The 139,075-nt window shown below is 48.7% G+C and overlaps 7 protein-coding genes and 1 long non-coding RNA gene across 12 annotated transcripts; 4 read left to right on the top strand and 4 right to left on the bottom strand.

Moving 5' to 3' along the window:
- Positions 1-36,897: 36,897 nt before the first annotated feature.
- XYLT2 (xylosyltransferase 2) lies at positions 36,898-51,094 on the top strand. The gene is made up of 11 exons (XM_061391408.1): positions 36,898-37,104; positions 43,145-43,634; positions 43,913-44,088; positions 44,383-44,585; positions 45,054-45,134; positions 45,336-45,552; positions 46,338-46,514; positions 46,789-47,051; positions 47,338-47,533; positions 48,120-48,453; positions 49,929-51,094. The coding sequence occupies exons 1-11, from the start codon at positions 36,970-36,972 to the stop codon at positions 50,249-50,251; spliced, it is 2,595 nt and encodes an 864-aa protein (XP_061247392.1). The 5' UTR covers positions 36,898-36,969; the 3' UTR covers positions 50,252-51,094.
- Positions 51,095-57,045: 5,951 nt separating this feature from the next.
- MRPL27 (mitochondrial ribosomal protein L27) lies at positions 57,046-61,883 on the bottom strand. Its single transcript, XM_061391412.1, has 4 exons — positions 61,801-61,883; positions 59,640-59,771; positions 59,156-59,223; positions 57,046-57,442 (listed from the first exon to the last, which is right to left on the bottom strand). Exons 1-4 carry the CDS (start codon positions 61,838-61,840, stop codon positions 57,236-57,238), a joined length of 447 nt encoding a protein of 148 aa, XP_061247396.1. The 5' UTR covers positions 61,841-61,883; the 3' UTR covers positions 57,046-57,235.
- Positions 61,866-68,274, top strand: EME1 (essential meiotic structure-specific endonuclease 1). 3 transcript variants are annotated; one of them, XR_009731347.1, is made up of 9 exons: positions 61,866-61,945; positions 63,434-64,233; positions 64,317-64,444; positions 65,229-65,318; positions 65,410-65,531; positions 65,736-65,862; positions 66,092-66,207; positions 66,812-66,946; positions 67,172-67,261. XR_009731347.1 is itself a non-coding variant. In XM_061391409.1 (9 exons), the coding sequence occupies exons 2-9, from the start codon at positions 63,459-63,461 to the stop codon at positions 67,782-67,784; spliced, it is 1,725 nt and encodes a 574-aa protein (XP_061247393.1). In that variant the 5' UTR covers positions 61,866-61,945; positions 63,434-63,458; the 3' UTR covers positions 67,785-68,274. The 3 variants fall into 3 exon arrangements, 2 of the variants coding, with proteins under 2 accessions (XP_061247393.1, XP_061247394.1); XM_061391409.1 differs by lacking the exon at positions 66,812-66,946 and adding an exon at positions 67,608-68,274 and having other exon boundaries at positions 67,172-67,361; XM_061391410.1 differs by having other exon boundaries at positions 66,812-67,264.
- On the bottom strand, positions 68,029-81,162 carry LRRC59 (leucine rich repeat containing 59). Its single transcript, XM_061391411.1, has 7 exons — positions 80,808-81,162; positions 79,020-79,079; positions 77,044-77,202; positions 76,709-76,813; positions 73,769-73,841; positions 71,325-71,498; positions 68,029-69,945 (listed from the first exon to the last, which is right to left on the bottom strand). Exons 1-7 carry the CDS (start codon positions 80,910-80,912, stop codon positions 69,701-69,703), a joined length of 921 nt encoding a protein of 306 aa, XP_061247395.1. The 5' UTR covers positions 80,913-81,162; the 3' UTR covers positions 68,029-69,700.
- A 2,707-nt stretch (positions 81,163-83,869) lies between these two features.
- On the bottom strand, positions 83,870-94,682 carry LOC133232230 (uncharacterized). Its single transcript, XR_009731346.1, has 2 exons — positions 94,312-94,682; positions 83,870-84,290 (listed from the first exon to the last, which is right to left on the bottom strand). It is a non-coding gene; the product is annotated as an uncharacterized LOC133232230 (long non-coding RNA).
- ACSF2 (acyl-CoA synthetase family member 2) lies at positions 93,459-124,998 on the top strand. Its single transcript, XM_061391402.1, has 16 exons — positions 93,459-93,803; positions 112,017-112,212; positions 112,590-112,718; positions 112,961-113,014; positions 113,302-113,420; positions 113,526-113,691; positions 114,228-114,323; positions 114,456-114,613; positions 114,896-114,987; positions 115,293-115,369; positions 121,783-121,890; positions 123,088-123,239; positions 124,054-124,195; positions 124,277-124,387; positions 124,520-124,588; positions 124,852-124,998. Exons 1-16 carry the CDS (start codon positions 93,676-93,678, stop codon positions 124,900-124,902), a joined length of 1,848 nt encoding a protein of 615 aa, XP_061247386.1. The 5' UTR covers positions 93,459-93,675; the 3' UTR covers positions 124,903-124,998.
- CHAD (chondroadherin) lies at positions 106,747-119,686 on the bottom strand. 2 transcript variants are annotated; one of them, XM_061391407.1, is made up of 4 exons: positions 118,858-119,686; positions 116,702-116,865; positions 116,290-116,435; positions 106,747-107,619 (listed from the first exon to the last, which is right to left on the bottom strand). In XM_061391407.1, the coding sequence occupies exons 1-3, from the start codon at positions 119,635-119,637 to the stop codon at positions 116,294-116,296; spliced, it is 1,086 nt and encodes a 361-aa protein (XP_061247391.1). In that variant the 5' UTR covers positions 119,638-119,686; the 3' UTR covers positions 106,747-107,619; positions 116,290-116,293. The 2 variants fall into 2 exon arrangements, with proteins under 2 accessions (XP_061247391.1, XP_061247390.1); XM_061391406.1 differs by lacking the exon at positions 106,747-107,619 and adding an exon at positions 115,565-116,075 and having other exon boundaries at positions 118,858-119,683.
- Positions 124,999-126,570: 1,572 nt separating the features above from the next.
- Positions 126,571-136,221, top strand: RSAD1 (radical S-adenosyl methionine domain containing 1). Of its 2 annotated transcripts, XM_061391403.1 has the most exons (10): positions 126,571-126,811; positions 127,190-127,323; positions 127,429-127,633; positions 130,111-130,476; positions 130,663-130,726; positions 131,137-131,284; positions 131,495-131,549; positions 132,446-132,549; positions 132,729-132,889; positions 135,774-136,221. In XM_061391403.1, exons 1-9 carry the CDS (start codon positions 126,677-126,679, stop codon positions 132,844-132,846), a joined length of 1,329 nt encoding a protein of 442 aa, XP_061247387.1. In that variant the 5' UTR covers positions 126,571-126,676; the 3' UTR covers positions 132,847-132,889; positions 135,774-136,221. The 2 variants fall into 2 exon arrangements, with proteins under 2 accessions (XP_061247387.1, XP_061247388.1); XM_061391404.1 differs by lacking the exons at positions 132,446-132,549; positions 132,729-132,889; positions 135,774-136,221 and adding an exon at positions 132,133-132,241.
- Positions 136,222-139,075: the final 2,854 nt, after the last annotated feature.

Below are 139,075 nucleotides of genomic sequence, written 5' to 3'. Positions count from 1 at the left end.
TGTGGACCCCCAGTAGTTTCCTGGACAGAATTCGGGAAGCCTGTGAACTGAAATGGGAAAAGGGTTACATCTTGATTTTCACAAACCTCTAACTGAAATCTGGCATTTCCTTTATTATGAACGTCGGCAGCAAGCCATGGTAACCAGCAGTATAGAGTCAGATATTGTATATCACCTTACAGTCATTGCAGGTATCTTGAAATATCATTTATACTCAGAAGACTTTAAGATTGGAATCATTATTAGACTATTATTATTTAGTATTTTTATTGAAAAGTACATATTTTATCACAGTTTTAGTTATTGCACTTTAATACAATTTGTGTCCTTCGTTCCAATGTCTTTTATGTCATACATTTAAGGCGCATTTGTGCATTATTCTGAGAAGAGAGGTTCATAGAATTCACCAGATTGCCAAAGGGGGTCAGGACGAAAAATCAAAAGGTATCTCTGAACTCTGGGGAGAGTCCAGGCACAAGGATATTTCTGGAAGGAATTCTGCTTTTTGTAGGGAAAGCAAAAGTTGTTTGCTTTCAAGGAGCACCTGTTTATGCAGAGACCTCTGCCTTGTAACGAAGAAGGCCTGAGAGTTCCAGGCAGTGGTATTTCTATGGGGTTGTGAAAAGCCTCCTCTTCCATGTTCCTGTACTACCCGCTCGGTCACCTGCCCTTCAGTTCGCTCAGCCTGTGCCCTCACATTGCCATCGCACGTCTTTTACCTCTTGTTGCTTGGTTGACATGTGTCTATTTGTTCATTACACGTTCCCTTCAAGGTTCTGTCACATTTTGGTCTCGTGCCTGACATGGTGGGTCACACGCCCCTCGTACGTCACATGTATGTCCATGTATGAATTTCACATATTAGTTACCTGTCCGTTGGGTAATAGTTCCCTCATAGATCAGCATGTGTTGGACATATAGCTATCAGGGAAACTCATTCAACATTCAACTGAAAATTATTACTCAACATAAAGGGCTTCCCTTGTGGCTCAGCTGGTAAAGGATCTGCCTGCAATGTGGGAGACCTGGATTCGATCCCTGGGTTGGAAAGATACCCTAGAGAAGGGAAAGGCTACCCACTCCAGTATTCTGGCCTAGAGAATTCCATAGACATATAACAAAAATGAGCAGAGTAGTAGGCATATAAATAAATAGCATAAGGCATAACCAATTATATAGCGTGCTAGAGAGTGACGAGTGCTGTGGAAAAAATAAGACAAGGTGAGGGAGAAGGATGTGGGGGCAGAGTGGATACAGCTGTAACTCGGGAGGCCAGGGTGGCTGCCTGAAGAGTTATTTGAGCAAAGACTTGAAGGAGGCAATGAAGTGAGCTTTGTTGATATTAAGGAAATACCTAAGGAGAGGGAACAAGAGGTGCCAAAGCCCCGAGGTAGGAGCAGGTCTGGGTGTTGGAGGAACATTGACGAGGCCAGGGTGCCTGCGTGGAGGGAATCGTCAAAAAACAAAAGGACTCTGGAATTCCCGGGCAGTTCAGTGGTTCGAACTCTGCACTCCCAATGCAAGAAGCACGAGTTTGATCCCTGGTTGGGGAGCTAAGATCTCGTGTGCTACACAGTCCAGTTCAGTCGCTCAGTCGTGTCCGACTCTTTGCGACCCCATGAATCGCAGCACGCCAGGCCTCCCTGTCCACCACCAACTCCCGGAGTTCACCCAAACCCATGTCCGTCAAGTCGGTGATGCCATCCAACCATCTCATCCTCTGTCATCCCCTTCTCCTCCTGCCCTCAATTTTTCCCAGCATCAGGGTCTTTTCAAATGAGTCGGCTCTTCACATCAGGTGGCCAAAGTATGCTGCACAGCAAGGCCAAAAAAAAAAGAGAGAGAGAGAAGAAAGCAAAGACTGAACTAGCTTCTCAATCTCAGTGAATTCAAAGTTTTGCTACTACCTTCACCTTTGATGCGGTTTAGCACACGCATCATCTGTGACATAGGGTCTGGGCCAGCTGTCCCAGGCAACATGGCCCGTTGTCATCCCAGGTCACTTTACTACATTCTGATGGGTTTAACCTCAAGGAAACAAACCCTTCTATCTGTAAATGGGGGAAGAAAATGAAAAGGGGCCAGAAAATGAAAATTGTGTCACCCAAGAGATGCATGGGCTTCCCAGGTCGAGCTAGTAGTAAAGAATCCCCCTGCCAGTGCAGGAGATGCAAGAGATGTGGGTTCGATCCTTGGATCAGGAAGATCCCCTGGAGCAGGGCATGGCAACCCACTCCAGTATTCTTGCCTGGAGAATCCCTTGGGCAGAGGAGGCTGGTGGGCTATGGTCCATGGGGTCGCAAAGAGTTGGACACAACTGAAGTGACTTAGCATGCACACACAAGGGGCACACAGGGTTGTATGAGAAGGGTCTCAGTTCTGCCACTTGATAAGCTGAGGGACAGTGGTCCCCACGCTGACTTCACTGACTCTGCTTCCACGTATGTAAAATGGGGTGATAACCCCCACAATTATGAGGCCAGAATGCAAAAATAAACCCCCTGCCCCCAGCCCCAGCCTGACTTTCAGGCCGGCTCAGCACGTGTCCACACTCTCCTCTGCAGGTCTTCAAGGACGTGCAGATCAGGTGCCAGGTAAGATTTCTGCCGGGCTTCTATTTTTAATCCTGAATTCTTTCACTTAGAATAATGCTTTATATCTTCCTGGGGAAAAAAAAAAAGCTGGAGCCTAACCTTAAACAAATAAAACACGTGAATTAGAACTGGCACAGTTCTCCTTGTAACCGAGAGGACGAGGGCAAATGTCCACTTGACTCCCTCCGTTGCCGGCCGCTGCCCTCTGGGACTCCTTGTCCTCTGCTGCCATCACCTGGAAGAAAGAGGGACTGTAGGGACACAAAGGGACAGAGGCTCGGAGAGGGCAACAGTAGGGACCCTTCCTGGTGGTGTACTCCAGACACCAGCAGTGCATCTCCGGTGGAGTGGTATGCTGTTGCTTGAAAAGCTAGTCTCGAGGCCAATTTCATCACCCAGAGAGGGCTCAGTGTTAAGGGAGGGAGTCCTAACAATGACAGATCTAGTCCACCTGCTTCCTCAAAAGAGAAAACAAAGACCAGGCCAGATGTGTTTTTCCCAAGGCTGAACTAAAACTTGGGGCAGAGTCAGGATTTGAACCCTGAGCCCTGAACTCTACATCCAGGGTTACTTTAGCGTCTGGCTGCTCAGGGTATACAGTCCTTGGGCCAGCTGCCTCTGTATCACCTGGAGCTTGATAGAAAAATGTAGGATCTCAGGCACCAATAGAAACCTACTGAATCAAGCTCAGCGTTTTAACAGATCCTACAGCCAACTTGCGTGTATGTCAGAGCATGACTTTGAACACATCGCCTTACAACTCTCCTAAGAGGGTATATTAAGATGCTTTTATATCCCTAAATGGAAATCACATGGTTTTTCCCTACTTATAAGGGTTTTACATACTCCTGTAATGAAATTCAGATAATATAGGAAAATTTTAAATGGAAAGAAATAAACATTGTGGTGTATAAATATCCTTCTAAACATCTACCATTACACACATACACATTTTTACAAAAATCAGATTGTATTCTAAATACTATCTTTGCTTTTTGCTTCAGATTCTTCAGTATGATTTCTCTTTTGAAAGAGTGCCTGCTCAAGGAATATTTGCAAAATGAAAAAACGGAGTAAAACAATAGTCATAGGTGTATTAGTTATCCGTTGCTGCATTAAAAATTACCCCAAACTTAACAGCTGAAAACAACAAATATTGATTATGTCAGGGTGTCTCTGATGGCCAGGGTCTGGGAGTGGCTTGGAGGGATGATGCTGGCTCTTGGGCTTCCAGGGCATCGACGTCCAGCTGCAGTTAGACACAGTCACCCTCAGACTGTATCCGCTCCCACTCTGAGCCCTCACTGTCCCTCTCCTGACCACATATGACAGCCATGTGTCCTGTCAGTTCCCCCCACATCTGTCTTTACCCCCTTCTCAACCGTTCTTCCACCTACCAGCTGGAGTGAGCTTGGAAAAGGCAAATCCAACCTTGCGGCCCCTACTTAAAATCCATCCATAGTTTCCTGTGGCTCTTAGAATAAAGTATAAAAAAATTAAATAAGGACAGGTCTACAAGGCCCAGGTAGTCTGGCCCTACGGACATCCCCACCCTCGCCTCCCGGCCTTGTCTCCTTGCTGTCTGTGGTCTAGCCCCACCATCCCTCTCCCAGCTCCTCCTGTGTGCCAAGCTTTGTCCCACCTGGTATTCTCCCCAGATGTGGTTCCCTCTGACCCGCCTTCCATCCAGGCCCACTTACCACCACACTCGCAAGAGTGCAGTGCACACACAGGCCACTGACCAAGCTGCCACTCCATTCCCCAGTGCCCAGAAAATGGCCAGCCCTCAATAAATATTGGCTGAACTTTTATATCTGTTATCTTTTATGCCTTATACTAGTGACAGATATTTCTCCCAGGTTGTGATTGCCTTTAACTTTGCCTATTGTTTCTTTAACCTTCAGAAGTTTTACAGTTTAATGTGGTCAAATCAGTCAGTCTCTTTTTCAGGGATTTTTCTGTCATTTAATGCACCAAACTTCCAGAATTTTGTAAGAGCAGGTGCCTGAGCAAGGGCCCAAATCTGAGGAATTCAGACTAGGAGGAACAGGAGCTGATGACACTGATGGAAACTGGCTACGGAAGCTAAGCACGTGAGTGGAGTCAGGTATATGGTGGCTGAGGGGGGCTTCAGGCGTGTCCTGGGCCTGGCATTCATGCCCTACCATTTTCCTCACGATTCTCACAACTCCTCTAATGGATCAAAACAGTATTAACACCCAATCCACATCAAGGGAAAGCAGGTCAGACCTGCCATTAGCCAGATGCTACGTTAGGCCCTGGGGAAGTGACATTTTAAGTAAGAATTAAGGGAGGGAGTAGTAGTTGATTAGGTGCAGGCTCTGTGTGTGTGTGTGTGTGTGTGTACATCTGGGTGCACAGTACATGTGAAAATGTGCCTGGAAGAGGGTTCAGATAGAGGGAACAGTATCTGTGAAGAGCCCAAGGTGGGGTATGTTGAAGTGGCATTCATTAAATCCTCTGCAATCACTGCTCCCTCGTCCAAAATCCACTGATGTAGCAGGAAGAGGGCATTACTGACCCAGATGTATGGCCATGTTCTTGGGGATCTCAGCTTCCATAGAGGACAAGACCGCACAGCTCTGGTCCTGCTGTGCTTCTCTGCTTCTGCCACAAGAATGAAGGGCAAACCATGCACACGACACAGCAGCATCCGGTGAAGCCCTTGTCGAGTCCTTGGTTCCCCAGCTGGCTGACCTGTCCTTGGCTGTGAGAAGGGGCAGCCTTTAGAAAGATGCCTGTGAACTGGAACAGTTCAGCACCAGGTACAGCTCAGCCTTGCCCAGCCCTCAGCCCAGCAAGGTGACATTGGGAGGGGAGTCTCTCACTCTCTTCAGGGACAAGTCAGAATATAAAGACTATACTCTGACTCCCAGTTGTCGGCAGGAGCCAGGCCTTGTGATTGCATGTTCCTTACAATCTTAGGTGGTAGGTGTGTTTCATCCTCACTTTAAGGATAAGAACTGGAGTCTCAGAGACGTTCTGGAGTTTGTCCAAGGTTATTCAGCTCCACCTGGGGAGTCCCAGGATCAGGACCCAGATGGTCTGACTCTAGAGCCCATGAGAGGAGCCAGGATGCCTTGTAGTCTCCCAGACCACAATGGAGGAAAAGTGTCCATGGTCCAGAGGTGGGCACATGTGAGGCAGCACTGCGACCTCAATGCCTGGTACCTCGGGGAGGAGCCTGAGATCAAGGACTTTGATTCCAGAAAGGAAGAGTTTCGTAGGGATACAGGGAAGTAGCTGTGCAGATCTTTCTCATAAAAGTACATTCTCTGCCCCATTGCGTTGCTGGAAGAGAGCTATTTTAGTAGCAGCAGAACTGTGTGGGCCCAAACGGCTTGCAGGGAGGCTGGCAAGCCATGTATGGACAAGGCTGGGGAAACACTGAAATGGGGCTCTTAGAACAAAATGTTAGGTGTGAGGAAGGTTGATGTGGCTTGGGCTGGTGACAGCTGGCAGGAGACCATCCCCCAGAAGGACAAGGTGCCAATGCAGGCTGTGAGGGGCATAGGCATGCTGACAAAGAGAGGGAGCGAGGCTGCCCTCCTCTGCAGCAGGAGTCCTGCTGCCTGCCTGGCGGAAGGGGCCTTGGAATGTAGACTGAAGACAAATGGGGGTAAGAGTGAGGTGAAGCCACTCATCGAGATCTAGGAACTGTGACAAGCACCCTGGACTCATAAGCTGGTGCACTGAACGATTCCCGGAAGTGTTTGTGTATATTTACAAATGTCGCTCGCTTCCAAGTTGGAATCAAGACTTATTTGGCAAAGAATGTTGTCTTGGGGAAGGAGACTGATTGCCCGGAGACAGGAACATGTAGGTAAATTCGTTTCTCAGAGCTCTCGAACGGCTTATTTGTCCGTGGCTCTGGTATTTTTCTAAGATAAGTAATTGAATTGTTGAAACTGTGCAAATGAGCACTTGTGTAAACTTTGGAAGACTCTTAGTGCATAAGTCCGGGGGTTTGTGTCAGTTAGAGCTTGTGTATATATATCTAATTTTAAATGTGATAAAATTGGAGTTTACATAATTTCTGTGTGTGTGCCAAAAGATATTCTTTGCAGAAAATACAAATGTAGTCATGCAATATAATTTTTAATTGGAAGAGACTAGAAATATGACCTGTATTAATAGATTTGTTTTATTTTAATTAATTAATAAAGTATTTTTAGAGCAGTTTTAGATTTATAGTAACATTCAAGGGAAAGTACAGGAAGTCCTCACATGCCCTGCTCACTCCCCATGCCTGCAGTTTCCCTGTCATTAGTATCTCGCATTATCAGGTGTATTTGTCACAACTGATCCAAAAATGGATGCATCATTATTCACTGAAGGGTTCACATTATTTACATTAGGGTTCACTCTTTGTCATACATTCTATGGGTTTTGATGAATGTATAAAGACATGGATCCAACATTATGTTCTATACAGAATAATTTCACTGCCCTAAAAATCTGTGCTCCACCTATTGTACATAGATTTTTAAATGGAAGATTTTAGATTTAAGATATTTTCTCCTCCACTTTCTCCTAGAAAGTAGAAATTATATTGTGTCCCCTACCACGCCATGTCTACCCTCTCCCCATTCTATTAATAGGAAGCAGGACAAAGTGATTCCTCACCTCAGAAGAGGTGGCCAGGATACACTCAACCCCTCAATTTCATATGGCCACTTGGTGGACCCTGAGCATGAATACCGTCGGATATTGTAACGGAAGACAGTCACCCACAGTTTCAGCTCAGGGGCTCCTGGACGGATTTCACTCGGTTCATCCACATGCTGGTGTTGCTTTCGGTTGAAAGCCACAGAAATCCAACCCAAACTTCCTTTAGCAGAGAAGAAAGTTAAGTACCACACTGCAGCCTGGATTTAGAGCTGTCCTCTACCAGGTAAGTTCTCTGTGGCACCTGGCACTTAGGGACGCCGCCCCCAGCAGCACCTTGATCTTGCTGAGGTGATAATGCCTTTCAGCTTTCATGAGCTGAGTGGTTTGACTTAATCTGGGAGAGCTGCATGCTCTCCAGCTGGGTTTGCCTCCTGGTAGCAAAGTCAGGTTCTCACGTCCCTCCTTCCTTCTGTACATTTTCTAGTTGAAACTGCAGTTCCCTCGCCTAATCTCTGTTAAATGGCAGTTGGGTTGTCTTGCAGGGAGGGGCTGGCTCAGTGTGCTATCTCCAAGAGCTCTGGTGGATTTTGACTTAACAGCCTCATACTTGCCACAAAGAAACATTTAACTGTCCCTGTTAAGCTGAAAAAGCAGGGCTCCTAATGAACAGTCATTCTAAAGCAGCTTAACTGTGGTTTCCTTTCAATCCTCCCACACTAGCTCTTCCCACCTTGGCTGAAAACCGACTCTGACAACTCTGGTCATCCTTTCTCCAGTCCCTTCAAGTCACAAAAAAGGTCACTTTAGTTATTAAAAGGTCAAATTCCATAAAATAGTGGAAACACCAATCTTTCTTTTAAGGAGACTTCTCTGCATGAGTGAAATCTGTGTCTGGAGAGAGGCAGGACCACTGGCTTCTGCTGCTTTAAGAAAAGACTTGTTGCCCCACCTGCTGGGCACCCCATCATCTCCTCAGGGTTTGTCTCGATGCCCACTGCAGCCTCACCAGGAGCAGGCCCCACAGCAGATGTCTATTGATGTGGGGGTTGAAGGACTGGCCGTGGGCACGCCAAGAGGTACCGCCCCTACCTGGCGCCTCTGCCCACCCCTGCTCCCTCCCCTGCCCTTATTCGTGTGTAGGCCAAAGTCCACTGCCCCCTCTGCTTCCACCGAGAAGCCTTTTCCCTCTCCCTCTTTGCTAACTGAGATTTCCTTTCCAACCCCTCCAAGGGGTGGAGCTCAAGGTGACCCCCAAACCTGGGTTGTACCTCAAGATGACCTCCTTAACCTTCTCACTGGGACTTACAAGGGTTTTTTTGTGGTTGGGGCTCAACACCCTTCCCATCTAGGGGACTCTCCCACCTTAGTGGAGGGTCTGGCTCCCCAGCCTCATCCACACAAACTACTGATAAGACAAAGCTGAACTTACTGCTTCACCATGACCTGGTCAGTCACCACCTCGCACAAAATTATTGGAACCAATAAATTTAGCAAGGTAGCAGGATATAAGATTAATATACAGATATCTGTTGCACTTATTTATACTAACAGTGAGATATTAGAAAGAGAAAGTAAAAAAAAAAATCCCATTTAAAATCCCATCGAAAAACAAAGACTTCTCTGGTGTTTAAGAAGCTTGCCAAAAGTATCATGCATCTTTGGCTTCAGAGGCTCTGATCAAGAAGATCCCATGAATCCTGGGTCCAGACCTGAATAAGGCTGGCAAGTTCCTCCCTTGCTGACCCACAATGAGAATATTGTGGGTCAAAGTTGATGATGTCCACAGTCAAGTTCCAGATGAAGAGAGTGCTGTGTCTAGCAATGATTATTGGCCATGTGAAGATGACAGGTGATGAGCTTGTGTACAACATCCACTTAGCTGTCAACTCACTGGTGTCATTGCTCAAGAGAAATTGGCAGAACCTGCAGGCTTTATTAAGAGCACCATGGAACTTTCCTGGTGGTCCACTGGTTAAAAATCTGCCTGCCAAGGCAGGGGGCATGGGTTCAATCCCTGGTCCGGGAAGATTCCACATGCCACAGGGCAACTAAGCCTGTGCACACAGCTACTGAGCCCACACTCTAGAGACTGCATATTGCAACAAGAAAAGCCACTTCAATGAGAAGCCTGAGCACTGCAGCTAGAGAGTAGCACCCACTCACTGCAACTAGAGAAAGTCTGTATGCAGCAATGAAGACCCAGCACAGCCAAAAATAGATAAATACATTGATTCATCAATTAAAAAAAGAAGACCACAAGAAAGCCCCAGCACCTGTACTAAGGCACAGCTCAATAAACCATACTGCCTCCATTACCCAAAAAAAAAAAAAAAAAAAAAAAACCCTATAGAATGAAAGAAAATATTTGCAAATAATGCAACTGACAAGGGATTAATTTCTAAAATATATAAACAGCTCATACAGCTCAGTATCAAAAAAACACAAACAACCCAATCAAAAAATGGTCGGAAGACGTAAATAGACACTTCTCCAAAGAATACACCTAGTCAACAGGCATATGAAAAGATGCTCAACTTTGTTAATAATTAGGAAATTAAAACCACAATGAGGTATCACCTCACACCATTCTGACCATTATCAAAGTCTACAAGTAATAAATGCTGGAGAGGGTGTGGAGAAAAGGGAACCCTCCTACACTATTGGTGGGAATGTAAATTGGCATAGCCACCGTGGAGAACAGTATGGAGGTTCCTTAAGAAACTAAAATTAGAGTTACCATATGATCCAGCAATCCCACTCCTAGGTCTATACCTGGAGAATACAAAAACTCTAATTCAAAAATACATACACCCTAGTGTTCATAGAGGCACTATTTACAACAGCCAAGACTTGGAAACAGCCCACGTGCCCATCAACAGTTGATTTGTTTAAGAAGATGTGGTATACACATATTAATAGATATATGATGGAATATTACTCAGCTATAGAAAAGAATGAAATGTTACCATTTGCAGCAACATAAATGGACCCTAGAGAATATCATACTAAGTGATGACAGAGAAAGACAAATATAATATGATATCATTTATATATGGAATTTAATACAAATTAATCGGTATACAAAATATAAACAGACTCACAGACATAAAACAAACTTATGTTTACCAAAGGGGAAGGGAGGGGGGAGGGATAAATTAGGAGTAGGAGATAAACAGAAACAAATTACTACACATAAAATAGATAAGCAACAAGGATTTACTGTATAGCTCAAAGAACTGTGCTTTCAAACTGTGGTGCTGGAGAAGACTCTTGAGAATCCTTTGGACTGTAAGGAGATAAAACCAGTCAATCCTCAAGGAAATCAACCCTGAATACTCATTGGAAGGACTGAGGCTAAAACTGAAACGCCAGTATTTTGGCCACTTGATGTAACAGCCAACTCATTGGAAAAGCCCCTGATGCTGGGAAAGATTGAAGGCAGAAGGAGAAGAGGGCAACAGAAGACGAGATGGTTGGATGGCATCACCGATTCAATAGACATGAACTTGGACAGACTCCGGGAAATGGTGGGGGACAGGGAGGCCTGGCGTGCTGCAGTCCGTGGAGTTGTAAAGAGCTGGACATGACTTGGGACTGAAGAACAACAGAGAACTATATTCAATATCTTATAGTAACCAAACGTGTATACACATATACACAAACATTTGAATCATTTTGCTGTACACTTGAAATTAGCACAACATTGTAAATCAACTATACTTCAAAAAAATTCACTTGCAAGATTATTTGCTATGGCAGAAATAGGGGTGGGGCAGGGCAGGCAGTGGTAAATTACAAAGGGAAAAGTAGATAAAAGAGAATAAACAGATGATTAAGAACAGAAAAGGGGGGCTGGCATGGAATAATGATCATAGAGTGCCATGAACAGCAGTATATGATTAACTCAAATTTCTGCACCTAAAGCTTAAAAATGGGGGGAAATAAAAGCAAAGGAGGGAGGAAGGAGACATGGAAGGAAGAAAGCTGGTGTAGGAAAGGAAATGTATGAATAGGGGCTGCCCAAGGGTGCCCAGCCTCTAGTCCAGACAGATCAAGCCTGTATGAGGAAGTCATTGTCTCAAGGAGTTTCTCAGAACCTTCTTCACATTTTTATGAAAATGAGAGACACGTCAAGAGATTGTACAAGGTCCTCATTTCCCAAAAGGATTCCAGAATTTTAAGGCCACTAAACTTGACACCTTTGATTTTGGGATGAATTCAAGTCCAAAGACCCAAATGGAGCCCTGACTTTGCATTCAGCCAGGCGTGAATCATCCAACAGATGGTGGGTGCACATTTAGAAATGAGCCCGGTGCACCCTTGGAGCTACCGAGGCTCCTAAGATGAGCCCTGCCAAGCTAAGCTGCCATCTTCGGGGAGTGGCTGGGGGACCAGGCAATGATTGAGTTCAAGTTTTCTGGCTGCAGGAAGATGTGATTCTGCAAATTCAAGTAATATTGGAGGAAGGGGCATTATGTGGCTACTGCCAGGAAATGAAAGCAGATATTGGGATCTAGCTCAGCTTCTCTTCCCCTTGCTGGGTCCCTCAAAGTCTTCCCAAGCACCTTCTTGTTGTCTCTCTGCTTCTCACCTTTGACCTTTTCAAAGACAGAGGCTTTCACTGGATTGTTCAGTTACCATCCACAATGTGGTGACTTCTGACTGAATTAGCTTTTGGCTCAGTCATGTTGGCTCATTCAGGCAAACGGTCCTGCTGAAGCACAAGGCTATTTTCTTTTTTTAATATTATTGATTATTTCTGGCTGCACTGGGTCTTTGTTTCTACGAGCGGGCGTTCTTTAGTCGCAGAGAGTGGGGCTACTCCCTAGCGGCAGTGCACAGGCTTCTCGTTGCAGTGGTGTCTTTCGTTGCAGAGCACAGGCTATAGGGTGAGAGTCTCCATAGGTGTGACACATGGGCTTAGTTGGTCCAGGCATGTGGAATCTTCCCAGACCAGGGATCGAACTTGTGTCCCCTGCATTGCAAGGTGGATTCTTAACCACTGGACCACCAGGCCTTGTGGTGGTCATTTTCTTATGCATGGATGCCTGGAACTGGGGCTTTGTGGTCTGCCCAGGAGATATATGATGGAAATAGTGGTTCTTAATTTACTAAGTATAGCTCTGTATTGGTCCTGTGCCGGATGCTTGGACACGGCATAACTGGTTGCCCAGGCCACACACCTCTGGAACTCCAGTTAGTACGAAATGAATGCAAACCCTTGCCCCATGGCTCTGCCCCAAGTCAGCCATGTGTCATCACTTCCTTCCCCAAGGCCAAGTCTCAGAGGGGAAGGCTCACAAGCACATATAGTCCTGGTCCCCACTTGCGGACGGACCGTCAGTGGGTCAGGCCCTTCCACTTTAAAGCCTTCTGGGGACTTCCCTGGTGGTGCAGTGGATAAGAATCTGCCTGCCAGTGCAGGGGACACAGATTCAATCCCTGGTTTGGAAAGAGTCCATAAGCCGTGGAGCAACTCAGCCCGGGAGCCACAACAGCTGCGCTTGTGTGCCGCAACTACTGAAGCCCAAGTGCTTCACCTACTGGAGCCCACACACCTAGAGCCTGTGCTCCACAAAAGAGAAACCACTGTGATGAGAAGTTCACGCGCTCTATGAAGAGTAGGCCCTGCTCACCACAGCTAGAGAAAACCTGCAAGCAGCAACGAAGACCTAGGACGGCTGATAAATAAATAAGAGTAAATTAACCCCCCCGGACGGAACTAGACTGTTCCATCTAACGTCTCATATTAGTAAATGTTTGGGCTTCATTGACTTCAGATTCTCTCCTCTGAGCCCTTGAGAAAAGTAGAATAAGACACAGATGATGGAATCAGTGCTGGTGATAATTTTGCCCAACAAAGTCCAGAATAACTTGGCACAAAGTGAGCTTCTGACTGGTCTCCTTGGTGGGTACAAGCCTGGGGGGAAAGGCAGACCCTCCCCAGAGGGGCATGGCGCTTGATGAGGCTCTGTAAGCCTGCCGACTGTGCCACCCTCCTAAGAACAGAGCATAGGGCTTCCAGGACTATATTAAATCACAGCAGTGAAATGTCTCCTTTGAACAGGGTGTTCAAAGGGATGAGATTTAATTTAAAATTTTAAGGGGGGTGGATTTCTGTTTTTATTTGCCAGTGTTAGAGGTTACTGCATCCACGTCATCAGTCCTATGCGATCCGTGTTGCTGCCCCATACCAATCTTGCATTTTCTTGAATTAGTGGGCAGTGTAGAGGTTTTTACATCACTTGCTCCACAAGAAACTCTTCAGATTCTTCCTCTGCCATGTCTTCTTCCCAGGATCTTGGCAGGATTCCCTTTTGGGCCTTCTGAGGCAGCCTGCTGCAATGCTCAGCCCCCTACCCTTTGGCCTTGGTTCTGACTCTCACTGCATCTCCCCTGATTGATCCTCTTCCTTCTGTGAGATGGTTTGGCTTCTCTCTGGGCTTCTGACCACAGTCCTCTGCTTTCCATAGCAATGTTCAGGAAACCCCACCTACCAAGACTTACCCTCCTCTTGGAACAATCCCTGGGTCCAGGAGGATATACTGCTAAGTCGGGTCTAGAGTCACATGGCCATGACCCACAGCATTCTCACCAGGACTACAGGGAATTGGGTACATTTGCTCCAAAAGAAAGGGGTACTGCTGGGCACACAAAATCAGTAGCTACCCCAGCCCTCAAGGGTCCCCTTGGGAGTGGGAATAGGATACAGGGAAGGGGGGAAAGAATTCCCTTTCTTATTTTGTACAAAAACAAACATTTTTGGTTATTTTAATCCTGCATTGCCCTCTATGCTGGATTTCCATCCCATGCCATCAAAAGAATCTCAACTGTTACAGAAGCATTGCATAAAAAAAGCATTTTTACATTTATTTTTAATAAAGAAGGGCAATGCCAAAGAATGTTCAAACTACTGCACAACTGCGCTCATTTCACATGTTAGCAAAGTAATGCTCAAAATCCTTCAAGATAGGCTTCAACAGTACATGATCCAAGAACTTCCAGATGTACAAGCTGGATTTAGAAAAGGCAGGGGAACCAGAGATCAAACTGCCAACATCCCCTGGATCAAAGAAAATCAAGGGTATTCTAGAAAAACACCTACTTCTGCTTCATTGACTAGGCTAAAGCCTTTGACTGTGTGGATCACAACAAACTGGAAAATTCTTAAAGAGATGGGAATACCAGACCACCTTACCTGCCTCCTGAGAAATCTGTGTGCAAGTCAGGAAGCAACAGTTAGAACCAGACATGGAATAACAAACTGGTTCAAAATTAAGTACATCAAGGCTGTATATTGTCACCTTGCTTATTTAACTTCTATGCAAAGTACATCATGTGAAATGCAGGGCTGGATTAAGCTCAAAGTGGAATCAAGACTGCTAAGGGAAGTACCAACAACCTCAGATATGCAGATGACATCACCCTAAAGGCAGAAAGTGAAGAACAAAAGAGACTCTTGATGAAGGTGAAAGATAAGAGTGAAAAAGCTGGCTTAAAACTCAACATTCAAAGAACTAAGATCCTGGCATCCGGTCCCATCACTTCATGGAAAATAGATGGGGAAAATTTGGAAACAGTGACAGATTTTATTTTCTTGGGCTACAAAATCACTGTGGACAGCTACTGCAGCCACAAAATTAAAAAAACGCTTGCTCCTTGGAAGAAAAGTTATGACAAACCTAGACAGAGTATTAAAAAAGCAGAGTCGTCATTCTGGGGACAAAGGTCTGTCTAGTCAAAGCTATGGTTTTTCCAGTAGTCATGTACAGATGTGAGAGCTGGACAATAAAGAAGGCTGAGCACTGAAGAATTGATGCTTTTATACTACGGTGCTGGAGAAGACTCTTGAGAGTCCCTTGGAGATCAAATCAGTCAATCCTAAAGAAAATCAACACTGAATATTCATTGGAAGAACTGATGCTGAAGCTGAAGCTCCGATACTTTGGCCACCTGATATGACGAGCCGACTCATTGGGAAAAAACCCGATGCTGGGAAAGACTGAGAGCAGGAGGAGAAGCGGGCAATAGAGGATAAGATGGTTGAATGGTATCACTAACTCAATGAGGTGAGTGTGAGCAAACTCTGGGAGATAGTGAAGGACAGAGAAGCCTGGCGTGCTGTGGTCCATGGGGTTGCAAAGAGTTGGAAACAATTGAGCAACTGTACCACAACAACAAATGTGCTTTGCTGAAACTGTTTTAAGGTTGTTCAATTTGAGCCTTAAACAACACAGGTTTGAACTGCGTGGATCCACTTATGCACAGATTTGTTTTCTAATAAATATGTCCACAGTACCACATGATGTGGAACCACGGTGACAGGGCCCACTATGGGACATGAGCATCCCTGGATTCTGGTATTGGGGGCAGGCCTGGGAACCAACCCCTCAACAGTTACTGAGGGACACTGGCATTTATTTCAAAAATTTTCAGGTTAACTCTCAATTTGATGTGCATTTAAAGAGATGTTTTCAGTGGTTTATATTTTATCTCTTCCACATAACACTTTTGAATTGCTTATGGTAAATGTGACTTGTTTAATGAACTAGGTTAGTGGTTTTTCAGGATGTAGATGGAGCATGACAACTTGCCAACAGACAGCCAGAGAATTTAGGTCCTTGTCACTCTGACGAACATGTCCTGGCCTGGTTTCCCACAAGGAAACTTCTTGCTTCATCTGATAACCTTGCTTCTATAGTTTGTTTTTAGCTTCAAGTACTTGTCTGAGCATGCCTGTTTTTCCATAGGTGACTGAAAACACTTTTTGAAGAGGTATCCTTCACAAAAGTTAATAACAGAAAGCACTGTGTCAAAATTCAAGACATGAATATAATTAAAATCACGTTGTATTTCCTGTTGGTCTCTGAAGCAGACATTTAGCAAGTCTTATCTTCAACAGGACATTGAATACCTGTCAAGAAAATTATCTTTAAATGATTGCTCAGAAAGGAAATACAAAAAGCTCTCGTGTCATTTATTATTAATGTGATTTATGTTAAGCTTCTCAGTAGAATGCTGAAAACATGCCAATAAATTAGTTCAAGAAATGATGCAAAATTAAATATTAATGAAGTGTGCAAACAAGCACCAATTACACTGCAGTATAAGCTTGTAAATATTTCCATAAGTAATTCTCACTCCATATTCAGGTAGCACCGCAGTCCAAAAAAGAAGAATCATCATTCATTTATACAGAAACCTTTTTTATTAATAAATTTTCCAATCCACCAATTTAATCCTAGCTTTCGGTTTTTTAAAAGGCAATAAGCTTTACTATTTGTGCTTAGATTCATAGATCATGGATAGATTCTTCATCTCCTCTCTGCTTTCTGCTGGGTCAACCTCTCCCTTGGAGTGATGGACACTGGAGGCACGACCTCTCTTTCGCCCCATCAGGACCAGAGCACTTCATACCCCCAGCTGCTGGAAGGACTGAGTGAAGGCTTGCAGCTGAATTCTTCAGGCATCGTCTCATTTTAGTAAATGCTCAGCCCTGTATATTCCCCTCCGAATACTAGCCTCTGTCTCTCTCAAGGTTACATGGCCTCCCAGTGATTGGTTAGTACAGGGGTGCGAAGGCCAAGTCCTCTTCCCTAAATCTAAGATGACTCTGCAGGGCCGCCTCAGCCCCAGAGCTTCTGTGGGACCGGCTGCAGCCTCTGGGACAACTGCATTGCAGGTCACCGCCTCCTGCTCAGCCCTGCTTCATTTACCCTCTTAACATTATCTTCCAAAAACCACACCCTGATAAATTTCTGGCATGAAAATCTCTACCACAGAATCTATTTCTAGGGACCCAGACCTATGACGATTGGGACTAGCAGTGATTTTAGGGAGCAAACTCTAAATACAGGAGTTTGAAGCTAGAAGTGAAGTGGTGCAATTGGTCAGACTTCACTGGGGATGTACTGGGATGGGAGAGTGGTGGAAGAGAAGGCACTGGCGGAGGCAAATTCCCAGCATTTGAGGGGTTTAAGAGAAGTCGTAACATAAAGACCGTGGAATCACATGGCTGAGGTTATCAATGCTTGAAGAAAGACAATGAAAGCTTGAGGATGCCTAATCTAATTTAAGGCAAAGCATGGAAGTCTCCTTGGCAGCACACACAGAGACTCTCATCTTCTGCAGCTGGAGGGTCGGGTCCGGAACATAACTCTAAGCGGGATGGAGCTCAGGAGAGTGTCGTCTCAGTGAAGACAAGTCTGCTCTGCCAAGGTCATGCCCTGATAGAGAAGCAGCAGGACTCAGAGACTTGGAATGGGAACATCTGGGTCAACGCACTTGAAAACCTTAAATCTCCAGATTCCACTGAACCCTCTAGACTGCAGAAATACCCTTTCCTCCCTGCTGAGGGCTAAACCACCATCTTGCTTGAAAGTGACGCCGGAGCCTCTGCTTTGTAAGACAGGAGACATCTCCTTCCAGGCCACCAGACAAAGAACTAGAGTCAAGTCACAATAACATCCAAGGAAGGAAGAGTTGTAAGAACTTGCCAATATGCACTGATAGGAATCAGAGAGTAAATATGGAGATGGGTCCTCAGGATAAAGACCAAGGAGGCAGAAAACAAAGTTCGATTAGAGAGAATTTATTAACGTGGAGCACTGTCCTATGATACAGGACTTCACTCCCTGGCAAGAACCCCAGGAGAAGTGCTAGGCTAGCTCTTTGAAGCCTGCAAATAACAATGGCCCATGAAGTTAAAAAGCCCAATCCGCCACAGTGGTGGTAGAAGAAGGGATCAAATGGCTCAAACAGGAGGGCCTGCTAGACAGGGTTATCCTATGGAGGGCTTGCAGGCTCCCCAGCTGACTGTGTTCTCTGGGAGAGCACACCGGATACTCTTAGCCAAGCTGGTAGAAGGAACACCAGCATCACTGAGAAGTTCACTCCAGTTGTATTCTCCATAGGCCAGGGCTGGGGGTTGGGAGATGCTCTTATAGATCAGTGCTCCTTGATAATAACGGGGATAAGAGGAATGTAGAAGAATAGAGGCCAGCGGGTAGCACTTACCTATCGGAAGTGGCTATGATTTTCAAAAAGAGCAGGAAGATCAGAAAATCAGTAGGAGAGCCATGGAAACAGTTAATAGGACATGGTGTTCCTAGAGGCAACATATACAGCCAGAAATAGTGCTGCTTCAGTTCAGTTCGGTTCAGTCGCTCAGTTGTGTCCGACTCTTTGCGACCCCATGAATCGCAGCACGCCAGGCCTCCCTGTCCATCACCAACTCCTGGAGTTTACCCAAACTCATGTCCATCGAGTCGGTGATGCCATCCAGCCATCTCATCCTCTGTCGTCCCCTTCTCCTCCTGCCCCCAATCCCTCCCAGCATCAGGGTCTTTTCCAATGAGTCAACTCTTTGCATGTGGTGGCCAAAGTATTAGAGTTTCAGCTTCAGCATCAGTCCTTCCAATGAACACCCAGGACTGATTTTCTTTAGGATGGACTGGTTGGATCTCCTTGCAGTCCAAGGGACTCTCAAGAGTCTTCTCCAACACCACAGTTCAAAAGCATCAATTCTTCGGCGCTCAGCTTTCTTCACAGTCTAACTCTCACATCCGTACATGACCACAGGAAAAACCATAGCCTTGACTAGACGAACCTTTGTTGGCGAAGTAATGTCTCTGCTTTTCAATATGCTATCTAGATTGGTCCTAACTTTCCTTTCAAGGAGTAAGCGTCTTTTAATTTCATGACTGCAATCACCATCTGCAGTGATTTTGGAGCCCAAAAAATAAAGTCTGACACTGTTTTCACTGTTTCCCCATCTATTTCCCATGAAGTGATGGGACCAGATGCCATGATCTTAGTTTTCTGAATGTTGAGCTTCAAGCCAACTTTTTCACTCTCCTCTTTCACTTTCATCAAGAGGCTTTTTAGTTCCTCTTCACTTTCTGCCATAAGGGTGGTGTTGTCCGCATATCTGAGGTTATTGATATTTCTCCCGGCAATCTTGATTCCAGCTTGTGCTTCCTCCAGGGCAGTATTTCTCATGATGTATTCTGCATATAAGTTAAATAAGCAGGGTGACAATATACAGCCTTGACATACTCCTTATTTAAAAAAAAAATCAGCCACCCCAATAAAAAGCCATAATCCCTTGTCTAGCTCCCAATTTAAGGTAATATCTGGAACCTGCTGAACAAAGAAGGACCTTTATCTGCTGGCAGATGTTCAGGGTAAGGTTCCCCCAGGTCCTCCCCAGGAAGATCTTGGGTGATTACTTGAGTGATCGCGTACTAGGGAAAGAGAATAACCCAGACCTCTTTCGAGAACTGTTGGGCACAAAGTCCAAGTTGACATTGATACCCAGAGATCTGAAGAATCACCATGGCCCTTGTTAGAGTGGGGACATACAGGGTCAGGTAATGAGTGTAGCGTAGCCCATGGACAGCTTTACAGTGGGTCCTCTATGTTCATAGACCACCTATAGTTATTTTCTTGGCCTCTTAATCTGTAACTGGAACAGGCACAGCTGAGGGTTGGCAGAATCCTTGCACTAGTTCCTTGGCGCATAGGGTAAGGGCCATGATAATGAGGCAAAGGAAAGGCAAATGTCTGACACTGCCTCCCACCCAGTCAACTGAAAACTATGTCCTATCCTGGAAGGAATGGCAGAGATCAGTGCCACAGGGAAGACCTAAAGGGCAGTCTTCATCCTTTCTCCCATTTAGTGCCCCAATCTGACCCTCTTTCATCAGCCGCTGCTGAGTTGTGCCTGCTTAGATCACATCTATAGATGCCACCTTCCCTGGAGAGGGCATGGCAATCCACTCCAGTATTTTTGCCTGGAGAATCCCACGGACAGAGGAGTCTGGCAGGCTACTGTCCACAGGGTCATAAAGACTCGGACATGACTGAAGTGAGCACGTAGATGCCACCTTGGGATAGAGGCTTGGGGGCTTAAAACCGGCTGATGGAGGAAGCAAAAACCAAGTTTGGTTCGTGGGTGAGTTGACTTGTTATGTGGGTCAATGGACTACTGCTGCCCTATAGCTGTACACAGGGATGGTCTTGGAAGAGCAGGGAGGAGAACTCTCAGCTTCAGGGGTAAATCCAGTAGTCAGTCCACTTTGTGTACAAAGAGAAAGACCTGAAGTAAGAATGTACATGGATTCAAGGGTAGTGGCAAGTGGTCAGGGACCTCGAAGGAGAAACATTGGAAGATCAGGAAAAAGGAAGTCTGGGGAAGAGGCATGTGGATGGATGGATGCACGGGAGGGGCACAAAGTGTGAAAATTTTGTATGGTGTTAATGTGATCAGTGAGAACTCGCCTTCCTCCCACCCTCCACCACTAGGGGCTGGGATGCAGCCAATCCTTCCCCAAGCCAGAGGGAGCTCGATGGCAGAAATAGCAGATGCCCACTAAAGTGACAAAGTTATTTTTGGAAACAAATAGCCCAGAAAAATTTCCCTAGGTTTATACTTCTAAGACAGATTTGAGGGGTTGTTTTGTCCAGGTTCTCACCAAGAGGTAATTAACCAGTCTCCACTGAACACTTTCAAACAGGCTGCTCATTACATTTCCAGGTAACCTGCCTCCCTTTAGGACAGTGCAGGCACTCAGGAGTTTCTCCTCCTGTATCAGGTTGGGATTTTCTCCTCCTACCCTCTAAGGAAGGGTACTGCCCCTTCCCATCTTTAGGCTCCAAGCTAAGCTAGGATCTAAAAGAAAGTATTTTGGTAGGAGAAGTGACAGATGCATTGTTAGCAGAATAACCAGTGAGGTTATGCTTGGAGAAATGATCCATTTTAATAAGAGAAAGAACTGTTTGATTGGTCAATATTTCCCTTGGTGGGAACTAAAATCCTTTCCCTTATACACAAAACACCTCCACTACCATTGAGAGAAAAATTCAGAAGCAGATAGATAAAATGACCCTGAGACTGGTTGGGGACAGAGGGTGGAGAGAGGGGAAGAAAACAAGGAGAAACCAGAGAGAGTGAGCTTTCGGATGCTTATAGGGTTGTGCTCAATGGAAAAAGGAGTAAATTTTTCTGAAGGTTCCAGTAAATTTTCTGGACAATCTGTAGGGTAGATTGTCTAATGATACAGTTTTACTTTCCCAGACTTTCAAATTTGAAGGGTTATACTTACTTTTAGCTGAAACCAGCACTAATTATTTTTGAGTGCAACCCGAACATCTTTTGGTGGAGCCACACTGAGAGGGAGGCCAGCATGGCAGTTCCCTGGGGGTAAACTATTGGCATTAATCAGAAAGGTGGTGCCGGTTACCCGTTTCTCCAAGTGCCCTCTCACATAAGAGGCAAGGTGTAAATTATCCCCTCTCTGGGAAATGCCCTTGGATATCAAATTTTAAAATACTGTTCATCAGGCCCAAACAGTTTCTAGTGAGTATTTCTACAAACATTACAAGGTGCAGCCACAGGCATGGCACCAACTCCAAACCAGCTGGCAGCTCTGATGGGCCTCCCTGAAGCTGTCTGCTGCAGTCAGCTGAAATTGTGAAACCAAATCACATCAGAGGAAGACTGCTTACCCAGAAGGAGAGATTTATTTTATTGTTTAATATTTAAACACTTTAACATGCCTCCCAATAAATTGTCCGAATGGTTCAGAAAAGAGCGTGTAAAAAATAACATGCAATAAATCCCTCCTTTTTAACATAAAGAAATTTATGCACAGATTTTATTACACAGCATCTGTTTCTGTCTACAATTAGCAAGTGTTTAGAGAATCCTGGTTTGAAGGGACATGCACATCTCTCAGTCCCCTGGCCCCTAGCCTCAAAAGCCTATGGGTACAAATGAGGCCACACCATCACTAACGCTCAAACCACAGAAGTCCTTTGCTCTGGCTGGCAGCACCTCAGAGGCTTGGCCACCCTTCCCTGGAGTTTCTGAATGAGGGGCCTCAGCCTCTCTGCGCCCAAGGACAAGCCTTTCTCTGAGGCCTTCTCTGCAGGGTGCCCAGAACGGCACTGCTTCTGGAGCTCTGCGGTGACTGAGGCCTCTCCTGATGCCCTCAGTCAGCTAGTCTTTGCTGGGGGACCCAGAGCCCTCAGGCCATGAAAGCTGAGACCAGGAGATGCAGGAGCAGCGGGACAATGACATCCATAGCTCCACACCACGTCCTATCACCTGGACTTCAGAGAGGCAGACAGGTGTCCAGGAGTCTCCTCACATTCTTGAGCTACGGTCCTGCATCTGTTTCCACCAAGGTCCCAGACCAATTCCTTCACTCGGCCAGGACATGCAGCCACTCCATTCCCTCCCCTCTCCTTCCCCCTCACTTTCTCCCTCTTTTCGATTTTCCTGTGTGAGTGCGTGTGTGTGTGTGTGTTCCATGAGGGAAGGGATTTTTTTTTGGCCTGTTTCATTCACCATTGTATCTTTATTGCTCAGAAGAATATTCAGCAAATAATAGATGCTCAAGAAACTCTGTAGCTTGAATGGGGGGAAAAAGTGAATCCAAGAAACCCTCCTGCATTCTCCTTCAGCACAAAAGCCTATACCCCCGTGTGTATCCTTCCAGACAGAGCCCACAGAGTTCCCAAGCCACTGATTTTATAGCTCAGCCAGGACGCAGCTGCATGATGATGCTGTGGTCAAAACTGTGTTGTCAGCATGCACTGGCCTCAACAGCCTGGGTCCACAAATGGGCGCAAGTCTCAGGGACTCCAGTTCCCTCCCACTCCACTACAGAAGGTTCAGCTTCCGCAGATATTCCATGGGGATCCCCGGGATCCTTATGCCATCCTGTGCTCTTTGCTGCCTCACCTGGCCTTCTGCCCCTACTGCTGCTCTGCTCTCTACCCACCCACTGCCTGTTTTGCCACAGCCTCTTCCCAGCCTCTCCTCGTGCCTGGCACTGGCAGGGCAGCTGTCCTCAGGTGCACGGCTTGGCCTTGGCCACCACTCCAACTCATTCCTCTCCTTGCTCATCAACCTGCAGCCCCTTGAGCCTTCATTCTGTTCCAAGAATGTAGCTGGCTCACTTCTGCTGCAGGACTTTTGCTCATCCTGGGACACTTAGCTTCAGGATCTTTGTTGGCTGGCTGGTGTCTTCTAATCTAGTGATCCTAGCGTTGCTCCAGGAGGTCTTCTCTGAATGCACCGTCTACTAGAGGCCCCAGCCCGTCTACTAGGGGCCCCAGTCCCCACAAAACCTCAGCCTTTTTTATGGCCCTCATAGTACGTATCACTGACTGACTAGTTCTCGTTCATTTATTCTTGCTTGTGTATCATGTATCACTCTTTGGTAGACTGTGGTTTGGTTTTTGGTTTAGTCGCTAAGTCGTGTCCGACTCTTGTGACCCCACGAATGGTAACCTGCCAGGCTCCTCTGTCCATGGGATTTTCCAGACAAGAGTACTGGAGTGGGTTGCCATTTCCTTCTCCAGGGGATCTTCCCAACCCAGGAATTGAACCCGGGTTTCCTATATTGCAGGCAGATTCTTTACCACCTGAGCTATGAGGAAAGCCCTTGGTAGACTGTAAACCCCATGAATACAAGGGCTTTGTTTGCCACCGTATCCCAACTTTTAGAATGTTGGTGTTCAATTAAAATTCACTGGAAGTTGAATGCTGAATATCCTCCCTACTTGGAGTCCAGGTCCAACAACCGTCCACCCCAGAGAGAAGAGGTTTCCCTCCTCCCAGCTTTAGGCCTATCTCTGAGGCTCTGGTATTCTATGACAGGATCTGGCTCTTCCCAGCCTGCCTGATGGTGGAATTATTTACATCCTCTGGGGAGACCCCACAGCAGTATTGTCTAGCCCTTAGCCCCAGCCAACCCAGACAGAATTCTCCAAAGTCAGGACATTTTCTAGTGATAGTCATTAGGCATGGAGATTGCTCTGCGAGAGCATCAGCAGTCTGGTCAAAATCAAGCCATGCCAAATCCAAGCCAGTTTCCTTTCAGTCGGTCAGAGTGAAGACAGGGTCAAGCCTGTGAGCTTCCTCAGAGCCTAGGTGTCCTGATCTGCGGGCATATGAACCACATACACACATACATACACAAGACACAGACCATCACAATCCATTCTGAGAAACTGAGGTTCAGTTCTACACAAACATGTACCTCATTAACATTTGGAAGCAGACCGCCTACTTCACCTCTGGGCATGGACTGGTCACTGACTTGAGGGGCCCCCCCCAGGAAAAACAAATGGGGACTTGCTGGTCATTCATGTAACTCATATCCCCTCTTGTGTTTTGCCAAGAATAACAATCAGCCTTGGCCCAAAGGTGACGTTAAGTGTCCAACTCAACTGCTTCTACTTTTCAGAAGGCAGTGTTTTCAGGTCCTGCCATCAAGGTTTCCCAAGGCCTCCAAGCCTCCGTGCCACCTCGTCACAGCCCTGGTCCGGCCTTTCTGTCGTGAAGTACTCTTCACCTGCATCATTTCCTCAGGTGCACAAACTCCAGGGACGCTTGATGACCTGGGAATGGCTTTAGCTGTTTTAGCCTCTCTATGATAATTAATGAAATGCTAAAAGCGCAGAAGATGACTCTTTGTTTTCACAGTCAGAAATCAAAGGGGAAGAGGAAAACTTTTAAAATCAGAGCAGACCAGAATAAGAGATGCTGGCTGCCCGGAAAGTCCCCTCCACTCAGCAGGCAAGGGCTGGAGGCCACGTGACCTAGGGAGGATGGGGTGAGAGTGCATCCCTGAAGCTTTCGTACCACCGCATGCACTCTGGGTGCCTGGCTGGTCACACCTGGGCTCAGCCTCCCAGAAGCCCTGAGAAGCAAGCTGGTGGCTCCAGGAAGTAGAGAAGCATGCCAGCACCCTGCAGGAAATTCCCTAAAGCCTTTCATTAACGTATTTGCAGCAGTTATGTTTTCTTGAGAATTTAAAAGTGATAAAACTAAAAAGTGATAAAAAATTTTTCCATTTTTCCCCTTTTCTAAAAATCTATCAATGGAGGAGGCACTGAGTCTCCAGCAGTGGGAGCTCAACTCCTGCTTTCTCCTATTCCTCTGGCTTATGACATCGGAAATGATCATCCCCAATGTGTTCCCTGTCAACTTCCTCCATGCCTTTAATCTGAGCCTGAATGATCCTCTGAGAAAGATTCACCCAAGAACTCTTCCACATAACATGAGTCCTTGTTTATAGGAAAAAAAAAAAAAGGTGGTAACTCCTTCTCCTGAGTACAGAGTCATTTGAGGAAAAGGTTACAGGAACTAGGCAAGTGGATATGAAACGGTCAAGTTTCTCACTGAGGAGGGACTGGAGAATGCGGTGTTAGTTCCTTAGGCAAATGGGCTCCCTAGTCATTCACACCTCAACTAGACTTTGCCAGCAGGCCCCGACACATTGCCTGCTTCAGGGCCAAGCCAATTATTGCCAGACAAACAGCAGCCCAGAAAACATTCTGAGAAGGAGCTGAGCCACATTCACTCATCTGATTTCTCTGAGAATGAGTGGAAGACATTGTCCCCCCACTGCCACTCCCACTTCTCATATCTTTCCACATGGAAAAGAGAAATCAAGATTCCACCTTCACAGTCACCTTGGGCAGACAGAATTTCCTCTGTAAAGATGAGGTAGAGAAACCTCATAAGATCTGGGAAGATTCTGCAGCCCAAAAGTTAAACAAGCCCCCTCCCCAAGGTTCTGAGGAAGCTGCCTCCCTGGTAGGAAAACCAAAAATATTTACTGCTGCACAAGGTTTTTAAAAAACGTTGAGTATCTGATTCAGATTCTCAATAAGATTCCAGGAGACTCTGGAAAAGATCAAGAAAGTAGAAAAGATCATAATAAAGAGGCAGAAATCTGAGAGCAGGAAATACAGCAGAGAGACAGAAACCACAATAGCTGGGTTAAAACCCATGATGAACACTGTAAATAGCAGACAAGACACTGGAGAAAATAAAATTAACATGGTCACGGGTAAAATGGTAAAGAGATGAAAAGGAAGAGACAGGTAGTTAGACACAGGGGATATACCTGGGAATAATAGGAATTCCAGAGAGAAAAGGATACAGCAAAAGCAGTAATCAAAGACACGAGAAGGAGGAAGCCTTTCTAGGGCACAGAAAGAACTCAGTTGGAACTGAGAGTATGTTCTGAGTCCTGAACTAAGTTAATGAAAAGAGGACCACATTCAGACACACTATGGTGGAATCCTCCAAGCAGAAAAAGTTAAGAAAATTTCTGAAACACAGACACACAAATACACCCTTAAAACAGGAAACTGAAGGAGGAGATCTAACTTTTAGTTTATATCCTCAGTTCTGTTGTCTGCTTGCTTGTTTTTTAAAGCAATACATCCTTAAAATGTTTTTTTATTTATTTTTTTTAAATGTTTTTTTAAAACAAACTTAAACTGGGGAGAGGGGTGATAAATAAGGATCTTACAAACAAATGGGCAATAAAAACAAACAGCCTAAATTAAAATGATTTCAGATTTCTCACAACATCCAGAGAAGTAAATGTCAATTTTTAACCTCAACTTGTTAGAAATACATTTTATTTTGTTAACATACATAAATATTATATATAATATTTTAACAGGATAAAGGATATAAAACTTTAATTTTCTCACTCAGATTTTTGGACATTCATGATACATGATAATTATCTTTACTACATTCAATGCACTTTAATGTCTTCTATCCCTGTCTGTGTCATTTTATATATTTTTTAAATGCACTAACAGTTACTAACTTGAGTGGATTGTGACCATAGTTTGAAATATACTGATCTAGAAAAACCTAATGGAGAAGGCAATGGCACCCCACTCCAGTACTCTTGCCTGGAAAATCCCATGGATGGAGGAGCCTGGTGGGCTGCAGTCCATGGGGTCGCTAAGAGTCGGACACGACTGAGCGACTTCACTTTCACTTTTCACTTTCATGCATTGGAGAAGGAAATGGCAACCCACTCCAGTGTTCTTGCCTGGAGAATCCCAGGGACGGGGGAGCCTGGTGGGCTGCCATCTATGGGGTCGCACAGAGTCGGACATGACTGAAGTGACTTAGCAGCAGAAAAACCTAAAGGAAAAGCCATGTTGTCATTCATGATGAAGGTAACAAAAAGACCTTCTCAGGTGCAGATGTTGTTTAAAAAATAATCCCTTCCAAGTACTCTTCTTGAATAAATGTATTCTTCTTGAAAATGTATACTAGGACACAGGAAAAAAAATCAGATGCAAAAATTCGTAAATGAGAAAACATCCAGCTTGAAGCACCTTCTTAGAGGTTTAGGGGGAAAACTTTCACACATTGTCCCAGAAAAAGTGACAGTGTGAATCTAGCATCTTTTTTGGCAATATCTTGAAAAAATTAAAGTGTACACACTCAACACAATCTTGGAAATCTAAAAATAAAGACGCCAGTATGTAAGGATATATGAACTATGATGCTTCTTGTAGCAATAAGTACAGTGGCAAAATAACTAGCAATGACCTATATGTCCAATAACAAGTCAATGGTTCAATAAACTATGGTTCATCTACGCTAAAGTAAGGTGGCACAGTGGTAAAAGGATCTGCCTGCCAACACAGGAGATGCAAGAGACACGGGTTTGATCCCTGGGTTGGGAAGATCCTCTGGAGAAGGAAATGGCAGCCCAGGCCAGTATCCTTGCCTGGAAAATCCCGTGGACAGAGGAATCTGGTAGGTCACAGTCCATGGGGTTGCAAAGAATGGGACACAACTGAGTGTAGACAAACACACGCACGCACACATGCGAAAGTGATAACTCTCACTGAAATTTCTAATAAATTAGCTATCATTTCATTTCTGTAAAATAAAGAGGGGGAACTTACTAAAGGGTTTGCATCTGACCATTTACGTGAGCAGAGAGAAAGATGTAGAAGGAAAAAAAGAAAATTGTCAAGGCTGATTAATTCTGAGGGGTGGGAGCAGTAAGGAAAGAAAGGGAGCCACTGGCTCTTCGGAAACTGGCTTGTTTCTGAAGAAACTCTTCTTTTCAACTGGCTTGTTGCAATAAATATGCCTTACTTTGAAATTCCTAACCCACTTTAAAAATCATCAGGCTTCCCAGGTGGTCCAGTGGTTAACAATCAGCCACACAGTGCGGAGGACACCGGTTCGATCCCCCGTCTGGGACAATCCCACATGCTGCAGGGCATTTAAGCCCAAGTGCCACAGCTACTGAGCTCACACGCTGCAGCCACTGAAGCGTACTAGATTCTACAGGCTGCAACCAAGACCTGGCACAGCCAAATAAATACATAAATTTAAAAAAAGTATCCTTTTGGTAAAGGACATTAGATCTAACTTAAAACTTAAAGTTATAACTTAGTTATATAACTTAAAGTTAAAGCATATACATTAAATCATTTTTTTAATAGTTTCAAATTGAAGATTCAGAAAAAGTAATTTTCTTTCAAAGATATTAGCTACTATAAACAAAAATGATGGGCTTTATAATCCCAGATAAAATTAAGAAATAGTGGGAACCAGTGGGGGAAAATTTATTTTCCACAACAAGGAACAAAATATAGAGTTCTATATGGACTATGATCATTGAAAGAAGTGAAAGTGTTAGTCACTCAGTCATATCCCACTTTTTGGTGGACTGTAGCCTGCCAGGCTCCTTTGTCCATCAAATTCTCCAGTCAAGAATACTGGAGTGGGTTGCCATTTCCTTCTCCAGGGGATCTTCTTGACCCCGGGATCTTCTTGACCCCGCTTTCTTGCATCCACAGGCAGATTCTTTACTGTCTGAGCCACCAGAGAAGCCCATGATCATTGAATATCATATCAAAAACCTCTGAAAACCTTTAGGGTAAATACAAGCAGAATTAATAAAGAATTCTAATTCTTGCTTTCTAAATTATTAAAGATTACAGTAAATAATCTATACAGCACTAAAAACGAAATTAAGAGCAAAATGTGTTAGGGCTAAAACTAAGACCCAATATTAAGTGCTGCCTTGATTCCTGGTGAAATTGAGAGGGCCTTGAATGGCCTAAGTTCCCCTCCCCACTGTGCTCCCTCCAGTAAGGTCCCTAGTCAAACAACCCTCCTTATCAAGGGGAGCAGGATAAGGTCCTGCTTAATACCCAGAAGTAGGCTTCAGTTCCCTCTCACCTGCACGATTATTCAAATAAGCCCATAACAGCCTCTCGTGAAAACCAGGGTTCATCTCACACTTTTGATACGATAATGCCCGCCTCCCCAGGCTGTTCACTCTGGCTCTGAGTATAACCCCCATATGGCCCTGCAGAGTGTGCTGTGCCCGCCTCTCCTGGACAGTAAGTATATGTGACGAACAAACTGCCCAGAATTGGGCATCAGGTATTCAGCCATCCCCATAACTCTAGAGTAGTAATCTTTCCCTCACCAGTGGAGTGAATAGGAGGTGATTAAAACACAAGTTATTTAAAGAAAAAAAAAGCAGAAGGCATCAAATAAGTTGACAAAAGCTGTCAGAGAGAACTGCAGAGAGAAACAGAAAATAGGAGATTTTATCAACTCAGCAGGAGGTAGAAAAGTAGGAAAAAAGTGGAGAAAAGGGATGGTAAGCAGAAAATATAGCATAATAGTAAAAGAAAGTCCAAATACATCATTAATAGCAATAAATGTGAACTGCTTAAACACACTTAGGAAGATACACATTACCAGATTGGGTACTTTTTTCTATATCTGGAATAATCTCAGCTATTATATCTTCAATATTACTTCCCTGCCATTTTCTTTGTTCTTTATTCTGTAAGTCCTATTGGACATATTTTGGAGTCTCATCCTCCTGCTCATTGAACTGCTCTCTTTCACTTTCAATCTCTTTATTTCCCCTTGCTGCATTCAGTGTAGATTCTTTAGAACTATCTTCTAGTTCACTAATTTTATCTTCAACTATATCCAGCCTAAAACTCATCCTATCTTTGAGATTTTTTTAAATTTCATGACTATGTTTTTATTTCTGAGATTTATAATTGCTTACATTTTGTATCTATATGTTCATTTCATTCTCATCTGAATTTGAGCATCCTTATTTTCAAATCTTTGCAAGTGTAGTCCAAAAAATAACTTTCATCTAAATTTCATACTTAGGTTGTTGAGTTGGCTGTCCTTTTTGGCATTTGATTTCTTCATGAGTTTATGCGCTTTGGAATTTTGGTTTTCAGGCTCATGATGGCTGGGAGGTTTTGATTCTGCTTTGTGCTCTATTTCTCTTCTTTCTTGTCTGGTGGATTTAGTTTTACGGTTATATCCACAAGATTAGTCCAGAACATGACTTTTGAACACAAGGTCACTGTGAACTTGTGCTCTTCATTAATTTGAGGGTCTTGTAGATTCAGGCACAGGGTTGACTCAGTTCTTGGTTATGAGGGTATCTTTCCTCTGCTGCCTCCTTGGGCTTACAGTTCTGGCCACAGTTCCTGAGAGCTGGTTGGTTATCCTTTTTTTTTTTTTTTTTCAGCATCCTTTCACAAGTAAGGGGGCCTCACTCCAATCCCTGGTTTCAGCCAGAAACCAGGCTGGTTTTCGTGTGGCTCTGTCCTCTAGTCCATTGCAATATTTTAGCTCCTACTACCCCCACGGGTCTTTGGTTTTGGTCTTACCACCAGTTGGTTCTCCTTCTTGTCTCCTGAGATGTTTATCCTATTTTTAGCTTGTTTATGTATTTTGAAACTTTTTCTCTCATTTTTATATGTTTGGAACATAATGGCTATGTCAAAGCATGAACTTTACACTTTCTTCTTGTTAATGTTTAAGTCACTTGGAGATAGAGTTTCTACTTCTCACAATGGAAACACTAGCAGATGGAGTTTGGGGGTAAAAGAGCTGAGCTGCTGCTGCTGCTAAGTCGCTTCAGTCCTATCCGACTCTGTGTGACCCCATAGACGGCAGCCCACCAGGCTCCCCCGTCCCTGGGATTCTCCAGGCAAGAACACTGGAGTGGGTTGCCATTTCCTTCTCCAATGCATGAAAGTGAAAAATGAAAGTGAAGTTGCTTAGTCGTGTCCAACCCTTAGCAACCCCATGGGCTGCAGCCTACCAGGCTCCTCTGTCCATGGGAGTTTCCAGGCAAGAGTACTGGAGTGGGTTGCCATTTCCTTCTGAGCACTGATACTTAAATCCTGGGAGTCCAGGTAATGGGCATTTTGTCTGGGCTTAAGGGCCTGGGTAAGGCTTCCCAGGTGTTGCTAGTGGTAAAGAACCCACCTCTCAATGCAAGAGACATTAAGAGATTGGGGTTCAATCCCTGGGTGGGGAAGATCCCCTCCAGGAAGGCCTGGTAACCCACCCCAGTATTCTTGCTGGGAGAATCCCATAGACAGAGGAGCCTGGTGGACTACAGTCCATAGGGTCGAAAAGAGTACGTCATGACTGAAGTGACAGCACAAACACACCACAAGCGCCTGGGTAGGGATGTGGAAAACCCCATCAGGACTTCTAATTACAGACCAGCTTCAACAGCGACCCCATGTGGCAATAAGATGATTTGCAGGAGTAGAAGGTCCTGCCCAAAGTGCTTTCCTACTCCCCAGTTTGGAGCCAGGAGCCTAATTGACACCTCCTTTGTGAAATGCATGTGGTCACCACAGGCTTTTTAGACAACTCAGAGGACTAAAGAGAAAGATAATACTGGATATGGGCTCTCAGCTGGCTAATTAGAAAACTGAAAGAGCTATGACCCTTTCATTTTTGGAATAATCCATACTGTTGACATGCAATACATACAAAATAATGGAGAAAGGAAAATAATAGAGATGTAGGGGAGCATTTAAATTCTTCTTCAGAAAAAGACTCATAAATTCCAATATTGACCCCCCAAAAAAGAAGTACAAAATTCTGAATAGATCAATAACCAAGAAGAAAAAATAAAATAGAAGTTACTGAAGAATTAGCTCCCTAAAAGACTCCTGGGTTTTATGCTTTTGTTGGCAAGACTTTTCCAATGTTAAGAGACAGCAGTGTCTATTGTTGTTATTATACAACAATCCCTATTGTTGCATAAATTATTTCAAAACACAGAATAAAGAAATAATGCACCTCAATTTATGTTGTAAACTCTAATTCTTAAGTCTGGAAAAGAAAATCATAGACCAGACCTTGCAAATTCAAGTGTTTATAAGCACCAGAAACTAATATAAATGGGTGAAGTTGACTGATGTGTGAAATGACAGGGAAAGTGGGAACTACAGGAACTGGAGGGTGTGCACGCCTTATTCAAAAATTCAAAATCAAATGCTTCAAAACACTGCTCTGGTCACATAAACAAGTCCCATGGGTCACCAGTTTGCAGCCTCTGGTATAGGTCAATCTCTATTATAAAATAGATGTTAAAATACTAGCAAGTTAAACTCAACCTATACTACAATTAAAAAAAAAAAATTTACTAGGACTGTTACATTTACTCTAAGGGATGCAAAAATCTTTTAATATGTGGAAGTCATTTTTAAAACAACCATCATCTCCCATTAGAAAAACACATACATTATTTCAATAGATGTTCGAACTTAATACCTGACAAGCGGAGGCCCAAGAACCCAGAGCTGGGTTGTGTGTGAGTTGGCCAAAGATGTCCCAAAGGTTGCATCTAGGGGTAAAACCAGGATCATGTGCAGCAGACAGACAGCCCAGCCAAGTGTCAATCCAAAGAACTGAACAAAGACGCAGAAATTAGATAAAGGCAAGAAGACAGGGCCCATGGAGACGCTTGGGAAGCATAGCCCAGACATATTACTGCAGGGACCTCCCTGTGGTCTGGTCCTGAGCCAAGTTTGAGCTCCAGCTGCTGAAGTTAAAAACATCCAGCATCCACGTATCATAATATTTCTCCTAAAGCTAAGATCTAAGGATAGTGCCAACATATGAGAAAAGACATATCATAGAAGCAGCCCACTTAAAACTAAAACTGCTTTCCCGCTCTGATTTTCTGAGGAGCCATTTTGTATTTTCAAGATTTTCTACAATAAAAGAAATAAAATGCACAGAGAAAGTTATAGGGGAATCTGATAGAAGAGGGGATGGTGGGAAGCAATGAACTTCGTATATTATATGGTCAAATCTAAATCAATCAAGGCATGTTATACCACAATAACCAATTTATCCTATTTTTTTATTTTCTAATATTTTTGGCTACATTGCACATCTTGTGGAATCTTACTTTCCTGGGCCCCTGCAGTGCAAGTGTGGAATATTAACTACTGGACTGCCAGGGAATTACCAATAATCTATTAAAAAACAGTAAAATCTATACGGGTACTGATAGAGTGAAAAGGAATAAGTGCTAAGTCAGGACTCTACACCTCTACTTCATACCATAACACAAACAATTTCAGATGGATTAAAGACTTAAATGTAAGATGTAAAATAAATATTGTAGGAGAAAATATGTGAGACCGTGTATCTTATCAAGAATCAGAGAGATCCACCCAACCTGAAGGGAAAATGAGAAGCTATAAAAGAAGAGGAACATAACTGATTCCAAGAAAAGTCTTCTATTTTTAGATCTTAAAAAATCAAAATACAGTGATAAATTGAAGAAAACTTTCCATTTCAAAAGGATGAAAAACTCTTAAATTGATAAGAAAAAAACAAACAGTGTAATAGCAATAGATAGACTCATGAAGATTATGAAGAAGCAATTCTGGGAAAAGAAAATCCAGTCAAGAAACCAGTTGAGACACTCCTCAGCAGAAAATCACAAATAAACAACTAAGGCACTCACTTCTCACCTATCAGATTAGCAAAAATTCAAGTGATAATAATTGCTGTTGGAAGGGATGCCTGAAAACTATACTTTTATGCAATGCTGTTGGAAAAGTGAATTGTCACAACTCTTTGGAAAAGCAATCTGGCAATAGCTACTAGCATTTAAAATTCCCTTTTCCCCAGTAATCCCATTCCTAGGAAACACTAAGACTTCCCTGGTGGTGACTTCAGATGGTGAAGCGTCTGCCTACAATGCGGAAGTCCCAGGTTTGATCCCTGGGTCGGGAAGATCCTCTAGAAACACTGCAACAGAAATGAAAACATTAGTGCATAGGGATTCGTGTAGAACCATGTAAGGGAATGGCTACCCACTCCAAGGAAAGGCTGTATCAACAGGTGGTTTTCTTGGGGCTTCCCTGGTGGCTCAGATGGTAAAGAATCTTCCCACAATTCAGGAGACTGGGGTTTAACCCCCGGGTCGGGAAGATCCCCTGGAGAAAGAAATGGCAACCCAGTCCAATATTCTTGCCTGGAGAATTCCAAAGACAGAGGAGCCTGTCAGGCTACAGGCCATGAAAGAGTCTGACATGACTGAGGGACTTTCACTTTCGCTTTTCATATTTATTATAGACTTGTGGTAGTCACAAAAACTGGAAATCAAGTGAATGTTCAAAAAAGGAGTGGCATATTATGTAACCATTAAAAAAATGGACCTGTCCCATCCATCCTGGGGAAATTTCTACCATGTGTTACGATCAAGGGAGAAAAGCAAGATACAAAGTGTATGTAATATGATTCAACTTTTAAAATATGACACATATCACCCCCAAATAAAAAACCCATGTGTGTGTGTACGTGTGTGTATGTGTGTGTGAACTGCTGCAAAACTGGAAGGAAGAAAGGAAAGAAAGAAGGTAGGAAGGAAACCAGACTGTTAACATAGTGGGGAAGGGGAAAGAAATACTTAAAAGTAAGTTTCTATATTTAAAAACCCTATGTGCAATGTGATGCCATTCATGGAAAATTCTACACACGTAAAGAGATGTGAAAGGATCTTCACCAAAATATTAATGATGATTGTCTCAGGGAGTGGGATTGCAGGTGACTTTTATTTTTTTCCTTATTTTTTTCTATGTTTTAAATGATATATAATGAGTACATATCATTTGCACATCAGTGGAAAATAGGCCTTCCCTGGTGGTCTAATGGGTAAGAATGCACTTGCCACTGCAGAGGATGAGGGTTCAGTTCCTGGTCTGGGAAGATCCCGCATGCCATGGGGCAAGTATGCCTGTGAGCCACAGCTACTGAGCCCAAGCACCCTAGAGTTCATGCTCAGCAACAAAGAATATCCCCCACTCACCACAAGTAGAGAAAGCCCGAGCACAGCCACGAAGACCCAGCACAGCCCAAAATAAAGAAATACATTTAAAAATCAGCGGAAAATAAAGTTATTTTAATTGTTGGGTGCAGGGGGACTATGGACAGGTAGACAGTCCCTGGGAGACCTGATTGAATGAACACACAGATCTATATTTAATTAACCTATCAATTGCTGGTATGCCAACTGATGTTTTCCAAAATCTTGAAGGGTAGTTTCTCTTAAGTAGTCTGTCATCTGAAACATTGTTTACAATTCTCCCACTTAACTAATGGTGAGGAGTGCAACCATTACAAATACCAAAAGGGCAGGAGATAATTAAAGGAGGTTTTACTTAAGTGCCATCAAATAACTACATCTCCTGTATTCAGAATTTCCTCACCAAGCTTATCTCCTGACAACTCCCAAACCCTTTTATCATTGCCTTCAAGCTTTTTTTTTTTTTTTTAAATCATCTCTTTTTCCAGACCTCTGTGTAGTGATTCTTAAAATCTTCATTATAAATCGTCAACCTTCGCTTTGCTCTTTTGATCGTTTCTTTCTCAGGGAGCTTGGCTTCACCACCTGGCATGGACCTGGTTATGCTGGGCATGCCCTGCTTCTCATCCCCTTCCCTCTCTCAGTGGACCTGACACGTTTAGGGGAGTGCTGCAGGGGTTCAGGCCTTTTCTATGCCCTGCTTGAACATGCCAGGCTTTCCAAAAATGTTAGGATCAGCTGATGAAACAGGAAGTTGGGCTTCATTTGCTCTTTCTTTCACAATATTCATTGAGCATTGCTGAGTGTCCATCGCCGAGCTAAGGATTCAAATAAGAGGCCATGATTCCAGAGAAATTACAACCATGTATGTGGGCAGTGTTGGACTGTCCTGTGCCGGGGAAGCACTTGGGAGGATGCCACGGATGGGAAGGGAAGTGAAGTCGGGGAGCGGCTGCTAGGGCCGAGACGGGGGAACAGCACGTGCAAAGGTCTAGCGCTTCTTCAGGCGTGCTCCCAGACTAGCAGCTCAGCATCATCTGGGAACTTGTTGAAAATTCTGAAACTCTGGGAGCGGGTCCAGCGATCTATTTTATCAAATCCTGCGGATGATTCTGACACACCCTAGAATTCAATAACCACGACTCAAGTAGAAGTCTGAGGATGCTGAGGATGAGAGGGAGAGGAGAGAGGACACAAGGCTTCGTGAAGGGCCTCAGATGCCAGTCAAAGGAGTTAGACTTTGCCCCGTAGGTGCGGCTTCCAAGGCTTTTAAGCAAGGGCTGTGGGACTCACACAATCGCTTCCAACTTAGGCGTTTCTGGGCGCTCTAGCATTCTCTGCGTGCAAGAGGGCCGAGAGGGAGTTGGCCTCGGCGAAGCTGAGTTTCTCCACCCCACCTTCACCCCACACCCCACATCAGGCGGCGAGTCAGAGACAGGTGAGGCCACAGACCTCTCTGCACTCTGGTTCCATGGGCTTGCAGTTCGGAAGGAGGTGAGAACGCGCAAGAGCTGGGGCACTGACCAAGACAGGCAAGGAACCACCGCGCGAGAGGCCGGCGGCCCGTGGGACAGCTAGGTCGGCGGGCCCAGGCTCCGCCCCTGGCCCGCGGGGCGCGGCGTTTGGGGCCTGCGGGCCCCGCCCCCGGCCCCGCCCCAGCGCGCGCCAGGCCCGCCTCCCTCGGGAGAAGCCGGTTCTGCCCGCGCCCGTGCACGCGCCCGCGGCCGGGTTGCAGGGCTGGGCGCGCGCCCTGCGTCCGGGGCAGGAAGATGGTGGCGAGCGCGCGGGTGCAGAAGCTGGTGCGGCGCTACAAGCTGGCGATCGCCACGGCGCTGGCCATCCTGCTGCTGCAGGGCCTAGTGGTGTGGAGCTTCAGCGTTCTGGAGGACGACGAGCCGGGCGAGGTGCTCCGACGGCCGGGCGGGCAGGCGGGCAGGCCGGGCGCGGGGACGCGCGGGGTCCTGGCGGGGAAACGGATGGCCCCCGCCGGGGAAGTGGGGCACTGGCCGCTTGCGTGTTGCGCACGGGCGGCCGCCTGGCTCGGGGCCTCGGACCCCTGGCGCCCGTTTCCCAGGCGGGCCGGGGGCCTGCGCGCGGGGGCGGTGCATGACCCGGAGGACGGGCCGCGGGCTGGCAGGGGCCCCGGCCGCGAGGAGCGGGTCTTGGTGGGGTGGTCTCCAGCTCCGCGAGCAGTGAAGGTCAGGCGCGGGTGGCGGAGAGCCCGGCCAAGAGGCGCGGCTGGGCCCGAGCCGGCTAGGAGGTGGGGAGCCCCAGGCCAAACTTTCTGAAGTTGGGAGGGGGTGGGGGTGTGCGCGCCGTGGGCGGAGGAATGGGGCCTAGGGACCCCGGGCAATCGCGCCGACCCGCCCCTCAGCGGGGCACTGGCCAGTTAAGAAGTGGAGCCTGGGGGTGGAACTCAGTCTGGCAACTGAGGAGAGGGAGGGAGACCCCGAGGGAGAGAAGTGGAGTGCCCCTGAGGCGTGGCTTTTTCAACCAGGGGTCTGAAGCACCTGCATGGGTCTTCTGGACAGGATGGCAGGGGAATTGAGCTGGTGAATTGGCCTCAGGACATTAGGGAATTGGGGACTCGCCCTCTCTGACCGTAAGAAAATGGGGACAGCAGCAGCTGGTTTAGCAGAGCCCAGGCCGTGGAGCAGGGGCAAACCCTATCCTTCTTAGTGCCCCAGGTCTTCGTTCTGAGAGTCTCCTGGCTGATGTGGTTTTCCCTGGAGGATTAGACATGTCTCCCCCAGTGTGATCAGGAGGGTCCAGTGGGGTCTGAGACCATCCTGGAAGGTTGAAGAGGATAAGTCAAACCCTGACCCTAAGCTGTGGACCAGAAGACAGGGCTTCCCCGCCCCCACCCCTGGGTTTTGGTGGACTCTGAGTCAGACTCTCTGCTCTGCTTGCCCCATCCTCTTGGGCCTCTCCTCCTGGCAGGGTGAAGGCCAAGGGAGCCCTGATATCCATTTTTTCCTTCCTGCATCTGGGCAGTATGGAAGGCCTAGTGTGGAAATTGGAAGAATCACTGCTTTTGCCTTTTTTGGGGAGAACCAACAGACTGGGATGGTGAGGGGAGCTGGGACAGAGTCACATGAGATCATAACTCCAAAAGGAGCTGAGCTTAGGGGTTAGGGGAGGCTGACTCTGTGACATCTGAAGGGAGTGAGCTTGTTCTCTGTGGTCCAGTAAGTAGCAGGAAGACGAAGAGATGATTTTGGGGGCAGATGAGACATTCTAACATAGAATGGGCTGACAAGGAGTTAAGGAGCCTTCTGACCCTGGAATATATATGTGAGTAGGGGCTGGTGACCACTTTGGGGAGGGGCATGGCAAAGCATCCAGGGCTTCTCAGACCCTCTGCTACACGGCTGTGTGAATCTCTGGAAGGGCTGAGAGACTGTTCAGGCCTCAAGGTCTCTGCTGCCCTACCTCCAGCCTAGGGTGGGGAACTGGTGCAGTGCTTGGGATCCTACCTCCTCACCTCCTCCTCCAGCTTCCTAGCAGAACCAGATAGGGGAATCCCTGGACCAGAATGGGAAAAAGATCCTTGATAACCTAGAGGTTGTGCAGTCCAAGCAGCCATTAGTGCTTGGAGCCCTTCGGCAGCCACCTCAGGGCAGCCCGGCAGCATAATAAGTATTTAGGAAGATGGGCGCTGAGTTGGACCACCCCAACTCACCGTCGTATGTCCTATTCCAGCACTGCTCCTGGTGAATAGTGTGACCACTGTCTAATCACCTAACCTCTTTTGCGTGCATCCTCAATGGTATCTGCCCCCCACCCCAAGATGGGGGCAATAATATCACCTCTCTCATTGGTAATGCCTGTGAAGTATTTGCAGGAGTTGCTGGCACATGCTAAACCATCAGTAAATATCTTATTATTTCACTACTGCACAATGGTAATAGGGACTCATTCATTCATTCATTCAACAAATATTACGTCCTACTTCGTACTAGGCACTGTGCTAATACTGGGGATACAGAAATAAAATAGATGATGAGGTCACGGCCCTGTGGGCAGACAGTCTGCAGGGAGAGACTGACAGTGAAAAGGAAACTCAGTAACAAGAGGGCTCATTTAGATAGGTGGTTGGGGAAGGCTTCTGCAGGAAGTGGCCTGTGAGCTGAAAGCCTGGGGAAGCAGTAGGCAGAGTTCAGGCAGAAGGCCCCGAGGAGAATGGGCGTAGCTGGCTCCTCTCAAGAAGTGGGAAGGAGGGTGTGGTGGGATCCCTGGAAGAAGTTAGTCCAGGGCACATCCTGCAGCCCGCAGTGAGGGGCTGGGGTTTTATTCTAAGTGCAGTGGGAGAGCGCTGAAACCAAAGGGGTCTAAGCAGGGATGAAATGAGACATGCACTTAAGATGCACACTCTGGCCTTGCGATAGGTTGGAGACCAGAGATGACCATTAACATCCAAAGAGCCATTTTATGGTTTTCAAAGCTTTCACAAACATCGTCTCACCGCTTCCTTTAAGCACAGTCTGAGAAGTCCAAAGGTGGTGGATCAGCATTGCTGTGTTCTCTGTCTCTGGGACTCAGAGAAGGATTCCAAGGAGAAGCTACAGAGCCAGGAAAGGGCTTTGAATTCCTCCTCAGTGAGGAGAGGGGGCCTCGGAGGCCAGAATGCATCCAGGCGGATGTCAGAGGGCCAGTCCCCGTCCTCAGTAATTAGAGGGAACTCTGACTTAGGGGCCACTTTGGGCAACTCCTGTAGGGGTACAAGTATGGGGCCCTGCTGCTGCACATATAAACATCCTTGGGATGAGGCAGTGGGAAGGGGCTGGCTGCCGACCAGGGACCCCCACACTTCCTCACTGCTGCCTTCTGGTCCCCCAGCCCCCTCTGAGATTGTCCTTCTCAGGGTCAGCCAGCTCCTGCTGCAGTGCAGGACACCAACGTGCCCTCTCCTCCCACATCCTTCCCCCACCACAGTGAGCCTGGCCCTGTGCCCCAAGCCCTGCCCTCCTGACCAGCTTCCTCACTCACTGATACTAGCTTCCATCTTGAGAAGCCACAGCTCCTTTGCCATCTCCACCCACCTCAGCTTGAGAATGTCTTTCCCTGCCCCGTGTGTGTCCAGGTCCCACATCACCAGTTTACATACGCTCAGTTCAGTGGGACTGCAGCCACCTTTCCTAGGGGCTTCCCAGTGCAGGGTGCCCTCCCCAACATGGGTACAGAATAGAGCCTGTTGCCTCCTCCCCACTCTGCCCTCCCTCTTGCAGGTGTCTCCTCAGATGGAGACAGACATCCCCAGTTCTCACTTGGCACCTCCCAAGAGATCAGAGGGCTGGCTGGATGCTGGGCACAGAAGGCTGGGGTCCCAGGGTATAGCGCTGGGGCTCTGGCCCTAAGGCATCTGCCATGCTCTGACAGAGGAGGAGAGGGTGGTCCTAGGGAGGGAGGGGACAGGGAAAACTCGACCCAGTGGTCCAAAGTATCTGAAGGCCTTGGCTTCTCTCCTGACTTCACATTTGACTGTTTCCCTTTCATTAATATCAGTGAGGATGACAGCATTTACTGAATGCTGAGCCTGTGCCAAGAGCTTTTCATTCATTCATTCAACAAATATTTACTGAGGGAATTCCTTGGTGGTCCAGTGGTTAGGACTCTGCACTTTCACTGCCAAGGGCATGGGTTCAGTCCCTGGTCTGGGAACTAGGATCCTGCAAGCTGTGTGGCATGGCCAAAAATTTATCTATCTATCTATATATATACATATATATATAGAGAGAGAGAGTCTCCCATTGCCAGACATTCTTCTGGGCTCTAGGAATACATCAGTGAACAAAACAACAAAAAGCTCTATTTTCGTGGACATGGCATTCTTGTAAGGGGAGAGACATAGAATAGCACCATATAAATACGTTTATACAGGGACTTCTCTCGTGGTCCAGTGGCTAAGACTTCCAATGCAGGGGGCCCGGGGTTTGATCCCTGGTCAGGGAACTAGATCCTACGTGCTGCAACTAAGAATTTCGTGCCGCAACTAAAGATCCCGCATGCCACAACTAAGACCCTGTGCAGCTAAATAAATAAAATATTTTTTAAAAACACACTTATACATATTACATTATACATTATATATATTATACATTGAAGGGTGGACTGGCCCTTAACTGAACCAGTTAACTGGTCATTAACTGAAGAAGGAGCCGACTGAGGGAAGATCAGGAGCTCACTTTTGGATTTGTGGCTTGAGAGGTCTATCAGACTCCCAAGAGAGGCATCAAGGAGGCTGGCAGTTAGACAACTGAAAGTTCAAGGGAGCCCCTCTAGGCCACAGAGAGAAATTTGGGACTGAGTGAGGTCACCTGGAAAGCCCAGACAAGGAAAGTCCCCAAAGTGGTCTTGGGAGATAAGGCAGGGTCAGCCAAGAAGACAGATGAGGAGTGGCCATAGAGGCTACACCAGGGGAACACCAGGAGGGCATCCTGAGGAGGCTGCTTCAGAGGCTGTGGCCCAGTGAGTGCTGCTGCTGGAAGGCTAGGCCGGAAGAGGACTCACACAGAGAGTGGTGAGCGAGAGGGGACAGCTCTTTCTAGTTGCAGTATCTCAGGCTCTATCTCTTGGACACTCTTCCCTTCTGTATTTGATGGTTGAGGGAACCTGCTCAGAGAGGGTATGTAACTGTGGGGGAGTGACAGAGCTGAGGGGGAAGCCCTGGTGACTCCAGAGTAGTCACACGGAGCCTCTCACTCCTCCATCCAGTCTGTGCCTCATCCAGCAGACACCAACCAGACACCCTACATGCCAGCTACTCCACTGGGCACCGGGGAGATGGAGCTGACACGACAGCCTCTTCCCAAGGAGTTGGTCAGCTAGAAGAACGTCCCACCCTGAGGCAAATGGGACGGGCTCACACATGGAGACTCCGCTAGATCTTGAAGGATGGATGGAATTTGGTCAGGCAGGGAAGAGGGGGATCACAAAAGAAGGACAGGGAAAGCTGGAATGAGTGTGGCTATACACACTTTCAAGTGTGGCTGGATCATTAGGGAGGTTCCTAGGTTTGAGAAGAGGCTGCAGAAGCCGGGAAGCGGGCGTGGAGGCTTTCCCTTATCTCGGTTTCCCTTCGCAAGCCGCCCTGCCACAAGGAGCGATGAGTCGCCAGCCTGCACGTGCAGGCGCCTTCGCGCCCTGCCTCAGCCTTCCAGCCATGGCCAGACACCTCCTCAGCCACTCCCAGCAGTAGTACCAGGGCTCCCATCTCTAGGCTGTCTTTGTCCTGGAGCTTCCCACTAGCTGGTCAAGGCCCTCTCCAAGCCAAGCTGTTGTCTGAAGCTCTTTCATCCCCCTCTGCCCAGATGTCAGGCCAGCTTGGCCATCTGAAGGCTTTCCCTGCAGCTGCCTGCTCCTGCTACCCCGTCATCCAGAGTGTGACCCCCAAGGGAGTCTCCTGCACTCTGTTAGTCTCTGCTTCCCAGAGAACCCAACCAGCAATGGGGTCTCAGATATCACCTCTGCCCTCTCCACCAGGCAAGACCCCTTTGCTCTGTTGCAGCTGCAGCACTCCCATGTGGAAATACTGTAGATGGCAGAATGCTTTTTCCTTCTGAAGAGCATCATTTTGTCCCAGTGAAGCCTGGGTGGGAGTGCTGGATGGACACTCTTGTCTGTAGGGTCTCTGCATGTCTCTCTTATTCATCTTCCTATTTGTGGAAAAAGAAAGTGGTATCTGAATCCAAAGGAGGCTCAGTGCCCTGTGATCTGTGTGATGGAGGGGATGTGGATGTGATGGTGCCTTGGGGGAGGGCGACATTTCCTCCGCCGGCTGGTCAGGGAAACCTCCCAGCAGAAGTGCAGAGTACTCAGGCAAACAGTACTTTTCTAGATAAAGGGTGGCGGGGGCTTCTAGGCCTGAGCCAGCCAGAAGCTGAAGGAGCAGGAGCAGGAGGAGACTGACTGTCCTGGTGACTTGTGTTTGCCTATCTTTTACAGAAAGGAAGGCAGAAGAAGCCACGGCCACTCGACCCCAGCGAAGGCTCCAAGGACACAGACAGTTCAGCTGGGCGGCGGGGCAGCGCAGGCAGAAGGCATGGGCGCTGGCGGGGCCGCGCTGAGAGCCCCGGTGTGCCCGTGGCCAAGGTGGTACGGGCAGTAACTAGCCGGCACAGAACCGGCCGGCGGACCCCCCCCACCCCACCCCCAGAGGCCCCAGGCCGCCAGAACCTGAGCGGGGCAGCGGCTGAGGAAGCGCTGGTTGGGGCGGCTGGCTTCCCACATGGAGACACGGGGAGTGTGGAGGGCGCCCCCCAGCCCACAGACAACAGCTTCACACCCAAATGCGAGATCGTTGGCAAGGACGCTCTGTCTGCACTGGCCCGGGCCAGCTCCAAGCAGTGCCAGCAGGAGATCGCTAATGTGGTGTGCCTGCACCAGGCCGGGAGCCTCATGCCCAAGGCTGTGCCCCGGCACTGCCAGCGGGCTGGTAAGAGACAAGCACAGGCAGAGAGGTGGGGGCCCAGGAGGGTGTTCGGCAGGGATCCCCGCCCCCGTTTCTCAGCGATGAAAGCCTGGAAGGGCACGCCTCGCTGCCCAAGTTGGGGATGAGTGCACTAAGTGGCTGAGGTGGACCTGGGGCCCGGAGCATCGGGCTCTACGTCCGGGGTTCCTCCTTTGGACAGCAGGCGGCTCCCTCTTCCCATCTTGTCTCCACCCTGTGACCTGGGGCGGGACCTTACTGATGCCCCTGTTTTCTACTCTCAGGAAAGATGAGCCCTGGCATCCCGTGGGACGAGGTCCGGGCCCAGCAGCCCGCAGATGGCCCCCCAGTACGAATCGCCTACATGCTGGTGGTTCATGGCCGTGCCATCCGCCAGCTGAAGCGTCTCCTCAAGGCTGTGTACCACAAGCAGCACTTCTTCTATGTCCATGTGGACGAGGTACCTGCTATGGCCAGGGAGACAGGGCATCTGAGTGGGGAGGGCAGAGACCAGATCGTCATGGACAGACAGTGTCTCTGACTTGCTCAGTGGCCCAGAGATAGGAGAGCAGGGAATGGGGGAGCAGCCAGCACCAGGTGACACGGCTGCTCCGGAGCTGGAGCCCTAGCCCATGCTCTGTCCGTTTCATGTCACTTGTCCTCCGCCCTGGGTGGGGCCGGGTGGGGAGGTTGTAATGCTGGGGGTTCATCTTCCACCGCTGAGTTCCCACCACCGCCACCCCACCTCCCACAGCGCTCCAACTACCTGCACCGAGAGGTAGTGGAGCTGGCCCGGCAGTATGACAACGTGCGGGTAACGCCCTGGCGCATGGTCACCATCTGGGGCGGGGCCAGCCTGCTGAGGATGTATCTGCGGAGCATGCAGGACCTGCTGGAGGTGCCCGGCTGGGCCTGGGACTTCTTCATCAACCTCAGTGCCACTGACTACCCGACAAGGTGTGGGGTGGTGCTCTGAGCCCTGCAGATGGGAGGTGGGCCTCCTCTAGGACTCAGGGTTCCAGGGTCCCGATGGACTTCTTCCCTCCCCAAAGCCTCATTCTGGGATCTGCACACCTCAAACATGATTCCTTGGCCCCAACAATGTTTTAGAGGAGTTGTTGTTGAAAGATGATATGAGGGTTGCAAAGGACAACAGATGGGGAGGAGAAGCAGCCACAAGTCTGAACCAGGATCTTGGGTCAGACAGGAAGGGGGAAAGAAGGATGAGGTGGTCTTTCTCAGGGACCTCAGATACTCACCACCCCAGAGCATCAGCTTGGAGTAGGTCAGTTGGCCAGAATGGCTCTCAGTAAGAAAAGAAGGGGCCAAAGAGTGAAGGAAAAGAGTGCTGGAGAGGCCTGTCTGCTCTGGGCTGGTGGCTGAGCCACGCTCACACACGCTACCCGCACGCCATTGTCTCTCCAGGACCAATGAGGAGCTCGTAGCTTTCCTGTCCAAGAACCGGGACAAGAATTTCCTCAAGTCTCATGGCCGGGACAACTCCAGGTAAGGGGATGGTGGAGGATGCCCTGGTCCTGGGTTCTCACCACAAGCCCTACACACAGGGGGCTTGGTGGCCTCAGCCCTGGGTTGCAAAACCTCCAAACCAGTCACAGATTGAGGAGTGCAGTGCTGATTCCTGGAAAGATGAGAGCCTGGATTCCACCCTGCAAGATCCTCAGCCACAGGCCCGTGTGCCTCCCACAGGTTCATCAAGAAACAGGGCCTGGACCGTCTCTTCCACGAGTGTGATTCGCACATGTGGCGTCTGGGCGAGCGGCAGATCCCAGCAGGCATTGTGGTGGATGGCGGCTCAGACTGGTTCGTGCTAACTCGCAGCTTTGTGGAGTATGTGGTGTACACAGATGACCCGCTTGTGGCCCAGTTGCGTCAGTTCTACACATACACGCTGCTCCCGGCCGAGGTGGGTGACTGGGCCCGCACCCAGGTGGGGGGCGAGTGGTGGGCTCGACGGCTCACCCTCTACCCCGGCCTGCCACCCCCAGTCCTTCTGGGCTGGATGGCTCACCCTCCACCCCGGCCCGCCCCCCCCCGCCTCCCCGCCTCCCCGCAGTATTTCTGGGCTCAGGGGCTCACCCTCCACCCCGCCTGCCCCCCGCAGTCCTTCTGGGCTCGGAGGCTCACCCTCCACCCCGGCCTGCCCCCCGCAGTCCTTCTGGGCTCGGCGGCTCACCCTCCACCCCGCCCTGACCCCCCAGTCCTTCTGGGCTCGGTGGCGCACCCTCCACCCTGGCCTACCCCCCCCCAGTCCTTCTGGGCTCGGCGGCTCACCCTCCACCCTGGCCTACCCACCCCAGTCCTTCTGGGCTCGGCAGTTCACCCTCCACCCCAGCCTCTACGGCTACCCCTCCACCCTGGCCCACCCCCCGCAGTCCTTCTGGGCTCGATGGCTCACCCTCACCCCGCCTGCCCTCCGCAGTCCTTCTGGGCTCGGCGGCTCACCCTCCACCCTGGCCTACCCCCGCCAGTCCTTCTGGGCTCGGCGGCTCACCCTCACCCCGCCTGCCCCCCGCAGTCCTTCTGGGCTCGGCGGCTCACCCTCCACCCTGGCCTACCCTGCCCAGTCCTTCTGGGCTCGGCGGCTCACCCTCCACCCCGGCCTCGACGGCTCCCCCCCACCCCGGCCCACCCCCCGCAGTCCTTCTAGGCTGGAGGGCTCACCCTCCACCCCTCCCTGCCCCCCTGCAGTCCTTCTTTCACACGGTGCTGGAGAACAGCCCAGCCTGCGAGAGCCTCGTGGACAACAACCTGCGGGTCACCAACTGGAACCGCAAGCTGGGCTGCAAGTGCCAGTACAAGCACATCGTGGACTGGTGCGGCTGCTCGCCCAACGACTTCAAGCCGCAGGACTTCCTACGGCTGCAGGTGCTTCCCCATGACCCCCAACCTCTGGCCCTTGGTAGAGCCTCACCCCAGCTTTTCGCTGGCTGCTTTCTAGGGTCAGAAACAATCCTGGGTGGTCCAACCAGAGGATCTGGGGGACCCTCACCGGGAGCAGCCCCCGGGGGCAGGGGCTAAACTGGCAGCAGGAAAAACCCTCGGCAGCTGATCTCTAGGTACTGCTGGGAAAAGGCGCCTCCCCTGCTGTGCTCTCTGGGACCTCCAGACCCCTTCACCCTCCTTGCCTCTCCCACTCCAGCAAGTCTCCAGACCCACCTTCTTCGCCCGCAAGTTTGAGTCTACTGTGAACCAGGAGGTACTGGAAATCCTGGACTTCCACCTATACGGCAGCTACCCCCCCGGCACCCCAGCCCTCAGGGCCTACTGGGAGAGCACCTATGACGTGGCTGATGGCCCCCGTGGGCTCAGCGACGTCACGCTCACTGCTTACACCGCTTTTGCCCGCCTCAGCCTGCGCCACATCACCACTGCTGCGTCCCCCCTGGCCAACCCACTCTGCAGGTGAGACCTCCTTTTGACATTGTGCAGACTCTCAGGATGTAATGCCCTATAAGGAGGACAATCAGAAAGAGACAGAGCCTCTCCCAGGGAGCCCCCAGCTGAGGCAGGGAAAAAATGCAAATAAAACGAAGATGGCAAAAGCCAGGCACATAGGATCTGTGGGTGTGAGATCTGGGCAAAGAAAGCACCTGGGGATGGGACTCCCCCAGAGCCCCCTTCCTGGGACTCCAGGCCAAGTCGGGTGTGCTGATGGCATCTCCCTTTCTCCCTGCTGGAACCTTCTTAGGTTTGAGCCCAGGGGCTTGCCGTCCAGCGTGCACCTGTATTTCTATGACGACCATTTCCAGGGCTACTTGGTGACGCAGGCGGTGCAGTCCTCAGCCCAGGGGCCGGCAGAGACGCTTGAGATGTGGCTGATGCCCCAGGGGTCGCTGAAGCTGTTGGGGCACAGTGACCAGGCCAGCCGGCTCCAGAGTTTGGAGGTGGGACAGGTCCTCCCCTTGCTTTCTCCTGATCCCCAGCAAGACTCAGGGTAGTGGGGAGAGAGGGACAGACACTACGGGAGGGCTGAGGATTGGGTTGCCTTTCAGGACTGGATTCCTGGGTCTTCTTTCCCAGTGATGGCAGCCTTGGGATGCACAGAGGACATGCAGTCAGCGGGGAGGGGACCGTGGTTCCACTACAACGCAAGCCTGTATTCTACACTCAGGGATTTTCTTCTGTAAGGAGCTGGACATTCCAGTCGGGCCAGAAGATTAGGCTTTTGAGTGTCTCCTTGGTCTCTTTCTTGGAGGCCTTTGCTCCATGTGGGGATGGTCTCTGGGCAGGACTTCGAATTTCATTTCTGCCTTACTGCCCCCAACACTTCAGAGCAGGTCAGAACAGGAGCCTAGAATGAATCTCAGAGCTTATAGAGATGTTAAAAATCCCAGTCTGAGCCCATCATTTTGCAGAGGGGGAGACGGAGGACCAGAAAGACACAGTGATGTCCCACAGGAGTTAGAGGGGGCAGCAGGTAGAGAGGAGGACTTTCCTTCGCCTCCTGCCCAGCTGCCTCCTTCCCTCCAGGTCGGCACCGAGTGGGACCCCAAAGAGCGTCTCTTCCGGAACTTTGGGGGGTTGCTGGGGCCGCTGGACGAGCCTGTGGCCATGCAGCGCTGGGCCCGGGGCCCCAACCTCACAGTCACCGTGGTGTGGATCGACCCCACCTATGTGGTGGCCACATCTTACGACATCGTGGTAGACGCGGAAACGGAGGTCACGCAGTACAAACCCCCACTGAGCCGGCCCCTGCGGCCAGGGGCCTGGACTGTTCGACTGCTTCAGTTCTGGGAACCCCTGGGTGAGACCCGCTTCCTCGTGCTGCCCTTGACCTTCAACCACAAACTACCTCTCAGGAAAGGTAAGTTTTCCCAAATGATACCCAGGAGTCAGGCAGGATAGGATTTACAGACAGGTGATCCCAAGAAGCTAACCATCAGAGTAGGGGAAGGTGGCAGATTGTGGCTTTGACCATCCCAGAGCCCTGCACTCCAGTATCACGCTTCCCAGGCAGGCAGACCCGGCTTTAGAACCCAGCTCTGACACTTTAATTGGGCTTTTATTCTTGGCAAATTACTTGGCCTTCCTGAACCTGTCTTATTACATGTAAAGTAAGAGAAATACAATTCTTAGAGACCTCCTGGGTGCGTGGAACATAGATCCACTCAGATTGCTCCAGGGGAAAGGGGGAAATTATTGGAAAAATGTGGGGCTCTCCCCCACAGAACTCAGGAAATGACTCAGGTCCCACTGGGACTCAGACGTGCTTTCTGTCTCTCTGGGGCCACCCTGTCCCTCATCCTGTGCTCTCTGTCTGTGTCAGCCTCAGGCTTCTCAATACGTGGCCTCTCAGTGCAATGGAGACTGACCAGGGCCCCTCAGTCCACAAGTTCCACATTCTTAGGACAGCAGATCTGATGTTGGTCATCTTCCCAGTCCACTGGTAGCCAGGTGGAGAAGGTCACATAGCTGAGGCTAGGAGACAGACTCTAAACTAGGCGTAGGCCGTAGGTTCCTGCAGGGGGCCCAATACATGTGACTGCCTTCTGGAGGCCATCGGGTGAATGTCTGGGTAAAAGTGGCTGGTATACAGTAGGTGTTCAGTAAGCAGGTAGATGTTTTCTTCCTCCAGCCATGTCCCATCACTGAGAAGGTGGGTCAGAGCAGAGGTAACCAGGAAGAGGACGGGGTCCAGGGTGGGGCAGTGGCTGTGGCAGATCAGAACAGGCACCCCTGCTCTCCTAGGACTCACAGTCTGATGGAGGAGACGAAGGGTGGGGTGGTGGAGGCAAGCTTGATAGCAAGTGCTACTGGAGCTGAGTCTTGGAGGAGCTGGTTTTTATAGACAGTAAAGGATATCCTAAACTGAGGGAACAAAGTTAGCAGGTGTCTGGTGCATGAGGAGAACAGAGGGTGGAGGGGAGCCGGATGCCAAAGGAGGTGGGAAGGAAGGCCGGCAGCGTAAGCAGGGCCCGCAGCCTGAAGGCCTGAGTACCAGGCTTCTGAGGGCTCTGGAGACCACCGGAGGGGGCTGGAAAGGGCCATAGGTGACACACACCAGACCATTATCAGAAAGTAACCCTACTTCCTAAAGTACCTGGAGCCCACTGTTTTATTTAATTCTCAAGTTAGGAATTAAGGGATTACTGTCTTGATTTTATAAAACTAAGTTTTACAAGCACGGAAAGTTCTGTGGATTAGCCTAAAGTCACTCAGCAAGATGAGACTCAGTGGTAGAGTTGGGACAGGACTAGGGTGCCCAGACCTGATTCCCAGGGTCTGGCCTTCATGAGATCATTTGGGTGGGGCATGCTTACTCCTGCTCTGCACCCCCAGATGATGCCAGCTGGCTGCACGCTGGACCACCCCACAACGAGTATATGGAACAGAGTTTCCAGGGCTTGAGTGGCATCCTGAACCTGCCTCAGCCAGAGCCCGCGGAGGAGGCTGCCCGACTACATGCAGAGCTCACGGGCCCGGCGCTGGAGGCCTGGACAGATGGGGAACTAAGCAGCTTCTGGTCTGTGGCCGGAGTGTGTGCCGTGGGCCCCTCCGCCTGTCCCTCCCTGGAGCTCTGCAGACTGACCAGCTGGAGCTCTCTGTCCCCGGACCCCAAATCTGAGCTGGGGCCTGTCAAAGCGGATGGGCGACTCAGGTAGCAGGGTCCCAGCCAGTGCCTACGGAAGACCTGGGAAATTGCACCTTACAGATGACGGAGGGCTGTCTCCCTCACAGGCAAGAACCAGGGGCCCAGGCTGTACACCCACGTCAGCCATCCAGAACCCACAGACGGCAGGGAAGGTGGGCATAGTATTTACCACTGAAATGGCTCTGCTGGGGACCAGATGTTAGCAGGAACATGGGGAGAAGGGCTCCAGCCTCCTCACATTCTCCTCTAATTTTTTTTTTTTTAAGAAAAATGGGTGGTGGGGGATGAACTGGAAACAAAGATGTGCAATAGGGCCCAGAGCAGCCCCAGGAAGTGGGCCAAGGCTCTGGGGAGCAGAGGCCAGACAAGCCCATCTGCTGCTGCTCTGGAGGAGGCTGGGCCTGCCTCACTCTCTAGGGCCTCACCCCCCAGCTTTGGCCTGTGGTGCTCACGGCTGAGGCTCTGCGGGGCTGCAAGTGCTGTGGCAGGCTCTGAGAGCTAGAGAACAGGTGATCAGGGAAGCACTGCAGAGCTGGACTGTAATGGGTCAGCCTCTCTTGTAGCCAGGGGACCATAGAAGAGGGGGCGGGGCTGGCCCTAGGGCTTTCCAGCATACCCTGCCCCTTAATGGGAAACACAGGGCACCAGGGCCTGCTGAGACCACTGCAGTCTCCCAGGTACCCAGAACTGCAAGCAGGGCCTGGGCTTCTGCCCTGGAGTGGTGAGCCCTCAGGAGCGACATGGGAAGAAGACTCCTCCAGGGCTCTCAGAAGAACCTGGAGCAGCATTGTGCCTGAAGCGCAGTGTGAAGCCTGAAATATGCAACAGAAGAAATATATCTCTATCTCTCTCAGCAGAGCCTCTTGTGTTTTTCCTCCTGGGTGTCAGAGAGCCAGCACTGTTGGGCCATCTTCTAAAAGTTTTGGCTGGCACTTTGGCAGAAGGTGGAGGGTCTAGTTGCCCCAGAGTGAGAACAGTTTAAAGTCCCATCCAAGAGCCAGAAGGGACACAAGAACCCATAATCCAGATCCCTCCTTTATGAGGGGTAAACAGGCCCAGAGAGGCTCAGAGACTTCCTCATTGCCACCCAGTGGGCCACCAGGTGAGCCAGTTCAGTTCTTCAGGGTCCTGACCCAGCACTTCCTCCCTTGCTGCCAGGCCGAGGCAGAGGCTGACTCGTCACCAGGGCCCATCCCAGAAGCCTTTGCTCTGTTTCCTGCCCAGCTCAGAGTTTTGTATGGGGCAACCTCAAGAACAGAGGCAGCCAGTTCCAGCCAGGACCCGGTGGCTACCACTGCCCCCTTTAGAAGCAGGCGCAGCAGTGGCATGGATTCCTAGGTGCTGCCTTAGGACCTAGGAGGGCCATACTGGAAAGGTTGGTCCAGCCTCCCTCCTTTTCTCAAGCCCTTTCTCCCTTCCTACATTCCTGCCATTGTTAGCCATGGCTCAGTACCAGTCCTTCACAGCTTACTTAATGTGGGGAGGAGGGTGAAGTTTTCTCAGAATCTTTAAAATCACCCTATCCAGCCATGCTGGCCCAGTCAGCTCAGCTTGGGAAACAAAGGGCTGTTTGAACCCAGGCCGCCATATGTCAAGTTTTTCAAGCTGCCAGGAGAGGGCACCACTGCCCACCAATGGCAGTGGTGGGATTTTCCGTCTGTTCAGCCGCTGCACTGACCTTGCGTGGAGTATGTCACTTAATCCTCACAACTGTCTGATGCAGGCAATGTTTAGCAGGCCAGGAAAGCTAAATGAACCCAAAGTCAAAGCTATTAGGTGGTGGCTGCAGGCTTCAGGAGGAGGCAGGAGGACTCCATGACACTCTGTCACTACATTCTCCTACGCTGCTAAGGCAGGTAAAGAGGAAGAAGGTAACAGCAAGAACTGAAAGGAAATAGTGTTTGGGTTCAAGGGCTGAGATGATTGCTTTTTTCTGGCTCCTATTCTAGTGAACATCTGAAGCTCTCATTTGGTTCTCTAAAAGGCTTTGTTATACATCAACCTTTAGCTCTTAAAAACCGTGTAATAACTAGGTGTAGAGTATCAGGTACAGGCAGCATTTAGACTCTGCTAAAGGTGCACAGGCCAGGCTGTGGCTATGCTGTCGTTGGACTAGCACAACTGTTTAAAGAGTCTTATTTTTTTGGAACTTAGGTGGGACGTGTCCTGTTTCAGCCCCTGCCACTCCTGTCCAGTTACACCAAGTCCTGGTTACTCAGTCACCCACTGTGAACATTTTGAGCTTAGCTCAGTGGATAGCGATCCAAACTGAGGGTTCTGAGTTAGCCAGTCTGAGGTGGCAGCTCAACACTGGTATGGGTTCAGAGCTCCCCCTGGCAATTCTAATTTGCAAGCTGGCAGAACCAGAAGTCCCCTCACCTCCGGTGATCTGGCTGGTTTGTCTTGGCCCTTGAGTTAGAAGCAATGCGGGACCAGGAGTAGGCTTCACGACTCCTGACAGCTTCAGAGGGCCTCCCTAATCCTCTCCCCTGTCCAGGTCACTGAGGCAAGTTTGAGTGCAGCTTCGCTGACTAAACTGGCTAAAGTGTTCTCCACTCTCTTCCTTCTGTAGGGATAGCTCAGCCCCAAGGCTTGAGCTTTACAAGGCTTTGAAATATTCCCCTGATTGGACCCCTGGGGTCAAAATTAGGGTAACAACCAGGTGGAAGTGCGGTGGGGGAAGGTGGCAGGGCCCCCAGAGCTGCACAAGAATCCCTTTGGAGGGAGGGATAGAAACTGGAAAGTCTTTCCTGTTTTGTGCCTGGTTTCCAGGACAACCATGGACACTTCTATTCCATTAGAGATGGGAGCAAAGACCAAAGGACAGCCAATTGGCATCTGCAGCCCTGTTAGCTGGGCCATTGGGAAGCAGGGGGCGGGGCAGAGTAGGGCTGGGAGGGGATCCTGACTGAGAGGTGCATATATCTGGGTGAGTGGAGCTGCCTTGGCTGTCTTCTGGGGTTAGCAGAAGCCTAGCCTGTCGCTGCCAACCCCCTCTGCAGGTTGGTGAGGGACGCTCGTGGCTGCCAGGCCTGCAGAGTGGAGTATCATCTATGGGACCCTAGGTCCTGGCATGGTACAGATCAGGGGCAGAAGCTGAGAACCTGGAAGGTTGCTCACAGATACCCTGGCTTTGAATGAAGCTGCTCCTCTGGATCAGGGGTCCTGGGTTGGGGGTTGGCCCTGTGGGGATGGTGGGTTGTAGGTGTGTGCAGGGGAAGCCTGTCTTGTGGCTATCCTTAAGACTGTTTAAGAAAGTGCCCTTTCTTGGCACCCCTCTGCCAAGCTGCTCCCTGTGCAGAGGTCACCATGGAGAACAGTCTCCTAGCCATAGTTGTAGCCACTGGTGAGTACCACTTGCTGTCCCAAGTCACAGAGTTGGGGCAGATGCACCCTTGGCCCCTCAGCAGAGGCCAGAAGTCCAGCCTCTTCATCTGCAGGGTCACCTAGAGCAAGCCACTTGGGAAGAATGCTGTGTACAGTTGGTATATGAACCCTGAGGTTCCTTTTCTGCTGAGTTCTAGAGGCTGGGTGCCAGGAATCTGACTTCAGACGTTTGAGCCCTCCCTCCCCTGATTGAGTTTCTAAGGGTGTCTAACCCTGCCACAAGCTCTTTCTCCTCCCTGAGTCTGTCCTCTGTAAACTCCCTTACACTCCTTTCCTGGGCTGAAGGAAGACAGGTATAGCTGCTCTGTCCTCCTCACAAATCTCTGCCATAGGAAATGGATGCAGCAGCAAAAAGGGAGCTGCCTGCCCCTCAGTTTCCCATGCATGTGAAGCTGATCCTAGTCCCAGCAGGTCATTCCTACCCCCACTTCTGGAGTAGAATTACAGTCTGGGGAGGTGAGATGGGTTTGTGCATGCCAGCACCAGGCTGAACCCAATGTCTGGTGGCTCTGCGGACGGAGTTCCATGCTGGTGTTTATCATGACCATCCTGCTAAGCGGCTGTACCCATAAGGCCCCAGCGCTGCCACATCCCCTGCTCTCATCAATTCTTCTGGAGCCCCAACCAATATGTAAACATGCCTACCCACTAACCCCTTACTTTCAGGGCCTCCCACCCCAATCACCACAAAAAGGCATCCACTCTCTGCTCAGTATGGACGGGGCCTCTGGGTCTACTCTATGGACACTGATCTTCCAGTCTGGGTTCCCTCTGGGCCAAGGAAGTAATGTCAAAAAGGTTAACAACATCCTGGCCCGCTTACTCCCCAGACACTTTGGCAACAGGACCCTGTACTGGGAACTGCTGGTGAAAACACTGGTCTTCCCAGCTCTCCAAGCAGTTGGAGGCCCACACTCTCCCTAGCTCCCAAGGGGAAGCCCAGAGCTAACTTCTGTGGGTGGGGACTACTGTCCAAGCAGTTAGAGGCCCACACTCTCCCTAGCTCCCAAGGGGAAGCCCAGAGCTAACTTCTGTGGGTGGGGACTACTGTACTGTCAGCCCTCTTCCCCAGTACGGGGCACCACATGGGATGCTGGGTACAAAAAGCAAAAGAAATCTTTGGACCTGCAGCCTCCCCAGTTCCAACCCCAACCCTGAACATCAGACAGAGATGGAGAGGTGAGGACAGGTATTCTCTGACTTTCCCACAAGCATCATCAGAGCTGGCCGCCCAATTGTGAAAGAATGAGCGTGTGGCCAGAAAACAGTGGAATTTATACCTGAGTGCATTTCCGAAATGCTGAGGGTCTGGGCTTTGTGCTTTGGACTGGTGGAGGAAGAGAACAAACAAGATGGGGGAAAGGACATGGGGACAAAAAAGGTTTGGGTTCTGCTCCCTTGCTCACTGACCCTACCCTGAGCTTCACTCTGAGGCATCCTTCATGGTCCCTAGGAGTACACCTCTCCCTTTAGCACCATGGGACCGCCCCACCAAGGTCCAGGCAGTGGAAACATGCCGAGAGGCCCAGGGGATGCAGGTGAGATAGGACCCTTGGGGCTGCCCCTTGGGAGTTGGGGGTGGAGGGGGAAGCGTGTGCCACCTAGTGGCCAGAGGAAGGAGGGGAGGAAGTGTAGAGAGACTTCTTGGAGAGAAGGGTGTGTGGCACTCTGATCTTAGGTTCATCCTGGTGGAAAGGACCCAGATGGAAGCTGGAGAACAGCTGTGCAAGCCTGCCTGGCTCCCTCAGTCACAGGGCTAGCCTCAGGGTGGTGGGCTCGCAAAGCAGCTACCAGCTACCCCTATGGGAGCCAGCTTCCCTGTCCCACTGTGAAGTTCAAAAGGACCAGCAGCAGCAGATGCTCCAGCTGACTGACTGCACAGTGCTTCTGGCTCTGGGCCTGCAGGGAGGTTAATGTTCAGTCCTCCCACCCTTGAGTGCCCTGGAGAACTCAGCATTTTTTCCTTATTACTTTTTAATTGTTATGTAAATGCCTAATCAGAGCCCCTGGGACAAGGAAAGATCACAGATACAGAGCCTAGGATTTGGCTAGAGGCTAGAGGCTCCACTTCACCTCTTTGGTAAAGGATGGCAGATCCTAGTCCAGGAAAGTGATTTTCCTGGGCAGGAAAATTTTCCATGGAGACAACAGCTCTAAAATTCAACTTGTCTCCAGGAAGGACCATCACTGGGGGAGAGGAGACACAGAAAGCAAAAGCCAAAGATGGAGTAGGAGTATGTGTGGGCGGGGGTGGGGGTGGGATTGTAAGGAAATGGGTAGTATCTTCGCTCTACCTCTCCCAGCTGCCATCCAGCTATAAGGAGGCCCTAAGGTCATATCTGCACCACCACCCAACCAGGGCTCTGCTCAACCACCACAGGAAGCAGCCAACTGCTTGCTCAGGGAAACACTATAGGAGGGAGCAGTTCTTCCATCTTGCCCCTTCCTGCTTCAAGGTACTGGCAGGGACAGCACCAAGCCTATAGACATGCTCCCAGTAATCTCCTCCAGCTGGGCCTTAGTACAAGACCTCAACATACCCTGGGTCACTTTTGCAGGAGGTAGGAAATCTGGGGTCATGCCCCGAGAATCAAGGTGACAAATCCAAAGCAGACCTCCAGAATTAAGACTTCTCTGCCCTCTACCCCTGAAGCTCCTGCCTTCAGGACAGAGACTAGTCCTTGGGAGGAAGCCACTAACTGTGCAAGTTCTCTCTGCGACTGCAGCCAACATGGCCTGCCTCTAACACCCAGGATGACTGTCCATCCCCACTGAGACTTCCTTCTTCACCCTTCCACTGAAGCCAAGATTTTAAAGGTCTTGGGTTGACAATGAAGGCCTGTTCTCAGCCCACTCTAGGACCAGAGTGAGTACTCCTGAAGACAGATTCTTTGCTGTAGTTTACAGTTTTCGATAAACCAAGAATCAGAAAACAATGCCAGTGTGGTGTGTCTCTGGGTGAGAAGAAAGCAGCTCATTTGTCACCCAATCTGTCTCATCCCTGGAATCGTATCCAGTGATATATCTTCCTCATCCCTGGAAGGACCCTAGTATTCCAGGCCAGATGGGGCCTCTCTGCCCTGGACCCACACAGTCAGGAAGGGATGTGCCACATGGCCATTTCTGGGGCTGTTGCTGCAGTTCCCTCTGAATGTGGCTCCAGGAAAGAACACGACCACACTGGGTTTCCCTATTGGCCTCTTGGCCCCTCCTACCCACTCTTTCCAGCCTGACTTCTGTGGGATCCAGGAGGGGAAGGAGCTATGACACCCTCAAGTACAAGCTCTCCTCTTCCTTGTGGAAGAAGGCAAGTCCTTCCTCTGGAGTCCCCTCTTCTCATTCCCATGTACACCTGAGAACATGAATAAACAGATCAGTATGCCGCTCCATCCAGGTTTGTCCACAAATAGCAGAAACTCAACTCTAGCTAACTTTATTGTTGGCCCCAGATCAGGTCTTCCAAAGGGCTTCCACCAGTCACTTCAGAGTCTCCTGCAGTCACCATCAAGCAGACTTCTTCACTGGGAGACCCTGTCATCACTCCAACTCTTGACGTCTGGTACCATCCTCTCCTGTCACCTGGGCTCCAAAGGCCTCAAACAAGAAGTCAAAGCATAGCTACCAGCTTGAAGGTGCCCTCAGGCTTGGCAGGAACCACGTGGACAAAAGTCTTGTAGAGCACAGCCCCCTCGGGCAGCCTGGTGACCAGATCCACGGCCTCCGAGTTGCTGGGACTGGGCACGTAGACCTCCTTAGTGTAGCGGACTACCCCCTCCTCCAGGGCATACAGGCATTTGTTCTTTCCCAGCCCCACCTGCAACACACAGAGCAGTCAGCTGGACAGCCAGGGGGGCCCATCCCGGGGCTCTAGGATACACTCTTCACAAAGATTCAGGCCCTGGGGCCAAAAGGGAGGGCTCAGAAAGCTCCAGCTAAGGCTCCCTTTCCCTCTGGGTTTGGTAATGATTCCCTGACAAAGGTGGGAAAAGAAAACAGCCAATCCTAGTGGTTATTCAGTCCCTAAGGGTAATGCCTGGACTTCTATCTGTACAGGTGGCCAGAAGCCACACTGGACAGATGCCCAAACCAGGCCCAGGAATAGGTCTAATCACTGCTCCTGGGAGCCTGCTTCTGGGAGGCTTAACATAACACTAGTTTGATGCAACATTTTCATCTATATGGTGAAGTTTAGGCTCAAAGCTATATAAATAATGCATATGCTAATTAAACGTAATGATAAAAGCTGATACTGCGTCATACTTACTGTGTGTAAGCACTATTCCAAGCACTATTATACACATTAACTCACTTAATTCTCACCTTGTGAAGTAGGTACTATGCCTAAACCTGATTTTCAGGTGAGAAATATGAGTGAAGAGATTAAAATAAACTGTTTATTAAATATATACATATTATTAACTATACATATCTTAGCTTTTTTCATTTATCAAACTTGAGATTAGATGTGTGGCAAGTTTTATCCAGGCAGTCCTGCATTATTCAGTATCTCTCAAATTAAAAGAACAGACTCTGGTTCAAATCCCAGAACTACTACTTACTACTGTGTGATCTGAGCAAGTTAATTTACTTCACTGTGTCTCACTTTTTTCAACTGCAAAGTATGGATAAATATTAACTACTTCATAGGGTCATCTTGAGAATTAAATTAATAATCAGAAAGAGCTTAAAATACTGCCCAGGTAAAAACATATTAGTTTTTATTACTGTTGTCATTATTTTAGTAGAACTAAAATGAACATTGCCACATACTGAATGTCTTGAGTTCTTAAAAAAAAAGTTACTACACATACAGTCAATTCACATACAAATTAGCATTTTTGAAATAATTATAGGTTACTATCAGTCTTCCTGTGTCTACTAAAATTGCCAAAAAAGAGGTAAGAAGGGAGGAGGAAATAGATTACAGAGAAAACTAAACTAACATTTTAAACAATGTAAAGAATAGAGCATAGATCTGTGTTAAAGAACTTTCCTACCTTAGCAAGTGATACTAACTTGCTGATACTGAAATTCCTGCCTGGTATGGACCTAATTTCTGGCCCATATACTGAATCCTATTTTATTAAATTCAGGTTATCTTTCGGGCACCTAATAACAACTTTATGCAAAGGAGGAGTTCTTAAAAATAAGAAAAAATGAATGAACTGAAATTAGTTTCTCAAGATTAAAAAAATACCTTAAATCACTAGAAATCTCCTCTTCCAAGAAATGGGGGTTAGGCAAAAAAGTGACCTGTGAGTCAACAGACCTGGTTAAAATCCCACCTCTGTCACTACCCTACCACCCCCTTTCTAAGTTTTTGGCATCCCACCTATAAAATACAGATGATTCCTACCTACCGTCAGGATGGGCGTAAAGATGAAATAAGATAATGCAGGCCCAGGAATCAGCATGATGCTTGGCATTTGGTATGCACCCAACAGATGCGACTGTTATAATTACTGTGCTCAGGAGCACGGAGAGGTGAAGAAAAAGTGGGGGTGGAGGGAAGCACAAAGCAACTTACATGGGCACCTGGGTGCCAGCGGAAGTGGCGCTGAGTCGCAAGGATGTTGCCAGCATGAACATAGTGACCTAGAAGAGAAGTCCACAAGTGCGTTGCCTCTGGGTGCCAACAATGAGGCAGACAGCAAGCTGCTAAGAAACACAGTAGCCCCCACTTTTCCTGGCCCAAATGCTGCATACCAACCTCTAGACCCGGCCCGGGAAAGGACCGACTCCCAGAGGGTCTGACACAAGCAGCCCGAAACCCCTCCCTGGGAACCTCCACTCTAGTCACACGGCCAAGGTTCCCACCCATTTGCTCTTCCTCAGCCCCTCCACCTTGCTTCAGGTCTTATCTGCTTCTTTAATTTGGAACTACATGTTCTGGTAAGCAACATGGAGAGTACAGGGCCAGGCACTTGTGTGGTTTGCCTGCTCTTCAGAGGAACATCAGGGTAGCAAGGGAGGTTGCTAAGTGGGAAGGGGAAGGCAGGCCCCACCCTTACCCTCCATTTTCCTGATGCCAAAGCGTTTGCCTGGAGACTTGCCACCGAGGTTCTTGGAGCTGCCACCTGTCTTCTTGGATGCATATCTGACAGCAAGAGCTGCAGCCTGAGGAGGGCTCAGCAGGGCTGTAACTGCACAGAGAACAGAAATGCTGCTCAAACAGAGAGGCTTCCCAGGAGATTCTCGTTCTTTGCCTCAGTGGGCCATTTGCTAAGCTGAGAGGCGGCAGGGAGCATTTTTAGGGGAAGTGAAGATGTGTGAGCAGAAATGCCACTGGACTGTGTGGGGCTTCAGGCAATGTCTGAAGTCCTTGTATTGCCCACAGTGTAAGCGCTACATGAGTTGTGTGTGTGGCCTAGGGTTTGGGGGAGGGAGTAAAATATTAATGGAAAAAAAAAAATACCGTGTCCTGGGTTTTGACACATGCAGTCCTACTGAGGAGAAACAAAACCACAGAAACAAGCCAGCAAGAGGACACCACAGAGCTGCCTGTTTCAGTCTCACTCACCATTACGCCCTCAAGATTCCATGCACTGTGGAGGGGCCAGACCACAGAGCCCAACAACAGAACACCCAGAGAGAGGCTCCTGCTTTGACCTCACCCACCACTTTCTTAGCCATCCACCCATCCATACCACACCAGATACTTGTAAACAAAAAGGGCAGCCTCTCTGAGGGTGGCTCCCACAGGCTCCTGTGCAGTTCAGAAGGCTGGTCCCTTTGTTTGGCAAGCCTATTAAGCATAGGGAAGACTGACTGACAACCATGCCCTTGTTAATCTGACCTCTCCGTACTCATTCCAACGTGCTCAATGGTATTTATTTTAAAAAGGAAAGTGAACTAAAATTCATGCTGACCAGGATGGAAACCCTGTGCTAGGGACAAGCCCTTGCCAGGACAAGCCCAGGATTGGTAATCCTTGCATTCAGGTCTTCAGATACAGCTGTGTTAATCAGGGTCATGCGAGAGTCTTTAGAGAAGCCCTGTGTGACCGTAGAGCCTGTCGGTTCATAGTTTCTAAAACCTAGGTTTCTGAAGTTTTAATTAGAACAGAGACTAGCTGGGGCAAAAGACCAGAGATAAAGACTTAGAGCGACATCATATTAAACGCCCAGCATCAGGATCTACCTACCTTTAAACACCTATACATCTGTTCACTCGCTAAAGTTAAGAAACTGGATTTTGGCTTTACCTACCTTATCTCATTCACAAATCTTTCCCCTTCACCCTATACCCCATCCTCCTCAAAGAAAATGATGCTATCACCTACACAGCTGCTCAGGCAGAAGTCAAAGAGTCATTGTAGATTCCTTCCCTTCACTAACCTCAGGTACGGAGGGAGTCCATCAGCAAGCTCTGGATTCTACCTCCAAAACAGATCTCAAACTCACCCATTTCCCTCCCAGTTCACTGACACCAAAATCCTGACTAAACCATCTTTCATCAGGTCTGCTGTTACTGTTTCCCATCTGGCTTCCTCATTTCTATTCCTACTCCTTTTAAGCTCGTAGACGAGCAAGAGCTTCCTTCTCAAAATGGAAAATTGGGTCAAATCATTCTCTAGCCCCTCACTCTCTTGCAAAACTAGGCTTCCTACCATCCTTAAGGTCTTAACTTGTATGTTACCTCCTCAGAGGGCTTCCCTGACTACCCAACCTAAAAGAAAAGACACAAATTTTTCCCTCTAGGTCACAGCACCTGTAATGATTCACAGTTTTATTTATGTGCTTATTTACTGGCTTATCTATTACAAGTAACTCTCCTGGGGCTAGAGACTGACTTCATCTTCTCTACTGAGAGCTTCAACACCTATCAGCGTCTGGCACAAATGCCAGACCTCAATCTACTGAACGAATGGATTAACTTTTTGAGCGCCTATGTACCAACGATAGCAACCTATTTTTGTAGATGAAGGGATCCAAAGAAACCCAGAAGAGGCGACAAATAACAGCAAGGGAAACTAAGAGCGAGCGAGTCCAGGTAAGGTCACGTGCTCCACGCCCCAGATGTCACGTGATCAACGACTGCCCCGCACATTTCCCCCAGTCTCCTTCTTCCCCCAGGCTCCTCCACGGGGTACTGCCTCCACCCTCAGGCTCCCTGCAAGGTATCCACTGCACTTCTACCCCTCTCCCCGCAACGGCCACGGCGTCCGATTACCAGCAGTCCGGGTCCTCCACGCCAGCACCGCCAACGCCATGTTTTACGTACTCCCGCTTCCGGTGTTAGAGTTGTGCTTCCGCTACCGGGAGATCTATTTCCGGGTCCTGCGTGGCAGACGAAAGAGTGGCGCGACAAGCTACTGGTGAGCGCTCCCGGGCTGGGCTGCGGGTGGGCCGGCCGTGCAGGGCCTACTTCCTGAGCTAGGGTCGGCCGGGGCTTGGTGGCCGCGGCCTTTGCCGCCGCGTGTGGACGAGCTGTCCGCCCTGTGCCTGCGGGAGAGACGTGGAGCGAGCTCAGCAGGGGCCTGCTTATCCGATACCCGCATTTTGCCAGAGTTACCGAGGCTGACGCCTCAGACGGTAAAGAAACTGCCCGTAATGCAGGAGAACCGACTTCGATCCCTGGGTTCGGAAGAGCCCCTGGAGAAGGGAATGGCACCCACTCTATTATTCTTGCCTGTAGAAGTACATGGACAGTGGAGCCTAGCAGACTACAGTTCATGGGGTCGCAAAGAGTCAGAAACGACTGACTGAGTGACTAACACTTTAACCGAGGCCTGAGCAGGGATGGGGGGCCCCTCCCTAGTTGTTCAGCTTTACAGAGCACTTCCTGCGTGCCAGATACAGTACTAAGCACTAATTACTTAAAAAAAATTTTTTTTTAACTTCTCACATCGTTGTAAAGTAAGTAATGTGACTATCCCCGTTTTACTGAAAAAGCAGGGCCGGGACAGGTTACATGGCTCATCCTGCAGTGTTAGTGAGTATGTTCAGATTGTCTTGCGCACCACCCATTAATTGCGACCCTAGATATTTCTTGGAACTGAAAGCATCCCCACAAAAACTAGGAGGTGAATGTTCATGGCAGCATTTGCAATGGTCAAAAGTGGAATCAAACAACGTCCACCAAATGAATGGATAGACAAAATGTGGCACATCAATGGAGTGAAGTGTTACTCAGCTATAAGCAGTGAAGTCCTGACACATGCTACAACATAAATGAACCTTGAAAACATGCTAAGAAGCCAGTCACCAGAGTTCACATACTTAGGACTCCATTTCTGTGAACTATCTAGAATACGTAGTAGATTTGTAGAGACAGGAGTAGGTTTATGGTTGCCAGGGACTCGAGGGAAGGGGAAACGGACTGACTGCCTAATGGCTATGGGATTTCTCTTTGAGGTGATGAAAGTGTTCTGGAATTAGACAGTAGTGATGGTGATACAACCTTGCAAATATACTGAAAACTGCTGAATTGTGTACATGTTAAAAGGACGGAATTTTATGGTATGTGAGTGATATCTGTTAAAAAAAGAATGACTCTGGAAATCTCCATTTTACATGCAGAGATCAGTAAAGAGGTGGTATTGGGTCTTGTTCCTACCTCATTAACATTTTTTAATAGTAACCTCCACTTTGTTTATACCTCACAGGGATGTGAGGAGGGTTCCTGTTAGACTACAGACATAGCTGTTCTGAGTTCCAGATTGATCGTATAGGACCATGTCCTGTTTCTCTGTTTCTTCATTTCTCTGTATATCATTTTATTTCCGTAACGCTTGGCCATAGAACACAACAGCTGCACTGAATTCGTTGCTACAGTCTGCGTCTCATCTCTGTCTTCATTGCAGGGAATTACCCTGACTGCACAGACTGATGGCTGTAAACAAGTCCTCACTCTCACTGGATTCCAGTTACAGTGACTCTGAGGAGCTGCCAACGTTTGCCTTTCTGAAGGATAAACCATCTTCAATAAAGAGGAGGCAGCCTCAGGAGGATGAGAAGATTGTAGTGGTTGACATCTCAGACTCTGAGGCCTCCTGTCCATCACCAAAATTGAAAGATCCACCACCCATTCCAGAGGCCGCTGAAACTGTCATACAAACAGAGCCAGTCAGTGTGCTAAGCAGTGGAAGTGAGAATGAGGAGGAATTTATGCCCCTGGCTAAGAGGCTTATTTGTAAGTTTTTGACTCACAAACAGCAGAGCCCTGAAAAATCCAGCTCCCCATTTGAAAGAGTTTGGGATCATCAAAAAGCATCACATGACTGGCAAAAACAGCCACTTACAAAGATCCGTGATGTTCCCCTCTGTGGTACCTCAGAGAGGCATGCATCAAATAACAAGGACCCTGTGGTAGACAGTCCATGCCATCTGCTGCCCGCCTGCCAGACTACCTGCTCTGTCCAGAGCAACAGCTTGACAATAACCAAAACAAATGCTGAGGTGCCCCTGCCTCAGAAGAGACGCAAGTATAGTCAGAAGGTCCAGAAGAGCAGCACACAGGGATGCCAGCAGTGGGGACGAGCAAGCCAGAAGGAGAGCACCCAGAGGCAGCAGGAAGGGAAGAAGAAGGCAGCTCTGGTGAACAGGCTGAAAGCTCAGAGGCCAGAGGAGTGCTTAAAGCACATCGTTGTGCTGCTGGATCCAGGTCCTACAGGAATCTTTCTTTCTCTTCTGCTGGGTAAACTGGTTTCTGGGTCCCGCTGACAGTCCCTTTCCCGTCTGTTGCAGTGCTCTTACAGATGGAAGGTGGGGGTCAGCTCCTCGGAGCCCTGCAGTCCATGGATTGCTCCTGTGTGATTGAGGCGCAGGCTGTGCCTTGCAGCCTCACGTGGAGGAGAAAGGCTGGGCCCTCTGAGGTAGGGGTTTTCTGACTGCTCTCTCTCCTCCTCAGAGTTACAGGATAAGTATGCTTTTATTCTAAAGACTATATCTCAGTCAAGGCCCCAGCTGGAAAGCAGATGGCACACTCAGTATAAATTTGAGGAAGGTTTAATAAAGGGCTGTCTTTCAAGGTGTGGACAGGGTGCAAGGAAACTACAGGGGAAGCACTGCGCCTCATATAATAACAGCTTTTACTCGGTTTCGCCATCTGGGGTGGTGCTGCCATTTCAGATTGGTTAATACTGCACTGTAGGATGGTGGGCTGTTACGGGACCTTGGCTTTGTTTGATTATACCTTAGTGTGGTGAACGAGAGGTGCTCTCACAGACTGAAGTTTCCTTGGTGATTCTTATCTTTGTCACACAAAACCTATTCCTTTCGAAGAGCCACTCAGCTCATACTTCGCATTTACCCTCAAAGCCCAAATTACATATTTGTCCCTGATTCTTCAGAAGAGTTTCCTACCCTCCATCCCCCACTTCAAAATGCATAGAATATTGGCAGTTACTTCTCAGCCTATTTCATATTCACTACTTCCAAAGTGTAGTACACCAGGGTTGAACCATTGAGGACTGGGAGGGACAGAATCATGGGTTACTATTTCTTGCCACCATGATTTCACTCCAGAAGAAAAAGGATACTGCAAAATGGACTAGGCCAATGGGGATGAAGTCATTCACCCAGAAGGCCTGGGTTTCTCTCCGGTGCTGAGCACCTGCTGACCTGCCTCCCTCTGTGGGGTTCTGTGTCCTTTAACAGGATGGCGAGGAGGGCTGGGTGGAAGAGCCCATGGTTCTGGTGCTGCTCCTGGCAGAGGTGTTTATGTCCATGATCTACCACTTCAAGCAGGTGGGTACAGCCAGAGGGGTGGGTGCTGAGGCCAGGCAGAGGGCTGGCTCTAGGGAGCAGGCATTCATGCCGTTTCTGCCCCTCCATGCAGGGAAGTCTGGGCAGCACTGAGGAAGGGAAGGAAACACTTCAGAGCTTTGTGACTGACATCACAGCAAGGACGGCTGGGAAGGATCTGTCACTGGTGATTGTGGATCCAGAGAAGTGCTTCAGGTTTGGATTTGTCCTCAAGACTTAGTATTAAAGGGGGCAGCTCTTGGGCCAACAGGGGTGGATTTATTCATCCCAGATCTGGGTCTCTTTGCAAAACAGCATCCCTACTAGCCCTTTGTGACTCTCTGGTCCAGCCTTCTCACACCTCTTCTGCCTGAGCTCAGCCTGGAGCTGCTGCACTTTTGATTTCCTCCCCTGCTCCAGTGCTCCAAATCCTCTAAGAAGGAAACAGAGGGCGGCAAATAGAGAACAGGCCAAGGCAAAGAAGAAGCAGCAGAAACAACCAGAGGCCAACACAGGGGCCATGGTGACCAGGGTAGATGTGGAAGAGGTAAGAACTTCTGTTGCCTGAATCAGCGTGGGCGCCCACTCTCATCTAACCTGAGTTGCTAAAGAGTAAAATGCCTGCTGGACACTGCTTTCTGTCCTGGCACTAGGTGGGAAAGAAGGGCCAAACAGGAAGCCAAGGGACTGGGGTATAGCTGCAGTGAACAGTGAGAGAATAGTTTCAAACTGGTCTCTCCATACTCTTCCAGTCCATCGTGCTTTGGGGTTTCTAGGCACTGGTAGATCTGCAGCTGCGCACAGAAGCCCAGGCTCGAATTGTGCAGAGCTGGAAAGAGCTGGCTGACTTGGCATGCGCGTTCACAAAGGCTGTGGCTGAAGCGCCCTTCAAGTGAGTGCCCCTGTCAAGTCCTGGCTCGGTTGCTGGGCCTTGTCCTTTACAATGATTCTGGTACCCAGAGAAGATGTCTCCTTCCCCTAACTCTGCTGCTAGTCTGTTGTTGCTCAAGCTTGAGGCAGATGCAGCTGACTTAACCCTGGGGATTCTTGGAAGGAGCCTTCAAGCACGGTCCCTTTAAAATGTTCTCCTTTTGCTTATATGTGTTGGGATCACCTGGTGGCTCAGATGGTAAAGAATCTGCCTGTAGTGTGGGAGACCTGGGTTGGGAAGATCCCCTGGAGAAGGGAATGGCAATCCACTCCAGTATTCTTGCCTGGAGAATTCCACGGACAGAGGTACAGTTCATGGGGCTGCAAAAGAGTCGAACACAACTGAACAACTAACACTTGAGCTTATGTGTAAGTTTATGTTCTGCAGATTCGTACTGGGTTATCAGTGGGCCAAGTTACCAGGGTTCATTTTGCAGATCAGGTCACAATCAAACAGGCTTTTGTAAAACAATTTTTTAGCCTACTTAGCTCAAGGGCTGTTCATAGTCAGAACTTAAAATTAATGAGACCTGAGAGACAATGGAGTCCTTCATTTTATACCTGAGGGAACTGAGGCCTGAAGAGACCAACTTGTCAAGGTTCTGAGCAAATTAGAAGAACCAGAACTAAACTGCCTGATACCCAGTCCCCTGTGCCTACGCCTGTGCACACTGTCTCCCCAAATGGAGCCCAACCTCAATGTAAGCAAGAATCTGGTACCTTTCTGGTAACTTCTCTTTTAATGAAAAGGATTAAATGTTGTTTTTAAGGGAATCTAGTTAGTTTTTAAGCAACTAGCATTGCTTGGGTGGAACATTGTATACACCTCTTCCAAGGTCAGTGCAAGGTTTTTAAGTTCCTAGTTAAAGGGACAAGTGCAGCAGAGAAATGCACAACTTTTAGCTCCTCAACTGTGTTGTCTGCAGGAAGCTCCGAGATCAAACTAGTTTCTCCTTCTGCCTGGAGAGTGACTGGGCTGGAGGGGCCAAGGTGGACCGCTCTGGCAGGGGGCTTGCACTGGTCTGGAGGAGACAGATTCAGCAGCTGAACCGGGTCAGTCTAGAGATGGCCAGTGCCATTGTGGACGCCTATCCGTCCCCACAGCTCCTGATCCAGGTATGCCATTCCAGGGGTCACTGTCCAGTGTGCTGTGGCCTTGGTGGACTCCCGGTTTCCATGGCCAGCACTGGTGAGGGCCCAGGAGTGCCTTGTAAGTCAACAGTGTGGGTCTGAGATCAGAGTCAACACTGACCAGGGAAGGAGGACAGATTCTCATCCTCCAACACAAGCTTCCCATCCCTACTCATAGACGAAGAATGGCTGTGGGTGGAGTGGTATTAACAGGTCATTTACTACTTTCAGGCTTATAAGCGGTGTCTTTCTGAGCAAGAACGCCAGAATTTGCTCGCAGACTTACAGGTGCGCCGTGGGGAAGGCGTGACAGCCACCTTGCGCCGTGTTGGACCAGAGCTGTCCAGGCGTATCTACCTTCAGATGACAGCTTTGCAGCCAGATCTCTCCTTAGACAGTGCAGACTGAAGCCAGCCCTCAGGATGAGCTGCAGCACGACTACAGCATAGCAGTCAGGAGCACCTCCTGCGGCACAAGCCTGGGTCCTGCCCACTGCAGGCTTTCCTTGGTGTTGCTATTTGTGATGGTGTCTCTACCTGCCCACCTAGGGTGGAGGCCGAGATGCCTTCCTCTCCTAGCAGGTCGACTGCCATGTATGAACCGCCCCTGTGCTTGCCCCCGCCAACCCTCAAAAATACAAAGAACAAAGATAGACCACTCAGACATGTATTTAATAATTGTAGAAGTCCAAAAGTACCCCAGCATCAAATCTCCAGGCCACAAGTGAGCTGTCCTCAGCTGGTGGCCTGACGAGGCTGGATGTGCTCTTGCCTTCCCCCCACCCACTGGAGCTCCCTCAGCCAGCCAAGGAATGGGGATCCAGTCACTATGCCGACTTCTGTATTCTCTTACTCATTTTATGTCCTGTGTTTAATTTTAATAAAGCATTTGTACCATTGGTTCTGGAGCTTAGAGGAAAAATTAAGGACTGTGTAGTGATTCTGAATAAGGTGTGGGCCTATGCAGCAGTTCTCCCTGAGGGAGAAAAGAATAAGTCTTTTCTTCCATTATCAGGACAGTCACAAGTGCTGTCCATGGGCCACTAGTGCTGACAAGCTGGACCCCACTGTCTCTGAACATGACAGGTTCTCAGTCTCCCTGGGGAAAGGCAGGGAGCTTTCAATCACGAGTATTCTGTGAATGAGCACCATGACGGCCATTTCTGATGCAGTGAAAAGAGGTAAAGGAGGCCACGGAGCAAGAAAATGCTGACTCTGGCAGATAAAGGGAGTGGACAGTGCTGTCCTTATTCATGCTAGTCGTTAATATACCACTTTTAAACTCCATGATGTCTAGGATCAGTTCTAAACATCAAGTCTCTTATGAAGCTTCGTTTTCAGGTTGCCCATGTGGTATTCAGTCACACCAATTATGTCAGAGCTGTCACAGACAATGTGGCTTTGCAAGGATCCACCTTGTTTATTGGCAGTCAAGGGATTAATGCTCTCAAACTGACGCCAGGAGCCTGGACTGTGCCCATTTTATAGAAGCCACATAAGTTGTGGCAGGACTCTGCAAGAGTTGCCCAAGACCCTTGCGGCTATGAGATTTCTATTTATAGGTCATAAATCTGTTTCCCATGAGAGACTCTATACTCCAGCCAAGAGACACCCAATTCTGGTGTAAGTTTTGTTTACTCAGGACATTATAAAGAAGGTAAATTGATGGAAAAAGAAAGATACCAGGGTGGGAATCCAGTTCTGCCCCAAACGAGCTGGAAGACCATAGGCAAGTCATGGAAAGCCTCAGTCTCCCTGTCTACAAGTGTTACATTGGACTGGATGATCTGGAAGTCCTGTCACAGCCCAAGATTTTGTATGGCTGTTAAAATACCAATGTCTGAGATCCTTAAAAAATAGGTATGCCCCTCCCCCCCAATTTAGATGAGATTTGCCAAGTATGGTGTTCCCCTAGTCCCCAATAACACACTGCCTCCTGATCTGCCCTGGCTCCCCAGGGAGGAATGAAAGAAAGGGTCTGTGACATACAAAAGTATAAATGTAGTGACAGCTGACCTTTAGTAGAAACGCGTCTTGCCTTTACACAGCTTTGTATAACAACTAGAAAAGGCTCTCTCCCTACCCCAAGCCTATTCTCTTAAGCATGCAGGTAACTGTCCCCACCTCCTATTTCTCCTTATTCCACCAGGGAACCCTGACTGAGGAACAAAGAAGTCTTACAAAGAGGAGGTCTCAGGTACCAAATGGTAGCCATTTGATGATGGCAGGTAGGTCTGACACTAAAAAGAAGTTGTGTCCAGCAGAACCCAATTCCATAGGAATCCAAGCTCCAAGGCTGGGAGGCAGCAGGTGTTGAGGACAAGCTCACTGTTGAGAATCGGTCTGCAGGACCCACTGGAGGATGTCATGGCTGCGCAGGCCCCGGACGGCATTGTCGTAGATGGTGTTCACACTGGTGCAGAGGGGCTGCTGCTGCAGCTCGGTCACCCGACAAGCAACCAGCCCACCGGCCACACACAGCAGCAGCAGCAGCAGCAGCTTCAGCACGGCCCAGGATCGAGTGTGTTTCCGGGGTGGTGGCTTACGGGGGCGAGAGCTGGACTTAGATTCTGGAGGGACAGAGTCATAGTAGACAGAGTTCAGGCAGTTTAAGGAGAGGCACGCTATAGTCAGTGCTAGTCTCCTCCACGCACATCCACTCACACCCCTCTGCTCTGATGAAAACTCCCCGGTCTTTAGGAGAACACAATTACAAGAAGACCTGAGCTCTTAAAAACTTTGCTATGCAGAGATTGAAACATGAACTTTGTCCCTTGGATCTCAGAGACTAGACTGAAAACGGATTCATTCTGGATGTCTCATGTAGCATACAGTCCTCAGGGTCCTAAGTTCTCCTCCAGAACATGCCAGTGATCCAGGCCCCTAGGGCCAAGGGCAGGGCTTTATCAGGAGGTGTCATGCATGGATAGAATGCTGCCCATTTGGGGAAACAGGTTCAAAATTTATAAATACTTCTAATATATAAAATAGCCTGACACATATTGGCAACAGTGATGAATGCTGGAAATGGGATTACAGGTGATTGCCATTTTCCGATATATACAGAAATTCTCTGCAATGAATATATTTAAAATTAGGGGGGAAAACTGATTTTGAGATTTTCAGGTAAATTTTTAAAAAACCTGTCTCAACACCCATATGCCAAGAACTACATGATCCGGTCAGAGGTTTTTTTCAATCCTATCACAACCCTGTAGGGAGGTATGATCCTCATTTACATGAGGGAACACAAAGGCGGTGAGGTTGGGTGGCCTGCTCAAGGCCAGTGCGGGGCAAGCAGGGACGGGCGCAGGCCTCCCCTCCCCACAGAGCTTCCCTGTTCAGGTGCCTTCCCCTCAGGGGCCCCTTTTGGCCCAGAAGATACAGTCCTCACTTACACATGGAGCCACGCTGCTACACAAATCCAGCAGGGCATACTCAGGCAAAACGCGAATGTGTTTTTACATGACATGGCTTCCTGAATGCAGGCCACAGAATTCTGGTGCTCACTATAGAGTGATCTGGTCCAACTTGGAAAGAAAATCACAGGCCATGCTGGCACCACTGAGACAGCACCACACACTCAGGAGCCCAGTCCACTTGCTGGATGATGGAAGGGTCTTCTAAGAGTAATGTGACCATACGCAATCTTCACCTTTCTGAGTGATTTTAGAATCTAACCTTTACAAAAAGTGCAACTCTGTTCTGGAAATGTTCTCAGCCACATCTGATCCAAACACGTGACACTGGGAAAACAAGCCAGTCAGGGCACAAGGAGGGTTCCCATTCCCTGTAAGTGGGTCCTCCAAGTTACTCCCAGACTTTAGAGTATATTGTACCTGACAAGGTCTGTAAGCTTGTTCGCTCGCTCACTCAGCTATGCCTAGAAATCTAAGCCATCTTCTCACCACACCCGTCCTGGAACCCTGCAACTGACAGAAAAACCTACTCGGGGCCTGATTTGTTTCCTTCTTCGGTTTCTTCTCCTGCTCCCGCTTGGCTGCTTTGAGGGCATCATACTCCTTTCTCCGGCGCTCCTTCTCTTCTGCCTTCTCCCGCTTCCGCAGTTCCCGCTCTTGAGCCTCCTTAGCTCGCTGCTTGGCCTCCCACTTCTTCTCAGCCTCTACGAGAAAGTATACCCCAAAGTGGCTTCTCTCAAACCTCCAGTATCCCAAGTAATTCATATGGATTCGGCTCCCTTCCCCTAATGTGGTGGATCACATGTCTTTCTGTTCACTGGGAAGTAAGCCCTCTCTAAAATACAATAAGCTGCTCTTAGGGTTTGCCCAATGGATTCTTATTAAGGGGTTCCTAGCCACAAGCAGCAGAAAGAGTAGGGTGATATAGCAAGAGGGGCGTAAGAAAGGTATGGGTGATGAGTCTGGTGCTCCTTTAGAACTGTGAGACAGCCATTCGCAGCCTTGCACAACTCAACTATGAGCAGAGGAAAGAAGGGAGGTGTTGATTCTATGGGACTCTCATCTTTCCAAGCTTTAGAAAGAAATGTGGCATGGCAGGGCAGGATGAAAAAGTGAGCATTCAGGTTCAGAGTTAGAAAGGTTGGAAATGTTTTCCTGAAAATTAAAACTAGTAGCTTGTCAGAGGGTACTCTAGACTTCAACTCAGGAGTCTATATAACATTTATATTTATCCCACAGCTCAAGTATGTTTACATACGACACCCACCTTACAAATAATTGGTTTCTAAAAATGCATTTCCAAATAAGTTATCTGACAGACTGAAGTACGTTCTTCCACAGCCAGAATGCCACAGGTGGTGGTTAAATGTCCTGTTAGTGCTCAAAAGGCCATTTGAACTGTCGTGTATCTGAATGGCGGTAGTGTTAGCACTGTAGCTTCCCACTGCTTTTCTACGTGTAAACAAACTCCAAGTTCCAGATGGGCACCAAGAATGCTAAGAACACACTCTGCCCAGCCTTAGGAGAACATGTGCCATTCAGAGGCAAAAGCAGCAGCAGTCACAGTGAACACAGGCCGCACAGTAGCCATGCAGGTACACGGGACTGTCACAGCGCGGGGCTTCTGATCTCAGGGCCCGCCTGCAGTCAGCACTACACATGTCCCTCTAGCCATGGGAGTCCTCCAGTAAGGGGGCTCAGGAGTCAGCCATCGACAGGGCATGTGTGTGTGCCGGGGCTTGTTCTAAGTGCTTGGATACAGCAGTGAAGAAAAGTCAGGCTCTAGTGCCTAAGTCATCTGCTTTCTAGAGAAGGAGACAATGAACAAGTGAACAAACAGTAAAAAAAGATAGTGATGTGTGCCATAAAGGAAATAATCAAGGATGTGATAGAGTGTGGCAGGTGGGCTGGCAATTCTAGTTTGAGTGGCTCTGAAAGGGTTATGGTTAACCTAAGGCAACATCTGAGCAGAGATAGGGACCATATGAAGCCAGTAGACAGCCACATAAAGATCTGAGGGAAAAGGAAATCAAGCAATGCCCCTAAGATGATACTGTACTCAGTGTGTTTTGCAACAAGAGAGGCTTGTGTGGCTGAGGGTAACTGTACTCTCTCCCTGGCACGTGGAATGAGGACAGAGAAGCAAGTAGGCCGGGCCATGGCAGGCCTTGTCAGCCATGTTACTGAGTTTGAATTTCATTCGGAGTTCAAATGGAAGCCATGAGAGGGTTTAGCCGAATAGTAGCAGAATTGATTTATGTTTTAAAAAGATCTCCCTGGCTGCTGTGTGGAAAGGGCACAAGTATGAGCCAGGGCATGGTGCTAGGAGGTACTGTGGCAGTCTACCGGAAGGAGACTTGACTAGCACTGGAGGTTCCACAGCTCACAGACTGGACATGGGACTAACAGAAGAAAGCAATCATGGACACTTTCCCAATTTCAGGCTTGAATAAGGATGGTGATTTCCCATTATGGGGGAACAGTAGGAGGTACTAAAGGGGATCTGGTTTCAGTTCAGTTCAGTTCAGTCGATCAGTCGTGTCCAATCTGGGGTTGCTAAGAGTCAAACATGACTGAGTGACTTCACTTTCACTTTTCACTTTCATGCATTGGAGAAGGAAATGGCAACCCACTCCAGTGTTCTTGCCTGGAGAATCCCAGGGACGGGGGAGCCTGGTGGGCTGCCGTCTATGGGGTCTCACAGAGTCGGACACGACTGAAGCGACTTAGCAGCAGCAGCAGCAGCCATTTGAGATAACTTACTAACCGTCTAAGCAGACAGAAAGACAAGCAGTTGAATATGACTGTGGGTCTCAGTCGAGAAGCTGGGACTGGAGAGATGCTGCCGTCTACCACCACACTATTCCCTACTGCCCTGCAGGGCTCCTTTCCTGGATCCTAGCTCCTTAAGCATGAGAACCAGCTGGCTGGGATAAGGACCAGGAAGATGGCTAGAGGAGGGGTGGCGACCTACCTCGGTCTATTTCCAGTCGCCGCTGCCTCTCCCGCTCCTGATCCGCCTGCACAGCCTTCATGTGCTGTAGCACCTGCAAAGGGAGAGGAGGGTGCTGAACCACTCTGGGTAACTGTCTTCACATGGGGAATCTCAAAAGAGACTGCCCTTTTCAGCAGCCCAGATCACCAGAGCCCAGGAAGCAGGGCAGCTAACGGAGTGAATCCTACCCCGTGTCCTCACTGCACCAGCCTCAGTCAGAGAAGAGACATGAGCCCAGTTCACTCGAGCTCACGAAAAAAGTTTGTGAAGTACAATAGCAATTGGAATCTGTAAAAAAAGTTCTGCCATTTACAATCACTTCTTATAATTCTCCCAGCGGCTTTTGTGTTGTGCAGGGACAGCACTTTCACTAAGACATCTTCCTGTCTGACCCCTCCTTTGGCCGCCTCAGGTTTCCCTCCTCCCACTTATGGGGAGTTTTCTTCCCCATCTCAGTCCTAGACTGTAAATGGGTATGGACTGTTGTCCTTAGCTCTGCAGGTAAGCACAGAGCTTAGCTAATTACAGGCAGAGGTATGATGAACAACCGACTGGATGCCTAAGCAACCGACTGGATGCCTATTGTAAAGGTAGGGAAGAAAGCCAAGCTCTGATGTCATGCGGCTAGAAAGTAGCACAGCAGAGTGCAGGTCTCCTGAGTTCCTAGGCCTAGGCCAGAGCTTGTCCCTCTTACTTCCAGTGCACAGAGGCAGGAGAGTTCTCAGAGAAAGGCATTATATGTGCTCATTAAACACTGTTGCTTTTTTTACCTTATCTTCTTGACTGCATTAATAAGAGAAGAAAATCTAAGGCACTCTAATTTAAGACAGCAAATTGTCTCAACTGTTTCATGAATACACTAGATTATTCACTACTGAATACTAGATATGTATTCAAATGTTAACATCTTTCTTCATGGAAACTTCAGACATGGCTACATCTATCGTAAGAGGGTCTCACGGGCAGGCCTGCAAAAGCCGCTCCCTCTAAGAACCTGGCTTAAAGCCACAGGAACCCTGTCCTGAGTAACCCAGGACCAGCATCAACAGTGCACTGTCTGACCCCTCTCCAGAACAGTCACACTTACTTAAAAATGGCTGCTCAGCAAGGGGCTACAGGATCTGGAGGAAGGTCAAGCGTGATGGGGAGAGGTGTGGCCCAAGTCCCTGTCTCACTCTGAACTCTGAATTTTATATGAGCACCAACCATGCAGTTGGTTTTAGTTGGGTAAAAGCTAAATAAGCAACTGGAATGTTTAAGAGCTGCCCCTTTTAGCTTGGCTATAATACATGAGGAGTTAAGTTATCTGACCACACAGCCTGTTCAGAAATGGGAGAGGCTCCTCTGGAGCCTCTGGAGGGTAGATTTTGTCTACCTATCCTAGTCCACAGCAGGTAGTAAGCAGTTGATGATTTCTACTGAACTAACAAATTATGTTTAAAAGGTGCTTTACTATGAACCAAACAGATCAGTTACTATGTAGCCACAGGGTCAGAGCTGGCAAGAAACTCCTGAAGACAAGTAACCTCCTTCTGGTTGGCCTACACCACTCCTGTACGTGCCTAAAGGTGTGGACAGGAGACAGCTCTGGGCAGTGGGGCCAGGAACATGGCTTCTCACCACATCCACAATGCACCGTGCTCCCAGAAGCTCTGTCTGGTGAATATCTGTGAATACTAAAGACCTTTATACTCAATAAGAATTATTTTTGTAGGTAAAAAACTAGAATATCAGCATCTTCTTTGGTTTAATATATTATTAGGTGAATGAATAAATGGATAAATCAAAGATGTTGCACATTCAGAGTTTCTCATATCAGAGATACAAAAGTAATACCTACTTCCCAAGGTTATGAGGATTAGGAGATGAAACATGCAAAGAAATCAAAGATGTTGTGCATTCAGTTTCTCATGTAAGAGATACAAAAGGAATACCTACTACCCAGGGTTATGAGGATTACAAGATGAAACACGGAAAGTACGTAAGACAAAAGAATAGTCAATGGTGGCCATTGTTAGTCTTCAGAACAGACATCACCCTTAAAGCACAGTTTCCAGAACAGGACTTCACTCATCACGTGTACTGTCCCCATTGAGGGCAAACTGTTGCCTCAGCTTCTTGGATGCACTGATGTTGCACTTGGTTTCTTGTAACAATGGGTGATATAGACTATCTAAGAAGTCCTGAGCTAATGGTAAGAAAAGAAAGGCCATTACTCCTGAGATTCATACAGAGAACCCATCATACACACATTTCACTTACATTAATCTAGCATTTAAAGTTAAATCCTCTTTTGTTCACAACACCCCCTAAACATATAGCCAAGTCATCTGGTGCTCAACTGAAGCAGCAGCAACCTGTTCTAAAGCTGCAGGGAAAAAATGACTATAGCTAGAATTGTTGAGAGGTGGGTACAGTGCTGTTCTTAAGAAGCAATGTAAAGCACCTTCAAGGTTATTGGAAATGTTCGCCTTCCAGGCTGCCAGTTAGTTCCTTTCTCCTATGTCAGATGACTCAATTGAAATCAAATGCCAAGTCTGCCCAAGATGTGTCTGTTTCCAGCTATAAACTTACAAATATTAACAACATCTTTATTATCAAAATTCCTACATCACTCAGAAAGGCCACAGTCCCTAACCTTTTTGTTCCATATGAACAGCTATCAACAGTACAGTGTTGGATCATGCCAGGTCCTGGTTTCTAAGAACAGAAGCATGGCAGCAGAGCAGAAGAGAACACTGTTCTGGGCTTACAGAGTGAAAAGAGAAACAAAGGTGCCTTTGCCTGATAGACTCATAGTAGACCTACTTTAGAGACGTTTGTGTTTTAAAAACACGGCTACAGGTGCCCTGGCAGAGAAAAACAAGAGGCAAACCCCAGGGGAATGTGTGAAGGAGCCGCTGGGGAGCTCCTGCTTACCTTGTTGGCACACTGTTTACACTGCTTTTCATCCAAGCAGTCCCCTGCCACCTTGGCCAGGACAGGATCCAGCGGGTTATCCTTCAGGTCCAGCCACTTCAGGCTCTAAAGAGATGGGGCAGAGTGGCTGATAAGCCCAAGCACACATGAAGAGTCCCTCAAAGTAGAACAAAATGAGCAGGAAGAAAGCCCTCTGTGTTCCACTTACAGGGAAAGCCACCTGAGGCTGTGGCAACAAAGTGGTGTGCCTGTTGGCCTCTCTCGCAGCCACACTCCCTCAGTTGCCAAGCGCTCTGCCACACCTGGCTATGAAACACAGGCTCAGCAATTGTTACCTTGAGCTGAGCAAAGCTGACCGGCAGGGTGACCAGTCTATTGTTGAGGAGGTCCAGGTGCTGGAGGTTGACCAGGCGGCCAAAGTCCGCTGGCAGCTGCCGCAGTTTGTTCTTACTCAGGTCCAGCTTCACCAGATGTGTGAGGCCACAGAAATCCGACTAGGACAGAAAAGAGAGAACACCTGGGCCTTGGGCTCACACACTGACTTAACAGTCCGGGAGCCCCCGAGTCAGAGGCACCTATGCACAAAGCCCAACTCTATCTTGTACCAGCTATTCCAGCTTGAATGAAAATGGAGATAGCAAGCATCGCTGCTGGTGGTAAGCAGTGAGACGGGTGCAAAAAGGCTGAGCTGGAAGTAGCCACTAAGCATGGGTTCCTTCACCCCCGGTTCTCTGACCTGTCATCAACAGCACATTGTATTCAACTCTCACAGAAGCTGCCCAAACATGGTGTGACCATCCAATTTTCTGAAAAGATCAAGCGCTCCTTGTGTGCATGTGTGCAGCTGCATCCAACTCTTTGCTACCCCATGGACTGTAGTCCACCAAGCTCCTCTGTCCATTGAATTCTCCAGGCAAGAATCCTGGAGTGGGTTGCTATTTCCTACTCTAGGGCATCTTCCCTACCCAGGAATCAAAACTGCATCTCCTGCATTGGCAGCTGGATTCCTAACCACTGTGCCACCTGGAAAGCCCCTGTTCTGTGTGTACCCAGTTTTATTCTTCATTGTTCTTTGCAGCACCTAGCACATTACTAAGTACACATGCTCAAGGAGTATTCTTTGAATGACTAAATAAACAGGCTGGGGCCCATCCTACTCATATCCTGGCTCTTTAGCACAGTTCAAAACATCCCTCTTGTCATTAAGCCTTTGCTCGGCACCCATCTGAAGTGATGGTCCAACCTCAGTTAATGATGCACCATTTGTGTTCTCTGGGAACCTGTAAATGCCAGTGGATCTACACTTCAGGGAAACACATGACAACTGAAAAATTCAGACTGAAAAATGCACTTGGTGGTACCAAGTGACAATCTGACAAAGTTGCAGCAGGCTGCAAGGAATTGCTGCCCTTCTTTAACTAGATATAAAATACCCCTGAAGAAGTGGAATCTCAGATGCTTTTTTCCAGTGTTAGAAACAAATCTTGATGAGCTGCAGGAAGATGCTATAGATGATAAGTGAGGCCCAGGAGAATACTGAGATGGAAATGGACTAATGATCCAATGAAGAAACTGCCAACTTCTGAGACTTGATCCCTGAGCCAGAGCCAGAAGAGTAGGGCCAGGAGGGATAAAGCCAGAATAATGGGCAGAAAAGGCAACAATGACAACAAATTTAGGCCTGACAGTGAAGGAGCACCGTCATGGGGGAGAGGCCAACCAGAACCCAGGGGAGGCTGAGCAGGCCTGAATGATTCACAAGTGGAGCAAAAGGAGAACTGGGAGGAGTTGTACAAGGAGAGTCACAAGTATCAGGTTGGATGTGCTAAACAAAACTGTATTTCGAGTATTGGGAGGATAATGATATGATAGTTCTACAAAAGCACACTCTCTCCTGTTCCACACTGAAACATGCACAAGGAGACCAATCCGAAAAGCTTTCTCTCTGGAATGCAAAGAAATTTACAGAAGAGCCTGTAGCCTCCTCTGCTGCAACAAGGAGGTAAACTGTTTTTCGAAGGAATAAAATAAGGCTGAAAAAAAGATGAACCCAATAAACAATTCAGCCAATATCCTGTTGACTTTAGTTTTCAGTGGCCTGCTTCTCCCACTGTTCTTAAAGAATGAGGTGTCTACTTTGCTTCCCTTCCCACTGAGACAAACCACCCCACTCTACCTGCAACACACTCCCACTTAGTGGTAGCCTGCCTGCAGGCCTATCCTGAAATTATATTTTATGACATGACCCCCCCGGACAGGAAGGAGAAGCATCAGGGCTCTCAAAGAAATCATGCTTGCTTGCCAGCCTTACCGGTAGAGTTGTCAGTTTATTGCAGGACAGATCCAGTACGGTGGCCTTTGGGAGGGCAGCCTAGGAGGGGAATGAGAACAAAATGTCAGATCAACACATGGAACAATTCAGTGACATCTGCTAATGAAGCGTTTTCCAGAGAAAGTTCCCACAACTAGAAAAGGCCTTGTAAAAAAAAAATACCAAAGTACAATGTTCCTGGAGACACGAAAGGAAGCCTAAGCCAGTCAACCATGACCTAGAGAAGAATGTAAAGAGAAAGGATGTGGCTGTGAAACATCCAAGGAAAAAAACAGGTTCTTAGAAGTTCTCCATAGCACTTTTAATATTCTCTCTAGCACCGTCCTTATTAGGTTTCAGGAAAGAGACTCTGTCTCATATAGTTTTGTGATTTCCATATTCTCCAGTTCAGAACCTTCCAGGCACTCAACATACCCTTGTGACTAAATGAATGAGTGAATGCAGAGTGAAAACAAGGCTCTCCTAGCCCAGCTATTTTCCCATGGGGTTCAGGCTGGAAAGACTCGGCAAAAACTGACCCTTCTGTCTCTGAGGGGTGGTGCTGCACTAACCAGATGCCTGGGGTAAATGATTTGGGACATCAGTCCTAAGGCCAGGCTGAAACATGGGGAAGAAGGCAAATATTCAGTTAAGGACGTGGGGCTAACATGCACTTTCCAAATGTTAGAAAGTCCCAAGAAGGAGGTTTGACCACCTAAAACGTTTGAGATATAACAGTGGAAAGAACACCTCAGTAATAGCTACATGCATCAGTATTTGCTACCTCCCAAGTATTTTACATTACAATCTTATTTAATTCTCCCAACAATCCTATGAGATGGGAACAATTATCACCATTTTATAAATGAGGAAATCTAGGCTTAAAGGTTAACTAGCTTGCCAAGGGCACTCAGCTATTATGCAATGAAGCTGATATACGAACTAGGAATCCCATTCTAACCTCCATATTACACAGCCAAGGTGGAGGGAAAACTGGGCCCAGTGCCAAAGGTAAATGTAATTCATTAAAGGCAGTGAGGAAAGGGTACGTCATCCAAAGTGAGGCTACGGTAGGGGATGTGGGTAGGGAACCAGGTGAGCATAGCCAGGATATACCATCCAACTCCACTTTGGCAACAAACTAGTTTTGTAATGTCCCAGGGGCCTCAGGCTTGTTTCCCAGTTGGGGATGTGGGAGTAGATGGGTGGAGGGGTGGGCCACAGAGGCGCATATTCCTGCCAGTTTCCGAGTTGGGAAAACTTTGCCAACCAAGCAGTGAGACTTCACTCTCTTCAAGGAAGGACGCCTCAGGGCTGGGGCAGCAAGCTGGGATTGCTGACTTCCTAGACAAGTCAGCTTCTGGGCCACACCCAGGAGTACCCGGAGGCCTACTCGGACCGAGTCATTCATTCATTTGTTCATTCATTCTCCGAATACATCCAGCAAACGCTCCAACAGCTCCGACTTTGGGTCGTGCACGGAGCTGAACGCTGTGAAAGCCTCAGAAATGGGGGGGTGGGGGGGTGGGGGACGAGATTCACTCCTCACCCTTAAAAAGTCCATAGCTAAACAAGCAGCTCCTTTCATCTCCTGGAATTGCGCCCAAGTGACACGTGTACATCCCAGGAAGAAACTGGAGCCGGACGAGGCCTCCCCGGGGACTTAGTCCCACTCCCCCCACCTGTTTTAAGCCATGGAAACTGAGGCATGGGAAAGGAGGTGACCTAGGCAGCAGGGGTCAGCGCCAGTCGCGGGTGGGCGCCTGGGCCTTGCGGGACTGTACTGACCAGCTCCTTGACCGGGACCTCATTCAGGTCGCTGAGGCTCAGGTCCAGCTCGTTGCCGTCCAGCTTGTCGCGGAGGTTCCCGCCCTTGCTACCGGCCTTGGTCATGGTGACGCCGGCTAAACGGGACCCAGCTGCGGGGTACTGACGGGCAAGGGAAGCGCTGAGAAGCCGCTCGTCAGCTCACCGGACTCGCACCCAACCGACAACACCTGCGTCCTCCGCCACTGCAGGTGCGAGACCGCCGCCTCCCGTCCGCCTGCTGGCCGCACTCTAAGCCCCGTGCCCTGCTCCCACCGGTGCCACCGCGACGACGACCACTTCCGTGTCCACGTCACCTTCCGCGGCCACTGAGACGGGCTGGGCCAGAGGGGTCTGAGCGTGTGAGGGAGCGCCCTCTGGCGCCCAGGATGGCGCCCCGCTGTCGCCGCCAGCGCCCGTGGCGGGGTGCGGAGCGGAGGAGCCGGGGGGCGGGGGCGGAGGAGCCGGGGGTGCGGCTCGGAGGAGTGGGGCAGGGAGGCGGGGAATCGGGTTCAGGCTTTAAGTTCCGCTGCCTGTTAAAGTAGCCACGTTCCCTGGTGCCCGGAGGGTGCGCTCCCAGGCAGTCGTCGCTAGTACTGTCAGGAGGCGAACAGACTGGGGGCCAGAAGACCTTTCAGTTCAGTTCAGTCGCTCAGTCGTGTCCGACTCTTTGCGACCCCATGAATCGCAGCACGCCAGGCCTCCCTGTCCATCACCAACTCCCAGAGTTCACGCAAATTCACGTCCATCGAGTCGGTGATGCCATCCAGCCATCTCATCCTCTGTCGTCCCCTTCTCCTCCTGCCCCCAATCCCTCCCAGCATCAGTCTTTTCCAATCAGTTAACTCTTTGCATGAGGTGGCCAAAGTACTGGCGTTTCAGCTTCAGCATCATTCCTTCCAAAGAACACCCAGGGCTGATCTCCTCTTGAATGGACAGGTTGGATCTCCTTGCAGTCCAAGGGACTCTCAAGAGACTTCTCCTTGGCTCCATCCAAAATTGACCTCATCAAATCTCCCCCATTCTCTTGGATTAGGAGCAGAAACTGAGTGTTCTTCAAAATTGCTCTTTGTCCTTTATTTAACAATCCCCAAACTATGATCATCCAGAAAACTTTGCCTCTCTCATCTCCTCGCTGCCCCAAGCCCCTGTCCAGGCTACCATCAACTTGAGCCTGGATTACTACTTTGAATCTCTCTCCCTTCCATCCACCCCCAGCCCAGCTGCCCAGATGATCTTTCTAAAAATTTAGCCCAGTCTCTCCTTTGCTTAAAACCCTTCAGATAGCTACGTGTAGGATATGGGCCTCGCTCATTTCTGCATTGAGTCCTGCGTGCTCCTGCAGCCTCCTGACCAGCCCTGGCCCCTGCCTGGGATGCTGTGGAGGCTTCCAATAGATGGTCTCCACACATTTCCCTCTCCTGAAATGGCCATGCCTTCCCCACCAACTTCTCTGCCTAGTTAATTCCTAGTCCTTCAGGAAACTTCCCTGAGGTTTATGAGTCCTTAAGCAATCACCATTAATGTACGGATACATGAGAATTGTGCATAATAATGGTCCCTGGCTGATAGGACTGAAGGAGTAAAGCACATACGACAGTGTCTGGCACTTAGTAAGTACCCAACAAATACTAGCTATCACTCATAATCCACCTTGTGTTACACTTTCCTTTGTGTCTCTTTCCTCCACGCTGGCTTGTGATGGATGGCAGGGATTTCGTTTTTGTATCCCTCCCCAGAATCTGATTCAAGGTAATTGCTGATTCAGGGGTCTGTTGAATGAATGAATGAGGCACTTTACCCACTGCAAATCTCAGTTTGCTTATCTTTGAAATGGACATATTAAAATTTCTCTCAGAGGGGAACTGTGAAGACTGAATGAAGTCAGCGCTGTGGCCTACTCATTTAACAATCATGTGTGCGCCTCTTCTCATCCCCCACAAGGCACTGTGCTCTGGGCTTCTGGGAAACAGACAAGGGCAGTTGGGTAACAATCCATTAGCACTTGGCAGTCTCTGAAGCCTTTGAGCATCCGTTCTTAGTTTGATAATGTACATGAGGAAACTCTGAAACACATTTTATTGTTAGCTCTCTTTTATGAAAGGAGAAGTAACTTGACCTCAGTCACACAGATGTTTGAGGGGAAGACCCAAATTTTTTATTCCAAATCCTATTTCTTTTCACTACCCCCTATTTCTCTACCCCTACTCTGGGAACCTACACAAATAATTATTATAGAAGGAAAAAAGAATAAGGGCCTTAACACACACAGGTAAAATCTGTCTGTGATTGTGTAGGGCTGTGTGGGTATAGATTTGAGTGTGGTAACATCAGAACAACATATGTAAGAACATTCTGTGTGTTAGGACTGTACATATATTACATGTATTCTTTCTTTTAACTTTTGCCTTGCTGTTGCTGCTGCTGCTAAGTCACTTCAGTCATGTCCGACTCTGTGCAACCCCATAGACGGCAGCCCACCAGGCTCTGCCGTCCCTGGGATTCTCCAGGCAAGAACACTAGAGTGGGTTGCCATTTCCTTCTCCAATGCATGAAAGTGAAAAGTGAAAGTGAAAGTGAAGTCGCTCAATCGTGTCTGACTCTAGCGACCCCATGGACTGCAGCCTACCAGGCTCCTCTGTCCATGGGATTTTCCAGGCAAAAGTACTGGAGTGGGGTGCCATTGCCTTCTCTGAACTTTTGCCTTACAAGGCAGATATTATTTCCACTTTACAAAGGAAGGATTAATAATTAAGGCTCATAGAGGTCAACTATTTAACTCTAAGGACAGTCACAGCAAGTGAGTGTATTTGGAGGAAGGTGAGTCATACCTGGGCTTCTCTGGTGGCTCAGATGGTAAAGAATCTGTCTGCAATGTGAGAGACCTGGGTTCAGTCCCTAGGCTGGGAAGATCCCCTGGAGAAGGGAATGGCAACACACTCCCTGGAGAACTCCATGGACAGAGGAGTCTGGTGGCCTATGATCATACCTAGCATGACAGAGAGGGGAACCTGGGAGAAAGGAAAAAATCAGAAAAGTCTCCATGGGAGGAAGTGGCATTTAAGTTGGGCTTTGAACAATGGGTCAGATTCAGACAGACAGAGATGCCACACACAGCAGCAGAGTGAGGAATTGATTGCAGCTTTTCACTTTGAGACTTCTTCACTCCCTGAGGCTGGAAACCCACAGCTTCATGAGAAAGTGAAGCCTATCATCTGTTGGCAGCTGTTTCCTTGGGAACGAGACTGGCCTTGTGCTGCATCCCATCAAATGAAGTGCCATCTTGTGCCAGGATATTGAAGCTGTTTGAACAACTGCCACAAGTAGCACAGCCCTTGAGAAGCCAAAGGTCAGGACCAGGACAGGAGGCAGCAGCTTCCTTGGGCGTCAGACGGGTGCTGCCGCTGCCATGTCCAGTGCAATCCTGGCAAGTCGCTCCAGTTCTCCAAGCTTCCGTTTCTCTTTCTGTCAAATGAGGATAATAAAATGGGAAAATGTGTCAAGGACCCACAGAGAGACACACATAAGAAAGAGCTGAATGGCACCATGCAGTGACGTGAACCTTTCTGAGGCAGCTTTCATGTGTTGCCCCATAGCCGGAGGTGGACTGAAAAATTAGGTAGACTCAGAGAGCCCTTGAAGGTTGGAGGCCCCAATGTATTTTTTAAGGCACATGATCTCTGTTTATATAGTTTGCTTATTTACATAGGTTTGCTTTAAATACTTCCACATGTAGAGAGATACATTTATGTTCTTATAAATGAGTCTGTCCCAAAGTAAACTTCAAATTTAAAGCAACTGCAATTAGAAATCCCTAAAAGGTTTTTGTACATAAGATGAAAAAATTCTAATTCAGATGAGAGGGTAGATGCATGAGAATTGCCAAAAATGCTTCATGAAATTAAAAAAATACTCATTCGGGTTCTGCCCAACCATATATTAGATGTTATAAGAAAACTCAAAACAGTATAGCATTGTCATGGGCAGGTATCAGTGGAACAACATGGAGAGTCTAGAAACAGATACAGTGTACAGGAGTTCTTAATATATAGTTAACATTGTATTTATAGTCAAATCCATCAAAAGGGGAGAGCTGAACAAATTAGAATGCATTTATACAGTGGAACCTCACTATGGAACATTATGCAGTCATTAAAGAGAATGCATAGAACTACATGTACTGACCTGGAAAAAAATATTTGTTGTATATACTCAAGCAAAAAATGCAAGTCACTAGAGGCATGGCATAGCATTTTAAAATTTTGACCTTATTTCAGACTTACAGAAAAGTTGCAAAAAAAAAAAAAAAAGAAAAGTTGCAAGGATAGAAGAAAGAATTCCTGGATACCCTTCACCCAAATTTTCCAACTGTTAACATTTTACTATAGAAACATCTACATATTTCTGAACTACTTAAGAGTATGTTGCAGACGTGATACCCTTTATCCATAAATACATCACTGGGTCTCTCTCAGGTACAAGTAGAACTCATATAAGCACAGGATAGTTATAAAAATCAACAATTTAACACTGATCAATACTATTATCAATCTATGGACCTTACTCAGATTTCATCAGTTGTCCAGCATGATTTCATTTTGGGGAAAAATACATAAAGGGAGAGGTGAAGAAACATTTACATATGTCTGTGCTTAGCTTAGTTGCTCAGTTATGTCTGACTCTTTGTGACCCCATGGACTCTAGCCTGCCAGGCTCTTCTGTCCATAGGATTCTCCAGGCAAGAATATTGGAATGGGCTGCTATTCCCTTCTCCAGGGCATCCTCCCGACCCAGGTATCAAATCTGGGTCTCCTGCATTGTAGGTGGACTCTTTACCATCTGAGTCACCAAGGAAGACCTTTGCATAAGTCTACATGTTGTGTAAGAGCTTGGGAAAGGTACAGAACATCCATATTTTTAACCTTACTTAACTTGAACATCTGTTACAAGGTGCATGTATTATAATTTTGTAATAAATTACAATGAAGAAAAGTTTACTATAAATAATGAATGAATTAATAAAATCACTATAGGCTGGACACAAAGTTGAGATCAAGTCCTGGTTCTGCCAACTTTGGATACATCACCTAATCTCTCCAATCCTGGATTTCCTCATCATAAATTTCCATCTATAGAGGAAGCTATATTTTCAATAAGGATTAATTTTGAAAAAATACACAAAGTTCTCAAAATTCCCTAGAAGACACTTAAAAAATAATTCCTATAAAACCAACCAACTCTTGCATGTTCCCACCTCCTCCTCCTTGCTCATGCCATTCAGCTTAAAATGTCCTTTCCTTCCTCTCCACTACTACCATTTTTTTCACCCTTCAAGGCCCCGTCTAGATGCCACCTCCTCCAGAAATCCTTGTCTGATTACCCCAACCAAAAGTGATCTCTTTCCACTGATGCCCTATGGCTTCCCCGTGCCCTTTGCATTAGAATTGTTGGCAGGGATAACAATGATTGAACCCCAGGGAGTCTGCTGGAGAGCTCAAGAGAAAGGCTGTCCTTGCTAATCAAAGGCTATGCTATGCTTCTCTGCTGATTCTGTCTGTGTGTGACACCTGGAACTGTCATGATGAAACCATCAGGGATTACACTGCCTCTCCACTGAGAGTGACAGAGGGATTAGCTTGGGTCATGGTACCAGCATTTGGAAGCATCCTGACATACTGCCTAGGCCTTGAAAGGCCTCACTTCTTGGTCATAGGGTTTGAATACCACCAAATGGAGATTCTTTTTCTATTTATATCTCCTACTATATATAGTAGGCATTCTAAGAATATAATTTGAGTCATTTGTTTGACTCAAATCACTCAAGATATATTGAGTACCTACCACATACCACATGCTAGCTAAAAGCATGCTGGAAATAAAATCCATAATCATTATACACTCTGCCTGCCTCTCTTATAGGCCCTGCCTTGCCTCCCACGACTCCCAAAAATGCAGTCCCATAGCAATACTAACAACTTCCAGAATGTACATGCTCCCTGTCTTCACGTATATTTTCTCCATACGCCTGTTTATAGACTCTGCCCCTATAACATCCCATTAGCCGTCCACAGTTTCCCCTCCCAGTCCTGTCTGGGGTGAGCTGCATAATGGCTCCCAAAGTTATCCATGCCCTAATCCCTGGAACCTGTGAATATGCTGCTTTATATGGCAAATGAGACTTTTCGGATATAATCAAATTAAAGATCTTGCGACAGAGAGATTATTTAGGAAATCACAAATGTTCTTATAAGGCAGAGCGAGATTGAACATAGAAGGGAATGAGGCAATGTGACTAAGGAGGCAGATATAAGAGTGAAGCCTAGAGCCAACAGAAGCTGAAAGAGACAAGGAACAATTCTCCCTGGAATATCTGGAAAGAACTAGCCCTGCCAACACCTTGGTTTTACTCCATAAAACTCACTTCAGACTGGCCTCCAGAGCTGTAAGAGAATAAATTTCTGTTGCTTTAAGCCATTAAACTTGGTAATTTATTCCAGTAGTGTTAGGAAGTAAAGTAAAAGTGAAGTCGCTCAGTCGTGTCGGACTCTTGGCGACCCCATGGACTGTAGCCCACCAAGCTCCTCCATCCATGGAATTTTCTAGGCAAGAGTACTGGAATGGGTTGCCGTTTCCAAACCAATACACTACGCACTCAGCTCAGACCTCTAAGTGACCTTAGGTGACACACTTAGAGTAGGTGCCTGTCCCCTGCGCCCTTCTCTCACGGCACTGGCCATACCACATACCACCATCAGTTTCAGAGTTCATGTTCTCTACTAGACAGTGAGTTCCCTGAGGGCAGAACCCTGTCTTATTCATATCTGCAGCCCGAGAGCCCACACTTGGCGGTATCTAATGGGAAACAGTGGAAACAGTGTCAGACTTTTTTTGGGGGGCTCCAAAATCACTGCAGATGGTGACTGAAGCCATGAAATTAAAAGACGCTTACTCCTTGGAAGGAAAGTTATGACCAACCTAGATAGCATATTCAAAAGCAGAGACATTACTTTGCCAACAAAGGTCCATCTAGTCAAGGCTATGGTTTCTCCAGTGGTCATGTATAGATGTGAGAGTTGGACTGTGAAGAAAGCTAAGCGCCGAAGAATTGAAGCTTTTGAACTGTGGTGTTGGAGAAGACTCTTGAGAGTCCCTTAGACTGCAAGGAGATCCAACCTGTCCATCCTAAAGGAAACCAGTCCTGGGTGTTCATTGGAAGGACTGATGCTAAAGCTGAAACTCCAATACTTTGGCCACCTCATGCGAAGAGTTGACTGATTGGAAAAGACTCTGATGCTGGGAGGGATTGGGGGCAGGAGGAGAAGGGGATGACAGAGGATGAGTTGGCTGGATGGCATCACTGATTCGATGGACGTGAGTCTGAGTGAACTCTGGGAGTTGGTGATGGACAGGGAGGCCTGGCGTGCTGCGATTCACGGGGTCACAAAGAGTCGGACACGACTGAGCAACCGAACTGAACTGAACTGAGTGGGCACTCAGTGAATGTCTGTTGAACCAATGATTGAATAAAGGAAGATAAATTAGATTTGGTTTGATAACATTGGGTCTTACTCAAGGCTTGACACATAACTTTAGCTCTTGACTTTGACCCAAGAAAAATTAAAAATTACATCATCTAAAGAAAGATTTTTGTCCCATATTCTTTATGACAGCAAAGCTTTCACAACTTTTGGCCAATGCTAGAACTGCTGTTGCTTTAGTTTTTTCAATTCTGAGCTGTCAGCAAGAAAATATTTATTGTCTAAGATCACAAATGTCTGTGTCTGCCATCAACTATTAGTTGTGATCAAAATAATTTTTACTTTACATAGCAGTTCAGAATGAGTTCCTTATTTTCACTTTCAGTTTGAAAATCAGAAGCATTGTTTTTAGCACAATTCTTGCTAACTTTGTTTTTTGTTTGCTTTGTTTTGTTTTTGGTATTGGCTACTGGATCTGATTGGCAGAGTATAACCATCATTTATCAAGTCACTGTCATCTCTTCTTTCAAGATTAAAACTCTGTTCCTCATCCTCCTCTTTCCTCTTTATGTGGCTGCCAGTAGTCTCTCCTTTTTCCCCCACCTTTCCTTTATGACTGCTGCATCTCGTATTAGATAGTTCCCTTCTCAGACTTACGGTGAAGAAATTTCTTTGAAAAAGACATGTTTCATATAGTACTTGTAAACAGTCATTTACAACAGAGAGCTCTGAAAAACTACAGCAGAGGAAAGAACTTTGCTCAAGGTCATTGAGAGGGAAAGCAGCAGAGCCAGATTCTCCCGAGGCCAACTACAGTACCTATGTAACACTTTGGTACTCAGTGGGAACCTCAGGAAACACAATGGGCTCTGTAAATGATCTAGTCAGGATGCCTCCCTTGGGCTGTTAACAACAACAAAATTATTAAGAGAAAACATGTACACTGTCTTAGGAAAAAAAAAGAGAGAAAGGCTTTTTATCAAAAAGTAGTAGTACATTCACATTGTTGGTATAACCATCACAACCACCCATCTCCTGAAGTTTTCCATCTTCCTAAACTAAAACCCTGTACCCATAAGTCCTTCGTCCCCCTCCACACAGCCCCTGGCAACCATCATTCTACTTCCTGTCTCATTGAATCTGACTACTGTAGATTCCTTATGTAAGTGAAATCATACAGTAATTGTCCTCATCATACTTGTGCAGTCACTAAGTTGTGTCCAACTCTTTGCAACACCATGGAGCCTGCCAGGCTTCTCTGTCCATGGGGTTTTCCAGGCAAGAATACTGGAGTGGGTTGCCATGTCCTTCTCCAGGGGATCTTCCCAGACCCAGGATCAAACCTGCATTTCCTGCACTGGCAGGCAGGTTCTAACCTCTGAACCACCAGGAACACTTCAGTTATCATACTTAGCATACCTTAAATGTTGCTACAAGGATAATTTTGGTAGCACGAATCAGAATTTCCTTTAAAAAAAAAATTTATTCACTTATTTATGTATTTGGCTGTGTTGGGTCTTTGTGGCACGTGTAATCTTGGGTCTTCATTGCAGCCTGCAGGATCTTTTAGTTGTAGCATGTGGGATCTAGTTCCCCGACCAGAGATCGAACCCAGATTCCCTGCGCTGACAGCACGGAATCTTAGCCACTGGACTACCAGGGAAGTCCCAGAATTTCCTTTCTTTATAAGGCTGAATAATGTTCTGTTTTACACACCACACTTTGTTTATCCACCCATCCAAGGACATTTGGGGGTATTTCTGCCTTTTGACTGTTGTGAATAATGCTGCACTAAATGCTAATGTAGACACATCTTCTAGAGTCCCCACTGCTGCTCCTGCTGCTAAGTTGCTTCTGTCGTGTCCGACTCTGTGTGACCCCATAGATGGCAGCCCACCAGGCTCCCCTGTCCCTGGGATTCTCCAGGCAAGAACACCGGAGTGGGTTGCCATTTTCTTCTCTAGAGTCCCTACTTTCAATTATTTTGGGTGCATACCCAGAAGTAGAGGGCTTCCCTTGTGGCTCAGCTGGTAAAGAATCCGCCTGCAATGCAGGAGACCTGGGTTGATTCCTGGGTTGGGAAGATCCCCTGAAGAAGGGAAAGGCTACCCACTCCAGTATCCTTGCCTGGAGAATTCCATGGACCGTATAGTCCGTGGGGTCACAACGAGTCGGGCAGGACTGAGTGACTTTCACTTTCACTTTTTCACCAGAAGCAGAATTGTTAGATTATGTGGTAATTGTTCTTAATTTTTTGAGGAATTGCCATACTGTTTTCCACATCCACTGCACCATTTTACAATCCTACCAGCAATTGTTCCAATTTCCCTATATCTTTGCTAAAACTTGTTGTTCTATTTTTTTGATAGAAGCTATACTAATGGATGTGAGGCAGTAACTCACTGTGGTTTTGATTCGTATTTCCCTAATGACCAATGATGTTGAGTACCTTTTCATGTGCCTATTGGCCATTCACACATCTTCTTTGGAGAAATGTCTATTCAAGTCCAAAGGGAACCATCTGCATTATTATAATTGTTTCTGTTTTATCTTCTATTATTTATCTCTAAACAATATACGTATTCAGCCATTTCTTGATTTTCTGTTTAATAGGTAAGAATTTTCACTCTCATCTTTTCTCAAGTCCTTCTAATATAGTTTTATTGCTATTTTTGTACATACACTCTTGCTTTGTAACTTTAAATGACATACTCCTTTATTTCATGTTCCATTATCAATAACAGGATTCCCTGATACCTCAATTTATAAGGTAAGAATATCTGCCTCCACTTCCATCTCCTATTTCTTACCTCTCAGCTACTGTCAAGAGTGACTTCCAAGGTTTGTAGCATTTACATTCTATTTCCTAACTTCAAGTCTTCTGGACTTTTTCATAGGTTGATGCTAATAATTTTTTTTTTTAATCAATAAATGGTGTTTACAGTGTGAGACTGATTTTGAAGCACAGGAAGGGGAGGGAATTGACAAAGAGGAAGGAGTAGGGCTTTCTCAGGACAGCCAATGGCATGAGCAAAATCACAAGGGCCATAAATCATGCAAGTCACGTGCAGCACAAGCAGATATGAATCAGGCAGAAAGCTCCCCTTGGGCAGCTATGAGGAGCTGAGCTGGTTGAAGGAAGAAGGAGGAAAGTTGGAGGGCCTCAATGGCCAAGGTGCCCAGCTCCCTTGCTCACTACTCCCTCAACGTGACCCAAGAATTCTGATCACCATGATTTGCTTCCTGGACTCAGAAACTCTTGCATCAGGCATTTCTGTATTCCTTTCCCCCAACCCTCCTCACCTTCCTTGGAACTTGTGCCTACCACAGGTCTCAAGGCTTTGCAGAGACGAAAAGTAACTCCTCCTCCCCCCAAAAAGTTTGCAATATACCTCATGCAGAGGAAAGTGTCAGAGTGTAGACACAGGAGGAAGAAGAAGGTGGAAAAAGAAACTACCCAACACTGAAAACTGGTCTGTGCTACTGTACTCAATGATTACCCTGGCCCTCTGGGTGAGGCTGGTATTATTCCATTTTAAAGATGACTGAGGCTAGAAAGTCCCTGTGACTTGCCCAAAGCCTCAGACGGAGTATAGACAGAGCCTTGGCCTGTGTTTGTTGTGCCCACTTTGATCTTGAGCAAGTAGCTAAACCTCTCTGGATCTCAATTTCTTTATCCATAAAAATAGAGACATATTCCAAGACATTCCTATTCTCCGTAGGTTGATTGTGAGGGCAGAGATAACGTCCTTGAAGAGTCTAGCCTGGGGGGATACATCTTGAAATTGGTGGCTGTGGTTACACATCTGTCTGGGAAGTCAGGAAAGCCCAGTGTATGCAAAGCTGAGGCTGGAGCAAAGTTCAGGAACAAACTCTTCCCACCCTTCCCCCGGGACTCTCAGACTAGCAAGGAAATTTCAAGGGCCTGCAAGGTCACTAGCTACTCTCCACTTCACAGGCCCAGAGAGGAGAAATGACTTGCCCAGGGTCACCCAGCAAGCTAGTAGCAGAGCCTTCCAAGTAGGGCTTAGTACCCAGACTTGGGATACTCCCTAGGGCCCCACATTCCTTGGGCTGAGCCAGCAGAGTGTGTGAGTTAGTCTGTTAGGAAGACATGTCCTTGCAAGTCCAGCTCATTATAATCTGTGCCCCTCTGTCTTTCTTCCTGCACCATCCCCATATCACTGAAATGTGGGGACCCTCTCCAGGAGCCAGGGTTTCAGGGGGTTCTGAAGTCACTCTCAGGATCATGAAGAGGAGCAGTGTACTCTCCTTCTCACAACCCCAATTGAGCCCAAGTTCCCAAATAAAAATAAAGGGTTAGGCCAAGTCCCACCCTCAGCCACCAGTTCTTCTTGGCCCAGTGTGTATCCCTACCTCTGGGTCAGGACGGGGAGGTCACCCTGCCAGGGCCTTTCCCCCAGTGTTCTCCCCTTCTCCTCTGGAGGAAGGGTCATGGCTACAGGGACACTGCAAACCTGGCACATGTGCCACCTTGGTGCCCAGTGCCTCTTCGCCTAGCCAGGTCCAGAGATGGGCACTCATCTTCTGAGCATTCTGCACCTGCACCTCAGTCTCCAAGGCCACAGGGAAGGCCTTGAGAGAGAGGTTTATTTTACATTCACACTTTGGAACAGCATGGGGCACAGGTTCCAATGCCCAGGGCCACGGGGAATAGAGATGGGAGACTGACGCTTGGGATGTGGGGGTACCAACTGGAGCCCCTTCTGAAGTTGACATCTATCCTCAGCCAGTACTTGGGCCCGCCGGGGGCTCTGCACCCTTTGTCCCAGCTGCCTCCCCTCCCCCGAGGGCCCTCTCCTCCAGCTGGCATCTCTGGGAACGCGGGCTCCCCTGGCTTCAGGCCTGCAACCCGGGGCGGGCAAGGAGGGGGTAGGCCCACACGTGACCCGCCCCCCCTCCGGGCCAACACGGCTCGCGGACGGGAGACCGGGGGGTGGCCGGGTCAGGGCGGGGGGCGGTGGCCGGGTCTGACCTCGCCGCGCAGCTGGCTGCCCCTCCACGAAATCAACAAAGTCTTGCGCCTCCAAACCCAGGCCCCTGGTGGTTGGGAAGGGAGACCTGCCTTGGGCAGCGGCCGTGGACGCCCGATCCGGAGGGAAACCAGGGCAATTCTCCGAGGGTGGGGGTAGGAGGGGGAGGGCTGCGGGTCCAGGGGAAGGTGGCCCGCGAGCAGGCTCTTCCTCCATGCCTCTCTCGGCCTCGCCTCGCTCCGCCCCGCCCGCCCGGCACCGAGTCCTCCGAAATCCATAGGCAGAGGCGACCCTCCCGCCTCCCCGCCCGCTCCGCGCTCGCCCCGCCTCAGCGCACTTTAAAAGTTTTCTCTGGCTGGGACGCGGGCGTCGCGAGCCATGGCTGTCTACGTCGGGATGCTGCGCGTCGCGAGGCTGTGCGCCCGGAGCCCGAGGGTGCTGGGGGCCCGGGTCGGCCTCTCCCGGGTTTGGCAGGAAGCGAGGTTGTGGGGCGTCCGTCCTCTCAGGTACGCGGCCCTGGAGGAGAGGGACGGGTCAGTCCCCAGGGATGGGGTCTTGGGGATCCTTCAGAGCCTCTCTGGGGGCCGATCGCGCTCAGGCTGGGAGGTCCTCGGCTGCCCCACCTCCGCCGGGTGGCGCACGCCAAGGAGTAGGTACCCCCCCGCACCTGCACTCAGGCAACAGGAAATGCTGGCCTGGCCCAGCAGACTGGTGGCTGCAGCTGGTGGCTGTCAGGGACCCTGCACTGACTCTGGGCTCTGGTCCGGGGCTTTAGGCTCTCCCATTGGTGGGCACACTGATGACCAGAAGTGGAGCCTCTAGCAGCCTGTCCTGAGGGGGAGGGGCAAGGGCAAGGCCTGTGCTCTGTCTCCAGGACACTGCCTCTGAGCTAGACCCCTTTCACTGATAAACTCGGGGACCTCCCACGCCATGTTGTCCACCCCAGGCCACTAAGCTCTGCAGTGTCTGCTCTTCTCATCAACTGCTAACACTGCTTGGCTCCTTACTACCTACTGGGTCTGTTTTCTTCTGTCCTCAATGCAGAGGGTGGGATGGGGGCTGGCAGGTGGAGGATGTGCTCTGCAGCAGCGAAGTAAGTTAATGCTACCTCTTTGTAAGTCTGCAGTTGTGAAATTGTGTTGATTAAGCAGAACTGGGCTCCCACTGATATGATCAGTGGTGGCTTTTACCTTCAGCACCCAGCAGAGGGAGGCCTGGGCACCAATGAGTCTGCCCTGCCACCCAGCTAGGCCACATACTAGGTCTGGGGTCAGGACACAGCTTTGAACACCAGATGGAGTGTAGGCCTGGGCATGGAAAAGGGACAAGAAGCCGGAAGAGGTTTCTTGTCTGAGAGAACTGCTTGTTTATAAAAACAAAAGAAGGAGGAGGGAAGTTGGAGGGAGACAGCAGACTCTTCTTGGGCTGGAGTTCCAAGATCACAGTGTTTTGAACATGCTGGTTTCTGAAGATGGAAAGCATATGCCGTGCTTTCAGATCACCAAGCCTAATTTTCTGAGGAGACCCAGTGGCTCAAGGAGCGTCAGCAGATGGGATTCTGATGAAGAAAACAATTCTCCTCTAGCTTGGTCACTCACTACCTCCCGGTGCCTCCCCAGGCAAGCTCTGCCATGGCTAGCCTGTAGCATCCAAGCCTCACCTCTGGTCTTCAGGATGCTCCTGAGACTGTGAGGGCTTTCCTTATTTACTCTCCAAAGTGAACATGTTTCATGATGCTAGGTCAGGCCACCTTTGGCCACATGGTATCCTTCCTGACCTTTGACTTTATGTGCAAACAAAGCAGACCTCTTGCCTGCTACAGGCTTACAATCACGGATTAGGGGCACCAGGCCTCAGAGAAATTCTGACTCTGTCAGGAGGAGATCCATGGATCCAGAGAAAGATTTCCTGAGCATTTGGCCTAATTCCCTTCCATGCCTGCCACTCCCTTGTGCTTAAGGCCTTGCCTACTGACTGTGGTGGTTTAACCTGATTTTGTTCCTACGTTGCTCTTAAGAAACCCTCAAGAGTCTCAAGCATTCAACAGATATTCCTGAGCGCTTACACCATGCCAAGCACAAGGTAGATGCTGTTGTTATGAAAGCCAGAGAACCCAGTCTTCCAGGAACTTGTAGTCCAATGAGGGAGAAGATAAGTCAGCATGATTACTACTCAGTGTTCTAGGAGCCATGGTGTGAAAAACTCCCGGACTTCTGTACTTTACTGTTTCTGATCTGGTCACGTACAACCTGCTTTCTTTCTTTCTAGGATTTGTTGATTTATTTTTTGGCTGTACTGGGTCTTCATTGCTGCACACGGGCTTTCTCTAGTTGCAACAAGGGGGCTACTCTCTAGTTGCAGTGTGCCAGGCTTCCCATTGTGGTGGCTTCTTTTATTGGCCAGAGCACGGGCTGTAGGCTCACGGGCTTCAGCAGTTGCAACACATGGGCTCAGTAGCTGCGGTTCACAGAGTCTAGAACACAGGCTCAGTAGATGTGGTGCACAGGCTTAGTTGCTCCATAGCATGTGGAATCTTCCCGGACCACAGATCAAACCGGTGTCCCCTGCATTTCAGGGTGGATTCTTAACCACTGAACCACCAGGGAAACCCTAGACTGCTTTCTTGCTGACCAACACCCCATGCCTGTTACTTATCAGATCCCCAGTTTTACCTGTAAGGAAAAAGCAAGAACTTTTTGGGTTATAGACTAGACGGTATAGATTGCTTTGGGTTATAGCCCTGGCTCCTCTACCTACTTGCTACATGACCTTAAGTACGTTACCTAACCTTGGAGCCTATGTGGAGTTTGTCACTAATGCTACTGCTTGCTGTACTGACAAAGGCTTGCTCTTCTCAGTCTTTGTTTTGGGGCAGGGTTGGTCCCTGAGAACCTCCAGATGGGGTCTGTGTAGAAATTTCAAGTGATTTGAAGGTAGGAGAGGAGTCCCTCAAGAAAGTGTCCTCTTGCTTGCATCTGGTTCCTCTCATGGCTAGTTACCAAGATGTCAGCCTCTGCCAGGCCCAAGTCTAGCCCTTGGATCTGCTGGACAATCCCTTATCCACCCAAGTCAGGGATGTCCAGAGTCTTTTTTCCAGAAGGAAAGAAGAAACTGTCCATTGCTCTCCAAACCTCCTGAACTACCAACGCCTTCCCTGCTTCCCCAGGGAAGGCAGATGATCTAATCTGGAGCTTCAGGCACTCTTGGAGGACAGAATCTGATGCTGATTCCTGGTGAACCTATGATAAACAGGTTTCCTTCAGACCTCGAAAGCTGGCCTGGGGCTGCCTGAGAGGCAACTGTATCTGGGGTGCTGGAAGCACTCAGAGGTGGTGAAGACAGAGGGAACCATGGCTCAAGCCTCTCAGAATTGGGTGTGACCCTCAGTGAGGGTGGCGGGGTGCCTCCAGTGACTCAGCGCTGATGGTCGGGGCAAGGGTGTGAATGGACTTCATGGAACACCTTCCAGAGGGATGACTATAATCAGGTGGGACTGGTAGTGGAAGCTATAAAGGGATGTCCCTGTATCAGGGGATTATATTAAGCTACGAATTATTTTGGGTAGAAATCAATGTACAAAAATATGCTCTTCTCATAATCTACCGAAGATGATTAACAAAGTATTTGGTAATGATATCTCTACTCATTACTCCAGTCTAAGTGTAATCATAGAAAATAAACTATAAACGTGGACACTGGACATTGTAATCAGTGAATGGTACACAATGGTTTTAGTTACGTCTCCTGCCTTGCATGCAATCGGTATGCAATCCACTGTGGAGGTCCAGTGTGGGATACAAGGATGAGTAAACTTGTTTCCAGATACTTCTTTGCCTAAAAGGGATCTGCAGATAAGGATCACAGACCCACTGATTCAAGGCAGTAAGGGTGCTCAGTCAGAGCAGGGAAGAATCTGATAGGTTGGAATGGGATTAGGTTAGACTTCCTAAACAAGTTGGAATTTGAATCTTATCCCTCCAGTAACAGGGCTGTGGTTTGAAGGATGAAGCCTATATACTTGTATAAACCCTTGCCTGTGCTTGAACTCTTTAAACCCTGGGTATGAAGCCCTCCCAACATCCCCACATTATTTATTTATTCAATCTACAAAGACTTTGGAACCAGACAGATCTGAGTTCAAAAGAATCACTTTCTAGCTTTGGGACCAAGTTGAACTTAAGACTTTAGTTTTGTGTAAGTTTTGTTTTGTACTTGTGAGAATTAAATGAGGTCACATAAGAAAATCCATAACCCACAGCCTAGCACTCAGATTTTCAACCCACTGCATTGATGAGACTATGATACAGATAATACTTATGAAACAGTGGCTTTGCACACTCCTTCAATGACCCCAAGGCCCACAGGTTAGAGCCTTGCCTGGAGAGTAGGAGAAAGACAGTTCTAGCAGAGGCAACTGCTTGAACCAAGCTGTGGCTGCTCTGTGTTGGCAGACCTATCCATGCTTATGCTGAGTGTTAGTATAAAGGGCTGCTTTCCCCCACCCCCAATTATATACTGAACAAAGTACAGAATATAGTTTCATCTCTTGAAGGGGCCTTGCTAGAAGACTGTCCTGATAAATGACAGGTACCACTAACTCTGCCAAGTGCCTCTCCCTTTAGAAATAAACAAGCTGTTTTTCTAGTTTAGAAATCATGTTCTGTGACTCTCATTGGCATGTATGTGTTTTTCAGTTTAGGAATCAGGTGACAGGAAAGCAAACCCAGCCTTTGTATGGCTTAGTTCAATATGGCTTTAGGCAAGTCCCTCAACCTCTCTGGACCATGATTTCTTTGTAAAATGGACCACTTGGACAAGAAGCACTCTACAATATTTCTGTGGACATTTTGTGATTTCCAGGGAGGCTGGGCTTTGAGGCTTGGATCCCTGAATCCAAGAGGGCTGTGGTGGAAGTTCGAAGCCTTAATACTTATATGAAATGTTACTTGTGCTTGAACCCTTATGAACTCATCCTAACCTCTGGACTCTCTGGTTTTCTCTAGCCCTCTGTGAGTGAACAGAAAACATTGAGGGTTTGACCCTAGAAAGTAAAGATCTAAACCTTGTATGTGGGGTTTTCCTGGTGGCTCAGATGGTAAAAAATCTGCCTGCAATGCAGGAGACGTTGGTTTGATCCCTGGGTTGGAAAGATCCCCTGGAGAAGGAAATGGCTACCCACTCCAGTACTTTTGCCTGGGGAATTCCATGGACAGAGAAGACTAGTGGACTACAGTCCATGGGATCACAAAGAGTTGAGCATGACTGAGTGACTAACACTTTGACTTTCTTTTTCAAACCACGTATGTGCCTTAGTGATGCCAGCAAGGGCAACTGTTCTGAATCAGCCTTCACCCTTGACTTCTGTGTACTTTCCCCAGTAGCTCGGAACAGCGGCCCAGTGGAAAATCTGCAGCATAGATGCCTCCCGTCCCCAAGTATTTCAGGCTTTTGAAAATGCCCTCTGTCTTCTACAAACATGCATACACTATCAGTTTTATTGGAGTTAAAAACGGAAGCTTCCACCAATATAGAGTGCCCTGCCCAAAATCTTTATTATAGCTCTTACCACTCTGGGGTTCTTTGTAGTCTGTGTTCTTTGTAAGCTGTGGACTCCATCAGGAAGGTTATGTTGGGTGGTGGAAAGATCATGGGACTTTATGGTATAATGCAACTGTAAAATGTACAAATCATAAGTGTGCAGTTTGATGAATATTAACAAATGTATACACCCATTACTCAACACCCCAAGATATAAAACGTGTCCATAACTGTAAAGCACTGCTATTCGGTAGAAATATAATGTGAGCCACATATGGAGTGTCATGTTTTTCAGTAGGCATATTTTAAAAAGTAATAAGAAATAGGCAATAAGTTTAATGATATATTTTCTTTAACTTAGTATAGCCAAAGTATCATTTCAGCATGCAATCAATCATGTAAAAATTGCTAAGGAGGTATTTAATATTCTTTATTTCATGAAGTCTTCTGAATCTTGTGTGTATTTAACACTTACAGAATGCTTCAATTCAGACTAGTCATGCTTCATGTGTTCCAGAGACCCATGTGACTGGGCTGCCATAGAGATAGCACAGCTCGAGAAATTTCTCTAGTGCCTCTTTCCAGTCAGTTCCCTCCCCAACCAGAGATTATCACTATTCTGATTTCTAATCTCTATAGATTAATTTTGTCTATTCTTGAATCTTAGAATGTATACTCTTGTGTCTAGTTTCTTTTGCTCAAAAACCAAGGCTTGCTTTGGGGAGAAGTGACCTATTGATCTTGACAAAAGAATTCATGGAAGTGTGTGTTATACATTAAACAGTTTAGCCTTCCTTCATAACCGTGGGGAAAAGGACATGATCTCCTGTGCCCAATATTTCACCTCTTGGGTGTAGCAACAGAAAAGTAGGCTGAGAAGTGGGGTCCTCAGAAGAGGTGTAACAAATGTGTCCGGGGACTGTCCCAGCAGAGAGCGGTGCAGACAGTGTGACTTCTAGGCCCACTGAACTGGGCAGCCCAGTTATACTTTTTGGTCCTCAATATTTTCTCATCTAAGAGCTGTTTTTTTAATTAAACATTTTATTTTGAGATAATTGTACATTCACATGCAGTTGTAAGAAATAACACAAACAGATCTCATATAGTTTCCCCCAATGATAACATCTTGCAAAACGGTGGTGCAGCAGCGCAGCCAGGATATTCGCACTGATACCGCGTCACCACTGCAAGGATCCTTCAGGTTTCCCTGTTACAGCCACACCTACTGTCCCACTTCCACCCCTCCTTAGGACCGCTCACGGTCTGGTTTCTGTTCTCCTTTAATTGGATTTCATCATGTCCAAAGGTTATGTAATGGAGTCATACAGTATATAGTCTTTCAAGACTGGTTTTTTCACTCAGCATAATTTCTGGAGATTCATTCAGGTTGTTTTGCGTATCAGTAGTTCCTTTTTTAATTGCTAAATAGTATTCTTTGATATGGGTGCACAGTTGGTTTAACCATTCACCCACTGATGGACATTTAGGGGTGTTTCCAGTTTTTTCAAATAAGGCTGCTGTATGTATTCATATGGAGAAGGCAATGGCACCCCACTCCAGTAGTCTTGCCTGGAAAATCCCATGGACGGAGGAGCATGGTAGGCTGCAGACCATGGGGTTGCGAAGAGCCGGACACGACTGAGCGACTTCACTTTCACTTTTCCCTTTCATGCATTGGAGAAGGAAATGGCAACCCACTCCAGTGTTCTTGCCTGGAGAATCCCAGGGACGGGGGAGCCTGGTGGGCTGCCGTCTATGGGGTCTCACAGAGTCGGACACGACTGACGCGACTTAGCAGCAGCAGCATGCATTCATATACAGGTTTTTGTGGGATTGTAAATAAGTCTTTGTTTCTCTGGGAACATAATTGCTTATAGTTCTTCTCAGTATCTTCAGGAGATCGGTTCCAGGACCCCTGCAAATCCCCAACTCTGTGGTGGTCAAGTCCTTTATACAGCATGGCAGTAGTGCAGGCAGTTCTCCCTGTCTCCTGTTCCACGTCTGCGTATGGAACCTGTGGATACAGGGGGCCAGCTAGATGTGTTTCTTTAGGATAATTGTCAGCAGTGCAATGGCTGGCTTGTATGGTAGTTGCGTGTTTAGTTGTACAGAAATTGTCTGTTTTCCAGGATGACTGTACCATTTTCCTTTCTCACCAACAACATATGAGCGATTAGCATCCTCATCAGTATTTGGTATTGTCATTGTTTTTAATTTTCGTCATTCCAGTAGGTGTATAGTGATATCTTATTGTGTTTTTAATACACATTTCCTAATGGCTAATGATATTGAGTAACTTTTCATATGCTTATTGTATATCCTTTTTGGTGACATATCTCTTTATGTCTTTTGCCCATTTTCTAGTTGAATTGTTTGTTTTTTTTACTGTTGAATTGTCAGAGTTCTTTATGCGTTCTGGATACTAGTCCTTTGTCAGATGTGTGGCTTGCAAATATTTTCTGCCACTCTGTAGCTCATCCTGTTGTCCTCTTTAACAGGATCTTTCACAGAGCGGAAATTTTTAATTTTGCTGAAATTAGTTTATTAAGTTTATAGATTGTGCATATAGTGTCAAGTTTAAAAATTTATTGCCTACCCCTAGATCCTGAAGCTTTTCTCCCATATTTTTCTCTAGATTTTAAAAAATATTTAATTAATTAATTTGTTTACTTATTTTTGGCCGCACTGGGGCTCTGTTGCTGTACGTGCGCTTTCTCTAGTTGCGGCAAGCGGGAGCTAATGTTGGTTGTGGTGCGTCGTCTTCTTATTGCAGTGGTTTGTCTTGTTGCGGAGCACACGCTCTAGGCGCACAAGCTTCAGTATTTGCAACATGTGGGCTCAGTAGTTGGGCTGTGCAGCTCAGTAGTTGTGGCTTGAGGGTCCTAGAGCACGCAGGCTTCAGTAGTTCTGGTGCACAGGCTTAGTAGCTCTGTGGCATGTGCGATCTTCCTAGGCCAGGGATTGAACTGGTGTCCCGTGCGTTGGGGCGGATTCCTATCCACTGTACTAGCAGGGAAATCTGCCTGTTGGTCTTCGTTCCGGCACACAGACTTCTCTCTAGTTGTGGTAGACTGGCTTAACAGTTGCAATGCATGGGCTTAGTTCCCTGACCAGGGCTCAAATCCACATCCCCTGAATTGGAAGGCAGATTCTTAACCGCTGAACCATCAGGGAAGTCCCTCTAAATGTTTTTCAGTTTTAATGTTTTACATGTAAGTCTGTGGTCTATTTTGAAGGGTGTTTTTCCCTTAAGAGACAGGTTGAAATTCCTATTTTTTGCTGAGGACCTTTTAACATTATAGTCATTCTTGTGCTCTTGGTGGCCACTGTACAGTAAAATGGCCATCAATTAAGAAAATGACCATTCACTAGTGCTCTGGATTTTTATCTGTCACAACAGCATCTACATTTTCTTAAACACTAGGTTGCATGTTGTAGCTGGTATACATGTGGCACTCATCTTCATGGGTACATAAAAAGTTTAACTTTCTTTCAGGGTAAAATAGATATTACAGTTTAAAAGTTGTTCCCTCCTTCACAAGCATCTGCCATCTCTATTCCCAGATCAACCACCAGCCTAGTGTCTTTCTGCAAATAGCGAAAGGAGCCCCTCTACACCTTTGAGAATGCAGCCCCCATGGTGTGTGGGTCAGTCCAGGGGCTGCTGGGTTGAATAATGAATCTTGGGGTGATGAGCAAGCGAGATGGAAGAGGAGCACCTGCCTCTCATTTGCCATGAGCTAGATGTACTGGTACACTTAGCTGGAACTGTGTCTTACACAAGGGTGAGTGTATTGACTGAGGACTGAGGCTTGCCCAGGAGGATAGGATACCACATGAACATCACGGGCAGCCTGGGGCCCTTCCTGTTTGCATTAAAGTTCATCTTGTCCTGGCCCTTTACACAACAGGTCCAGTGGGTCATTCTGTCCCTCCCAGCAAGTTGTTCTATCTTTCGAATGTTGAAATACTCTTCCTAGAAGATTATCAAGCCTCTTATATTTTTTTTTCTTAAAAATTTCACATGGAAAAAAATTTTTTAACACAATCATATGATCAAATAACAAGCACCTGTGTACCTACCACTTCAAATTAAAATATAGCCATACTTGTTACACAAAACTACAAATAAAATAAATATTATGGATCAAGTTGATGTCTGTTTTGTAAGCCTCCTCCTACTCACCCCTCACCAGAGAACTACTGTCATAAATTTAATGTACATCATGTCAGAGCACGTTTTTTGCTTTTAACATGTCTCTGAATCCATAAACAGAATAGCGTATCATTTGTAAAGCACATAGAATCATGCCAAGCAAGCAATAAGTGCTCTTTGTTTTTTATCCATAAAAATACTTATGCTTTTATAATTTTAGCAAAAATTATATCACCGCGCCCTTCTTTTTTCACCCAAAAGTATGTTTTGAGATCTGTTTACACCGACACCTATAGATATAGGTAATTCTTTCTACCTGATGTTTACAAATCCATTATATAACAACATCTCCAGCAGTGCAATTCCCACGTTAGAGGGTTGGCATTTTCAGCTTTTCTAGAAATTATTCTGGAGAGGCTGCGCTGCTATGACCACCAGCAGCAACTGAGAGCTGCTGTTTCCCCACAGCCTCGAAAATACTTGGTATTCCTGAATGAGAACGTGTTTGCCACTCTGGTGGGGAAGCTAAAGTGTTCTTGCTGTGGGTTGATCTACATTTCTCTGATTACCAGTGAGATTGGGTGTCTTTTGAAATGTATTCTGTGAATATTCATATTCTTTGCCCATTTATTGTTAGATTACGTGTCCTTATTGATTTGTGGGATTTTTTTCCCCCTTTAATACAGGCTAAATGTGAATCTTAGACAAAAGATTCACATTTAGCCTGTATTCTCCTATATATAAAATGAAATTTGTAAACCCAGGCAGTTGCTGTCTCTTAGCTTTGTTGATGATTTATTTTTTTCTTAGAGCCCAAGAACCAGACTGGCATCAAATGCCTGTAAGGGGAGGAGCAGAAGCCAGCCCATGACTTGAAACAGAAGCAGACTATTGATTAAAGCTTTCTTGCTGGTGGCTGGCATGGCACCTTGCCCAGGGCAACAGTGGTCGGCCTCAGTGTAGGGGCTGTTCCTGTGTCCATGGGCCCCTCACATCTAGTCACCATGCCTCCCTGGTGGCTTCTGAAAGGATTAAGAGGACTTGTGCAAGACCTGGGGTTATTCCAACTTCTGATAGGAACAGGGTTCACCTGCAAGCTCCTGGCCCAGATCCCAAAAAAACTCTGCCCAGGAAGTAATATGTAATAAGAGGCAAAACAAACTGCTTCTCTCCCAAGTATATCGTCATACCTATGTACTCAGGTGGCGTGGTCATCCCTGCCTCTGTGGCTCCTTCGGCATCCAGCTCTGCCTGTGGTCTCTGCCTGACCCTGTCAGGACCTGCGATCCTTGGTGCTTACAGAGCCTCTGGCCCTGACTTTGGTCATCTGCCTTGGAATGTCACAGAGTGCTGCAATTGCTCACAGAAGTTCCCTGAGCTAAGCAGACCGTGTTTTCTGACTAGGTACTGCTGGAAGGCTAGGCTACATGGGGGAGGGCCAACAGCAGTGCCTAGGTGAGTATAACCAGAGGACTGTGCAGTTAGCGTGCAAAGCCGTCGTGCTTGGGACTAGAAATGAGCTGGAAAGATGCGTTCAGAGGCAGCAAAGAAGATGAATCAGATACCGCAAGTAAGTCATGGAAAAGAGCCAGTGTGTGCTTGAGGGCTGGAAGGTGGGAAGTAAATGGGGGTGGTTCTCCATGGGCCTGTGGCACCATTAGCTTCAGGTTTGCTGCCCTAGGCCCTGTGCAACCTCAAAGGAAGCTGTGGATGGGCTGCAGTGTAAAGAACATACAGAAAGAGGCCCAGGGTTGCCACCCACTCAGATAGGGTCACTTAAGAAAATGAATCTCTTGCCTCATTAATAAAAAAATTATCCTTTTTATAGATACCTTTTAATAAACACACACATATTTTTGGTCACCATTTGAAAATAAATCATAGACATCATACTATTGATATTTTCCATCTTTGCCGATCTCTCCTGGTTGTTTTGCTTTGTGACATGGACATCTTGCTTACTGGGCACTTGTCTTCTTTCCTCTGTGCATTTGTGGCGGATTGGGCTATTTTTGTGTTTCCTGTGTCAATGGCACTTATCTTTTTCATGGAAAGCTGTTTGTGATTGAATGATGAGGCTTTTTTTTTTTACCACCTTTTATGGTGGCATCTTGGACAAGCTGCTTAACTTCTCTCTCAGTTTCTCTATTTGTAAGACAGGGATACGCACACTTGGGATGATTTGCCTGACAGCATTACAGGGCACACGCTCACTGTTTTCTCACTTCCGTAAGTTCACTGCCCTTCAGGAGATTTACCCATCTCTGCCCTTCTTCACTGAACATGCCCATCTTTTTCATAAATCAGAATCATTACACTCCCTACTTGTCATTAAACATCTCTACAGACATTCCTGTAAATTATATTTGCAAGTAGACAACTATTTGGTGGATCCTGTTTTCCCACTGGAGCAAGGCCAGAGCTTTGCCTCTGGTAAGCCACATTCTAAATAGTAAGCAGTGTGTCCTGACCTGCTCTGTTCTGCTGAATGTAGGGAACATGCATCCATGTAGGAAACCAGTTGGCTGGCCCAGCAGTCACGGGCTAACAGGAACTGCACAGAGGCCACAGAACTGCTTTCTCATCTGCTGGAACTCTCAGAAAGGAAAACTCTGCTGCCTTCAAAACTGGGCTGATTTATTTTCTCGAGTAGTTTCTAAGATGGAAATCACAAGCAGATGTGTTTGCTCGGCTTGCCCAGTATTGTTTATTAATGTATGCATGTATTTTGCAGAGAAGCAATACATGCTGCTTTTATTTTTCTGACAGGATGGTAAATACCATAGTCAGTTGCTAAATTTAGTTTATGAATTGTGTTTCTGTCAACACTGGTTTAAGCCCTAGAAAGCTCTTCTTTTTAACTTTATTGTGCACCATTGTGCTCACTCAATTGTGTTCGGCTTTTTGTGACTCCATGGACTGTAGCCCACCAGGCTCCTCTGTCCTGGGAAGTTCCCAGGCAAGAATCCTGGAATGGATTGCCATTTTCCTCTCCAGGGGATCTTCCCAACCCAGGGATCGAACTACATCTCCTGAATCTTCTACATTGGCAGGCGGGTTCTTTACCACTGAGCCAGCTGATTAACTTTGTGTTCAAATATAACATAGATTCAGGAAATTACACATATTTTATGTACTTGTTTGATAAATTTTTGATAAATTGAACACACCCATAGAACCAGAACCTAGTGAGCCACTCCCTTGATTTCTAACAGCATAGAAAATAGTTTTGCCTGTTTTGTACATATAAATGGAATCAGATGGTATATACCTTTTCCTGTCTGGCTTCTCTCATTTAACAGTTTTTAATGAGTTTCATTCATATCTTTGGGTGTAGTCATAGTTCATTGGCTCTCATTGCTATATAATATTGAAATAATCATCACCATTTATTTATCTATTCTACTATTGAGTAGGTAGTTTCCATATTGGAGATACAAATGCAAATATCCTGTCTTTTGGTGGGCACATGTATGATTTCTTTTGGCTGTATACCTAGGAATAGAATTTTGTACATTATTTTAAAAAGTGTACAATTCAATCATTTTTATTGTGTTTATGGATATGTGTGAGTCACACCCTGAGCTATCACCTGTCTATCCTCCCATCCCCTCTGCCCTAAGCAACCACTTACTCTACTTTTTGTCTCTACAGATTTGCCTAACCTCAACATGACATAAATGAAATTATACAATATGTGATTTTCTGTGTCTGGCTTCTTTCACTTACTACAGTATTTTCAAGGTTCATCCGTGTTGTAGCACGTATCAGTATTTTATTCCTTCTTATGGTCAAATAATATTCCATTGTACAGATATTCCCCATTTTGTCTATCCATTTATGCATTGCTGGATATTCAGGTTCTTTTCACTTTTTGACTATTGTGGATAGTAATGCTCTAAACATTTGTGTACAAATCTTTGAACACTTGTTTTCACTTCTTTTGGGTATGTGCCTAAGAGTACAATTGCCAGGGCAAATGTTAACTCTATGTGTAACTCTTTGGAGAACCACCAAAAATGTTTTCCACAGCAGCTGTACCACTTTACATTCCCATCAGCAATGCAAAAGAGTTCCAGTTTCTCCACATGCTCCCCAAATTTGTTATGCTGGTTTCTTGTTTATACCTTCCTAGTGGGTACAGTTTGGTTCAGTTCAGTTCAGTCGCTCAGTCGTGTCCGACTCCTTGCGACCCCATGAATCGCAGCACGCCAGGCCTCCCTGTCCATCACCAACTCCCGGAGGTCACCCAAACTCATGTGCATCGAGTCGGTGATGCCATCCAGCCATCTCATCCTCTGTCGTCCCCTTCTCCTCCTGCCCCCAATCCCTCCCAGCATCAGGGTCTTTTCCAATGAGTCAACTCTTCGCAGGAGGTGGCCAAAGTACTGGAGTTTCAGCCTCAGCATCAGTCCTTCCAAAGAAATCCCAGGGCTGGTCTCCAAGTGCTATTTAATTGTGGTTTCAGTTTACATTTCATGTGCTTGTTGGCCATTCATATATCTTCTTTGGAAAAATGTCTACTGAAGTCCTTTGCTTATTTTTTAATTGGGTTATGTGCATTATTTATAATTCAAGCATTTGGTTATTCATTTGAGCACTTCTTACATTCCAGGCCCTGTGAGGCACTGAAGACAAAACAGTGGATCCATTAGTTGCCAAACAAAACAATTATTTTTTTAAGTAACCCTTGTTTCCTAACTTGTCTTATGAAATAAGATCTGGCAACAGATCTAGGCCTGAATTCTCACATGCCCATTCTCTGCGCACACCTTTAGGTGCGGCTGTGCTTTGTCTCCATTCCCTCCCAGCTCCTGCCTAGCTGACTGACTCCCAACTGGCATTTTATAACACCCACTCCAAGTAGCTAAAGTCTTACTCTAGTTGTTTGAGTTGGGAGCACCTGGGACTCTTGGCGTCCTGCTCCAGCTCCTTAAACTTTCCACAAACAGACAACTTTTCCTAAAACCATATCTAGTTTCTTTTTCGGGTATAAATGGGGTATCTGCCACTTTGTTTAAGAATAGAAAAAGAAGTGGCCGCCCTTCTTGCTCAAGGTGTTTTGGGTGTGTTTGAGGAAGGAGAGAACTAGAATCAATGGTGTTTGCATTTGGGCTTTTGAAATGATGGGTGGTTCTTAAATTTATGAGCTTTGACATGAGTTTCTCAAACTCTTCAATCTTTTGAAGGAGCAACCTGTTTTCACTTCAACCTTGTCCTACCCCAGTCCCCGTTTCTTGGCTTCAATTAGTAAACAACTGTGGAAAAATAAAATTGAGATTAGACAATCTCTAGTGATCAGATAAGGACTAAATCCAGAGCCTATCTCATCCTTTCTCCCCAAATTGGGCAGGCAAGGCTATCATGCTGGGGTAGTGGTGCTGGATTCTCCATTCTCCACTTCAGGTTCAGCTATTTACCAGCTAGGCAGCCCACTTGGCCTCTTTGCACTTCAGTTTCCTTACCTGTACAAAGAGAGTTCATAACGCCCACCTGTATTTTTTAGAACTGGCTTAGTGTGTATCAGAGAAACCCCTTCTCACCATGGTTTTAGTAGATGGAGTTTTTCTGGGAAATGGCCAGTGTGTGGCTGGTGTGGTACAGCCTGCTGTCAGGCTCCATGTCCGTCTGTCTTGTTGCTCTGCGATGCCAAGCTCACCATGTGCTCCAAGAGAACTATCACAGGCAGCATTCCAGCCAGCAGGAAAGAAAAAGAGAAGATGTGCTTCCCTTTAAGGGCTCTTCTCCGAAGCTGTGCACACACATACACACAACCTCTGCTTAAATCCCATTGGCCAGACTTTATTCTTCAACCAGACCACCTACTGTGGAAGCTTGGAAATGTGGTGTCTATTCCACATGGCCATGGCCAGGTAAACATCTGAGGGTGTATTATTAAGGGAGAAGGGGCTACTGGGAGTCTCTGTCATTCCACCTATCAGAGCCGCTGTGAAGATAAAGGAGACAATACACTTTTGAACTACATTTGGGGATGCTGTGCTTAGTCCCTCAGTTGTGTCTGACTCTTTGCAAACACATGGACTATAGCCCACCAGGCTCCTCTGGGGGATTCTCCAGGCAAGAATACTGGAGTGGGTTGCCAGTATTGCCTGGGATTGCCAGGGGATCTTCCCAACCCAGGGATCGAACCCAGGTCTCCCACACTGCAGGTAGATTCTTTACTGTCTGAGCCACCAGGGAAGGGCACATAAATCAACCTGTTGATTTGTCAGATAGGCATTCCAAGAGGCCACTGAAAACCATGGTGAGTGTGTAGAAAATCATATTCCACACCAAACAGGACTCTGGGACATTTTGAGAATAAGGGGATCCGTGTTGTGAAACAGATGCCCCAGCTCCCCACTTTTAATGCTTTGTTGACAACAAGACCATTAAACTGGCTGAAATCTGTGTTTTTCTGCCTTCTAATCCAGATGCTGGGCTGTTGGGAGGTGGCTTACCAAGGCTTCAAGGGCAGTGGTAAACCACTGAATGCAAAAAATGTATTTAGTTTGGATTCACCAGTTGTAAGCAACAGAAACCCAACTCAGACTAGCTTAAATGTTTGTTCATATTTTAGATTACATATATAAGTAAGATCATGCAACATTAGACTTTCTGCTTCCGGCTTATTTCCCTTAAGCATAATGTCCTTTGGATTCATCCATGTTGTTGCAAATGGAATTCAGCTCCTCCCCTCACCAAACTAGTTTAAATTCAAGGAGGGACTTTATTGACTGGTGACAGTGAAAAGTCCAGAGGCAGGTAGACTCAACACGTGACTGTCCAGGTATTCGACAAGTTCAGGATTAAGTCTGTCGCTGGGTCTTCCTGGCTGTTTCTGTTTTTGTCTCTGTCTTTCCATCTCTCTACTTTCCCCTGTGTTGACTTTCTTCCTAAGCAGGTTTTCTCTACATGCTTGCTCTTACACCCATCACTGTGGCAAACCCAAGAAAGGAGCACATCTGTTTCCTAGTGGGCAAAAATAGTGCCCTCCACATTATGCCTGTGAGAGAAGGATTTGGGTACACAGTCTCTTGAGGGGTGCCATGGTGACTACGAGGAACTACCTCAGTAGTTCTTTAGGTCTGCCAACCTGAGTGGTAGAATGCGGGGGCTGGCAGGGCTTCAGAGGCCTGTGACTTCTGGCTGTTTTCTGTCCTAGCACACCTGAGGAAACCAGCTGGCTTAGGTGGCTCACTACAATCTTTGAGAAGATTGCCCAGGGAGGTGATCTAGATAGCATCCCTTTGAGGATAACCACAGATCCAAGTCCTCAGACTTTATAGGTGGGGAGGCTGAGGCCCAGGGAGGAGAAGACACAGGTATCTTCACTTGGATTTTCTTGAGAACAGGTACGTGGGTGCAGGTGGTTTATTTGTGATCCTGGGAAGCAGGAGTGAGGGAGTATGGAGAGGAGACAAGAAGTCAATTTGGGGCGTGTGTGGGCAACCAGGATCTTACCGCACCCCCCCCCCCGCCCCCAGGCTTGATGCCTCCCAGAACCACCCAGCCACAGAAGGAGAAACTTGAGGGAGTCCCTGAGGACAGAACCACAAGACACTGCCCTATCAGTGAAACTAGAAATGTGCTGAGGACACATGTCAAGGGACACCGAAGGTGTTTGTGACAATCTCCCACCCAGCCAGTGGCACACTTGGGATGAGACCTCAGGCCCCCAGCTCCATCCAGTGCTCACTCGCTCTCCAGTTTGTGACTCATCTTTATTGAAGTCAGGACAACCTACCCATCAGCCTGCACTGGGACACACCCTCATGTGACGTGAGGTCTCCTCTCTCATTTATAGGGAAACCCAGTTTTGCTCCCCTCTGCCCTGCATACTTTATTCCATCCAGAAATTCTCCCTCATAAGCCAGAAGCAGCCAATCGGTGACAATTAGGATTGGCCTTTTCAGCTCAGCAACTGTAGGACTGAATCATCAGGAAGGGCCCCCAGGGCCCACACCACCTTGGGGTGGTGGTCTGGAAAGCCTGGATCTGGAACAAGCCCTCTCGGATGAGAACAGGGTCTGAGAGCTGTCACATACTTCTCTGGGCCTGGATGGGAGCCCAGCTCCTGTCACCCAGGTCTGGCAAATGGGCATAAGCAGGCCTAAGCTTATGATACTTAGACTTCTGGGGACCTTTTTTAAAAAAAATAATAATTAATTGTTTTAATAATTCATAACAGTTTTAGTTACAGAATAACTGAGTAGATCATACATGCAGTTCATTATGCCCACCCCCGACCCCATCCCTGGCACTGTTTCTCTGATATTAACATCTGCATTCGTATGGCACATTACAATTAGTGAACTAGTATGGTACATTATTGGCTTCCCAAGTGGCGCTAGTGGTAAAGAACCTGCCCACCAGTGTAAGAGACACAGGTTCAACCCCTGAGTCAGGAAGATCCCCTGGAGGGAGGGCACAACAACTGACTCCAGTATTCTTGCCTGGAGAATGTCATGGACAGAGGAGCCCGGGGGGCTACAGTTCATAGGGTCACAGAGTCAGACTAGACTGAAGCAACTTAGCACACATGCAGGCATGGCACATTATTGTTGACCATGGTCCAAGTTTACATCAGGGTTTAGTCCTTGTGTTAGATTATTCTGTGGGTTTTGACAGATACCCAGGGGTCTTTTTACCAGGAGGAAGTGGTGTCTAGAATGAGGCCATTCCCAGCCCGCCCAGGCTACCTCTCAGCATGACTGACCTTAGAGTCCCTTTCCAGGGTTTGGATACCAAGGCTCCAGACCCTTGGCACTGAGTGGAAACTGAGGAGTAGGCTGGGGAGAACCTTCTCTCTGATTAGGGACAGAGGTCAGTATCCAGGTTTTGATTTCCCAAGGGCAAAGTAGCTCCTATGTTAAATGGGTCCCTGGCGATGGGGCAGATCAGACAGTTTCTGGAGTTTCCTGCACACGTTGTATGCAACCTGCTTCCTAGCACGATGTGCCAGCCTTTGGTTCCAGGGAGGCCTGGCTTGGTGCAGTTGAGCGCATAGCCCCTCTTCCCACAGTTCTGGAGAGCTGGATCACACCGTCCCCTTGCCCGTCGGAGGCTTCAGCTATGTCCAGGGCCACGTCGGATTGCACCTCAGTAACAAGACCGTGGGGCGGTGCCTGGATGCCACAGCACAGAGGGTCCCAGACCAGGAGGCCTTGGTTGTCCACCATGAAAACATCAGGTTGACCTTTGCCCAACTCAAGGAGGAGGTGGGTCCTGACTTTGAACCTTCAAAGTGGGCAGGTGCTGGCCCCCAGGTGCCAAGCTTGGTGGAGCTGCAAGGGTGGTGCCTGGCTATGGGGCAGGGTGCTGGGGCTGCCTGAGAGACCCCAAGGAATGTCAGGAGAGGAGGGCAGGGCTGAGGCAGAGGAGGTCCAGGTGCCTCCTGCATCAGTCGTTTCTGGGACACTGGTTAACTATGCATGTTCCCAAGTCCCCCTCCAGACCTCAGGCCTGCGTATCTGCCTGTCCCTCATTCCCAAGTGCTTCTGATGTGAACCCCTGGGCCAAAGGTTAAAGTCAGACTCATGGGCTCCTTTCTGCTCACCTGCATCTCACTCCTCTGTTCCCCTTCTGTTTACTCCAGGTGGATAAAGCTGCTTCTGGGCTCTTGAGTATCGGCCTCCGCAAGGGTGACCGGCTGGGCATGTGGGGACCCAACTCCTATGCATGGGTACTCATGCAGCTGGCCACAGCCCAGGCTGGCATCATTCTGGTGAGGAGGGGATTACCTGGCATAGCTGGGTATGCAGGGGGGAGGGCATCATTCAGGGGAGCTCCCTGGACCCTCGGCCCCAGAATTACACCAGTGCCTGGCTGGTTTCAGACCAGCTAGTGCTTTCTGCTGAAGCCCACCAGGGAAGCCTGAAGGTACAGGGTGCTGCCTCTGAGGGTGGAGGGGCTGCAAATGGCAGCATCTGCCCAGGACACGTGACGTGCCCTCACTGTCTCCACCAGGTATCTGTGAATCCAGCGTACCAGGCTATGGAGCTGGAGTATGCCCTCAAGAAGGTGGGCCCATTCCTTGGGTACTGTGGGAGAAGCCAGCTAGTACCTAGCACAGGGGGCTTCCAGTTGTCACAGAAGGCTGAGAGGGGTGGGGGGCATGCACAGGGAACACCCTGAGTCTGTCCTTCTTCAGGCAGTGGGTGGGAGGAGGGGATGGTAGGTCAGACAGGCTAGTGTGTGTGTCGGGGGTGGTGGCTGTGTGTATGGGAGAGAGAGCAACTGTCAGGACTCTACCACATTCCCAGGCTGGGGCTTCCTGCTGACCGTGGTGGGGGGCTCCCCTTCTACAGGTGGGCTGCAAAGCCCTCGTATTTCCCAAGCAATTCAAGACTCAGCAATACTACAACATCCTGAAGCAGATCTGTCCAGAGGTGGAGAAGGCCCAGCCAGGGACCTTGAAGAGTCAGAGGTGGGGGTGTCTGGGTTGGGAGGGGTACATCATGCCTTTTCCTGGCCCCCTCACTCCTTACCCATCTCTGTGGGCCATCCCTCTCATCATGCTCCCCACCGCCAGGCTTCCAGATCTGACCACAGTCATCTCGGTGGATGCCCATCTGCCAGGGACACTGCTCCTAGATGAGGTGGTGGCAGCTGGCAGTCAAGAGCAAAATCTGACCCGGCTCCGGCACACCCAGCAGTTCCTGTCCTGCCATGACCCCATCAACATCCAGTTCACCTCGGTACGGCAGAGATCTCCAGGTCCTGAACCCAGGCTGGCATGCTAACACCTGCCTGCCCTGAGACCCGCCCCGAGAGCAAGGAGGCAGCAGAGATCAGTAGAGCACTCTCCTGCGGCCAGCCCTAGCTGTCCCCTCTGCCCTAGAAAACATCAGCAACTAGAGTCCTTGTCACATGCCCCTCTCCCCTGGCCCTCTTGTCCCAAGCACAGGGGCAGATGTGCTGAGCCGCCACAGGTCAGAGCCCCTCATTTGGCAGATGGGGAAACTGAGACCCCGAGAGGCCATCTGCTGGTGAGCCTCTGAGCCACCTTATAAGTGGCCTGAGAGTAGACCTTCTCTGCCACATTTCTGAATCCTAACACCTGGCACCGTGCAGGCACAAGGCAAGTTGCTAAATATGTACTGAGTGAATGAATGGATCTAGGGCAACAATCTCAGTCTCCTGACTCCCAGTCCAGCGCTCTTCCATGCCGTGGCCCAGGGTGGGAAGGGGATGGGATGAAAGAGGCCAAGCTATCAGCTTCTTGTCTTGTCAGGGGACAACCGGCAGCCCCAAGGGGGCCACACTCTCCCATTACAACATTGTCAACAACGCCAACATGATAGGGCAGCGCCTGAGACTGCACCAGAAGGTGAGGGGGTGCTGGCCCAGCAAGGGCTTCCTGGCACCCTGCAGGGGTGGGGGCTTGCTGGGTTCCCCCTTCTGGCTAGAGGAGCTCGGCCTCTGGCCCCACAATAGACCCAGCTCCTGCTTCCATCTCCAGACGCCAGAGGAGTCGCGGGTAGTGCTGCCTAGCCCCCTGTACCACTGCCTGGGCTCTGTGGGGGGCACAATGGTGAGCCTGATGCACGGTGCCACCCTCATCCTGTGCTCTCCGGTCTTTGAGGGCAAGAAGACGCTGGAGGCCATCAGCAGAGAAAGGTGGGCATCAGTGGGCAGCTATCTGTGGGCTGATAAGATCCTCCTGTTCCTCACTCCTGGGCCCTGATTCCTTTCCAAGCTGTCTCCGCCCTCCAATCAAGAGAAATGGAGATGGGGTAGTGGGAGATTCTCAGGAGACCAGTCCCTCCCTCCAAGGAGCTTCTGCTTATATCCCACAGTTGTAGCCGTGGCCCTTACTGTAGGCTTAGAGTCTGGTGGGTGAGAGGAGGAAGTTCCCTTCTACATCCAAGCCTGATTTTGAGATGCACCTCCCTTATACAGAGGCTCCTTCCTGTATGGGACCCCCACAATGTTCGTGGACGTTCTGAACCAACCAGACTTCTCCAGTTACGACATCTCAACCATGCGTGGAGGTGGGATGGGGCCAAGAGTGGTGAGGCCAGGACTAGCCTAGTGAGCTGCATAGGTGCCCAATCTTTCATTTAGGGGCAAAAAGGCCACTAAACATGGGGGGGAGGGAGGGAAATCCTCTATGTCCCTAGACACCAGCCTAAGACCAGCTGCCTAGACATCAGCCTAAGGACAGCTGCCAGGTCTAGAAACAAGTCCAGGTTTGGGAAGCAAAGGGAATGTTATTTCCTAAAAAGGGCTATAGGTGAACGGGAGTCTACTGGACCTGGAGAAGGTGGGAGCTGTGTCAGCCCTCTCTCCGATTCAGGTGTGATTGCTGGGTCTCCTGCACCCCCAGAGCTGATCAGAGCCATCATCAACAAGCTGAACATGAAGGAGCTAGTGGTAAGTAGAGGCAGGGGCTGGGGTGGAGGGCAGGCCAGGGCTGGGCAAAAACAGATTGCTGGATGTGTCGAGGAGTCCAGCCTGGGTCTCCAAGGAAGACCCTTCGGCTGGCCCTCCTTCTAGAAAGCAGATGTGAGAAACTGCAGTCTGACCTCATCAATAGCTCTCAAGTCACAAAGACAGGTGACAGGGGAGTAAATATTATACATACATAAATTTATATTTATAGAAATCTGGGGAAGAAATGCAGCGTGGGAGGATGTGTGGCAAAGCACCAGTGTCCTGGCAGGTGGGGGCTGGCAGAGTTGAGGGTAGGGGCTTCAGACCCTTCCTAGGAGCAAGGGGTAGGGCAAGGATCTGATGTTTGTTTCCAAATGACAGGGAAAGGGAAATCAAGAGGAGGATTCTGGAAGGGTGGCCATCCTGATGGTCACCCTGTTCTGGTCCTAATGGACTTGGGGGTCTTAGCAACAGCTTCTCTGAGAGGAGCTGTGGCCGTGAGGCCAGGCGTGCTGGAGCTCTCAGCATCAAGTGGAGCTGGGTTTGTGCTGGAGTGCCCGGGTGCCCTGCCAGGACATGTCTAGGTGTGAACAGATCTATGTATCAGCAGAGGGTGTTGGGAGAAGATGGGAGTCAGAGGTGAGAGGATCAGTAGTTTCTCCGGCAGAAGGCAGAGGCCAGTCACCAGGACTGGCTGGGTCAGGACCTGTGGTGAGGCAAGGACTGGTGTCAGGACGCCAACAGTCTAGATGCTGTTCGGAGAGAATGGTGGGAGTCCTAGGAGGTATCATTTTCCCCCTTAGAGGAGGGAGCCCCAGTCCTCCCCTCCTTTCCCTGTAAAAATGGAAGTATCCTGGGACACCCTCCTCAATTCCAGAGTCTCCAGAGAGAGAATAGGGGCCATGCCCATTGGACCCCACCTGTTTAATGGCGGCCGGCTTTCTTGGACCTCTTGGTGGGGAACTTGCAGCCGCGGAAGGCGTCCGTGTCACGAATGTGCTGGCCCCTGAACTTGGCGGGTGATGCGCAAGTGGCATCAGGGCGAGAGGTCTTAGCTTCCAGCCACCTGGAGAGACAGAGAGTTGCTGGGGTTGGGGAAGGGATGGAAGAGTACTGGAGGTAAGGACAGTGAACCATGGGGTCAGGTTGACTTTGCTTTGGGGTAGTCTGGAACTGTCATCTTCATTTTACAAATGGGGAAGTGCCCAGCGTCCCACACCTCTTAGGGAGCAAATCTAGGACATATGCCTAGGATGTCTTAGTGCAGGGTCAGTATGTCTCCACTCCATCACAGGAGGATGGCCTCTAGGGGTACTACTGGGGCCCTCTCACCTCCGAAGGCCCCGGAGCTGGCAGGTACACTTCCAGGGGTTGTTGGTGAGGGTGAGGGTCTCCAGGCTGTCAAAGGGGAAGTTGGAGGGCAGCTGGTGCAGGCGGTTGTTCTCCAGATGGACATGTTTCAGCGTGGTCACACCCAGGAAGGCACCGTCAGCAAACTAGGGAGCAGGGTGGGTGTGAGTGAGCAGCTCAGTCCCAGTGTCCAGCCTCTCCCAGCTCTATGCTCCCACGGGGCAGGGTCCACCCCGAATGCAAGCACTGGTGCCCTGAGCAGGTTCACAGCGTGACTAGGTTTTCTCAGAAGATCTAATCCATACAATGGTCTGTTGAGCTAGGTAGTGTTATTTTCAATATGTAGATTGCAGGGCAAGGTTAAGTCCCTTGCTCAGGGTGGCACTAGGGAGTCAACAGTAGCTGCAGGGCCACTTCTAGCTCCTTTTCCTCTGGCACCGTGCTCCCTGTGCAAACACTGGGACTGGGGAGGCAGCCAGAGTTTGGCCTCCGTGGCCCAAGCCGGCACAGAGTGAAGCTGGCCAGTGTTTGGTGGGATGGGCCGTGGGCCCAGGCTCCCCACAGGCCCCAGGGTCCTGCATGCCCCCAGCTTTGTCCTCCCTGCTCCCGCACTGCCTGCCAGGCACTATTTGTGGAGCCACCTTGGTGGAGTCTTGGGCCAGGCTGGCTGGCTCCAGAGGAAACATTCTATTGGTGCCCACATCTTGGCCCAGACGTCACAGTTCCTGCCTGGCCTCGCCTGCCCCAAATGAGCCCCTGCTTCCCCGCTGTACTTCCCACTGAAAGGCCACGCTGGCAATAATGGGCCACAGGGGACTGTGACTTCAGCTGGGGAGTGTTCGGGGCTGAAGAAGGGCAGGCTCGGGCAGGCTCTGTCCGCCCAGATGAAGGCCGGTTGCTATCCAGGTATTTTCTGCCCTCATCTCTGTGCCTGTGGTCCAGGGAAGGGTGTGAACCTCCCTGGTATTCAGACTGTTCTGATCTATCTTCCCACCTTACCCTGTTTCCTGCCCAAACCTCCTGGTGAAGCCCCTGCGCCAGAGCAATTTTCTAGTCCCAAGAAGGGATTCCACCCTGACCCAAGGCAGCAGCACCTGGCCAGGCACGGGGCATCTGAGGGAGGACAAAGTCAGGAGATGGGTCTGGTGACCAGGGTGGGCAAAGGGCGGTGAGTGGTCTGGGGCACAGTGAGGCATGGCCAATCTTTCCTGTGGGGAGACACCTAGGGTCCTTGTGCCGAAGGTTGACAGTAGTGAGTGGCTCTTGCCTTTTCCCCTTCATAGAACCCATGGATGCCATGCCTGCAGCCTGGGGCAGGCCCCTGGTCCATGGTCCCCACTCAGCTGAAATGACCCTGAGAATGCAGTGGAATGTATGTGTGTGGACTGGGGGTGGGGTGGGGGATCCACCAGGGCCTCTGGGAGGCATGGAGGCGGTCTTCCTCAGTTATGTGCTCCCTGCTCATTCCCCAGCCCCCCACTCCACCTTAGCACTCATGCACACTCCCCACCAGGAACAGGGTCTCTTTGTGGGCCTGATTTGCCCAGCTCCTCTGGAAGGCTTCTCAATAAACAAACCTCCCTTTATGGGGTGGTAGGTTTACTGGAGGCAGGAAAAAAACAGCAGAGGAGGGGTGGAAGGCCTAACAGGAAGAGGTGGCTTCTGCGCACAGCAGGGGGGTTGAGGGCCCTGGATATGCCTCCTGGGGGCCATTGGTGGGGCCAGGACAGCCTAACTCTGTTTATAAGTAGGAATCTTAGGAGGGTAGTGGCTGAGACTCAGGACAGGGACAGCAGGGCAGGATTTGGGGTGGGGACATGATAAGAAGACTGAAGCGACTTAGCATGCATGCATGCATTGGAGAAGGAAATGGCAACCCACTCCAGTATTCTTGCCTGGAGAATCCCAAGGACAGGGGAGCCTGGTGGGCTGCCGTCTATGGGGTTGCACAGAGTCGGACACGACTGAAGCGACTTAGCAGCAGCGATAAGATGAGGACAGAGCTCCACACCTTGGAGACAGCCACTGGTAGAGGAATTTTAGGGGAGAGGGGATGGTGCCCAGCTGTGGCCCTGGATCCCCAGGCCTCCTGGCAGTGAAGAAGGAGCCAGGGCACAGCCCCGCAACCAGGAGCTCACCTTCTCCAGGTTGGTGTTGTCCAGCCAGAGCGTCTCCAGGTATCTGCCGAAGGACTGGAAGGCATTATCGGGAATGCTTTTCAGGGGATTGTGGGACAGCTTCAGCTCCTCCACCACCCTCAGCTTGCTCAGAGCAGCTGAGGGGTAGCTGGACAGCTGGTTCCTGTCCAGGTAGAACTTGGCAAGGTTTTCCACGTCGTCCAGAGCGCCGGGCTGCAGGGAACTGAGTGAGTTTTCCGACAGGTAGAGCCAGCGCAGGTCCTTGGCGCCCTGGAAGGCACCTGAGCGCAGCTCTCGGATCTTGTTGTTGTTGAGCTGCAGGATGAAAAGGTTGACCAGAGGGGAGAGCAGCCCCCGGGGCAGCTCCGTCACCTTATTGTGGTCCAGGTAGAGGTAGGTGAGCTCGGTCAGGTCGTCAAAGGCACCGGCACGCAGTACGCGGATGTCGTTATGGGACAGGTACAGGTAGATGAGCTGCTTGAGGCCTCGGAAGGCGCCAGCGGCCACCTCGCGGATCTGACAGTGCTGCAGGTGCAGCGACACGAGGTTGGGCATGGCCCGAAATGAGTTGGCTGCCAGCACAGGGAAGTTGTTGCGCTGGAGGTTAAGCAGCTTGGTCTTCTCTGACACCTTGGGGATCTTCTGCAGCCCCACCTTGTCGCAGATGACGTGCTGCAGGTCGCTGTGGCAGTGGCAGTTCTGGGGGCAGGCGGCCAGCGCAGGCAGCAGGCTGGCCAGGAGGCCCAGGCTGAGGCTGAGCAGGAGCATCGGGCGGGCCATGGCCAGGACGTCTGGGGCCGAGGCAGGGGGCAGCGGCAAGTCCTCGGCGCTCGGTCTCCCGCCCTATTTATATGGTGGCCCTGACCGCAGCCGGCAGCCAGAGCCAGCTCCTACGTGGAGCCGGAGGCCACCGGGTTAACTCCCTCCCGCCCAGAGCTGCGCCCCTGCCCTCGACGGGGAAGGGCCCTCCCACCCTGGGGACTCTGCGGGGGGCCGCACTGGCCCTGAACCTCGGCCCCTAGCTCGGGCCCCTGTCTCCCTGCCCTCGGACCCGCTCCCTGCCCACCCCATCTCCTCTCCGCCCAGGGCGGGGGAGGGTATGGGTGTGTCCAGGACCCAAGTTTACTCCCTAGTCGGGGAGAGGGGCAGCCCCCGAACTTATTTGTTTGCTCAAGTCTGAGCCTCCACGCCTCCACGCCTCCCCCCAGACGCCCTCGGCCGCGTGCCCTGGACCCAGCGAGGGAGGAAGCAGGGCCTGGCAGCCGGACGCGAGTCTCGCCGCGGTCGCCGGCCGGCGGCGCTTTAATGGGGCTCTTGTGCAGCGCCGGCGGAGCGTGAGAGCCACCCTGGCGTCGGGCTCCCCGCTCCAGCTGCTCTCGAGAAGGTGGAGCTCCTCCCCGCCCTCGACTGGCCCTGGCCTCTCTCTCCCAGCCTCAAGCTGGCTTTCTGTCCCCTGCACCCCCTGTATCCCTTTGCCACGACTGAAGGCAACCAGAAAAGTGGGAACTGGCGGCGAGGGGATGACCCACAGGCCTCGGCAAACACCTAAAGACCACAGGCACGGTGGCTCTGTCTTCCCCCCTCCCTAATCTCCCTAAAATGTCCACATCTCCTCATACCTACCCCACCCTGCAGTGGTCAGGACCCTTTGTGGGGGGTGGTTCTCTAGGGGTGGTGGCCAGAGTGGCGCCAAGGTGTACCTGGCAGAAGCCACACCCGGGCAGTGGCCCCAGGACTGTAAGGGTGGGTGAGAGGGCTGGGTCCCAACAGCTCAGGCTTCACGACCCCAGGTCCTGTGGGCAGCCCTACCCCAGCCAACTGGGTCTCTGTGTGTCTACTTGTCAGCCACGGTGTCTGGGTTCCTGTGGAAACGGGAGGGTGGGCAGGCAGAGTCACAGCTCTGGCCCCAAAGCAAGCTCTGGGCTGACTGGTAGGAGTTCTTGTCTGTGTTGGGGGGTGCGAGGAGAAACCAGACCCCAAGTCTTGCCAGACCCCAGCTATGCCTGATTCATGCCCACTAACACAGGAGGGGAGGGGAGGGCTGAAGGATGAACGGACGAACAAAGGGCTGGTGTCTTTGCTGGCTGGAAGGAACCTCCCCAGCCCCTCTCCCTTCATGCGGTGCTCAGGTGCGGAAGCCTGCCGTCCTAAGCCCATTCCAGCCATTGCTTCTGGATGGGGGTCATACTTGGGCCAGAACACTGTCTTGTGGTATTCCTCCAAGGCTGACTGCTGCTTTTCTGTTGCTCAGGATGTTCCAACCACTAGAAGGGGGGCTGGGGTGTGTGCCACTGGCTTTGTAAACCCTTGCTTTGGCTGTATTTTTATTTTGAGCAAAACAAATTTACAGGAAACTTTCCAGAATTTGAAGGGGGGGCACCCTACCCCAAGACCAGGCATTTATCCCGGGTTTCGAGTGGATGGGGCAGGATAGGGGTAGGTGGCTGGTATCTGTGTAGCTCCCGTCTGGGCCAAGGCAGGCTGGCTTTCTCATCAAATTTATGGATTCTTCAGCTTGGAAAGAAGGGGCAGGGGATGCTGTGGCCTGAAATCGGGAAGGGGGTGTTAAGACAGCCTGGGGATGGGGTGGGGAAGCTGAGATGTTGGTAACTGGGAGCCACAGGCTAAACCATGTGGTTGCTCCAAGGAACCAGGAAGACTGAGAGCCCGGCTGGAAGAGAATGGCTTCCCTGCTCTCAATTTTATTTCAGACCTGGGCCCCCTGCTAGTTGAGCTAGTCTGACTCTATATCCAGTGCCTTTGCCTCCTGACCCCTGACCTCTGCCAAATATGCCTCTTTTCCCACTGTTCAACTGCTTCCATCCCCCACAACCCACTCCCCACCCCAGGTCCTTCCCTCAGGGTAACTTCCCCATCCTTCTGCTCCCCAGGCTCTGTTCCAAACACCCTTTCTGGCTCCTCTAGGTGGCTTATGGAACCACAGAGAACAGCCCCGTGACCTTCATGAACTTCACTGAGGACACTGTGGAGCAGAAGGCAGAAAGTGTGGGCAGAGTCATGCCTCACACAGAGGTGGGCCCCAGACACCCCCCTCCCACCACTCACCTGGGTGTGCCCCTGGGACATTTATTGCTTTCAATTAGAGATCCAAACAGCTCACTCCAGACACTGAGAACCCCCAGCCACGAGGTCTTCCTGGGCCTGGCCTGGGGCTTTCTCTGTGGGCTGAGGCCTGAACTGGGAAGAGCTGGAACAGTGGCCAGCTGCCAGCTGAACTTCTCTGCAGCCTCCCTTCCTGTCTGAGGTGTGTTTTTGCCAAGCCCACTGTCTGTTTTGGGGCAGCCAGAACAGCCTCATAGAGGAGCCAGAGCACAGAGATTTTTCCTACACAGCTCTTTCTCTCCCATAGCCTTCCCCTCCTTCCCCACCTCATTTCAGCAGATTTCCTCTTTGTGCTTGGCATAAACAGTTTCCCAAATAGCTTCTCCCTCTGGGAGTCCCTTGCATCTTGAAGACTGACCCAGAGCACCTTTCACTCTCAAATTCCCAGCCTCCAGTGCTGATGCTTTATGCCAGCGTACCCGCCTTGTACCTTCCCCTCCCGCCTTGTACCTCGCCCCTCTGGGATTACTGCCAATGTGCTTCCCCTGGGGCCAACCTCTCTCCTCCCTAAAGTGAGTGTGCAGTGACACCAGTCCCTCCCATGTGTCTGCCATGTTCCATGTGTCACTCACTGAGAGGCCCACCTGTGAGGCAGACAGGCCGGGTGCGGTTCTCCCCATTTCACAGATGCAGACACGAGGCACAAGGGCTAAGCTTTCCTTGCCAACGGTTGTGGCTCATTTCTCGACCAGGCTTTCAGATTCTACCTGTCTGCCGCCTCTCCTGTTCATGTGGCCCTGCTCTGCCACCCTCTTTGGCTTCTTTATTTACTGCTTAGTGGGAAGTAAGAGGAGACTCCCTTCCTTCTGCACAGTTTATAATTCTTTAGCTGGTCTGGCCCCCCTTCTGGCCTCCTTCTCTGAGCAGCTCCCACCCACTCTGTTTCCCCCACACCTCCTGACTTGGGCCTCAACTGTTCTTTCATGCCCAGCTCAGGTACCCAACTGGTGACAGATCTACTCAGCCTGCGTCTCCATTCCTTGGGGATGGGCAGAGCCAGGGGGATTCATTATAGGGGGAAAGAAGGCAAAGCTCTCCCCATTCCTGAGGCCCCTCATCCTGAAGTGAGAGGGTGGGAGGCCCCAGCCTGAAGCTGCCTGGTCCCAGGCCCAGATTGTGAACACGGAGACGGGGACACTGACAGAGCTGAACACACCTGGAGAGCTGTGCATCCGAGGGTACTGCGTCATGCTGGGCTACTGGGGTGAGCCCCAGAAGACCGAGGAAGCAATTGGACAGGACAAGTGGTACCGGACGGGGTGAGAAGGCGGGGCAGGGTGGAGCGGTCGGCTGCCGAGGGGAAGCTGGGGGTCCTGAGGCTGAGTTGGGAACACTGAACTAGAACTGGGAGAACCAGTTGTCAAGATAGCCCCTTCCCATCTTGGAGACTTAAGTTTCAAAAATGTATAAAATGAGGATGATGATATTTTCCAAATAGGGCTCCTGGAAGGACCAAACGCAGTACAGATGAGAACTCCTAGGGTAGTGCCTGCAAAATCTGAGCCTAGATTCAGGTAGTCATTTAATTCAGTAAATTCTAATTATGCACCCGCCATGTGCTGGCACTGTTCTAAACACTGGTGGTCCAGGGGAAAGCAATGGGGAGGACCTGCTATTACTTCCCCCATGTCTGGTGGAGGGAGACAGATACAGTCAAGATCGTTTCCAACATTCATAAACACAACTAATAAGATAGGGTCACAGGAGAGAGAGTGGCTGTGGTGGAGAAGCGAGATTCCTTTCTCTTTGGTGATCAGAGGAGGCTTCTCTCAGGTGGAAATGTTTGAGCTGAAACCTGAATGGTCAGAAGCCAGCCCCAAAAGGTGTATGCATAGATATGTTGAGAGAGAGAGAGAAAATATGCTCTAGGTATGGGTTTACTCGGTTTGGTCTGCCTCCTACATGAGATAGTTCCTCCTGTTTGATCCAGGTAATGTCTTGTTCGTGCCATATGCCCCAGAGTCTAGAGTAGTGTAAGACATATGGTAGGTGTTTCCTAAGTGTTTGGGAGTGAGTGAGTGAGCCAGCCAGATGAGGCAGAGGTCAGAGGTAGCTCCTGGGCTTTCCTTGCAGAGACATTGCCATGATGGATGAGCAGGGCTTCTGCAAGATTGTGGGCCGCTCTAAGGATATGATCATCCGTGGCGGCGAGAATATCTACCCCGCCGAGCTCGAAGACTTCTTTCACACACACCCACAGGTTCAGGAAGTGCAGGTGAGGCACCCAGCCCAGGTGAGAGCCCAAGAGCAGGGGACACAGATGGGGATGTCTGATATCTGTCTCTGACTTTGGAAGGTGGTGGGAGTGAAGGATGACCGAATGGGGGAGGAAATCTGTGCCTGCATTCGGCTCAAGGAAGGGGAGAAGACTACGGCAGAGGAGATCAAGGCTTTCTGCAAAGGGAAGGTGGGAGCCTCAATTCACCCCAAGCATCGCTGTGCTGCCCAGTTCTCTAATACCCTCTGCCTGCCAACCTGTCAACCCACTGCCCACCATGACCCTACCCAACCTCATGCTTTATCCCCCTCTGGCCTACAGATCTCCCACTTCAAGATTCCCCGGTACATCGTTTTTGTCACAAACTACCCCCTCACCGTCTCAGGAAAGGTATGTAAGGAGACCAGGGAGGGGCAGGGAAGTTGGAGCCCAGGTGCAGAAGGTCAGGTGGCCCTGCCTGAGCCTCCCTGAGTGATGAGCCAGAGTCTGTTGAGAGGCTGGCAGTTGGGTCACAAGTTTGTCAGCTCACCCTGGTTTGCCCTGAACTTTCCTGGTGGCTTTAGCCTGAGAAACTCCTCAGTCCCAGGCAAACCAGCAGGGCTTGGACACCCTAGCTAGCTTGCCTAATTCTCACTTCTTTCACTTTCCTCTAGATCCAGAAATTCAAACTTCGAGAGCAGATGGAGCAACATCTAAACCTGTGAATAAAGGAAAAGAGAAGATCCTTCCTCCCTGCCCTTCTCCCACATTCCCCATGTCTGCTTTGTGATCTGGCATAAAGAGCTTCTCTGTTTACTTTGGCTGGTCTCTTGCTGGTGTGCTCTCTTTGCAGCTGCTACAGGATGGAGAAGGGAAGAGACCCAAAGCACTTTAAAACTCCTATTCCTTGTCAACGATGGTGCTAAGCACTTTGGTGTGCATTACCTATTTCATTTAATCCTTGCTCGATCCCTCTGAGATATCAACACAATTAGGGTGTTATCTAATCTAACACAATTAGATATCAACACATTTCTTTTTCACATTGTTGCCAGATTAGTGCAGCAAGAAGGATTTTTTTAAATAGCTTTATTGAGTTATAATTCACATACTACCCAGTTCACCCATTTAAAGTGTTACATTCAATGGTTTTTAGTATATTCACAGATATGTGCACTGATCAACAAAGTCAACATAAAAACTGTTCATCACCTCTTAAAAATAAACTCTATACCCTTTAACTATCATCCTACATCCCCCTACTCCCCTATCCCTCCCAAGCAAACCAATTTGGATCTTTTTTCTTAATCAATGAAACCAAGGCTTCCTTGATGGGCAGTTAAAGCAGGATAAAGCAAGCTGTAGCTTGAGCCAAGAAATAAAAAACAGCTAAGCACATCGATTTCTAGTTCAGAGACAGAAGGAAAAGTTCCTTCTGCTTGCAAGCCTTATCTCCCATTGTTTGCCCTCAGCAGCCGCAGCAGCCTCATCTTTACTTTTTAGAAAATGAACATAAATTTAGGGTGTTTTGAGTACCAGTCACTGTATATGTACAGACACATCCATATCCTGTTGTATCCATATCCAGATACATCCAACATTTCCTGTAGAAATCTTCCCAAGAACACAGTCAAGCAGGCATTAGCCCCATTTCACAAAGGATGAAACTGTAAGTTCAGTGTCTTGCCCCAATTTACGCAGCTGGAATTAGAACCCAGCTGCCTGATTCCAAAGCCCATGATCCTTCCACTTCCTGGGACAGTTCGGGTGTCTGATTGTCCAGCCCTTCTTCTGAACCCTATCTGTCCCACATACACCATCTCTGACCCTCCTCACAGCAGATGCCTGGGGTTGGCCCGACCCAGGTGACAGCCTATGCTCTTGACCAAGCAGGGATTTGCTGCTCCTGCAGCATTCAGTCCAAGTGCCCTCTCCTCCCCCACTGACTGCACAGCCCTTGTAACAGACCAACCTCACAGCACGAAGCACACAGGCCTGGTGTCCAGGAGGTGCTGAATTAAATCGGTTGCCTGTTGTCGCTTGTTGGTTTATGTATCCCGTCTCCTGTACCTGCACTTCGCCCTAATCTTATGCATCTGGATGTCCTCAGCGCCCAAACTCTGAGCCAGGCACATAAAACGTGAAGAAACCTATTGAACGGACTAAGAGGTCCTGGATCGATCCAGGGACTCGCTCGCGATGTGGTGCCAAAAAGTGGGGAGCTGCCCCTCTACACTTCCAGCCGCCAGAGAAAGGACGGCCGGGAGGCTGCGGTGAGGGCATCGGTGCCCAGCAGGTGGCGCTACGTCCCCGAGCCCTTAGCGCGGTGCTCCGGCAAAGGGCGCGGCCACGCAGCCCCAGTCCTTCCGCCGGGGCGGCCGCCCCCCCATCCCTACCCCGACCCCGCCCGGCTCTGCGCGCACCGTAAGACCTACCCTGGGCTTGTCTCGGGCTCGCGTCCTGACCCGCGCAACGGGCCGCTCAGCCATAGCGGGCGCCATGGCTCTCCCGCGGTCCCAGGCCCGCGGCTGGGTGAAGGCCGCCAAGATGGCTCAGAGGCGCCGCCCCGCGGACGACACGGGAGGACCCCAGAGTCCTGCGCCCGGGAGCCAGCGCGCCGCGCTTTACGTCCACGTGAGTGGGGAGGGGAGGCGGAGTCGCGGGAGCGGAGGACCGCGAGCCCCCGTGGCGCTTGTCACGCCGTGGGCCCACCTGCCGTCCTTCACCGGCCCTAGACGAGGTCTGGGACCTGTTCCCTGGCAGGGAAAGATCTTGGTCCGGAGAACTGAAGTCTCTGGTGCTCACAATCTCGTTGACCTTGACAAGTCATTTCCCTTCTGAACCTCAGTTTTCTCCTACTGAAATTGGCTTACTAATCCCCTTGGAGAGTTGTGTGGCTTAGATGTTGACGGACCTCGGAATCAGGATGGGGGCGTGTGCTACTGAACCCTGGAAATGGCCGGGGCAGCCCAGGGTCACCTCTCATCCGGTTCACATGCCCCCTGCCCCCAGTGGCCCTACTGCGAGAAGCGCTGTAGTTACTGCAACTTCAACAAGTACATCCCCCGTGGTGTGGACGAGGCTGCTCTGAGGCGCTGCCTGGTGATCGAGGCTCAGACGCTGCTGCGACTCAGCGGAGTGCGACGGTGGGTACTGGGGCCAGGGTCTTGGGAATTATGTAGGGCAGCAGAACAGGTTGCAGGCATCCTGGAGGGCTCCCCCACATTTTCATCTCCATTCTCTTTCCCTAGAGTGGAGTCTGTGTTCTTTGGTGGGGGTACCCCCAGTCTGGCCAGCCCCCATACTGTGGCAGCTGTCCTGGAGGCAGTGGCCCAGGCAGCTCACCTGCCTGCAGACTCCGAAGTCACGCTGGAGGCCAACCCCACTTCGGCCTCAGGCTCCAGGCTGGCAGCATTTGGGGCAGCAGGAGTCAACAGGTTGTCCATTGGCCTCCAGGTAACCCATCTCACCCACCTTATCCTGGGGCATCCAGAATGTCTCTCATCCAGTCACATTCATTCACAGGGCAAGTATTTACGAAGCTCCTTCTGTGTGGGAGGGCCCTGTAGGCACTGAAAAGTGTGAGGTGACACCTACTTGTCTGTTTCTATGCTAGACTACAAGCCCTAATAGGCAGGGATCATGCATGCCTTTTTGTTCATCATGGTATTACAAGCAGCCACTACAATTCCTGGCACACAATAGATGCTTGAAAGATTTACTGACTGGAGACACAGAAGGAGGCAGACAGGTGGTCAGATCATTGCAGCATGATAAAGTCTGGTTGTGAATGGGGTCTCTACAAAAGGCTTTCAAGAGTATGGCCTTAAGGGCATGTCAGTCTGACAAAATCATGGAAACTTTCCTGGAGAAGGTGATGTTTGAATATGGAAGAGGAGTCCATCAGAGGAGGATGTTGGGGTGGGGAAAGACAGGATTTGGAAGAGCTTTCCTGTTTGGGGGGACCTTTGAGCCATTCCTTGTGACTGGAGAGGCTGGGGACAAAGTTGCAAGCTGGGGCCCAAAAGTCTTCAGCACCATACTAGGAAACTTGCGGTTTTGCCTAGTGGTGACAAGGGAGTCACTGAAGGGTTTTAAGTGGGGAGAGAAACGTGTTCCTCTCAGGTTGGCCCTTGGTATTTCTATAGCCGGTATCCCCACCCCCACTCCACACACACCCATTTCAAGTACATGTACCACTTACCAAAGAGTTTGGGGTCAGGGCTTTGTCATTATGGGACATATTGAAAGGGACACACCATTTCTGAGATATTCTGGCCTCCAAATACTTATATATCTTGAATCTAATTGTGAGAAAACATCAGGACACCTAAGAGACTTTGTATACGCATGGATAAGAACAGATAACATGAGATAGATCTACCCTGTTAACAACTTTTTAATGTACAGTACAGTATTGATGACTGTAAACACAATGATGTACCGGTGATCTCTAGGACTAATTAAGAGATTTTGTTGGGGGTGGAGGGGGGTTTGGCCACAATATGTAGTTGTGGAGTCTTAGTTTTCTGACCAGGGATTTTGAACCTGGGCCCCTGTCAGTGAAGACGCTGAGTCCTAACCGCTGGACTGCCAGGGAATTCCCTAAGAGGCAGTTTTTAAAACAACTGACCTGTACTGTTCAAAAATGTCAGTATCATAAATGACAAAGGCAGGATGAGGATTTCAACTAAAGGAGACTAAAGAGCCAGTGACAGCTGCGTGCAACGTGTGACCCCTGACTGAATACTGAATTGGGGTGGGAAGAGGACATTACTGCAGCAGACATTTAGGGACAATTGGCCAACTTTGAATAAGACTCTGTATTAGATAATGGGATTGTGTCCATGTTACATTTCCTGAGCTCTGTAATTAGATTGTGGTTGTGTAAGGGAATGTCCTCTTAAGAAATGTTTTTTACATTTAGGTAACCATATTACAAGTACCTACTAGCCTGTGGGCAATGGCTATCATATTCTACTAAAATGTTCTGTATCTTTATCTTTACTGTATCGTATTCTACTAAAATGTTCTGTATCTGTATCTTTACTGACTAACATAGTTGCCACTGACCTCATGCTAGGAAACACTTAGAATGGGAGTATTTAAATTTAATTAATTTCTAAAATATAAACAACTACATGTGGTTAGTATCTACTATCTTGGACAGTGCAGTTACAGAACATTTACATCATCTCAGATGGTTCTTTTAGACAGCATGGTCTATAACTTACTCTCAAAAAATTCAACATCATAATAATGAATGTGTATATTTAGAGAGGGGGCTCCCGAGGTGGTGCTATTGGTAGAGAACTCGCCTGCCAGTGCAGCAGATGTAAGAGACACGAGTTTGATCCTTGGGTCAGGAAGATCCCCTGGAGGAGGGTATGGCAGCCCACTCCAGTATTCTTGCCTGGGGAATCCGATGGACAGAGGAGCCTGACTGGCTTTGGTCCATAGTGTTGGAAAGACTTGGACACAACTGAAGCAACTTAGCATATATTTAGAGAGAGACAAAGCAAAAGTGGCAAAAATGTTAATTGCAACTTTTCTATAAGTTTGAAAATTTCAAAAGAAAAAGTAAAATCAAAAAAAGATTGTTGGCTTTGGAGTCAGACAGTCCTAATCTCCAGGTCTGTCTTCACCATTGTTTGACCTTGGGCAAGCTACTTAATGAACTCCGGTTTTGTCATCTGTAAAATGGAGCTAGTGTTGGAGGGTTCTAGGCATAAATTAGATATTGCATAAGAATGCTTTGCTCATGGTAGCCCTTTAGTGAATGATACCCTTGCTACTGGCTTGACCATCCACCTTCTGGCTCCCTGCCATGTCCTGTGTTTTCCCCTGGATCTGTGTCTGCAGTAAGTCCAGCCAGGTGTTTCTGTCTCCCTCTGAGCTGGCCTGCGTGCTTATACTCCACCCTCTCTCTCCAGTCTCTAGATGACACTGAGCTCCAGCTGCTGGGGAGGACACACTCGGCCAGGGATGCTCTGCAGACCCTGGCAGAGGCCCAGCGCCTCTTCCCAGGGCGTGTTTCTGTGGACCTGATGCTAGGGCTGCCGGCACAGCAGGTGGGGCCGTGGCTCAGGCAGCTGCAGGGACTCCTGCGCTGCTGTGATGACCACGTGTCCCTCTACCAGCTGTCCCTGGAGCGGGGCACCACACTCTTCACCCAGGTGCAGCAGGGTGCCCTTCCTGCCCCGGACCCCGAACTGGCCGCTGAGATGTACCAGGAGGGACGGGCAGTCCTGCGGGAGGCTGGCTTTCGCCAGTATGAGGTCTCCAACTTTGCCCGGAATGTAAGTCCTGAAGCTGAAGGTGGGGCCTGGGCAGGCTAAGGCATGACACGGCAGTTGTGGCCCTTTGGGGAGAAGGGTGCTTCCAAGGCCTGAGATGGTGGGACATTGTAACCAGGTGCCTCTTACCTGAACAGGGATCGGTCCAACTACTTCTCTCTGCATTGACTGTTCCCTCCCTCCCGACAGGGGGCGCTTAGTACCCACAATTGGACTTACTGGCAGTGTGGTCAGTACCTTGGCGTTGGGCCCGGTGAGTCCCATGAACCACAGATGGGATGACTCAGGAGAGCAGTATCATGGCTGTGTGCTCTTGGGCCGCTTAACCTCTCCGGCCCTCTGTTTCCTCATATGTAGAGTGTGGCAAAAAGTATTACCTACTTTGTAGAGCTCTTAAGTATGTGTTTTGAGGTGCGTGGGATAGTACCTGGCACTGTGGTTCTTGATCTTTAGCATGCATCAGAATTACTTGGACCACTTGTTAAAACCCAACTGAAGCCCAACCAAATTCTGGAATTTCTGGAATTGGACAGGACCTGAGGATTTACATTTCTAGCATATAAAATGCTGTTGGTCAAGAGGCCGCGCTTTGAGAACCACTGACTTAGTTAGCATCTGGCAAGCACACAGTATAGGCTGCTGTTAACCTGTTTATGTTGTCAGGGGCCCATGGGCGATTTATACCCCAGGGGGCCGGGGGCCACACCCGAGAGGCTCGGATCCAGACCCTAGAGCCTGACAGCTGGATGAAGGAGGTGATGCTGTTTGGTCACGGCACCCGGAGGCGCGTCCCCCTGAGTGAGCTGGAGCTGTGAGCACTTGAGGGCTCTCCACCCAGGCTTCCCCTGGACCCCAAGAGCCACCCACCTACACATCTTTGTTTCCTGCCTTGCCCTTCCCCCGCCCTGTCCCATGCTGTGTGATCCTCATAAATCCCCCATACACATATCCCAACTAGAGTCTGACGAATGGGAGAAGTATAAGTCTTCTCTCCAAGACCCCCTATTGGTTTTTCTTTCAGGCTGGAGGAAGTTTTGGCCATGGGGCTACGCACAGACGTGGGCATCACTCACCAGGTAAGAGGTCTATCTTACCTGGTAAGAATCACTCTGTCTCACTCTGTCTTCTATACACACACACACACCCTCCCATTCCTCTGGCACTGGCAGCTAGAGCTGGGCCTTGGTCTAGCTGAGACCGGATGGGCGGGAGCACTGGGCAGGGAGGCAATGGGGAGAACCCGCGACCAGGGCTGCAGAGGCCTGGGCTCTAGTCCTCATCTGCTGCAGCTTAGATGCCTCCTTTCACCTCTGAACATTGACTTTCTCAGCCATCTAAGGGAATAGGCCGGATTAAGAATTTTCAAATGTTTTGTAAGCAGAGCTAAAAGCTCAGATAGTAAGTGCAATAAAGATCAGTGAAGCCCAGAACTGCTCTAGGTGAAATTAGAGCCCTAGAACCTGGACTTGTTGTTGAGTTGCTAAGTCACGTCTGACTCTTTCCAACCCCAAGGACTGTAGCATGCCAGGCTCCTCTGTCTTCCACTACCTCCTCGAGTTTGCTCAAATTCATGTTATCCATTGAGTTGGTGATGCTATCTAACCATCTCATCCTCTGCCACCCCCTTCATCTTTTGCCTTCAACCTTTTCCATCATCAGGGTCTTTTCCAGTGAGAGCTCCAGCTAGGGTTGGCCATACTCTGACCAGAACAGGGAGGGGAATGAGCAAAGGAAGACCTGGCTTGGCTGGGAGCCGGATCTGGCTTGGACATGGAATAGGAGTGAAGGAGCCCACCTTCCTGCTGACCCATTGACCTGGTCCTGGTGTGCGTGATTTCTAAGTCGGTTTCTAAGATCTCTGTGCTGGCCTGGAGCCACCCCTCACTACACCCCCAGGCAGGTGGCCTAGAAAAGCCCCTGCCAGCTCCCCACCTTGTGGTTCCTGCACCTCTGCCCCTTCTTGTTTTCCCAGCACTGGCAGCAGTTTGAGCCCCAGCTGACCCTGTGGGACCTGTTTGGAGCCAGCAAGGAGGTGAAGGAGCTACAGGAGCAGGGCCTGTTGCTGCTGGATCACAGGTGTGTTGTGGGGGCAGTGGTTAGGTGTCCCAGGGAACCCTGACTACACATCTGCAGACCAGAGAGAGGTGAGAAAGATTGACAAGGAAGGGCCTCTGGCGCCAGGGCCTTGGCATTGGCAGAGGGTGAGGATTGAAACTAGTAAGAAGGGGCAGTCACAGCCAGGCCTCTTGTTCCAGGGGTCTTCGGTGTTCCTGGGAGGGGCTGGCTGTGCTGGACTCTCTGTTGCTGTCCCTTCTATCTCGGCTCCAAGAGGCCTGGCAGCAGAGAACCCCCTCTTCCGTGCCCAGAGGATAGCCACCGGAGGAGAGCCACGTGTTCCGTAGCCAGGACTCTGCAGGTAGGCTTTGGGGGCTGGGATGACTGCAGACATCGCCACTGGCAGGTGCTGTCCTGGTTCTGATCACTGCCCAGACCTGGCATCCCCAGGGGAATGGCTACAGTGAGGCAGATGTGAGGAAAGGGAAATTCCTCCCCTGGTAATTCTCCTGGCCTTTTACCTGCAGAAACGGTCACCTGATTTTATTTAAATAACCTAATAAGCCTATCTGGAACCTGTCTTAACTGTGGTCCTCTCCTTTGTCTGGGCTTCAGTGAAGTGTGGGATCCTGATTTGGGGGCTTGAGGATCAGTGTAGGGCTGAGATTCCTTCCTGAACCTCATCATTTGGCTGTGATCTTAGCTTTTATCGATTATCCTCGCCTAAATCAGTGGTTAGGTTGGAAGCTGTAAAATGTAAATTTCTGACTCTATCATTCCCTCCACATTCATTAACTGGCATGCATCCATAAAAAAAAAAGCTTTCCCTTTCTTTTTTTAAGAAGCTAAGTTGCTTCAGTCGTGTCCGACTCTGTGCGACCCCACAGACGGCAGCCAACCAGGCTCCTCCATCCCTGGGATTCTCCAGGCAAGAACACTGGAGTGGGTTGCCATTTCCTTCTCCAATGCATGAAAGTGAAAAGTGAAAGTGAAGTCGCTCAGTCGTGTCCGACTCCTAGCGACCCCATGGACTGCAGCCTACCAGGCTCCTCCATCCATGGGATTTTCCAGGCAAGAGTACTGGAGTGGGGTGCCATTGCCTTCTCCATTTTTTAAGGGCAGATACTCTTAACCTAATAATTCTATGCAGTGTGGGGGAGGCTGGTGGAGAGGAAGGTATTTCCTGTGAAGAGGCAAATAACTTATCATGTCAAAGGGTTCCCTGTTGCCAAAGGTAATTTAGTACCCTTGCAAATCAGGGCATGCAAAGCTCAGCCTCTAGCTGGGTGACTAAGGGTGGGGTTTCCCCACCCCTCAGAGGTGAGCACATGCATTTCCCCTGTGCCTAGTGGGTGTGAGTATCAGGTTTTTTTGACCTGTGGTAACATGGTAAGTGTTACCACCTCTCCTTTATTCATGAAATATTCAGCAAGCACTGTGTACCAGCACTGAGCAGAGAGGAGTAAGACCTAATCCAGCCCTCAAGGCACTCACCACCATGTTGACCGACATATAATGAGAGAAACTCCAGGGCTATTAGTGAATGTGTATAGAGGAGCCGGGGAAGCCTGCAGCGCCTTTGGTTCTGAGGGACTGACAGCAGAAAAGGAGAAATGCCTTTTCCTACTACCTCCTCTGACCCCAGCATAGCTTGCACGGTGACCTGTGTGTTCTGCCTGAGAGCCTCTTCTTGAGCCTTCCCCTGATCGTGATATTCAAGACGTGAGCATGGGGCCAGTGCAGGTGTGCCATCAGATAACCTGGGCCCACTCAGGTTTCTCCCTGCTGCCAGGGCTCGTGCCACCTGAGATGCCTGGGCCCTCCCTGCTGGGGCACCTCACGAGGTCTGTGCAGAGGGGCTGAATGGGAGTCCAGTGGGGGTGGCACAGATCACCTTCTGTGATTCAGCCTGCCCCCCTCCCCATCACCAGGTTGTTAGGTAGGTAGAACAGGGAAAAGGAGTCCAAAATGGTGGTGGCTAAAAGACAAGGAAGGTTAAAGCCCGCGAAAATAAAACAAAAGGTCCGAGGACCGGAGTGAGGACCTCAGGAAAAACAAACAACACTCCTGGCTGGCCCAATTTACATAGGACAGGCCCAGGGAGAGGAAAACATATAAAAAGAGGAGCCAAAGCTAGCTCACTCTCTCTCCCGTGCTGGGGCGCTCTTCTCATGTCCTTGGATCGGCATGCCCTCACACCTCGAAGATGGATTTTCCTGCTATCTTCTAAATAAAATAGAGCTGTAACACTGAGCTCTAACACTGATTTGTCTAAGAGCTGTAACATGGTCCATTTGAGACCTGAGAGCTATAACATGGTCTATCCAAGACCTGAGAGCTGTGACACGCCGAGGGGGCTTTAATGTCCGTCACTCCAAATCTTTGTTGTGACGAGACAAAGAACCGAGGAACATATGCTCGTGTGACAAGGTGAATCAGAGTCTCCAGAAGGTGGAGCCCAGGAATCTAGTTTTTAATCGTGGCTCTAGTGGTCAGGCCAGGTTGAGAAACCCCATCCTGTCCTGCCTTCCATTCTGAGGGATGGGTATCTGGTGAAATAAAGGAAATGAGGCTAATTCCAGACATGGCCAAGTGGAGTGAGGTCCTTCCCTCTGCGTCCAGGCCTTCTCAGGATCATTCATCAGAGGGGTTCTCCTCCTGCATGTGGAGGCTTCTGTTGGATTGCCATTGCCTTCTCCAGGGGATCTTCCCAATCCAGGGATCAAACCCGGGTCTCCCACATTGCAGGCAGACGCTTTACTGTCTGAGCCACCAGGGAAGCCCTGTTGAAAGGCATATGGATACAAATCAGAAGGGTGAACAAACTACTCTGATGATGAGGTGATGAGAGGAGTTAGAGAAATGTGTTGTGTGTGTGTGAGTGTGGTTACAGCTTGCAGGACCAAAGCTTCCCCACTTGGAGTGCTGACAGTTTTAGGGCTGACAGTGGAGCCACCCCAACCCTCATCCCCACCCCCACCCCATTCCTACCCCCACCCTCATTGACACCAAGTAAAGTAAGCTGGACAGCTATTTTGACTTGCGTTCTTACATATGAGGACATTCAAAGAGGCCATCTAAGTTGACTCAAGTCATATAAGCAGTAAGGTAGCAGACCTGGTGTAACACTTCTGGACATTTAGAACTTTCTGTCACATTGTTTTATTCTGACCATGGGTCAGGTTGATTGACCTGTCTCTTAAATTAGCCAAAATCCTGACCTCTCTCTGGCCCCTCTGCCTCAGGCTTGAAGCTGCCATCTCTGCCTTGGTGCTTGGCCTCAGTTTCTGTGTTTTCCCTCCGGGAGAACCCACGTGTCCCATCTTCGAGAGACCATCCACTTCCTGGAGAGGAACTGCATCCTGCAAAGAAAGGACTTTAAGTAATGGGGTTGCTGTAAACTGAATGTTCGTCTTCCTCCTGAATCCATGTGCGGAAACTTCATCCCTGGAGGCATGGTCTTCAGGGGTGGCGCTTTGGGAGGTAATTAGGTCATGAGGATAGAGCCCTCATGAAAGGGATTGATGTGCTTATGAAAGAGAGCTCCCTGGCCTCTTCCACCATGCGATGACATGGAGGGAAGACAGATGGCTATGTACCAGGAATCAAGCCCTCACCAAATCTCCTGGGACCTTGATTTTGGACTTCCCAGCCTTCAGAACTGTGAGAAATAAATGTTTGTTCTTTAAGCCACCCAGGCTATGGCATTTTTGTTTTAGTGGCCTGAATGTGCTAAGACAAGGATGAAATAACTTACACAGTAACTTGTTTTATTGTTCAAAATATTTACCAGTATATATTCCTGCTCTGTTGAACCTGGGAAGGGCCAGGAAACTTGCCCAACACAGATTGTAAGAGCCAGTGGGTGGTCCACCATCTCCTCCTGTTGCAGGAAGGGGCCCCCTTCCAGGGCCCGAAAATGAGCTCTTGTCTAACACTCAGAAATTAATTGTCTGAGGAGACACATGTGCTGACAAAGCAAGAGGTTTTATTGGGAAAGGGCGCCCAGGCGGAGAGCAGGAGGGAACCCAGGAGAACTGCTCTGCCACGGTGGCTCGCAGTCTCGGGGTTTATGGTGATGGGATCAGTGTCCAGGTTGTCTTTAGCCAATCATTCTGACTCAGAGTCCTTCCTGGTAGTGCCCGCCTTGTTCAGCCAAGATGGATGCCAGTGAGGAGGATTCTGGGAGGTGGTCGGACATGTGGTGTCTCTTTTTGACCTTTCCTGAACTCTCCCAGTTGGTGGTGGCTTATTAATTCCATGGTCCTTACCAGGACCTCCTGTCATAAAACTCATTCTAATGGTTACTGTGATGCCTGGCCAGGGTGGGCAGTTTCAGTCCGTGTGCTTCCCCTAACACTTCCACCACAGAGGCCTGCAGTGTTAAAATAGAAGCCCTTGCATTCACCCGGGTCCTAGAGTGGAGAAGATGTTGGGCAGAGGACTGGCCGACCACAGCAGATAGGAGCAGGAGGGGGTGGTAACACTCGCCATTATAAGCCAGTAGACGGGGTTGCGTATTACAGTTGGACTATACTGCTTGATTCCATTTGTAATCCTGCCATTCAGAGGTTGACTACTTTTAGATCTTGGTGTGTATATTAGCAGAGATTCTTACATGCGAATGAACATCTTTAGATAAAGTCTTACGAAAAGGGGACAATACGCATCTTGCTTTTGTCGCCTTCTTATTCTCCCTCAGATGTGGTGGGCATTTTGTCGTGTCAAATTCATATCTACATCCTAATTTTTTAGTGTAGCTTCATAGGGTACCACTGCATGGTTATCCCCAAATTTAGTTTACCAATTCCTTTTTGGTGAAGCAGAAGGTTTACTTTTTTATTTTTATAAACTTTATTTATAATGAATGTCTTACGTAAATATTTTTATACACTGGCTCGATCATTTCCTTACATTTAGGCTAAATCCCAAGGAGTGGGGTTGCTGATTCCAAGGAGATTCGCATCCTTCATTTGGATACACAGTGCCAAACCGCACTCCAGGAGGCCTGGCAGTTCACGCCTTGCCAGCTCACTGGTCATCAATAGCAAGCATGATCAGTTTTTCCAGAGGATTTCAGTCTGCAGAGCGCTATTAATTCTCACTTTAGTATCAGCTAAGGTACTGTCTCCCTAACTCAGGCAACTGTTTTGTTCCGCCTGATCACTTCCACCCAGGCAGAAGACCCAGCTGAAACTGTGCCCGTGTGTTCAGATTGCCTCTGAACTCCTCTTCCAGACCCCACTTCTGGGAGATTCATCTCCATCCTCTCTTCTTCTTCCTGCTTTCCTTTGTTTTCCCTGAGGGGATTTTTGAAGCCAGTTTTTCAATTTTTTGTTTTGTTTTGTTTTCTTGGCCCTTGGCATGTGGACTCTTAGTTCCCTGACTAGGGATCGAACCTGCACCCCTGTATTGGAAGCGCAGGGTCTTAACCATTGGATCACCAGGAATGTCCCAAAGCCAATTTTAAAAATTATACAAAGAACATTATAGAAACATTAGTCAGACTTTTAAGTGAAAAAAAAAAGTCTACAATCAGTGGTCCCAGCAAACTCAGCTGTGTCTGTCTTCTCTCCCAGTCCTCATGCAAATGCATGCAAGACTTTTGCCTAATTGTGCTCCTGACACAGACCTAATTTTGCATTCTGCTCCTTTTTCTTCTCAGTCTGTCTTAAGCATTTTTCCATATGGTTACATGGTCATCATCTTACTCATTTTAATTGTTGCACAGTGTTCCAGTAAGTGAATAATTATAGTAAGTATTACCCTAATACATCATTTAAATGGTTCCCCATTTTTCTCTATTACAAATCATATTGTAGTACATGGTTTTATGGATATAGCTTCTTCCTGCATTTGAATTATTTCCTCAGATTAATTCTCAAGAATTGATCTGCTGCTGGGTTGGGTATTAAGAGGCAATCAGAAAACAACTCTTTTCCAAATCCTATTCTATTTACATATGTATGTACATATATACAAATATAGTTTAAAAAATAGTCTAATGTGTCATAATGGTACCTTGTTTCAATTTACATTTTAAAGTTTTCCAGCTGATTGGGTCAAAGGGTATGGATGCTTTAATGATTCTTGGTATGAGTTGTTATATTGTTTTCCAAGGGACGTTTCTTTTTTTTTAGAAATTTTCCTGTTCAAAAAATAATGACGATTTTTTCCAACCATATAGAAGAAAGCAAAACTTCTACTCTCTAGGAATTACCACTACAACATTTGGCCAACCATCCCTCCAGGCATTTCTTGATATACATATCTATGTAGAAATAAAAATAATTTTTCACAAAAGGGATCATACTCATGTGCCAGCTTTGCAACCTGTTTCTTTTACTCAACAATATGTCCTAGGTTTTTCTGGTTGGATCTGCCATAATGTGATAGCATAATGTAGTACAGTAATAGCTGTAAGCCAGGCATGGTGCAAGAATTTTATCTGCATTAATTCATTTAAGCATCACAACAACCCAGTGAGATAAATTTTGTTATTATCATGCCCACTTTACAGATGAGTAGACAGGCTCAGACAAATTGA

This window comes from Bos javanicus, chromosome 19, assembly GCF_032452875.1.
Source record: "Bos javanicus breed banteng chromosome 19, ARS-OSU_banteng_1.0, whole genome shotgun sequence".
NCBI lineage: Eukaryota > Metazoa > Chordata > Mammalia > Artiodactyla > Bovidae > Bos > Bos javanicus.
This window is presented reverse-complemented; position numbering and strand designations above follow the sequence as displayed.

What these genes read in the sequence shown, in the direction of transcription:
- RSAD1 (XM_061391403.1), top strand. Translation starts at nt 126,677, where the DNA reads ATGGCTCTCCCGCGGTCCCAGGCCCGCGGCTGGGTGAAGGCCGCCAAG. An exon ending in ACGTGGGCATCACTCACCAG is followed by an intron (nt 131,550 to 132,445) that starts GTAAGAGGTCTA and finishes TTGTTTTCCCAG; the next exon opens with CACTGGCAGCAGTTTGAGCC. An exon ending in CTGTTGCTGCTGGATCACAG is followed by an intron (nt 132,550 to 132,728) that starts GTGTGTTGTGGG and finishes CTCTTGTTCCAG; the next exon opens with GGGTCTTCGGTGTTCCTGGG.
- EME1 (XM_061391409.1), top strand. Translation starts at nt 63,459, where the DNA reads ATGGCTGTAAACAAGTCCTCACTCTCACTGGATTCCAGTTACAGTGAC. An exon ending in GAAAGGCTGGGCCCTCTGAG is followed by an intron (nt 64,445 to 65,228) that starts GTAGGGGTTTTC and finishes GTCCTTTAACAG; the next exon opens with GATGGCGAGGAGGGCTGGGT. An exon ending in CCAGGGTAGATGTGGAAGAG is followed by an intron (nt 65,863 to 66,091) that starts GTAAGAACTTCT and finishes TGGGGTTTCTAG; the next exon opens with GCACTGGTAGATCTGCAGCT.
- MRPL27 (XM_061391412.1), bottom strand. Translation starts at nt 61,840, where the DNA reads ATGGCGTTGGCGGTGCTGGCGTGGAGGACCCGGACTGCTG. An exon ending in GTGGAGGACCCGGACTGCTG is followed by an intron (nt 59,772 to 61,800) that starts GTAATCGGACGC and finishes TTCTCTGTGCAG; the next exon opens with TTACAGCCCTGCTGAGCCCT. An exon ending in TGGCATCAGGAAAATGGAGG is followed by an intron (nt 59,224 to 59,639) that starts GTAAGGGTGGGG and finishes CTTCTCTTCTAG; the next exon opens with GTCACTATGTTCATGCTGGC.
- ACSF2 (XM_061391402.1), top strand. Translation starts at nt 93,676, where the DNA reads ATGGCTGTCTACGTCGGGATGCTGCGCGTCGCGAGGCTGTGCGCCCGG. An exon ending in TGAACATGAAGGAGCTAGTG is followed by an intron (nt 115,370 to 121,782) that starts GTAAGTAGAGGC and finishes TGGCTCCTCTAG; the next exon opens with GTGGCTTATGGAACCACAGA. An exon ending in AGGCTTTCTGCAAAGGGAAG is followed by an intron (nt 124,388 to 124,519) that starts GTGGGAGCCTCA and finishes TCTGGCCTACAG; the next exon opens with ATCTCCCACTTCAAGATTCC.
- CHAD (XM_061391407.1), bottom strand. Translation starts at nt 119,637, where the DNA reads ATGGCCCGCCCGATGCTCCTGCTCAGCCTCAGCCTGGGCCTCCTGGCC. An exon ending in ACAACACCAACCTGGAGAAG is followed by an intron (nt 116,866 to 118,857) that starts GTGAGCTCCTGG and finishes CCTGCTCCCTAG; the next exon opens with TTTGCTGACGGTGCCTTCCT. An exon ending in CAGCTCCGGGGCCTTCGGAG is followed by an intron (nt 116,436 to 116,701) that starts GTGAGAGGGCCC and finishes CTGTCTCTCCAG; the next exon opens with GTGGCTGGAAGCTAAGACCT.
- LRRC59 (XM_061391411.1), bottom strand. Translation starts at nt 80,912, where the DNA reads ATGACCAAGGCCGGTAGCAAGGGCGGGAACCTCCGCGACAAGCTGGAC. An exon ending in AGGTCCCGGTCAAGGAGCTG is followed by an intron (nt 79,080 to 80,807) that starts GTCAGTACAGTC and finishes TTCCCCTCCTAG; the next exon opens with GCTGCCCTCCCAAAGGCCAC. An exon ending in GGAAACAAATCAGGCCCCGA is followed by an intron (nt 69,946 to 71,324) that starts GTAGGTTTTTCT and finishes CTGTCCCTCCAG; the next exon opens with AATCTAAGTCCAGCTCTCGC.
- XYLT2 (XM_061391408.1), top strand. Translation starts at nt 36,970, where the DNA reads ATGGTGGCGAGCGCGCGGGTGCAGAAGCTGGTGCGGCGCTACAAGCTG. An exon ending in CATGGCCGGGACAACTCCAG is followed by an intron (nt 45,135 to 45,335) that starts GTAAGGGGATGG and finishes TGCCTCCCACAG; the next exon opens with GTTCATCAAGAAACAGGGCC. An exon ending in CTGGCCAACCCACTCTGCAG is followed by an intron (nt 47,052 to 47,337) that starts GTGAGACCTCCT and finishes GAACCTTCTTAG; the next exon opens with GTTTGAGCCCAGGGGCTTGC.